General features: G+C 33.7%; 2 protein-coding genes across 3 annotated transcripts; both read left to right on the plus strand.

Moving 5' to 3' along the window:
* The first annotated feature begins 46,111 nt into the window (after window positions 1-46,111).
* Window positions 46,112-75,113, plus strand: LOC143251123 (uncharacterized). Of its 2 annotated transcripts, XM_076502494.1 has the most exons (6): window positions 46,112-46,508; window positions 48,051-48,170; window positions 51,023-51,125; window positions 58,815-58,980; window positions 67,616-67,691; window positions 72,700-75,113. In XM_076502494.1, the coding sequence occupies exons 1-5, from the start codon at window positions 46,112-46,114 to the stop codon at window positions 67,673-67,675; spliced, it is 846 nt and encodes a 281-aa protein (XP_076358609.1). In that variant the 3' UTR covers window positions 67,676-67,691; window positions 72,700-75,113. The 2 variants fall into 2 exon arrangements, with proteins under 2 accessions (XP_076358609.1, XP_076358610.1); XM_076502495.1 differs by lacking the exon at window positions 48,051-48,170 and having other exon boundaries at window positions 72,700-75,112.
* Window positions 75,114-77,429: 2,316 nt separating this feature from the next.
* LOC143251124 (uncharacterized) lies at window positions 77,430-120,983 on the plus strand. The gene is made up of 9 exons (XM_076502497.1): window positions 77,430-77,518; window positions 102,664-103,469; window positions 106,135-106,316; window positions 107,994-108,127; window positions 111,455-111,597; window positions 113,405-113,486; window positions 114,126-114,276; window positions 117,280-117,454; window positions 119,958-120,983. The coding sequence occupies exons 2-9, from the start codon at window positions 102,686-102,688 to the stop codon at window positions 120,197-120,199; spliced, it is 1,893 nt and encodes a 630-aa protein (XP_076358612.1). The 5' UTR covers window positions 77,430-77,518; window positions 102,664-102,685; the 3' UTR covers window positions 120,200-120,983.
* Window positions 120,984-121,896: the final 913 nt, after the last annotated feature.

Here is a 121,896-nt window from a genome sequence, read left to right on the forward strand (position 1 = left end):
AGTAAAAATAGTATTTATAGGGTTATATTTATAGGGTTTTAATACAGGCAAACTAATGTCAAGGTTCAGGGTACCAGTTTATTAGTAAAAAATTATATTTATAAAGTTTTAATAGAGGTAAACTAATGTCAAGGTTCAGGCACTAGTTTATTAGAGACATATACTGTGATATAAGTTAAGTGAACTGACAGATATGACTATTTTGATAAAATTAAAGTAACAAGTGATCAGATTTAATAAAAATAATATTTACATTGAATTTAATCCATTTTAGGGTTCATTTTATTCCCTTGAGAAAACAAAATATATTATGGATGTACTTCCAGACATATCCTTATATATATGAATACATTGACAGAGCCAAACTAAACCCTTATCAAAATTTTATCTACTCATTCCATTAAAAAAAATATGTAAGGTGTTAAAATCGACCTAAGTTCATGGCAAGACTAAGTTCAACCCTTGTTGTTAAGACTAAACTAAACATGTGTAGAAATTCAGGGGAAGTAAATATTTTGCTTAACATTTTGGTCTTCAGATATATCAGTTGATGTGTAGGGTTTTGGTCTTCAGATATAGTAGTTAATGTGTAGGGTTTTGGTCTTCAGATATATCAGTTAATGTCTAGGGTTTTGGTCTTCAGATATAGTAGTTAATGTCTAGGGTTTTGGTCTTCAGATATAGTAGTCAATGTCTAGGGTTTTGGTCTTCAGATATAGTAGTTAATGTCTAGGGTTTTGGTCTTCAGATATAGTAGTTAATGTCTAGGGTTTTAGTCTTCAGATATAGTAGTTAATTCTAGGGTTTTGGTCTTCAGATATATCAGTTAATGTCTAGGGTTTTGGTCTTCAGATATAGTAGTTAATGTCTAGGGTTTTGGTCTTCGGATATAGTAGTTAATGTCTAGGGTATTGGTCTTCAGATATAGTAGTTAATGTCTAGGGTTTTGGTCTTCAGATATAGTAGTTAATGTCTAGGGTTTTGGTCTTCAGATATAGTAGTTAATGTCTAGGGTTTTGGTCTTCAGATATAGTAGTTAATGTCTAGGGTTTTGGTCTTCAGATATAGTAGTTAATGTCTAGGGTTTTGGTCTTCAGATATAGTAGTTAATGTCTAGGGTTTTGGTCTTCGGATATAGTAGTTAATGTCTAGGGTATTGGTCTTCAGATATAGTAGTTAATGTCTAGGGTTTTGGTCTTCAGATATAGTAGTTAATGTCTAGGGTTTTGGTCTTCAGATATAGTAGTTAATGTCTAGGGTTTTGGTCTTCAGATATAGTAGTTAATGTCTAGGGTTTTGGTCTTCAGATATAGTAGTTAATGTCTAGGGTTTTGGTCTTCAGATATAGTAGTTAATGTCTAGGGTTTTGGTCTTCAGATATAGTAGTTAATGTCTAGGGTTTTGGTCTTCAGATATAGTAGTTAATGTCTAGGGTTTTGGTCTTCAGATATAGTAGTTAATGTCTAGGGTTTTGTCTTCAGATATAGTAGTTAATGTCTAGGGTTTTGGTCTTCAGATATAGTAGTTAATGTCTAGGGTTTTGGTCTTCAGATATAGTAGTTAATGTCTAGTGTTTTGGTCTTCAGATATAGTAGTTAATGTCTAGGGTTTTAGTCTTCAGATATAGTAGTTAATGTCTAGGGTTTTGGTCTTCGGATATAGTAGTTAATGTCTAGGGTATTGGTCTTCAGATATAGTAGGGTTAATGTGTAGGGTTTTGGTCTTCAGATATAGTAGTTAATGTCTAGGGTTTTGGTCTTCAGATATATCAGTTAATGTCTAGGGTTTTGGTCTTCAGATATAGTAGTTAATGTCTAGGGTTTTGGTCTTCAGATATAGTAGTTAATGTCTAGGGTTTTGGTCTTCAGATATAGTAGTTAATGTCTAGGGTTTTGGTCTTCAGATATAGTAGTTAATGTCTTGGGTTTTGGTCTTCAGATATAGTAGTTAATGTCTAGAGTTTTGGTCTTCAGATATAGTAGTTAATGTCTAGGGTTTTGGTCTTCAGATATAGTAGTTAATGTCTAGGGTTTTGGTCTTCAGATATAGTAGTTAATGTCTAGGGTTTTGGTCTTCAAATATAGTAGTTAATGTCTAGGGTTTTGGTCTTCAGATATAGTAGTTAATGTCTAGGGTTTTGGTCTTCAGATATAGTAGTTAATGTCTAGGGTTTTGGTCTTCAGATATAGTAGTTAATGTCTTGGGTTTTGGTCTTCAGATATAGTAGTTAATGTCTAGAGTTTTGGTCTTCAGATATAGTAGTTAATGTCTAGGGTTTTGGTTTTCAGATATAGTAGTTAATGTCTAGGGTTTTGGTCTTCAGATATATCAGTTAATGTCTAGGGTTTTGGTCTTCAAATATAGTAGTTAATGTCTAGGGTTTTGACCTCCAATTTCAGTAGTTAATGTCTAGGGTTTTGACCTCCAATTTCAGTAGTTAATGTCTAGGGTTTTGACCTCCAATTTCCGTAGTTAATGTCTACGGTTTTGACCTCCAATTTCAGTAGTTAATGTCTAGGGTTTGACCTCCATATGCAGTAGTTAATGTCTAGGGTTTGACCTCCAAATACAGTAGTTAATGTCTATGGTTTTGATCTTTAAATACAGTTGTTAATGTCTAGTGTCTTAACTTCCAAATATATCAGTTAATGTCTTGGGTTTTGACCTCCCAATACAGTAGTTAATGTTTAGGGTTTTTAGGGTCTTGACCTTTAAATACAGTAGTTAATCTGTTATTTGCCGTTTACCTAAGGCATATTTTTTTCACAGTTACAATGAAGTCTTAATTTGAATTATATTAAGGGAATATAAACTGACTTATACGAACTAGTGGAATTGATGAATCATATGGTGTCGCACACGTCTTTTATCTTTTTAATTTCGTGCAAAGGTACAGGGGCGCTATCTGTGCTACCCACCGCCAACTCTTGGACTACTATTTTACCAATAAATAGAGGGATTGACTGTCACATTATAACGCCCCCACGGCTGAAAGAAGTAGATTGTTTGGTGGGACGTGCATTTGAACCAGCAGCCCGCAGACTATGAGTCGAACGTCTCTGACCATTTAGCCTTGCCAGGCCTTTGTCTTTCAGACCGTAGAAAAATGTTGTAGTTCAGCAGTCTTATCTTATTGAGTAATATTTTCTTTTCCTATAATTGATGAGAAGGGGCTTAGGTAATGAACACTAATGTATCTTATTAATATTATTCTAAGTTAAGCGTTCTTATATTATCAGTATTGTATTGTTATGGCGTGAACACATCTTGTTGGGGAAACAAGCTCGTAATTAATTTAATTGTTGTTAGTTTTAGGACCTATTATAGTTTATTAATACATGTATTTGGCCTAACACTTATATTCAATGAGAAGTAAAGTGATTATGCTTGTCTGTAGAACACCAGTTACAGCATGAAAACATTTTTCAACATGACGAAGCAATATTACAGTTAATAATAGCTTTGTCTGAGGACAAGTAGATTAAATATAATACTGTTAACAAAAATGAAGGACAAGAATAAAAGATATTTCAATAAGTTTATTTATTTTTTATACGAGTGTGTCGGAAGTTTGAAGTTAATTTGACACTATAATGAATAAAGCAGTCCACTCCTCTCTGCAGCTTTCCATAATGCATCAAGTGTACGAGAATGATGTTTCACAGTGCCCGTTCCGACGGTTTGATGAAACAGAAATTTAAAAGAATTGCATCGTGCGACTTTACTGTATGTCTTCATATACAATAGCATGAATAGTCGTTTCATTCTCCAGCTGTGTAAGGTTTAAACAAATACGTCGTGGAAACAACTTCTGTTCACGTGACTCGTGTCTTTTTTTTTTTTTTCTAACGGGGATTTTGTTTTCGAACTTTAGCCTGGGGTATATGAAGGACTTTTGCCAATGTTTTTCATATTTCTTCTCAGTTTCTCACTTGTTACAAGACGATGGACTTTGTTTACCTCGGAAGAGAGGTGTGACTTGTTTCAGATGCAATGTTTGATTTTCCAGATGTATCAAGTTGACCAACATTCCTTTGTTTTCCAGATTGTTAAGTATAAGATCCCGATCCTGGAAATTCAAAATTTCCAATCTTCTTAGATCTTTATAATCTGATCAGTGTGTGTGTGTGTTTCCTTATAGCAAAGCCACATTGGTCTATCTGTTTCAGCCCACCGATCAGTGTGTGTGTATGTGTTTCTTTATAGCAAAGCCACATCGGGCTATCTGTTCAGCCCACCGATCAGTGTGTGTGTATGTGTTTCTTTATAGCAAAGCCACATCGGGCTATCTGTTCAGCCCACCGAGGGGAATCGAACTTAAATTTTAGCGTTGTAAATGAGTAGATGAAAATTTCGTTTGGAAAGAGCTGTTCCATACAATTAAAAGAATCGATCAGATTTCGCTGACCTGACATGACTCACGAAACATGAACCATGACCTGACATGACTCACGAAACATGAACCAATGTTAAAACGTAGTTACAATGTTCACCAATATACTCCTTTCTATTGTAGCCCCCCAGTGATTCAACAGTATGTCTGCGGACTTACAACGCTAAAACCGGGTTTCGATACCCGTGATTGGCAGAGCACAGATAGCCCCTTGTGTAGCTTTGTGCTTAATTCAAACCAACAACAACTTTCTATTGTAACTTTACATCAGTTGTGTTCGACACGTGCTTAGCTTATTTAATATTCAAAATCGTTTCAATATAAGGCACTCAGTCATTTGTAATTCACGACTAATCTTTCTAGTAATCAAATGTTTAGAATAATTCATTAATTCAGCATTTTAAAAATCACAGACCAATAATTAAAGACAAGCTAAAAAGAGACAGGCGAACCCATAGCACTCAGATCATACACATATTTGCGAAGGGATATCAATATATGTACACAATCAGATCAGCTGGGTAAGTATATGTTACAAAACTCTCAAATATTCTCACTGTGACGCTGAACAAATATTTTCTACTAGTAAATCTTTGTTTTTTGGCATTTGGTTTGTCATTATAATAAATATATCTTTGGTATGAAAATCTCGCACATGAAATCATCAAAGCCACAAACAAACATGAAGATTACACCATCAACATGTTACCATGTGTTATCAGAACCACCAACATGTTACCATGTGTTATCATAAACCATCAACATGTTACCATGTGTTATCAGAACCATCAACATGTTACCATGTGTTATCATAAACCATCAACATGTTACCATGTGTTATCAGAACCACCAACATATTACCATGTGTTATCATAAACCATCAACATGTTACCATGTGTTATCATAAGCCATTAACATGTTACCATGTGTTATCAGAACCATCAACATGTTACCATGTGTTATCATAAGCCATTAACATGATACCATGTGTTATCAGAACCATCAACATGTTACCATGTGTTATCAGAACCATCAACATGTTTCCTTGTGTTATCAGAACCATCAACATGTTACCATGTGTTATCATAAACCATCAACATGTTACCATGTGTTATCAGAACCACCAACATATTACCATGTGTTATCATAAACCATCAACATGTTACCATGTGTTATCATAAGCCATTAACATGTTACCATGTGTTATCAGAACCATCAACATGTTACCATGTGTTATCATAAGCCATTAACATGATACCATGTGTTATCAGAACCATCAACATGTTACCATGTGTTATCAGAACCATCAACATGTTTCCTTGTGTTATCAAACTCTAAGAAACTACAATATTTTAAAGTTAGTTTTAGGCCACTGCATCTTTTTTAATTTTAATTTTTAACTACGATTAGTATGTTAAACACTAGGTGTATCAACAAGGTTCTTTTCGTATATTTATTTTTGTAACGTTATTTACTGTGTTGAACAAAATTTTTACTCAGTTCGTGAAACCTTTGCAGTTGCAGAAATGTCATATAAACAATTATCTACAAGAATATATATGGAACACACATATACATACCATCATTCAGAATGGTATACATGTAACATATCTATATATATAATCATCCTGAATAATATCCGTGGAATATATATATATATAGAATAATCACCTACAATATCTATTGAACGTATATACATATAATCGTTCCCAACGATATTTATAGAATATATATATAGCATCATATATTGGAGACCAGTCATCTTCCCAAAACCGTGTGCTGACAGTGAAGGGTGATATAGATGTGGGACGTTGTGAGATTAAGCACCCACATCTCGCTCTCCTAACTTCTGTTTCTATATCTATTGCTACCTCTTTATTTTAATTCTTCACGTGAGACTGGCCAATGGAAGTTAAGACTAACAGATGGTGTATCCCCACCGCAGTGTGAGTTCTACTTTTCACTCACCTCCAAAACCTAGGGTATATTTTACATCTCACATTATAACTTGTACCCTGGAATCTTTTTAATTAGTACAGCAATTTTTAATTATTATTTTTTAATTTATTTTTGTTCCGGCTTGTTTTGAGGTTATAACAAATAATATAATTAGTCAGATGTTTTTATTTTCTGTTTTTAACGCAGTTCTTCCTTTTGATTGTGTTTACTTAAATTTATCAGTATTAATTTACTCTCAAATATATATACAGGGTGGCCCGTAACTACCTACCCATCTATATGTTATTATGTTATATTCAATTACGCATGTATTATAAAATTGTTTCTTTTTTACAGAGAAATATGGCTGATGTAAGCCCATTTACCCTTGAAGAGCGTATTGTGACAAGAACGTACTTGACAACATGTGATAACTCTCTTTGGGGATACATAAAGGACATTGTGTCTAAACAACGTTATAATACTAATGATGAGTTGAAGGCAGATGTTACTGCAGCATTTGGAACAATAACCCCTGCTATGTTGAGGAAAATGTCTCACAGAACATGGCGTCGCATAATATTATGCAGCGAGAATGAGGGACAGCACACAGATGCACTGGATACATAAGATATATGGATGGGTAGGGACTTACGGGCCACCCTGTACATGTAGAATCAGCCACAACAATGTGTATAATACAATTATCTCCAACAATATCTATTGAACATATATATGTATATACACAACTACTCACAACAATGTTTGCTGAAGAAACAATGGGCCATACGGTTTTATTTAAACTGCGAATGCTAATAATGACCATTTTTAAGGCTTAACACTTACTTACTGAGAATGATATTATTGTAGGCTTAATTTCATAACCGTTTATTGTATGAAACTGAGAATTTTCACTTTTAAGTGTATAGGAAAATGCACATTTTAGGAACAGGAAATCTATTTCATAAAATTAATTATCTATTCCGGAAAGTTGTAAGCACATGTACAATTCTAAATTATACACATAGGAATTCATAAAGAGAAGACTGCGAAAGGTAAACTGAAACTCAATTGAAATTATCATGATAAATTGTAGAAAGTTACGTTATTAGAAAAACGGCTTCCACAGGTTATATACTCATTTCACGTTGATAAATGGATTTCGTTATCACTAACTTCGAACACGTGTGCAAAATTTCTTAAAGCGAAAGCACCGCACCAGTGAGCCGTGAACTAAATATTGCTTATGTCTTGGTAGCCATATCTTAATGACCACGACTTTCTGACGCTATACTTAAATTTCCAGCAACATTATGGTAACCATTAAGTGCTCAGAGTTACGTTTAGTGGTAATTAAAGGATCTCATTTACATATTCGTGGTAAAAAATACCTTAGAGAAATATTCGTGAACAAATACTGTAGCCTACAGGTATATTGTACATATAAAAGAAACGTGATTTGTTGTTCGATAGCAATGTATTTACACTTACAGGAACCTTAGAGAGAAGTCGGTTTATTCTTTCTGCTCGACATAAAGGAATTATCTGAAAATTAGCTCACAAAAAATCTCATTAAATGAACAAAACAAATGCTGATCAATGCCTAACAGATAATAAAGTTTGGAACTTTATATTAAAAAGTGTTCACCTGGGAGCAGACAGCTAAGTTTGCTAACTTACTTCTATTACTCTCAAACGAAGGCTTGTTTTTCCATTAAAATTATTTAATAACATTTGTCTTTGACAGATTCCACACACTGTCTTCCTGACTGCAGAACTATCCGACACACTGTCTTCCTGACTGTAGAACTATTCGACACGTTGTCTTCCTGACAGTAAAACTCTGTATGTATTTGATATTACAACATATTGTTTTCAAGACAATTTAACTAGGTGTGTAGGGCCCGGCATGGTCACATAGTTAAGGCGTTCGACTCGTAATCCGAGGGTCGCGGGTTCGAATCCTGGTCGCACCAAACATGCTCGCCCTTTCAGCCGTGGGGGCGCTATATCTGACGATCAATCCCACTATTCGTTGGTAAAAGAGTAGCCCAAGCGGTGGTGGTGGTGGGTGGTGATGACTAACTGCCTTCCCTCTAGTCTTACACTGCTAAATTAGGGACGGCTAGTGTAGGTAGCCATCGTGTATCTTTGCGCAAAATTAAAAACAAATCACACCCTTGTAACAAAAATTTGTAATTAAGGTGACAACTGTGTAGGATATTTATCTTCCATTCATTGGTCAAAGGAAAGTTGTATTTTTTTTCGTCAAAAGTTTTTATTTTACACTGATTTGTTGACGAACTATTTTTATCATCAATAACGATTTGTAAAATTTATTTTTGTTTTGTTTTTGAATTCCGCGCAAAGCTACACGAGAGCTATCTGCGCTATCTCTCTAACTTAGCAATGTAAGACTAGAGGAAGGCAGTTAGTCATCATTACTCACCGTCAATTCTTGGGATACTCTTTTTACCAACGAATAGTGAGAATGACCGTCACATTATAACGCCCCCACGACTGAAAGGGCGAACATGTTTGATGCGACGGGGATTCTAACCCCCGACCCCCAGATTATGAGTCGAACATCTTAACCCAAAGAAACTATTTAGCCCTATGCAGTTTGATTTTGAACGGTCTAGTTCTAATACATAACATTAGGCATGAATAACCAAATTGTTCGTTCTTTTACATGTATGTAATAAACCATTCAAAACTAACGTTGATTGGAAAGTAATTATCACATTGAGGAAGAGTTACATACTTATTTTCAGAATAAAAAATATTTACATTGCGTTACATTTTTTTAACGTGGGGATTTAGTAACTGTAACCGAGGGTTACAATGTTACATACATTTAGTCCTGGTAACGTGAACACTGCCGAAACAAAGCAACAGTTGGAAATATCCTGAAATGTGGTGTTATAGACGGGAGATAAAGGTCGTCTACAAGGAAAACTAATAAAGACGTAATGGGACGCACACAGACAAAAAGTCAACTGTTGTACATGTGTAGGAAACGGAAGAAACGCTTCTTCAGACATAAAGTCAAATCTATGGACAGGATGACAGAGACTGTGAGGGGTAGAATCAAAGAAAGGGAAGTTAGAGGCAGGCAGCAACTAATTCGACTCGATAACACCAAAAAATGGACTGAAGAAAAGAAACTCGAATTAGGAAAGTAAATTAAAACAATTAAAAACCATAATCATCGACGTTGGGGAATACGAAGAACAACATGAAAGACAAATGGAGTTTTAAAAAAGATTACTAAATCTTTGTTAAAAGTTACTGAATTATTGTTAAAGATTACTGAACCGTTGTTAGAGATTATTGAATCTTTGTTAAATATTATGAATTCTTGTTAAAGATTAGTGGATACTTGTTCAAGGTTAACGAATCCTTTTTTTTTTTAAGTTACTGAGTGATTGAATCTTTGTTAACGATTGCTGAATCCTTCTTTATTTCAATTAACTTCATAAAAGTTAAAAGAATTAGTATGAAGTTGATCATCCTTGCTATTAACAATAAATTTGGCTTTTGACCTCAATAAAACCTCATAAAATCAAAACCGATCTGTGTCCGTTGTAAACCCGTATGCTAAACTTTTAAGTATAAAATAATCATCAGAAAAAAGATAAATACATACAAAAAATGTGATGTTTATATGTTTTTATTTCAAAAATTAAAAAGCAATTATTGATTTGTTTATCTTAGTCAGCTTTTACTTTAGTGGCTCCATCTGTACGTGAAGATCTCGCCTACTTTTAAAGAGTATTTAATAGCAGTATCGCCCTCTAGTAGTAACTTTATTCTAAAGTGAATAATTTTCTTCAAGACTACCAACACGCGCAGCTAGTGATAAAATTATAAAATCATGGTTGCTAAACAATAATTTTTTAGGTTAACATATAAAATTCTTTTGTAATTGCAATCATATATGAAATTCATTAATATTTAAATTAAGTTCATTTGTTTCCAAATAATCTCGCAAGGCAACTCATTGAATTCCTGTGCTAGTTGTTCCTAATTTTAATCTGATATACTAATATGAATATAGCAAGTCAACACTACCAAATCCCAAATCTTGAGATACTATTATTTAACCTGATAGTAAGATTGAATCATTAACTTTGTAATGCGCTCCCTGTTACCTTATTTAGATTTTTGTGCTAATATTAAATCCACACTACTTAACGCTTACCACTGGGTTTCCGGTCCTTAAAATTAGATACAAGATAATTTCTTATATACAGAATTACTTTCATATATGATTTTAAAATGCAATCCATTAGAGTTAACTTCGTGGTTATTACCTAGTTTATTAATTCGTCAGTTTTCTAGCCTGCTTATAATCTCTTCTTTTCTTTCCTTATCCAGTTGTTTCATTCAGTTGTCAACTTCTTTCTTTTCCCAGTAGGCTGTCAACTTATTTTTTAACTAATGTATGTATTCAACTCTTTTTATCAGTATGTAGTTAAGTGTTTCTCTAATTTATGAAAATTTAGTTGATTCTTAACTGTAATGTATATTCAGTTTTTGTTAGTATGTAGATTAGTTTCCAGAAGTTAGAGAAATATCTGTTTGTTATAGTACGAAGTGAGTTGTTCCTTTTGATAGAGTATAAGTTACTGATCAGTTATTTATTCAACTTAAGACTAGACAGTTTATTCTTTAACCAGTCAGTTGTTTATCTAACTTGTGAAAATCAGTTCATTGTTTAACATTTAAATAGTCAGTTGTTTCTTTAAGTTGTCAGTTTTCAATTACTTCTTTAATTTTAAAGTAATCTGTTAGTGTAACGTATCAGAAGTCAGTTGTTTATTTAACTTGTAAGTTTTCAGTTGTTTCTTTAATTTTTTGAGTAATTTGTTGTTTTAACGTACCATAAATCATTTGTTTTTCATGTGTAAACAATAAATTTCTTTTTTAACTTACAAGATATCGGTAATTTTGTTAAAGTACAAACAGTCAACTGCATCTCTAAGTTGCCGAATTTTATACCTTGTTAAGCCTACTGGAAGACATATTGCTTCCTTTGTTATTAAATACTCACATGCTTCGTTACTGTGTCAGCAGTAAAGTTTATGTATCTATTTTAGTATCTCCATAGTTACAAATTAACTTTTAAATTGATATGATAATTAGCTCTTTTAAACTTGTCAAAAATTGATTATATTGTTTATTTTTAATTAATTCAACTTATCAGTGGTTTATTGTGTTTCCAACTTGTTTATAACAAGTTGACTTGGTCTTACAAAGCTGCCCCCCTCCCAGTGACACAGCAATATGTCTGCTCAATTACAAACAAAGCTCACAACGTTTATACATTTTAACTATTGCTGACGCACAAAGCTATACGATCGGTTGTGTTTGTTGTAACTATCGTGGGTATTAAACCTCAAAAACAATTTCGTTATAGGCCTTCCTTTTTATAGATGAGCCATCAGGAGGCAGCTGTTTTATTAATCAACTTCCTCATCAGTCGTGATCTATATAACCTTACAATTAATTTGTTCGTGTTCCACAGGAATAACATAAGTGAATCAACAGTAAGTCTATAGAGTGAAAACTCCAAAATCGGAGTTTGCGTTTAAATACAACAGGTAGCCCACTAGGCCTTTTCTCCAAAATAAACAGCCTATTATTAGAATAATATCAAAGTTTGATTTCAAAATTATCATTATTGTTCGATTTCAATGAACAAGTTTTTGTTTGTTTTTTACACGTAAGCCATTATAATACACTTTATGTTATCGTTACACATTAATATTTACTCAATGTTACTGAAGTGACGTTGGAACTATTTTGCCAGGAGTAAGATTATCAGATAATCTGAAATTGTCAGATTTCACTTTCACATGAAGAATAACGTTAGTGAGTGACCAGTGAAAACTAGTAACACTATAACACATATAAGTGTATTTAAAATATACATATTTTAACGAATGTAAATGTAAAACCTTTCAATGGAAATTTCGTTGCCGTCTTGGTCACCTTAGTAATTTTTCGATTTGAAGGTAACCCCTATCGAACCAGCTTGCTATCTCAATACAGGTCTTAGATAATGATAACTCCTTCCTATATGGTTCCAGCACCAGTGTATTACTGTTATTTTATTTTTATATGATGTGTGTGTTATAAACATTAATAATACGGTTAGAAATATTAATGACTGTATGAATCTATTGATACAGAGGAAAATAGCACTGATGTTCCTATCTATTCTTGATGTAACAGTTGTTTTATCTTGTGCCAGCCCTGTCTCACCAAACATGTTCGCCCTTTCAGTCGTTATAATGTGACGGTCAATCCCACTATTGGTTGGTAAAAGAGTAGCCCAAGAGTTGGCCATGGGTGGTGATGACTAGCTGCCTTCCCTCTAGTCTTACACTGCTAAATTAGGGACGCCTAACGCAGATAGCCCTCGTGTAGCTTTGCGCGAAATTAAAAAAAAATCTCGTGTCCCAACGTCCATAACTCTAAACAATATTTCTGGCTAATGATCAGACATTCTGAACAACAAAGCATGAAATTATCCGAAAATAAAAATGCAGTTGTTTTAATATTATATATTTTGTGTCTTACAATTAATAACCCTCATACAGAGTTTATTAGTATAAAACGAATTCCAAAAAAACCTTTTCATGTTAAATACAATAAAGACGCTAGTGTAAAATAATTCAGTTCCCTAAGAACCTTCATAGGTTATCTTAGATGGTGCTGTCCGTTGTCAGTCGTCAGTAAAAATAAAATGAGTAACATCACTGATCTTCGACATGTTCACCAAATTATTGAAAAACAAAACAACTGACTTGTTGTCAAAACAACACAACTTTCAAATAAGAGACCAGTTGCTTCAACAATGTAACTGACAGATTTTGATAAAGTGTAAGTAGGTTGTGGTAACACAAAATGCTATCATGGTGTGGTGGGGTATAGTACCAAGATAATACTATCATGGTGTGTTGTGGTATAGTACCAAGATAATAGTATCATGGTGTGGTGTGGTATAGTACCTAGATAATACTATCATGGTGTGTTGTGGTATAGTACTTATCATGGTGTGGTGTGGTATAGTATCAAGATAATAGTATCATGGTGTGGTGTGGTATAGTACCTAGATAATACTATCATAGTGTGTTGTGGTATAGTACTTATCATGGTGTGGTGTGGTATAGTATCAAGATAATAGTATCATGGTGTGGTGTGGTATAGTACCTAGATAATACTATCATGGTGTGTTGTGGTATAGTACTTATCATGGTGTGGTGTGGTATAGTATCAAGATAATGGTATCATGGTGTGGTGGGGTATAGTACCAAGATAATAGTATCATGAGATGGTGTGGTATAGTATCAAGATAATACTATCACGGTGTGGTGTGGTATATTACTTATCATTGTGTGGTGTGGTATAGTACCAAGATAATAGTATCATGGTGTGGTGGGGTATAGTACCAAGATAATACTATCATGGTGTGGTGTGGTATGTTACTTATCATGGTGTGGTGTGGTATAGTACCAAGATAATAGTATCATGGTGTGGTGGGGTATAGTACCAAGATAATACCATCATGGTGTGGTGTGGTATATTACTGATCATGGTGTGTTGTGGTATAGTACTTATCATGGTGTGGTGTGGTATAGTATCAAGATAATGGTATCATGGTGTGGTGGGGTATAGTATCTAGATAATACTATCATGGTGTGTTGTGGTATAGTACTTATCATGGTGTGGTGTGGTATAGTATCAAGATAATGGTATCATGGTGTGGTGGGGTATAGTACCAAGATAATAGTATCATGAGATGGTGTGGTATAGTATCAAGATAATACTATCACGGTGTGGTGTGGTATATTACTTATCATTGTGTGGTGTGGTATAGTACCAAGATAATAGTATCATGGTGTGGTGGGGTATAGTACCAAGATAATACTATCACGGTGTGGTGTGGTATGTTACTTATCATGGTGTGGTGTGGTATAGTACCAAGATAATAGTATCATGGTGTGGTGGGGTATAGTACCAAGATAATACCATCATGGTGTGGTGTGGTATATTACTTATCATTGTGTGGTGTGGTATAGTACCAAGATAATAGTATCATGAGATGGTGTGGTATAGTATCAAGATAATACTATCACGGTGTGGTGTGGTATGTTACTTATCATGGTGTGGTGTGGTATAGTACCAAGATAATAGTATCATGGTGTGGTGGGGTATAGTACCAAGATAATACCATCATGGTGTGGTGTGGTATATTACTGATCATGGTGTGATGTGGTGTATTACTTATCATGGTGTGGTGTGGTATAGTACCAAGATAATAGTATCATGGTGTGGTGTGGTATAGTACCAAGATGAATCTTCAGTTTAATTGATGAAAGCACTAACTTTTATGGACCTACTGTCAAAGAGAGGAGCTCATGATGTAATGTCCAGTTTAGTACGGTCATCTTATCTTGTCTGAGAGGGATGTCTCACACAGGAACCCACAGTGTAATGTCCAGTTTAGTACGGTCATCTTTTCTTGTCTGAGAGAGATGTCTCACACAGGAACCCACAGTGTAGTGTCCAGTTTAGTACGACCATCTTATCTTGTCTGAGAGGGATGTCTCACACAGGAACCCACAGTGTAGTGTCCAGTTTAGTACGATCATCTTATCTTGTCTGAGAGGGATGTCTCACACAGGAACCCACAGTGTAGTGTCCAGTTTAGTACGATCATCTTATCTTGTCTGAGAGGGATGTCTCACACAGGAACCCACAGTGTAGTGTCCAGTTTAGTACTATCATCTTATCTTGTCTGAGAGGGACGTCTCACACAGGAACCCACAGTGTAGTGTCTAGTTTAGTACGATCATCTTATCTTGTCTGAGAGGGATGTCTCACACAGGAACCCACAGTGTAGTGTCCAGTTTAGTAGATCTATAGTATTATCTAGTAGAGGCGGACTGTCCAACAGAGGGACCTACGATATAATGCTTGGTTAAGTAGGCCCATCTTATCTTCTGTGGGTTGACTGTCCATCATATAGTATTTATAAACTAAAGGCATAAAATATCTTTTTTATTAATATTCTAAATTTAGATTAAAAAGCTGTTACTTAAAAATATTTAAAATAACTATTAAACATAAGCATAAATGTTACATTACTGAGAATATTAAACATAAATATCTGGAAAATATCACATTACTAAATTTACCGTGTAGGTGGAAATCAACCTATCTAATTTTAGTTGGAAATATGAGATTTGTGTTAAGTTTTATTTGTTTGTTTTAACTATGGAAAAAGAAACAAACAACAACGCTCGCGCCATAATTGTAAATCTAAGGTTTTGGTAACCATGGTAATAACACTGTGCACCTTATACTTAACGACAGATATATTTGATGATTGAAGTATTTCTATTTTAAATTTTGACTGGATAAACTTATTTACGTGATCACGAAATCTTAAGTCTTTATATTTTTGGTAAGCCCATCTTATATCAATTTTTTAAGACTGCAGCTACTTTAAACACGCGCAAAACTTTTTCCAGCTGTACACCTTATCCAGCAGACTCCCATTTAACTGTCGGGACCCGGCACGGCCTGGTGGTTAAGGTACTCGACTCCTTAATCTAAGGGTCGTGGGTTCGAATCCCCATCACACGAAACATGCTCGCCCTTTCAGCCGTGAGGGCGTTATAATGTGACGGTCAATTTAGTTATGTTTAGTAAGTTTGGTAGTGATCAACTACTGTATAGTTATATTTAGTAAGTTTGGTAGTGATGATGTACTGTGTATATATATAATTAATTTCTACTATCAAACCAACTGGATATATTAAACAATGATCATATAGAAAACTAAAATTGAACAAACCTAAATGAATATTTTTCTAAAGTAGGTATCTTTAATTGTGACAGTATGAATTATGCTTTATGTAATTTACATTATCTGAAAATTATCAAAACAAATATAAATAAATTTTGCTTTTCATTAATAACTCATTTATTGCAATTATAAAAACGTAATGTATATTTTAGAATGTGTAACTTTTGTTGGGTTTTATGTTGATAAAACTGATAAATGATTCCATGATTCATCACACATTACCCAGTTTGAACAATATGTCTTTGTATGGAATAACACCTGTTTCATTCTCCAACCACTTCAGATATGTGAAGGTTGAACGAATAAGTTATGGATTCATGTTTCATACACGTGACTTATCTCTTCCATATGGAGATGCGTACTGTTACCTTGGGCACGTGGAAAGGTTTTGTTACTTGCTTTTGAGCTAGTATAGTCTTATTTGTTGCACGACCCAACAATTTGCTTACCACGTTCAAAATACGCTCTGTGTGGTTCTCGTACCCCAAGCTAATCCATTTATCTTTGTTTTCCTATAGCATTATGTACAAAAGATGTAGTCATATTGGAAATTACAAATTCCCGATTTCAATACATCTGTATGTTGTGACTGTATCAATATTTTACAGAAAGGGTTGTTAACCAAAATTGGGTTAATACAAATTGTTAATTTTCTTTGTCACTCTTTACCCCCATGTGTGTGTGTGGGGGGGGGATTATAAATAAATATTTAAAGACTATATAATAAATTAAAATTTTCTATGTCACAAAAAAAAAATCGTTGTACAGCATTTTAATAAAAAAGGATGTCAAAGGTTTATCTAAGATTTACTGGAACTGTACGTTAAATGTATAATAGAAACGTAAAGCTATTTTTACTGGCGTCTGTTAAACAAGGTATTTATTTCTTAAAGTCATTAGTTCGGCATTTTTCTTAGATTGTTACAGTTCAGGTTTAAAAAACACATTCGTTCAGCTTTACTGTACATTAGATTATTACACGTTTCTTAATACTTCCGCCGATATTGGATCGTTTTAGATCTCCACGTGTGTATTCCTTCCACAAAACAAATAAATTTTCTTTTTGATGTCATGGTATTCATAAAATAGAACATTCTATACATTGTCTGCGTTTGTAATAATATTCATGTGTTCCATAGAAAACAACCCACTTTTACAATGAAGAACTAAAATCGTCTTAGAGGCGACATATTTAGGGTGTGGAGTTCTGGTTTAGATTCATTGATAAACTTTAACGAATTTCTGAATAAGTTTACTATTTCATAAATATTACTCTTAACATATTCATCACCTGATAAACCGTTGTAGGACAGTGATAAATCTTCGAATTTACATAAATTAGGGTTTCGATTCTTCTAATTGGACACAACAAATAGTCCCAGACAGACACACACATACACTACAACTAACACCTCACTCCAGAAGTAAAACGATGCATAATTTATGGCTTTCTACATTGTACAGAAAAATTATTTAGTAATAAAGATGGAATCACTAAGGAAGACGAAAAGTAAGTTAAAAATAACAAGAAAACGGATATTCAGGGAAATAGATGAGGATGGTTCGTTTTTAGAAACAGAAGGAAGAAACCATCACTTCTTCTGGTTTAACAATGATAATTGAACAATAATTTTCATATGTTATAGTAAACTAAGAGTGTTGCTGAAGACAAATGGAGATATCTCTATTATTAAAAAAGGGAAAATGTCAAAGATAGAACATTTGACTTTTGTTTCCTGTAACATAACAAAAGTTAAACTTTGAAATAAGGAGTTACATTTGAGAAATCTTAAAATAGACAAACCCAAAATTATCGAACGTATAAAATATGTTTAGAATATAAGTGAAGGAAATGTATCTTATGACTTTATGAAAAACGTGGTTTATCAAAGATGGAAAAACCTCTTTAACCAAGGTAAACAATTTTTACAACCGAACATAATTGCTTGGACTGGACAATCATAGAATCAAGTTGCAATTGGAATGCAAATCTCGAAGATTCATTGAAATAGAAGTTGTAATGTATGCTTTTAACTACGCATTCATGGATGATTGTATATATAATGTTTGTGTTTAATAATACTGTCTTCTAAACAATGTATTACGATAGAGTATTAATATTTGTAAGACTGTACGTTAATCAGATTTGTATTTTAAACACCACGTCTGAATGAAGCTAGTTATCTCGAACTACAATACAGCTAACTGTACACTTACTACACATAAAAATATCTAGGATTTTAAAGATAAAAGTGATACATCACTCGAAGAATCTAGAATACTACTGAACATGGTCAAAATATTTAACTGTGAGTAGCACTTTCTAAAGATGTTAGTCAATGCCACTTTACAGTTCAAAGTAATCATGTGCGCAGCGGGTGCTATACACTGCTCCTGATTGGTAGTTCTAAATGTGTTGCGTACAGTGTGGTTCAGTTCAGAAATTCTAAACAGCCGTTTAGTGAATCGTTATCGAAAGTTATATGGTTTTTGGTTTGATTTGAATTTCGCGCAAAGCTACACGAGGGCTATCTGCGCTAGCCGTCCCTAATTTAGCAGCGTAAGAAAAGAGGGAAGGCAGCTAGCCATCATCACTCACCGCTAACTCTCGGGCTACTTTTTTACCAACGAATAGTGGGATTGACCGTCACATTATAACGCCCACGCGGCTGAGTGTCTTAACCACCTGGCCATGCGGGGCCAGAAAGTTATATACGAAAATTATTTGGATATTTAAACTCGAAAAGTCCACAGAACTATAGGTAAGATGTATGCCATAGTGTTACATTAAAGTAAAGGATTGTTTAACCATAAGAAAATTGTGATTGGAAATTATGAAAACCTTACGATCAAAAAAAATAAATCTGGAGACTCACACCTTCAAAAGTAAGGCTGCTTTCAACAAAATAATTACAAACTCAAAGTTTGGTTTTCAAATTTTCCTCATATATATGACGTCATGACAGGAAAGAGATTTTTTTTATTGCTGCGAAGATTCGATATGTCAGTGTCTGTTCGTAAAGTAAATGTTTTCGAATGTTTGTATTATTAGCAGTAAGTGTAAAAATCTGTGAAAAATAAACATCTTTTCTTCATTAAGAACCAAGCTTAAAGATGGTAATAAAGAAATTCATAGTTGATTCAAAATATAAAATACAGACAACAAATATTATAAAGTGTAGAAGGATATGAATAATTTAGTCATAATAGTTTTATAGAAAAACTGTCTCCATTTATCAATAAATGTAATGTCCACAATATATCAGTAATGGTTTCACTATCAGTAAAAACGCATCTTTCCAATCAGTTAAGGTTGACTTCATTTAGTTTTACTTATGGTTTATTTTATACTTAAATGAATTACAAACATGTTAATGATAGTAAAGATAATGCTAATAAAGAGATGTAGAATCTACAATTAACTAAGAAAGATGTATTAATTTAGTAAATAGATGTTGTCCGACATTGTGCTTCTAATGTAGTGTTGTTAGTTTTCGGTTCGCATTTTAATGTTCTTTGTTTATTTCGACAAGCAGTTTTTTAATGTTGCTAATAAAAAGAGAGTAAATGTATGTGATAAATGTAATAGAATGGTAATATATAACTATGAATATTATATCTTTATAATTTAACAAAAGAGCCACAAAACACCCTGCCACACTTACCCCGAGATTATAACAAACCAAAACATTAGTCAGAAAACTGTCTGAGCAGGAAATACCATTAGGTCCCGTGCGATTCCGCCTTAAGCAGGTTTTACGGCATAGACAGTAAACATCCGTTTCCTTAATTATATATAATTTTTGAGCGGAACGTTATAGTTGCTTCACTCAAGGGAAGTAAGACGTTTGTGAATAAAGTTATTATACTGTTTATGTTATATTTATTAGAATAAGAACAAAAATAGACATTTAAAATATACATAAGTACATAAAATCTTAATCAAATCTATTTGAAGAAAGTGTCCAATTTCAACTGTTTCATGTTTTTTTAATGGGTTTTCTCATGCGCATCTGAGGGTCGCGGGTTCGCATCCCGGTCGCGCCAAACATGCTCGCCCTCCCAGCCGTGGGGGGCGTTAATGTGACGGTCAATCCCACTATTCGTTGGTAAAAGAGTAGTCCAAGAGTTGGCGGTGGGTGGTGATGACTAGCTGCCTTCCCTCTAGTCTTACACTGCTAAATTAGGGACGGCTAGCACAGATAGCCCTCGAGTAGCTTTGTGCGAAATTCCAAAACAAACAAACAATTCTCATGCGGTTAAAAGATAACGCCAATTCTATGACCTTTACATGAAGTTTATTTTCCCATTTTTGTATACAATTTTATAACGTTAATATAACTTAACACTGGTGATGAAGTATGAATTTCTCTTTCCTCACTATCTTTTCCATTTTGTTCATCTTCTGTATCTTTCACACTGTTACCATCTTGAGATTCTACTATAGATTTTAAATCAGTTACATCAGTTTCTGTTAAAACATTCTTGTCAACGTTCACAAATCTTTCCACGTTCACAGAATCATCTGCATCAATCTTTTCAATCAGAGTTTGGATTTCACCAGAATTATCATTACAAACAACTTCTTCACAATCTCAGCCATTATTAATAACAAATCCACAGTTTTAAAAGCACTTTATTATACATTCATCTTTTACACATTTGATTGAATGACTTAAAAATGCAATTGCATCTAACACGTCAATTTTCATGGCCATTTCAGATTCTCTCTTACAGTCGTCCATGATGTAATAATATGCTGAAGCGTCAATTTTCTGTATTTCAATTTTATACACTGTATAATTCCATTATCTAGTGGCTGTATAATATATGGAGGTAGAAAGACTAAACGAACATTTGAAAGTTAAATTTTTGGATGACAAGTTGCATTATCTAAAAAAAGTAGAATATTCCTATTTTCTTGTTCCATTCTTTTGTTTAATTTGTATAAAAAATTCCTCGAATATAGCACTCGTCATCCACGCTTTATTATTCGCTTTCCGTTCCACAGGAAATCGATTCTTCCTTAAATTTTGAAACAGCGAGGATTTTCACTTTTACCTATTACCCATGGTTTTCTCGTTTTCCGTCAGTAAATGTGACCAAAAGAACAGTCAATCGTTCTTTCGAATAGCGACCTCTGGAATAATGACGGCAGGATAAAGAACAGAATATATTTAACCAATACTTACTGTAACAAAATGTCCAAGAGTTTATTAATGTTTAAACAAATTATTAATTAAACAAGAACTTATTAATATTTAAATAAATTATTTATTAAATAAGAAATTAATATTTAATCATAAACATTTTTTCCGCCTTACTCAGGTTCTAATTCTACTTGTTGATAGATGATGTAGGTAAAAGATAGTTTTCCGTCTGAGTTACGCGGTTTCTGCCACGTAGAGGTGCTTTTATAAGAGAAATCTTAAGATAATGCTACAAAATTTTGATATTTCCGGCTTGTACAGGCTTCCGCCCCATGCAGTTTCCGGTTTAGACAAGTTTTACTGTATAATAGTTCATTTTCTTGGTTAGTTATGAATTTCTTTAATTTGATGTGTTTGTAGCCATTCATATCTAAATATACTTTGCATATTACATATTCTACGTTCAGATAACTGCCAAACATCAAAACTATCATCCAGAGAGCAACAACATATATTTTGTTTTTTAACAGCAAATAAATTCTACGTCCAATACAGCACCGGCACTTTATGAACTTTTTTCCTTCAGCTTTTGTTTTTTTGTAACTATAGCTTTTGAAATAAAATCTACTATGGTATTAAGCAATGACTCATCAGTAATTCTGACCACTTATTTACATTAGAAAAAAAACAACTGTCAATTACGATAGCGCCATCTAGGCTCACATTGGTATTTATTAGTACTGTCATTAACGAGCATTTTCTTACTCTGCAGTATAAATCGTGATATTTAAGAAATTATTTAAAAAAAAAGACTATTGTAATTGATCTTTCCTGTTTCTTTCAAAAGTATTTCTTAAGCCTTGTGCTCCCATCGTGAGACACAACTGTTTGTAAAACGAAACAGCGTGCTATCACTGGATAGTGTTTATTAAGGCCTAACTTTGGTTTAGATTGTATCTAAAATAACTCATACTAAATATGAAGTTTACGTTAACATGAATGTCCTTTATACTGATATTTTACTTTGAAATGGAAATGGATCCTTCTTAAAGGAATAATTTAATAAAAGTAAGTGGTTTCTTTTTCTTTCTTTGAAAAGAGAAATTTCACAGCATGGTTATTAATAATCGTATGAATCTATAATAACAGTGGAATTAAAGTTGGATGTTGTAATTACCTTCAACTACTCTCTGATAACTGCTTTACTATGTTATTAATTTCAGATTAGAGCAAGCTTTGTACTTAGTGTGAAACCAAAACCTTATATTGATAATAAACGTATTAAGTACCTTTGATTTAAGTTAAACAGTATACAACAGGTGTTTGATGTTGATACTACATTATCTTTAGTCTATCACATCGGTTATCAGGTACGTCTGCTAATCCTCGCTTTACGTGAAACTAGGATAAAATTATCTTGAATCTAGTTGACTACAAAGTAACATTCATAATGCAGCTGTTGAGAAGTCACTTTATGAAATATCATACTGATTAGGCATAGCTGTTTAAAACTTACTTCCTTTACGTTAAATTACAAGTTGTTAACGAAACTTTGATGAATCTCTAAGAAGTGGTTTGTGGGACAAGATCAAACTTCTGACATGTTCAAGTCTCTCTAAAATACTTCTGTTAGATTATATTAAGAAGTAAAAATGTGAAGGATTTTAATTATTCCAATTAATTTTTATATTACTTGGTACACTGATACCAAACAGCTCCTTGAGGCTGGAAAACATTCCTCTTATAAACGGATCTCTTGAAGTGAGCTTCGATTTCTTCCTGTAAGCAAAACAAACGGATTAGTTACAATTATAAAATTAGAAGACAAATTACATGAGGTTATTCAACCGAACGGAATTTTTTTAGCTTGTTACAAGTAGTAGAGAAAAGTAGTTTATAGATTGTTTTAAGTGACAAATTCAGTTCTTAATGTCTTTCGGTTTATAGAAACAAAAACCAGCATATAATTACAGGATATAATAAATATAAAAAGTTGAAGTAGGATGTGGATATGAAATACGATCACAAGTGTTCTATTCTAGTGTTAGTTTGTTAACACTTGAAAAAATACGATCACAAGTGTTCTATTCTAGTGTTAGTGTGTTAACACCTGAATACAATCACAAGTGTTCTATTCTAGTGTTAGTGTGTTATCACCTGAAAAAATACGATCACAAGAGTTCTATTCTTGTGTTAGTTTGTTAACACTTGAAAAAATACGATCACAAGTGTTCTATTCTAGTGTTAGTGTGTTAACACCTGAATACGATCAAAAGTGTTCTATTCTAGTGTTAGTGTGTTAACACCTGAATACAATCACAAGTGCTCTATTCTAGTGTTAGTGTGTTAACACCTGAAAAAATACGATCACAAGAGTTCTATTCTAGTGTTAGTTTGTTAACACCTGAATACGATCACAAATGTTCTATTCTAGTGTTAGTGTGTTAACACCTGAATACGATCACAAGTGTTCTATTCTAGTGTTAGTGTGTTAACACCTGAATACGATCACAAGTGTTCTATTCTAGTGTTAGTGTGTTAACACCTGAAAATTTTCATCTACTTCCAGTTTCAACTGTTTATACCAATTATTTATAATTACTATTGGAATTCTACCATGATTTTACCACTGATTCCACATTGTTTATAAATTTTCTTGATTTAAGTACAAAATAGTGTATCATTTCAGTTTTACACTAGTTACAGTTTTAATAGGCTTGAAAGAATCCAAGAATATTTGTGACCCGTTTATAATCTGTAATTGATCCAAGGTCACTTGACTGTTGGCGTTTCTAGAGCAACAATTCCTGGTGATGTGATAGTGAAAAGATTCACATTAGTAAAGTGTCCGTATATGATCGGAAGCACTGCACATTATACCACAATATGAAATGAACCAATGTAAGAAAAAAATGGTCCATGCTTCAATGATGCTCACCAACAATCATTGGTCAAGAAATAATCAGTTTAACAGGAGCTCAGAGATAAGATAGAAGAACGATTATACACGACACATCTGTGTCGCTAAGATATAGATATAGATATCTTATATTAGGAATAAAGTAGGGTTATATCATTGTTTTTAAAGTGCAACATGGATAAAGACGTTTCTTTATGTTACAAAGCGCCTATTTACGATACAAGCGTTTTGCATACTTCAGAAAAGCTACAATCATTTCTTCACCAACAGAAGATAATGGACATTGTTAACACCAGATTTCTCACTTCTGGACAAAAATTATATTTAACATTTTATCATGCCAACAGTGTATTTGAATATGATCTGTCTTATTAAACTCAAGGTTTTTAAAAAACAATATTACCGAAAATATTAAGTTTTGTATATGAAGTAAAACTATTGTTAAATACATTGTTAAAACACAGCACATAAACAAACTTAAAACATTTTACCTTCAAAACTGACATCATCATACTATAATGGAATTCTTCCTTATATGATACTAAAAAAAAATAATTGTTACGCGATGTGCAACCCCCAACTTTGCAAATTTTTTATCTTGTGTGCATATACATTTGCAATAGGGGTCACGATTTTTTCGTTTCCCGTCACGGAGAACTTTATTTCTCTCTGTTCACAGGGTGTAAATATGATGTCATAAATACGTCACTCGCGGATGTAACGAACTGGCGCCACAGGTAATCGGCTAGTAACCATGATTTACCTTGCACAAGAAAATAACAGGTGTATAATTGAAAGAGACTATACAACTGTGTTTTTCTTCTTTAAATTAATCAAATTTGTTGTTAAAGTGTCTCATTTTATTCTGAATAACAAGTTGTATGATTACATTGATGGTGTCGCTAGGGGTTTAGGATTAACTCTTTTTCTTGCCAACTAAATTTTTTGCTTCTATGAAACAATGGCTGAGCAACTAACCACAACAATTTAATCCTCTTTATTATCGCAGGTATATTGATGATACCTTTACTATTTCCTGCAATTCTGACCAAATCTCCCAACTTACTTGAACAATAGACACATTTTAGAAGGTTATATTTCAATTTTATAGGTTTCATTCCAACTATTTTTAATGAAAGTTTAGTTAAGAGATCATGAATGACAGAGACCAGTGATGAACAGTAAAGGACAGTTTCTTGATACTCAACTGATGACAGAAATCAACATTGTAAGTCATACTTGTATTTTGATATAAAGAATATAATAATGTACTGGTCATTCTTGATAACGAGAAACCTACTTGAAATAAAAGTGTATCTCAGAACGGCTGGTATGATTATTAACACTTTTATTGACAAAGAAAGAATGACGTTTCGACCTTCCTAGAGCATCTTCAGATTAACAAAGAGAGTTTGCAACTGACCGTTGCCGGACACATGTTTTAGGAACGAAAGTATAAACGGGCACGGGACTGTAGGGAGCGTTGCATGTGTCCGGCAACGGTCAGTTGTAAACTCTTTGTTAACCTGAAGATGACCTAGAAGGTCGAAACGTTGTTCTCTGCTTATCACTAAAAGTTTTAATACCCATACCAGCTGTTCTCAGATACAAAATACTGGTCATTTTAAACAACTATTTAGTAGGAAGGTTTTCCTTTGTCTGAAGATGGACTACGCTTCTCGTGACCTTTTAAATCTTTAATTAAATTATGGAGGTAAAAGGTCTTTAGTTTTGAGTATTAATTCCGTTTTCAAATATAATTGCTTTTTCAGATATATATTTCAGATGTGACATTTATAATTCAGTACTCATTATGGAACAGTGAAAGGATATTTTGACTGACAAGAACAAATACCTTCGAATGTACTAACAATATCGAAAACAGGTTTCAAAATGAACAAAGCAATCAACGAGAATCAAGGTTTTTTTTTTTTTTATCTAAAATTGTGTGGCTTTAAGGGAAACTTTAAGAAATGGCAAAATAAATAGAATCGTATTTTTTATATTGACAGGAGAAATACGACCAGCATATACTAAGTAAATTAAGCAGTAGTTCAGTTTCTAATGAGAAGCACTACTTAAGGTTTAGTTGTGTTTTATTTTTGTACTGTGACAAGAGGTTTATTGAAACATATCACAAATATTATGTATATATATATTATTATTCTATATTCTAGTGTTAAAACTGAGACACATTTTCTTTCTGTTTATAAACATACGAAAAAGCTCTTAAATTATATTTCTATGATTTTTACAGAGATTCTAGTCCAGAAGTCTCATGTCCAAAACGTTTGTTTGATTACAGTAATAAATATATTCTTATTGACACTATATTTAACTCAGAAAAGATATCTCTAAAAATAGATGGCAGCACGGAGACGGCAGTTTTATACAAATGATAATACAGGAACGCATCATTCTCTGAACATAAATAACAAGAGTATTTTAAAACAGAACGTCACAGTACTATACCGAGAACCTGACTCTAAGAGAAGAAAAATTCAGAGAAGCTTTATTAATATAAATCAAACAATCTCATTAACCCTAACACATCTCTATAAGTCTTTGATTGTTATTTCTCCAAATATTTATAATCTTACGAAAAAATTTCGCATAACTATTCCAACTTTTTATAATTATTCACTTTTTTCTGTTCGGACATAAATAAATAATCTGCCAGTTCACGCGGATTAATATGCCATGCATAACTAATATGACCAATTCTAGAACTTAAATACATTGTTAGATTGTTGAACGTTGATTTGGCCCCTCGCTATTACAGCGGTATGTCTCCGGATCTAAGGTCAGAGGTTCGATTCCCATCGCTGGGCTCAGCAGGTGGCCCGATGTGGCTTTGCTATAAGAAAACACACACAATGTTGATTTAAATATTAAATGTTTTTTACCGTTAAAACTCGTGTACTCGACAGTAATCACTGCAGTGATCCAAATGTCGTACCTGTTGCAAAAATAATCTTACTTGCTGTAAAAGTTGTAATTTGTAATAAAATAATATGTGAAATTTATTCTATCGAGATTTTAAAAAAGAGCAATATATGCGGTGGTCCTGCCAAATTTTGTGTAGGACTAAAGTAACAAGTTGTGGTCTAGACATTTAAACATCACGTCGATTCTTTAAAATAATAGTCTCAACAGAGACATAATGAGTAAAACAATAAACTGAATAGTTGGACCAAATTTGGGCTCCAAGTAAAAAATGGCCATTCTTCTCAACAGGCTAAAACAAACATCAGTACCTAAAGGAATGGTTAAAAAGGTAGAGGTCATTCTCCTCAACAGGCTAAAACAAACATCAGTACCTAAATGAATGGTTAAAAAGGTAGAGGTCATTCTCTTCAACAGGCTAAAACAAACATCGGTACGTAAAGGAATGGTTAAAAAGGTAGAGGCCATTCTCTTCGACAGGATAAAACAAACATCGGTACCTAGGGATGGTTAAAAAGGTAGAGGCCATTCTCCTCAACAGGCTAAAGCAAACATCGGTACGTAAAGGAATGGTTAAAAAGGTAGAGGTCATTCTCCTCAACAGGCTAAAACAAACATCAGTACCTAAATGAATGGTTAAAAAGGTAGAGGTCATTCTCTTCAACAGGCTAAAACAAACATCGGTACGTAAAGGAATGGTTAAAAAGGTAGAGGCCATTCTCTTCGACAGGATAAAACAAACATCGGTACCTGAAAGAATGATTACAAAGGTATAAACTATTCTCTTCAACAGGATAAAACAAATATCAGAATGTAAAGTAATGATTACAGCGCAATAATTGTTCCAGATCTTCCAAACGTTCAAGTCACGTAAGTAGCTATTAGGATGTTCTTGTTAGAAACTACAAAAATAACTCTGGCATCACCGGTTCAGAGTATTTAACATATTGAGATGTAATGTGTTAATGAAATATACGTCCCTTTCTGGACATGGACCGACGAATGTAAAATAATTCGATAGAACTACCATCATTTCCGCCTGTCTCTCGTATAGGAATTCTGTCTGAAAGTTTTCATAAAATAAGATGAGCAGAGGATGTAAGCTGTATTGTTCTATATATTATTCTCTGCCAGGTCAATCTGTATTGTTCTATATATTATTCTCTGCCAGATCAATCTGTATTGTTCTATATATTATTCTCTGCCAGGTCAATCTGTATTGTTTTATATATTATTCTCTGCCACGTCAATCTGTATTGTTCTTTATATTATTCTCTGCCAGGTCAATCTGTATTGTTCTATATATCATTCTCTGCCAGGTCAATCTGTACTGTTCTATATATTATTCTCTGCCACGTCAATCTGTATTGTTCTATATATTATTCTCTGCCACGTCAATCTGTATTGTTCTATATATTATTCTCTGCCACGTCAATCTGTATTGTTCTATATATTATTCTCTGCCACGTCAATCTGTATTCTATATATTATTCTCTGCCACGTCAATCTGTATTGTTCTATATATTATTCTCTGCCAGGTCAATCTGTACTGTTCTATATATTATTCTCTGCCACTTCAATCTGTATTGTTCTATATATTATTCTCTGCCACGTCAATCTGTATTGTTCTATATATTATTCTCTGCCAGGTCAATCTGTATTGTTCTATATATCATTCTCTGCCAGGTCAATCTGTATTGTTCTATGTATCATTCTCTGCCAGGTCAATCTGTATTGTTCTATATATTATTCTCTGCCAGGTCAATCTGTATTGTTCTATATATTATTCTCTGCCAGGTCAATCTGTATTGTTCTATATATCATTCTCTGCAAGGTCAATCTGTACTGTTCTATATATTATTCTCTGCAAGGTCAATCTGTATTGTTCTATATATTATTCTCTGCCAGGTCAATCTGTATTGTTCTATATATTATTCTCTGCCAGGTCAATCTGTATTGTTCTATATATTATTCTCTGCCAGATCAATCTGTGTTGTTCTATATATTATTCTCTGCAAGGTCAATCTGTATTGTTCTATATATTATTCTCTGCCAGGTCAATCTGTATTGTTCTATATATTATTCTCTGCCAGGTCAATCTGTATTGTTCTATATATTATTCTCTGCCAGGTCAATCTGTATTGTTCTATATATTATTCTCTGCCAGGTCAATCTGTACTGTTCTATATATTATTCTCTGCCAGATCAATCTGTATTGTTCTATATATCATTCTCTGCCAGGTCAATCTGTATTGTTCTATATATTATTCTCTGCCAGATCAATCTGTATTGTTCAATATATTATTCTCTGCCAGGTCAATCGGTATTGCTCTATATATTATTCTCTGCCAGGTGAATCTGTATTGTTCTATATATTATTCTCTGCTAGGTCAATCTGTATTGTTCTATATATTATACTCTGCCACGTCAATCTGTATTGTTCTATATATTATTCTCTGCCAGGTCAATCTGTACTGTTCTATATATTATTCTCTGCCACGTCAATCTGTATTGTTCTATATATTATTCTCTGCCACGTCAATCTGTATTGTTCTATATATTATTCTCTGCCAGGTCAATCTGTATTGTTCTATATATCATTCTCTGCCAGGTCAATCTGTATTGTTCTATGTATCATTCTCTGCCAGGTCAATCTGTATTGTTCTATATATTATTCTCTGCCAGGACAATCTGTATTGTTCTATATATCATTCTCTGCCAGGTCAATCTGTACTGTTCTATATATTATTCTCTGCCACGTCAATCTGTATTGTTCTATATATTATTCTCTGCCACGTCAATCTGTATTGTTCTATATATTATTCTCTGCCACGTCAATCTGTATTGTTCTATATATTATTCTCTGCCACGTCAATCTGTATTGTTCTATATATTATTCTCTGCCAGGTCAATCTGTATTGTTCTATATATTATTCTCTGCCAGGTCAATCTGTACTGTTCTATATATTATTCTCTGCCACGTCAATCTGTATTGTTCTATATATTATTCTCTGCCACGTCAATCTGTATTGTTCTATATATTATTCTCTGCCAGGTCAATCTGTATTGTTCTATATATTATTCTCTGCCAGGTCAATCTGTATTGTTCTATATATCATTCTCTGCCAGGTCAATCTGTATTGTTCTATATATTATTCTCTGCCAGGTCAATCTGTATTGTTCTATATATTATTCTCTGCCAGGTCAATCTGTATTGTTCTATATATCATTCTCTGCAAGGTCAATCTGTACTGTTCTATATATTATTCTCTGCAAGGTCAATCTGTATTGTTCTATATATTATTCTCTGCCAGGTCAATCTGTATTGTTCTATATATTATTCTCTGCCAGGTCAATCTGTATTGTTCTATATATTATTCTCTGCCAGATCAACTTGTGTTGTTCTATATATTATTCTCTGCCAGGTCAATCTGTATTGTTCTATATATTATTCTCTGCCAGGTCAATCTGTATTGTTCTATATATTATTCTCTGCCAGGTCAATCTGTATTGTTCTATATATTATTCTCTGCCAGGTCAATCTGTATTGTTCTATATATTATTCTCTGCCAGGTCAATCTGTATTGTTCTATATATTATTCTCTGCCAGGTCAATCTGTATTGTTCTATATATTATTCTCTGCCAGGTCAATCTGTACTGTTCTATATATTATTCTCTGCCAGATCAATCTGTATTGTTCTATATATCATTCTCTGCCAGGTCAATCTGTATTGTTCTATATATTATTCTCTGCCAGATCAATCTGTATTGTTCAATATATTATTCTCTGCCAGGTCAATCGGTATTGCTCTATATATTATTCTCTGCCAGGTGAATCTGTATTGTTCTATATATTATTCTCTGCTAGGTCAATCTGTATTGTTCTATATATTATACTCTGCCACGTCAATCTGTATTGTTCTATATATTATTCTCTGCCAGGTCAATCTGTACTGTTCTATATATTATTCTCTGCCACGTCAATCTGTATTGTTCTATATATTATTCTCTGCCACGTCAATCTGTATTGTTCTATATATTATTCTCTGCCAGGTCAATCTGTATTGTTCTATATATCATTCTCTGCCAGGTCAATCTGTATTGTTCTATGTATCATTCTCTGCCAGGTCAATCTGTATTGTTCTATATATTATTCTCTGCCAGGTCAATCTGTATTGTTCTATATATCATTCTCTGCAAGGTCAATCTGTACTGTTCTATATATTATTCTCTGCCAGGTCAATCTGTATTGTTCTATATATTATTCTCTGCCAGGTCAATCTGTATTGTTCTATATATTATTCTCTGCCAGGTCAATCTGTATTGTTCTATATATTATTCTCTGCCAGATCAACTTGTGTTGTTCTATATATTATTCTCTGCAAGGTCAATCTGTATTGTTCTATATATTATTCTCTGCCAGGTCAATCTGTATTGTTCTATATATTATTCTCTGCCAGGTCAATCTGTATTGTTCTATATATTATTCTCTGCCAGGTCAATCTGTATTGTTCTATATATTATTCTCTGCCAGGTCAATCTGTATTGTTCTATATATTATTCTCTGCCAGGTCAATCTGTACTGTTCTATATATTATTCTCTGCCAGATCAATCTGTATTGTTCTATATATCATTCTCTGCCAGGTCAATCTGTATTGTTCTATATATTATTCTCTGCCAGGTCAATCGGTATTGCTCTATATATTATTCTCTGCCAGGTGAATCTGTATTGTTCTATATATTATTCTCTGCTAGGTCAATCTGTATTGTTTTATATATTATACTCTGCCAGGTCAATCTGTATTGTTCTATATATTATTCTCTGCCAGGTCAATCTATATTGTTCTATATATCATTCTTTGCCAAGTCAATCTGTACTGTTCTATATATTATTCTCTGCAAGGTCAATCTGTATTGTTCTATATATTATTCTCTGCCAGGTCAATCTGCATTGTTCTATATATTATTCTCTGCCAGGTCAATCTGTATTGTTCTATATATTATTCTCTGCCAGATCAACTTGTATTGTTCTATATATTATTCTCTGCAAGGTCAAACTGTATTGTTCTATATATTATTCTCTGCCAGGTCAATCTGTATTGTTCTATATATTATTCTCTGCCAGGTCAATCTGTATTGTTCTATATATTATTCTCTGCCAGGTCAATCTGTATTGTTCTATATATCATTCTCTGCCAGGTCAATCTGTACTGTTCTATATATTATTCTCTGCCAGATCAATCTGTATTGTTCTATATATTATTCTCTGCCAGGTCAATCTGTATTGTTCTATATATCATTCTCTGCCAGGTCAATCTGTACTGTTCTATATATTATTCTCTGCCAGGTCAATCTGTATTGTTCTATATATTATTCTCTGCCAGGTCAATCTGTATTGTTCTATATATTATTCTCTGCCAGGTCAATCTGTATTGTTCTATATATTATTCTCTGCTAGGTCAATCTGTATTGTTCTATATATTATTATCTGCCAGATCAACTTGTATTGATTTATATATTATTCTCTGCAAGGTCAAACTGTATTGTTCTATATATTATTCTCTGCCAGGTCAATCTGTATTGTTCTATATATTATTCTCTGCCAGGTCAATCTGTATTGTTCTATATATCATTCTTTGCCAAGTCAATCTGTACTGTTCTATATATTATTCTCTGCAAGGTCAATCTGTATTGTTCTATATATTATTCTCTGCCAGGTCAATCTGTATTGTTCTATATATTATTCTCTGCCAGGTCAATCTGTATTGTTCTATATATTATTCTCTGCCAGATCAACTTGTATTGTTCTATATATTATTCTCTGCAAGGTCAAACTGTATTGTTCTATATATTATTCTCTGCCAGGTCAATCTGTATTGTTCTATATATTATTCTCTGCCAGGTCAATCTGTATTGTTCTATATATTATTCTCTGCCAGATCAATCTTGTATTGTTCTATATATTATTCTCTGCAAGGTCAATCTGTATTGTTCTATATATTATTCTCTGCCAGGTCAATCTGTATTGTTCTATATATTATTCTCTGCCAGGTCAATCTGTATTGTTCTATATATTATTCTCTGCCAGGTCAATCTGTATTGTTCTACATATTATTCTGTGCCAGGTCAATCTGTATTGTTCTATATATCATTCTCTGCCAGGTCAATCTGTGTTGTTCTATATATTCTTCTCTGCCAGATCAACTTGTATTGTTCTATATATTATTCTCTGCCAGGTCAATCTGTATTGTTCTATATATTATTCTCTGCCAGGTCAATCTGTATTGTTCTATATATTATTCTCTGCCAGGTCAATCTGTATTGTTCTATATCTTATTCTCTGCCAGGTCAATCTGTATTGTTCTATATATCATTCTCTGCCAGGTCAATCTGTATTGTTCTATATATTATTCTCTGCCAGGTCAATCTGTATTGTTCTATATATTATTCTTTGCCAGGTCAATCTGTATTGTTCTATATATTATTCTCTGCCAGGTCAATCTGTATTGTTCTATATATTATTCTCTGCCAGGTCAATCTGTATTGTTCTATATATTATTCTCTGCCAGATCAATCTGTATTGTTTTACATATTATTCTCTGCCAGATCAATCTGTATTGTTCTATATATCATTCTCTACCAGATCAATCTGTATTGTTCTGTACATTATTCTCTGCCAGGTCAATTTGTATTGTTCTATATATTATTCTCTGCCAGATCAATCTGTATTGTTCTATATATTATTCTCTGCTAGGTCAATCTGTATTGTTCTATATATTATTCTCTGCAAGGTCAATCTGTATTGTTCTATATATTATTCTCTGCAAGGTCAATCTGTATTGTTCTATATATAATTCTCTGCCAGGTCAATCTGTATTGTTCTATGTATTATTCTCTGCCAGGTCAATCTGTATTGTTCTACATATTATTCTCTGCCAGGTCAATCTGTATTGTTCTACATATTATTCTCTGCCAGATCAATCTGTATTGTTCTATATATTATTCTCTGCCAGGTCAATCTGTACTGTTCTATATATTATTCTCTGCCAGGTCAATCTGTATTGTTCTATATATTATTCTCTGCCAGGTCAATCTGTATTGTTCTATATATCATTCTCTGCCAGGTCAATCTGTACTGTTCTATATATTATTCTCTGCCAGGTCAATCTGTATTGTTCTATATATTATACTCTGCCAGATCAATCTGTATTGTTCTATATATTATTCTCTGCCAGGTCAATCTGTATTGTTCTATGTATTATTCTCTGCCAGGTCAATCTGTATTGTTTTATATATTATTATCTACCAGATCAATCTGTATTGTTCTATATATTATTCTCTGCCAGGTCAATCTGTATTGTTCTATATATTATTCTCTGCCAGGTCAATCTGTATTGTTCTATATATCATTCTCTGCCAGGTCAATCTGTACTGTTCTATATATTATTCTCTGCCAGGTCAATCTGTACTGTTCTATATATTATTCTCTGCCAGGTCAATCTGTATTGTTCTATATATTATTTTCTGCCAGGTCAATCTGTATTGTTCTATATATTATTCTCTGCCAGGTCAATCTGTATTGTTCTATATATTATTCTCTGCCAGGTCAATCTGTATTGTTCTATATATTATTCTCTGCCAGATCCATTTGTATTGTTCTATATATTATTCTCTGCCAGGTCAATCCGTACTGTTCTATATATTATTCTCTGACAGATCAATCTGTATTGTTCAATATATTATTCTCTGCCAGGTCAATCTGTATTGTTCTATATATTATTCTCTGCCAGGTCAATCTGTATTGTTCTATATATTATTCTCTACCAGATCAATCTGTATTGTTCTATATATTATTCTCTGACAGATCAATCTGTATTGTTCTATATATTATTCTCTGCCAGGTCAATCTGTATTGTTCTATATATTATTCTCTGCCAGGTCAATCTGTATTGTTTTATATATTATTCTCTACCAGATCAATCTGTATTGTTCTATATATTATTCTCTGCCAGGTCAATCTGTATTGTTCTATATATTATTCTCTGCCAGGTCAATCTGTATTGTTCTATATATGATTTTCTGCCAGATCAATCTGTATTGTTCTATATATTATTCTCTGCCAGATCCATTTGTATTGTTCTATATATTATTCTCTGCCAGGTCAATCCGTACTGTTCTATATATTATTCTCTGACAGATCAATCTGTATTGTTCAATATATTATTCTCTGCCAGGTCAATCTGTATTGTTCTATATATTATTCTCTGCCAGTTCAATTCCTTCTTGATTTTGATAGCTTAACAGATACTTCTGTGTGCACACTAAACTAGAAACAGTTTAGTCTTACTGAATTATCTGGAATATGAAAATTGTCAGTTTCATTATTCTGTGCCATACTTCTAGAGTTTCAAACAATTCTGGTCAAGGCCAGAATATATGTCACGATCACGCGCTTATTTTTTTCATAGAGAAAATGCATATATTTTGAGGTGAACAAATATGAATTTGAGAGTATCTAGATCCGACATGGCCAGTTGGTTAGGGCACTCGATTCTTAGTCTGCGGATCGTGGGATCGAATCTCCTTCACATGCTAGTCCTTTCAGCCGTGGGGCGTTATAAACAATAGTCAATCCCACTGTTTATTGGTAAAAGAGTAACCCAAGTGTTGGTGATGATCATTTGTCTTCACTAGTCTTACACTGCTAAATTATGGACGGCTCGTGCAGATGGCCCTCTTCTAGTTTTGGTCGAAATTCACAAAAACAAATAAATTAGAGTATGCAATTTTCTCTATAATCAAGATACATTTACGTTTCAGTGAGAAGTAAACATAAAACCAGTCGAATCTTCACTTGTCACTGCGACGTTAGGGGAATTCCTGTAAAAAGGCAACTTAACAACAAAACCACAGCTCTTATAGTAGTGGTCTATGAATCTCGTGCATTGCGTTTGAGCTCAATATTTTGTTCGTCTCTTGTAAATAGTTTTATAAATATGACTTCACTGTCGGGAGTGAGAGAAAGTGAAACAAATTAAGTGTGTACCTTAGAAAATGAACAACTGATTATGTTTCGAAAAACGAGTACTTTACAGTACGGTTCCCAACAGTGTTATAAGTATATTGATTAACAGTGACTATTCAGTACTAAAGATACACTGAGAGTACTAATGAATTTTGTAAGAAGACTTCAGGTTTTTGAGGACAATTTACGTGTTTAGATATTAGCTACAAAAATATATATTGAGGAAAAATGTTTCGTCATTCTGGTTCAAAACTGAAAGTTATTTATATAATATGAATTAATACCTGAGTTTGGTTTCTTTGTTTTGAATTTTCGTGCAAAGTTGAACCAGGACAGTCTGCGCTAGCCGTTCCTAATTTAGCAGAGTAAGTTTGTTTGTTTCTTTGTTTTGAATTTCGCACAAAGCTACACGTGGGCTATCTGCGCTAGCCGTCTCTAATGTAGCAGTGTAAGACTTGAGGGAAGGTAGCTAGTCATCACCACCCACCGCCAACTTTTGGGCTACTCTTTTACCAACGCATAGTAGGATTGACCGTCACATTATAACGTCCCCTACGGCTAAAAGAGTGAGCATGTTTGGCGCGACAGCGAAGCGAACCCGCGACCCTCGGATTACGAGTCGCACGCCTTAACCCACCTGGCCATGCCGGGCCTCAGCAGAGTAAGACCAGAGGGAAGGTAGCTAGTCATCACTATCTACTACCAACTCTTGGGCTACTCTTTTACCAGCGAATAATGGAATTAGCCTTCACTTTATAACGTCCCACGGCTATAAAGACCAGCATATTCGGTGTGACGAAGATTCAAACATAACACCAATATGTTTTGTCAGACTTTTTCTGAATGAATAACTTAGTGAACGAACAAATCCAGTCATGTGTGTAAACTTTTCAAAAATCTCAACTTGTGTTACATAAAACAAGCCGAATAATACTATAAATTTACGTTTTGTCCAAAAATATAGTATCACAACTTGTGTGATTTTCTGTAGAACATTCCTGATTCGCTTTGGAATATAAGTACAAAACACCAGACTTTTGCTCTGAGACATATAATCAGAATAACTTGTTCTTGTTTGGCATTGACCACAAAGCCACACAAAGGACTGTCTGTGATCTGCCCTCTAGGGGTACCGAAACCCGGTTTCTAATCGTTATATTTAAGATGGTGTTTTTAAAACATGGTTTTTACTAATATTTACCTGGATTCTATAGTTGATTTGTCGTTGTCTTGCTAGAAGGTCGAAACGTTGTTCGCTTCTCTACATAGAAAGGCCCGGCATGGCCAAGCGTGTTAAGGCGTTCGACTTGTAATCCGAGGAGCGCGGGTTCGAATCCTGCTCGCACCAAACATGCTCTCCCTTTCAGCCGTGTGGGCGTTATAACGTGACGGTCAATCCCACTATTCGTTGGTAAAAGAGTAGCCCAAGAGTTGGCGGTGGGTGGTGATGAGTAGCTGCCTTCCCTCTAGTCTTACACTGCTACATTAGGGACGGCTAGCGCAGATAGCCCACGTGTAGCTTTGTGCGAAGTTAAAAATCAAAAGAGAGTGTAAAACTCAGGTGATATTTATCACTAAGTCGAGGTATTATAGTGTATTTGTTTGTTTTTAGAAATTCGCGCAAAACTACACAAGCTAGCCGTTCCTCATTTACCTGAGTAGCTTTGCGCGAAATTCCAAACAAACAAACATTCTCTACATTGAGCTTTCTGTACCCATACCAGCCGTTTTTACATATATACGTTTTTCTACAAATGGGGTTTCTTGTCATTACGGATTATTCAAAGTTACACAACACCATCTTAAATATAAAGATTAAAATCCTTATATTTCAAAATACGTATTACATCTATAACATGACATATGTTGTACAAGTAAATGACAGTTATGTTTGTGTTTCAATTTCATCAAAAATACCATTTATGTGAGAGTTCATTATTATTATAAGGTTGACAGAAACGTGTGTACATATATGACTTGCTTAGAAAGGTTTTTATACTAAAGACTGTATTATTTTAGAATAAACACTGTGTCTGTTTTTATGTACTGTTATGCAAAAAAAAGTTATCTCTTGAGGTTATTATGAATAACTTATACAGTGTAAGGAACTCATGTGTGTTTATTTTTATGCAGTTATTTGCGATTAACATCAATTATTTTGGCAAGCATTTTCTGTATCACTGTTTTTGTATACAAGTGTCAGACACATATATTTGTAAAAACGGCTCGTTTGGATTGAGAAAATATTTTACGTAGAGGAGCGAACAAGGTTTCGACCTTCTTCGGTCATCGTCAGGTTCACAGAAGACAACAAGAAGTGAAATTATTTACATATTCAGTGCATAAAACTAATGCTTAAAGATCAGATAAATCTGGGTCAACGCTTTGTATATAAAGTACTAGCATTTCATCTATTAGTCAGTTATTTGTATATAAAGTGTTAGCATTTCATCTATTGGTCAGTTATTTGTATATAAAGTATTAGCATTTCATCTATTGGTCAGTTATGTAGAAAAATTGTGTACCCAATAATTTATGTTACCGTAATAAATTGTACAGCTGACTTTGACTTTTTAGTATATTTTCCCTTTAATATTATTTTTTTATTTTATATAATTTTTAATAAATAGATAAATATATATATATATTGTTATTTCTATATAGGAAGCCGAGCCATTATTCGTTAGTCCTAGTGAAGGGGACAAGACAGGCGTGTTTATAGACTTAAGTTTACCACATTCACCCATGGTTATTGTCATCTGAGACGAACAACAAACTGCTAGAAGAAACAAAAAATGACAACATGATCATATAACATGGAAGAGAGGTAAGATTTTCATATCATTATGAAAATAATTATAATCATCTATGGTTAAGATAACTTTCTCCTGATCATACCAAGATGTCAAGCATTCTTGTTTTTGATTATTATCATAATGACCTGGTCGTTCTTCTGTAAATCACTCTTTTCATGCAGTTACATGTAGGAAAGGTTTCCATGAAGTGCTTTCTCTGGTATCATAACAACTATTTTTATGCAGTTACAAGTGGGAAAGGTTTCCATGAAGTGCCTTCTCTGGTATCATAACAACTATTTTCATGCAGTTACAAGTAGGAAAGGTTTCCGTGAAGTGCTTTCTCTGGTATCATAACAACTATTTTGATGCAGTTACAAGTAGGAAAGGTTTCCGTGAAGTGCCTTCTCTGGTATCATAACAACTATTTTGATGCAGTTACAAGTAGGAAAAGTTTCCGTGAAGTGCTTTCTCTGGTAACATAACAACTATTTTGATGCAGTTACAATTAGGAAAGGTTTCCGTGAAGTGCCTTCTCTGGTATCATAACAACTATTTTCATGCAGTTACAAGTGGGAAAGGTTTCCATGAAGTGCCTTCTCTGGTATCATAACAACTATTTTCATGCAGTTACAAGTGGGAAAGGTTTCCATGAAGTGCCTTCTCTGGTATCATAACAACTATTTTCATGCAGTTACAAGTAGGAAAAGTTTCCGTGAAGTGCTTTCTCTGGTAACATAACAACTATTTTGATGCAGTTACAAGTAGGAAAGGTTTCCGTGAAGTGCCTTCTCTGGTATCATAACAACTATTTTCATGCAGTTACAAGTGGGAAAGGTTTCCATGAAGTGCCTTCTCTGGTATCATAACAACTATTTTCATGCAGTTACAAGTGGGAAAGGTTTCCATGAAGTGCCTTCTCTGGTATCATAACAACTATTTTCATGCAGTTACTAGTGGGAAAAGTTTCCGTGAAGTGCTTTCTCTGGTATCATAACAACTATTTTCATGCAGTTACAAGTGGGAAAGGTTTCCATGAAGTGCCTTCTCTGGTATCATAACAACTATTTTCATGCAGTTACAAGTGGGAAAGGTTTCCATGAAGTGCCTTCTCTGGTATCATAACAACTATTTTCATGCAGTTACAAGTGGGAAAGGTTTCAATGAAGTGCTTTTTCTGGTATCATAACAACTATTTTCATGCAGTTACAAGTAGGAAAGGTTTCCGTGAAGTGCTTTCTCTGGTATCATAACAACTATTTTCATGCAGTTACAAGTGGGAAAGGTTTCCATGAAGTGCCTTCTCTGGTATCATAACAACTATTTTCATGCAGTTACAAGTAGGAAAGGTTTCCGTGAAGTGCTTTCTCTGGTATCATAACAACTATTTTGATGCAGTTACAAGTAGGAAAGGTTTCCGTGAAGTGCCTTCTCTGGTATCATAACAACTATTTTGATGCAGTTACAAGTAGGAAAAGTTTCCGTGAAGTGCTTTCTCTGGTAACATAACAACTATTTTGATGCAGTTACAAGTAGGAAAGGTTTCCGTGAAGTGCCTTCTCTGGTATCATAACAACTATTTTCATGCAGTTACAAGTGGGAAAGGTTTCCATGAAGTGCCTTCTCTGGTATCATAACAACTATTTTCATGCAGTTACAAGTGGAAATGTTTCCATGAAGTGCCTTCTCTGGTATCATAACAACTATTTTCATGCAGTTACAAGTGGAAAGGTTTCCATGAAGTGCCTTCTCTGGTATCATAACAACTATTTTCATGCAGTTACAAGTGGGAAAGGTTCCATGAAGTGCCTTCTCTGGTATCATAACAACTATTTTCATGCAGTTACAAGTGGGAAAGGTTTCCATGAAGTGCCTTCTCTGGTATCATAACAACTATTTTCATGCAGTTACAAGTGGGAAAGGTTTCAATGAAGTGCTTTTTCTGGTATCATAACAACTATTTTCATGCAGTTACAAGTAGGAAAGGTTTCCGTGAAGTGCTTTCTCTGGTATCATAACAACTATTTTCATGCAGTTACAAGTGGGAAAGGTTTCCATGAAGTGCCTTCTCTGGTATCATAACAACTATTTTCATGCAGTTACAAGTGGGAAGGTTTCCATGAAGTGCCTTCTCTGGTATCATAACAACTATTTTCATGCAGTTACAAGTGGGAAAGGTTTCCATGAAGTGCCTTCTCTGGTATCATAACAACTATTTTCATGCAGTTACAAGTGGGAAAGGTTTCCATGAAGTGCCTTCTCTGGTATCATAACAACTATTTTCATGCAGTTACAAGTGGGAAAGGTTTCCATGAAGTGCCTTCTCTGGTATCATAACAACTATTTTCATGCAGTTACAAGTAGGAAAGGTTTCCGTGAAGTGCTTTCTCTGGTATCATAACAACTATTTTCATGCAGTTACAAGTGGGAAAGGTTTCTATGAAGTGCCTTCTCTGGTATCATAACAACTATTTTGATGCAGTTACAAGTGGGAAAGGTTTCCATGAAGTGCCTTCTCTGGTATCATAACAACTATTTTCATGCAGTTACAAGTGGGAAAGGTTTCCATGAAGTGCCTTCTCTGGTATCATAACAACTATTTTCATGCAGTTACAAGTGGGAAAGGTTTCCATGAAGTGCCTTCTCTGGTATCATAACAACTATTTTCATGCAGTTACAAGTGGGAAGGTTTCCATGAAGTGCCTTCTCTGGTATCATAACAACTATTTTCATGCAGTTACAAGTGGGAAAGGTTTCCATGAAGTGCCTTCTCTGGTATCATAACAACTATTTTCATGCAGTTACAAGTAGGAAAGGTTTCCGTGAAGTGCTTTCTCTGGTATCATAACTATTTTGATGCAGTTACAAGTAGGAAAGGTTTCCGTGAAGTGCTTTCTCTGGTATCATAACTATTTTGATGCAGTTACAAGTTAGTTCAAAGCTATACGAGGGCTATCTGCACTAACCGTGTCTAATTTTAAAGTAATAGACTGATATGGCAGAAAACCTGTCAACACAATCCACTGTCAATCCTTAAGCTACTGTTTACCAACGAATTATGAGATTAATCGATTTATTATAAAAACCCTCGCGAGTGAAGGAGCGAGTATGCAACTGCAATTGTTCAATTGTGACGTAGCATGTGGGAAAAACTTAAAATACGTAATCTGGAAATATGTCTTACTAAACAAAAAGTGTTGTTACGAGTATATATTATATATCAGTTTGTAGAGAACGAGAATTAATATTTATTAACAACTAATACTTTGCAACACGTTTCGATTCCTGCATGTTTCCACTAGAGAACCCTTTCCATCAAACCTTTATAGGACTTAATGTTAATTTATTGTAAAGTTTTACATAATTCAGTACGCATGTTATGATACGCCTTTGAAGTTCAAAAGTAATAAATTTAAATAACTAATGATTACCTTATTTTTACATGTAAAAAGTGACACACTCTTTTATCAGTTGCTGAGATTCCAGAAACAAAAAAAAAAGCACACTTCAACATTGGTGGCGCCACACAGTGGCAGTAGTTGTCGTGAGACAAAAATAATTTGAATTAATATAATATACTGTACTATAACTATCTGCACATTATGGATCAGTTGAATGCACCTTTCACGCTCTGCTATTCTAAATGGAATACCTTTCAAACATAAAACTAACTATATTCTTTCAATATGGCCTGAGGTAGATTTATATGCAACACAGCTCAGCTATCTCTTGGCCTAACGCCAAACATCTTTGTTGTTGCTTTTGTTGCATAAACAGTTTCACCTCGCTGATGAACGATTTTGATAGGAAAATAAGTCCTTCCTAAGCATTTTCAGAAATACCGTCATTAAAAAAAGGAATGATCCAAGTTGCTCCACTGAGTTCGGAGGTGGAAACACAATAAAATCAGGTTGATACTGATTATTCTTAAATGGACTTTAGTTCAGCTTCAGGTCTGTAGGTGTTACATATTTGGTGATATTATCATGTTTAATACTGTTAAAGCTGATGATACAACGAAATGCTGGATACGCAAATACCATTTCAGCGATATTTTCTTCTTATTAGGTTTAACATCGTAACGCAGAAGACTTAAATTTCATAACGATTTTTGGACACTTATATATTGGTAACAATTAGCTCGGTAATTAATAAGAAAATTTCTATTTTCCATTGTGAAGCATTACGTCATAATTTATAATGTGAGGTGTAACGATACTAATTATGTTTGTTTTGAATTTCGCGCAAAGCTACACGAGGACTTTCTGCGCTAATCGTCCCTAATTTAGCAGTGTAAGACTGGAGGGAAGGAAGCTAGTCATCACCACCCACCGCCAACTCTTAGGCTACTCTTTTACCAACGAATAGTGGGATTGACCGTCACATTATAACGCTCCCATAGCTGAAAGGGCAAACGTATCTGGTGTGACGCGGATTCGAACTTGCGACCCTCGGATAAGGAGTCCAGTGCTTCAATCACCTGGCCATGCCGGGCCCCGTGAAATTCTTAATATTTAAGTTGTGTTTTGGTGTCATGTTTGTAAAGGTTTAAATAACTGATAAATAACATGTCAAAATATATTTGAGTGAATGCAACTGGTTCTAGTCTTATCAGGTTTGTTTTTTTAATCTTCTCCAGTAAGTTATTTAATATATTAATACATTTCTGAGACTTTTATTCAAAACTGAATTTCAAATTTAGAACATTTACACAAGAGTAAACAAAGTTTAACTGTACACATCATTCAAAACTAAAGTAAATTCCACACCCTTTTTATTTGTTTTTGTCAGAATTCCAAAACGTATTTTTGTATTTTAACTTTAATTAGTAAGCTAATCAACAAATTAGAAATTATGTAGAGGTCTTTCTTGTTTTCTGTTTACAGTTTCCAAGTTCAAACTACAAAGATAAACAAAACTGAACGGGGACTACTGTTATTAGATTAGCTTTAAAACGATTAATATTACAGCTTTGATTGAAACAGATTCATCTCGTATTGGGAGAAGAAAACGTGTTGAACATTGTTCTTCATACCGATGTAAAGGCTTGCTTGTTCAGGGTTATCTGAACGAATAAAGAATCTCTGTATGTTAGATATAAAACTATGGCCTCACTGTGTGTTTACATAATGACTTTATCGTCATGTATTCATTGTTTACATATTACAAGATGTTGATAAAACTAACAGTATATTGTTTAACAATAACACACATATATGTATGCTTTATGACCATCAGCGCAAGGCCGTTTCTTATTAGAAAATGCGTTTTATCATTTGAATGTTGTCGTAAGACTATACGCGAAAACTGTTTTCTGACAAATCTGATAATGACTTAAGTGTGTGTGTTTGTTCACATATGTGTGTATATACATGTATTTATTTAATAACACTGCACAACAAAGTTTTTGCTTCTTGAACACTGTTGGGTGTTCCTTATAGATTTTTGGCTGCTGATCACGAAAATCACATCCAAATTTGCCCATCACGTACCGTTTCATCGAAATCTTCAGTTTTCACCTGGACGTTGAGACAATGGAAAAACGATATCAGGGCAACTGGAATCGGTCAGTGCTTGCTGACTACTGTTGGACAATGTAACGTGATGCACCGGACATTGAATACAAACGAAAATCAGGAGCAAAACACTTTTAATTATGTTGAACTTAATGGCGTATTAAAAACATAAACGCAATTACGTACGTTATTGCCAGTAAACAGTTAACTGTCTATTTCTCAGAGTTCATACGTGATGAAGCAAAACCGAAACTATATTTGTGCATACCCACCAGGTACCTGTCACAATCAGCAGAAACTTTTCAGGAAGCAAAACTTTTCAAAAAAAATTGTTGTGCAGTGATATTTATGTATTTATTGTGTGTGTACATATATATATGTACTCACGTATATATCTGTAAGAATGTTTTAATTTATATATGTGCCGAAGAAGTTTATTTCAAATTAGAAACTTTACACAATACATTTTTTTTTACAAAAAGTAACATAGAATCACGAACAAATTAGTCAGTTACTGTAATACGAGCACTTCATTCATTCGAGATTTACAAGCAAAAGTATTACCATGGTAAATTTTAGTTATATTGTATAACTTTATATCACTTAAGAGTTTAAGAATATTGCTTCATGGGAAATAACGGTCCTAAAAATCTATTATTTTTTACAGCAAAGCCACATCGGGATATCCACCGACGTGGATCGAACCCCTAATTTTTAACGTTATAAATATATAGTACCAGTAGAAGAATAAAAATAATGGAAAAATTATATAAAATTACGTCAACAAAAATGTTTCGAAAGGTAAACTTTAATGGCATCTCTTCAGTTATTATGTGGCCTAGTGGTTAAGGCACTCAACTCGTAATCCGAGGGTCGCGGGTTCGCGCCCGCGTCGCGCAGAACATGCTCACCCTCCCAGCCGTGGGGGTGTATAATGTGACGGTCAATCCCACTATTCGTTGGTAAAGAGTAGCCCAAGAGTTGGCGGTGGGTGGTGATGACTAGCTGCCTTCCCTCTAGTCTTACACTGCTAAATTAGGGACGGCTAGCACAGATAGCCCTCGAGTAGCTTTGTGCGAAATTTCCAAACAAACAAACGGTAAATACAAACAGTATCTTTTGCAACTCAATAAGAATTAATATGCAAAAGTAATCAAAGTTACAAATTGAAATCCGGTGGTTGTAAACTGATGAAATGTCTGAATAAGATAGAGCGACAGTATGCGCTAGTTTTAGTTAAATCACCAGCAATGTTGTAAAAGTTTAGATGTGGAACTAATGTGAACTATGTTCAAATGTATAGATAATTTAGCACGCCATCTAACGAACACTTGAGGATGTTATATCATGGCCTTGTGTCTGCAAGTCAGATTTATTACCTTCGTCGCATTACAGATAAAGGCAGTTGACGTAATCACTATATTACCTTGGAATTTGACAACAGAGAGGTTTTACTTGTAACAAATCAGCGTTTATCAAGTAACTTTTTTCATTTGAAACCCGGTGAAGTGAAGTGGTCAGGCAGTTGTTGAAAGTTACTCCAATGAAGTTTCATTGTTTATTTCTTTACCACAAAATATCTATAATCATACTTAGCACCATATTTTTCGTATCTAGTGCACTGTTACAGAACGCGTCTCCCGGTTACTCAACGTCAAAATATAGTGTTATGAATCGTCACTCGGTTTGGCCCACGTGGAAAAAAACACGAGATGGAGACTTTCCAACTAAAGACATTTTAATGATCGGTCACAATGAGATTAAATCAATGTTTGGACGTAAACCTGAAAACGAAAGAACAAAAGACGTTAGTTCTTACATGATATGGACCACAGAAGCTGAGATTCAAAAGGTATCTGCGAAAAGGCTTAACTATGTGACAAGAGGAAGTCATGCTGCGACCACTGCCCGAAATAAGATGAAATTCATCTCGTTGTCAGGTAGTTTTATTACATTTTATTCTCTCTATGAATAGCAAGTATTACAGTACTAATTAAACGGCCCAGCGTGGCCAGGTCGTTAAGGCACTCGACTCGTAATCCGGGGGTCGCGGGTTCGACTCCCCGTCACACCAAACATGCTCGCCCTTTCAGCCGTTGGGGCGTTAGAATGTTACGGTCAATCCCACTATTCGTTGATAAAAGAGTAACCCAAGAGTTGGCGGTGAGTGGGGGTGACTAGCTGTCTGCCCTTTAGTCTACAAAATTAGAGACGGCTGGCGCAGATAGCCCTCGTGTAGCTTTGCGCGAAATTCAAACAAAAACTAATTAAATATTGTTTCTCTTAAATATTTTCGTATTTCAACAAATGATGAAATAAGCTTTTTAATCTAAAAATGTCCTTACAAAATCTTTTTATTTTAATTAATTTAGGACCATAGTTGGGTTTAACCAGCTGGTTAAGGATTGAAAGTTATTAATTCGTAGCTGCGAGAAGCTGATGTATACTTTAGGCTTTATGGCCATTAAAACTGTTTCAGCCAATCTCGTCATTAGATGGAGTAGCTGAAGAGGCGGCTGATACTGCTCATGGTTAGATCTCCCTCTAGACAACCGTTATAAGTTAGAGGTGGGTTTATTTGAACCTTATGGTTATTTGGTGTGATAATTTAATCAAAGTACCATAAATTTGTGTTTCTGACTAAAATTATTATATATTTTGGGTTCAAACGTTACACATTCTATTCACATAGCAAGCCGAGAATTTAGAGCATGGCAGTCGGAGCAGACTATGAAATCTGAACACATACGCCGGTTTGCAAACCACACTCCAAAATCTTTGTGTTAGTAATAACAGTACTATGACGGTGGTACTTTCTTAAAACAAAATAACACGTACAGGACTCGTATACAATTTTTAGTATATTTATAGCTTTATGACGAAGCGTAAGCTATCCGTATTAAGCAAACTTTATGATATGTTACGCATACAAAGCAGCCTCCCAAATAATGTTCACGCAGACAGCAGACATTCTGATAAGTTTACGTACGAAAAAGATTTCACGATTACTTACACGTATGAAACACACTTGATGATAAATTACACAAACCAAGCAGACTTCCTGATAAGTTAAAGATACGAAATAGACTCTGATAAGTTACACGTATTTAGCAGGATTCCTGGTAAGTTACTTCCATGAAACATACTTTCTGCTAAGTGTACATGTTAAGCAAACTTTCTGATAGCGTACTGGTATATATTTTTACATCTAAGTTGTTACAGGTGTTTAGGTTTGTGATAATTAACAAAGTTAAGACTCAACATTAACTGTACTATTTCACTATAAACACGATGCATGAAACTAATGAAAGTTCTGTTTTCAATCCTACTCTGTTGATTTTAACATGTTAATACAAAACTGTACGTAGTAAATACAGTTATAAAAGGTTACATCTTCACCTCAGTCACGTGTCTTTTTGTTTACAAATACATTGTTTATTACTTCCCCATTTCCTTATTGTCTCTTGGATTTTTATTAACAGGTGAACTTAACGAGACCTGTGGCCCTAACAAACGTTGTTCTGTTAATTATACCTACTGCTTAGAAGGAAGATGCCGGTGTCTCAGTGGCTTCACGCAAAACAAACAACAATGTGTAAAGGGTAATATTTTCTGTTGTTGAAAGTCACAGTGGCCGTATCTAAACAAACCAATAACGTATAAAGGATAATATTTTATATTGTTGAAAGTCACAGTGGCTATATCTAAACAAACCAATAACGTATAAAGGATAATATTTTATATTGTTGAAAGTCACAGTGGCTATATCTAAACAAACCAATAACCTATAAAGGATAATATTTTATATTGTTGAAAGTCACAGTGGCTATATCTAAACAAACCAATAACGTATAAAGGATAATATTTTCTGTTGTTAAAAGTCACAGTGGCTATATCTAAACAAACCAATAACCTATAAAGGATAATATTTTATATTGTTGAAAGTCACAGTGGCTATATCTAAACAAACCAATAACCTATAAAGGATAATATTTTATATTGTTGAAAGTCACAGTGGCTATATCTAAACAAACCAATAACGTATAAAGGATAATATTTTATATTGTTGAAAGTCACAGTGGCTCTATCTAAACAAACCAATAACCTATAAAGGATAATATTTTATATTGTTGAAAGTCACAGTGGCTATATCTAAACAAACCAATAACCTATAAAGGATAATATTTTATATTGTTGAAAGTCACAGTGGCTATATCTAAACAAACCAATAACGTATAAAGGATAATATTTTCTGTTGTTAAAAGTCACAGTGGCTATATCTAAACAAACCAATAACGTATAAAGGATAATATTTTATATTGTTAAAAGTCACAGTGGCTATATCTAAACAAACCAATAACGTATAAAGGATAATATTTTCTGTTGTTGAAAGTCACAGTGGCTATATCTAAACAAACCAATAACGTATAAAGTATAACATTTTCTATTGTTGAAAGTCACAGTTGTTATATCTAAACAAACCAATAACGTATAAAGGATAATATATTCTGCTGTTGAAAGTCACAGTGGCCGTATCTAAACAAACCAATAACGTATAAACGATAATATTTTCTGTTGTTGAAAGTCACAGTGGCTATATCTAAACAAACCAATAACGTATAAAGTATAACATTTTCTATTGTTGAAAGTCACAGTTGTTATATCTAAACAAACCAATAACGTATAAAGGATAATATATTCTGCTGTTGAAAGTCACAGTGGCCGTATCTAAACAAACCAATAACGTATAAACGATAATATTTTCTGTTGTTGAAAGTCACAGTGGCTATATCTAAACAAACCAATAACCTATAAAGGATAATATATTCTGATGTTGAAATTCACAGTGGCTATATCTAAACGAACCAATAACGTATAAAGGATAATATTTTCTGTTGTTAAAAGTCACAGTGACTATATCTAAACAAACCAATAACGTATAAAGGATAATATTTTCTGTTGTTGAAAGTCACAGTGGCTATATCTAAACAAACCAATAACGTATAAAGGATAATATTTTCTGTTGTTGAAAGTCACAGTGGCTATATCAAAACAAACCAATAACGTATAAAGGATAATATATTCTGCTGTTGAAAGTCACAGTGGCCGTATCTAAACAAACCAATAACGTATAAAGGATAATATTTTCTGTTGTTGAAAGTCACAGTGGCTATATCTAAACAAACCAATAACGTATAAAGGATAATATTTTCTGTTGTTGAAAGTCACAGTGGCTATATCTGAACAAACCAACAATGTATAAAAATGATATTTTATCTTTTGAAATCACAATAGTTAAACCTTAAAATCCATTTATATATGAATGGTGATTTTGTATTGTTGAAAGTCACAGAGATTTTACCCTAAAACCAATTTTATATAAATTATAGATTTTTATATTGTTGAAAATGAAAAGTAGCTATACTTAAGGGAACTAGCAAAAAAAAACAAAGATTGTATACAAAGTAAAACTTTATGTTATTCGGCACTTCAGTGGTTGTACACAAAGAAACAGAATGTTTAAAATTTATAAGTATATATTATTCAAGGTCGCAGTATCGTTACACAAAGAAAGGAAAATATTTGAAAGACAGCTTTTTCTATTGTTCAGAACCGTAGTGGCTATTCCTAAAGAAACAATATTGTTTAAAGAAAGAACGAACAGGATGAGCAGGGGTTATAATTGTTCTGTATCGCATTTCTGAAAATTTTAATTTTCACCTAAGCTACTTTTATTTCAAAATTATTTTTCTCACTGTTATTAATCTCTATAAGAATTGCTTTGTTTGTATATCAACATAGAATTAACCCCTTCTCTAAGCCTAAGTATCTAATAAATTCAAAGGAACTTTTTGTTTGTATTAGACCACTGTTTATTTCATTATTATTTTCATTTTCACCATAAATGGAGTTTAGGTTGTAGAAAAATATTCGAGAATAGAATATGGAGACTCATCCGAACTTGAGTGTTCTGGAATATTTTATTTGTTCACCTGAGCCTGAGCAACTCATAAGTTGAAAGTTATATTTGTAACTATGACCAGGTGAATCTAATATGAACTCAATGAACTGATTAGAGAGAAGACAGATAAAGATTAACAAATAAAGTGAAAAATACAAGGAGGAAGTAAAGGAAAAATGTAAACAGAAATAACGAATAAATGAAACGAGAAAGTTTTATTTTGGGTTATAGACAAAATGAAGGATCGAAGTATGGACAGAGGAAATTTCACACAAAAGTAAATAATTGGGACAGTCAGAAATTACGAAACAGGGGTGGAAGATAATAAATGTATGTGGGGAAGAGAAATAATTAAAGAAAATGAGGAAAATGAATTAGGTGAGAAAATTAACAGAAACAATTGTGAAAACAATAAAGAAAGCTAAATTACGAATTATGTATGATAGAATTTTTACAGTCAGTGTTCTTATTATGTTAGTATATACTTTCCAGAATATACAGAAGAAGAGAACAAAAGGATTAAAACCGTAATGATTGGTGTGGTTATTCTACTCTGTTCTTTGCTGGTCTGTCTGTTTGCTTACTTATGTAAAACGTAAGTACTTAATTTGCACTTAATACTTATAATATTAAAAGTAATTTATTAGAGAATATAACATTGTTAATAGCTGCAAGAAACATGATATTTTTTAATTTTAAAAATAAATTAAATTTTAAAAGTTAACTCCAATAATCTTGTGAATCGTTTAATATTTTCCAAGTCAAAACTAATAATCCCAGTAGTTTATAATTCACCATTGAACATTGCTTTAATATTAACTGATGTAATTCATCTGATTGAGATAAAAAATGCAATTGCTATAGTTCTTTAACGAGAATGTTTTTTTTTTCTTAATTATCCCCTATGTTCTATTAACTGTGAATTTAAACAATGAGTTGATTTGAATACCAGTTAATCTGCGTTTATCATTTTATAACAATGCAAGTTTACGAACGCTCTGAAGATAAATAAGCAGCAATGCGTTATAATTTATCTTCAGTGCGTCAATATTGTTGAATAAAATATTATGAAACAATAAAAGTAGACAAATTGTACAACATTAATTCAATTCTTAATCTGGAAATTAAAAAAAATAAACTGTTAAGATATCGATTACGTAGACTAAACACGTCTTCATAGGAACTTACATAATAATTAATATTAGCTTGCGATAAGAGAAAGCTATGTACTCAGAGTGAAGATGATAATCACCAAGTAATAAGTCTAGCCAATAAGATATTCCTTTCTTTCCACTTAAAGAAATTAGAAAGCTTTGTTTCATCAGTTCGCTATTCTCGCTGTTAACGATTTTTTATAACCTGGTTTGCCATTGTTTAGAATTAATTGTTTGTTTGTTTTTTGAATTTCGCGAAAGCTACTCGAGGGCTATCTGTGCTAGCCGTCCCTAATTTAGCAGTGTAAGGCTAGAGGGAAGGCAGCTAGTCATCACCACCCACCGCCAACTCTTGGGCTACTCTTTTATCAACGAATAGTGGGATTGACAGTCACATTATAACGCCCCCACGGCTGAAAGGGCGAGCATGTTTGGCGCGACGGGGATGCGAACCCGCGACCCTAAGATTACGAGTCGCACGCCTTAACACGCTTGGCCATGCCGGGCCCGCTTAGAATTAATATCGTATGACACTAGTAAGGCTAAATTAACTTGATGAAAGAAAAATTATTAACAAAGCTTCCACGAGCCAGGATTTTGCAAAACCTAATTATTCGAGTCATTCCGGATCGATTTTGTATTGTCTAACAGTTTTACCAAAACCAGATTAGACAACAAAACAGGCGATTTCCGTACCCTTTGTGAAAACCGGATCCAAAACTGGCCATAAAATAGATATCTAAATATTGTCAACATTCAGTGAGTGAGTGTACTGATCTTGTATTGCTAAAGTAACGTTGATACAGTAAAACAAGACAACTGATTGTAAGTGTGAAGTATGCGTGGTACTTGTGTGAAAATACTTTCGATGTCAGTGTAGATGCAACGGTCTAAACCCAGTGGTCAAAATGGCACGAAATGCAGTTGTGAAACAGCCACAAAACAAATTAAAGACACGAAGAAATAAAAAGTAAGGATTGATTACACTACTCCATTGAAGAGTGATAAAGATGGCGATACTTCTGAGGATCTTTGGACTTCGTGACACAAAGGAAACGACGCAGATCATCCAAGACCTTAAGTGTGAAAGTAAGGTGTTGTTGTAGTACTCCAACAGGGGGGAAAGATGTCTATTCAATCCAATAGTTCATTGGCATCGAATCCACAGCAACGTCAAACTTTCTAAACGAAGGAGCTAGACAGGAGGCATCAAGATTAAGTGTTCCTAACAAGAACAATCGATCACTTGTGTTCTGCAAGACTTTATTAATGATTCTATACCCCATGTTACTCCCAGGAGATCCAGATGGTCTTACGAACGTAATTGAAAACATTTCTAAGCAATCTGATAATACAAAACTATTCTCATCTGCCAGTGATGTGCAACATGTTCTGCCAGAGAAATATATTCAGAGAAAAGTTATACTTGTGGAGTTGTGTTGTTTGATGACATTCAGAGAGGCGAAAGAGAGATTGAAGATTAGAGTACAATTTTTTGAAACAGCTAGATGGCACTTTCGTCAATTGAAGTTTGGGTTTCGGCTAGAACCTACAGTACAATCTGTCCACCATTACTGTAAGTGAGCTGCACTGAAAGCTGTAGAGTGCCATTGGTCAAGGTGATAATAATTATTCCACTGATGTCAAGGTCAAGACGTTTGTCTTCAGAGTAGATGCAAAAAGCAAGAATCCAACAAACTATACTTGATCTTAGTCAAGAATCCAACAAACTGTACTTGATCTTAGTCAAGAATCCAACAAACTGTACTTGATCTTAGTCAAGAAACCAACAAACTGTACTTGATCTTAGTCAAGAATCCAACAAACTGTACTTGATCTTAGTCAAGAATCCAACAAACTGTACTTGATCTTAGTCAAGAATCCAACAAACTATACTTGATCTTAGTCAAGAATCCAACAAACTGTACTTGATCTTAGTCAAGAATCCAACAAACTGTACTTGATCTTAGTCAAGAATCCAACAAACTATACTTGATCTTAGTCAAGAAACCAACAAACTATACTTGATCTTAGTCAAGAAACCAACAAACTGTACTTGATCTTAGTCAAGAAACCAACAAACTATACTTGATCTTAGTCAAGAAGCCAACAAACTATACTTGATCTTAGTCAAGAAACCAACAAACTATACTTGATCTTAGTCAAGAATCCAACAAACTATACTTGATCTTAGTCAAGAATCCAACAAACTGTACTTGATCTTAGTCAAGAAACCAACAAACTGTACTTGATCTTAGTCAAGAATCCAACAAACTGTACTTGATCTTAGTCAAGAAACCAACAAACTGTACTTGATCTTAGTCAAGAATCCAACAAACTGTACTTGATCTTAGTCAAGAATCCAACAAACTGTACTTGATCTTAGTCAAGAAACCAACAAACTGTACTTGATCTTAGTCAAGAATCCAACAAACTGTACTTGATCTTAGTCAAGAAACTAACAAACTGTACTTGATCTTAGTCAAGAAACCAACAAACTGTACTTGATCTTAGTCAAGAATCCAACAAACTGTACTTGATCTTAGTCAAGAAACCAACAAACTGTGCTTGATCTTAGTCAAGAATCCAACAAACTATACTTGATCTTAGTCAAGAAACCAACAAACTATACTTGATCTCAGTCAAGAAACCCACAAACTATACTTGATCTTAGTCAAGAATCCAAAAAACTGTACTTGATCTTAGTCAAGAAACCAACAAACTGTACTTGATCTTAGTCAAGAAACCAACAAACTGTACTTGATCTTAGTCAAGAAACCAACAAACTATACTTGATCTTAGTCAAGAAACCAACAAACTATACTTGATCTTAGTCAAGAAACCAACAAACTATACTTGATCTTAGTCAAGAAACCAACAAACTATACTTGATCTTAGTCAAGAAACCAACAAACTATACTTGATCTTAGTCAAGAATCCAACAAACTATACTTGATCTTAGTCAAGAATCCAACAAACTGTACTTGATCTTAGTCAAGAAACCAACAAACTATACTTGATCTTAGTCAAGAAACCAACAAACTATACTTGATCTTAGTCAAGAATCCAACAAACTATACTTGATCTTAGTCAAGAATCCAACAAACTGTACTTGATCTTAGTCAAGAAACCAACAAACTGTACTTGATCTTAGTCAAGAATCCAACAAACTGTACTTGATCTTAGTCAAGAAACCAACAAACTGTACTTGATCTTAGTCAAGAATCCAACAAACTGTACTTGATCTTAGTCAAGAAACTAACAAACTGTACTTGATCTTAGTCAAGAAACCAACAAACTGTACTTGATCTTAGTCAAGAATCCAACAAACTATACTTGATCTTAGTCAAGAAACCAACAAACTATACTTGATCTCAGTCAAGAAACCAACAAACTATACTTGATCTTAGTCAAGAATCCAAAAAACTGTACTTGATCTTAGTCAAGAAACCAACAAACTGTACTTGATCTTAGTCAAGAAACCAACAAACTGTACTTGATCTTAGTCAAGAAAGCAACAAACTGTACTTGATCTTAGTCAAGAATCCAACAAACTGTACTTGATCTTAGTCAAGAAACCAACAAACTATACTTGATCTTAGTCAAGAATCCAACAAACTGTACTTGATCTTAGTCAAGAAACCAACAAACTGTACTTGATCTTAGTCAAGAAACCAAGTGTGTAAGTCAACAACTTAACACTACATGCACTTCTAACTTTACTACTGTATACTAGGGAAAACAAAAACTTACGACAGTGTCATTAAATCTGCGAAATTTGTCGTAAAACTGTGTGTGGAATTTAAGATCAACCTGAAAATGCTAAAAATATGATTGCAGCTCATTTCATATTAACGTCTGCCATAAAGATCAAATCCTGTTAAAAATGATTGAATTACGGAGAGTTTATCTTAGTTTATTCGAACAAATTGCGTATTCTAACGCAGTGTAATGTCGCCCGAAATGCTAGAGGTGGTGCTATGAACGACATGTTTAACACCTTGATGTGTGCTTCACAGCGAATTCTTACCATTAGGCAGTACAATTCCGTTACGATTATAATTATGATTGAGTAAATACAAGAAAAGCCTTTCCAAAGAAAAAAATTCATTCATCGAGAGCACTTAGATCAGCGACGACTTCTTTCGTGAACCAATCAATACGAAAGAAATCTTTCCGACTTAAAAAATAAACATTTAATTAATTCTGGATATTGTTCCAGCCACAAGATAATAAATAAGGATATCAAAGTTATGATAAAGTTTATTTATAAACGAACGTTCACGAGCTTCCAGTCACATGTTAAATCTAACTGTAATTCTCAGTAGAAGGATGGATGAAGAGACTAGAATCACAGATCCCCGACCACACATACATACCACGTTCTTCAACACAGATCCATGGTGGTTTAGCTTTAATCTGTTTAGCTGTAGTCTTTAAAGCCGAAGTACACGAACAGAAGTTTGTTTCTTATAAAAGGCTAAAACGGAATATATAACACTATAGTTTGGTGTTATAAAATATATACACATACTATACAAACCGTAAAGAGCTAACACTATAGTTTGGTGTTATAAAATATATACACATACTATACAAACCGTAAAGAGCTAACACTATAGTTTGGTGTTATAAAATATATACACATACTATACAAACCGTAAAGAGCTAACACTATAGTTTGGTGTTATAAAATATATACACATACTATACAAACCGTAAAGAGCTAACACTATAGTTTGGTGTTATAAAATATATACACATACTATACAAACCGTAAGACTAACACTATAGTTTGGTGTTATAAAATATATACACATACTATACAAACCGTAAAGAGCTAACACTATAGTTTGGTGTTATAAAATATACACACATACCATACAAACCGTAAAGAGCTAACACTATAGTTTGGTGTTATAAAATATATACACATACTATACAAACCGTAAAGAGCTAACACTATAGTGTGGTGTTATAAAATATGTACACATACTATACAAACCGTAAAGAGCTAACACTATAGTTTGGTGTTATAAAATATATACACATACTATACAAACCGTAAAAAGCTAACACTATAGTTTGGTGTTATAAAATATATACACATACTATACAAACCGTAAAGAGCTAACACTATAGTTTGGTGTTATAAAATATATACACATACTATACAAACCGTAAAGAGCTAACACTATAGTTTGGTGTTATAAAATATGTACACATACTATACAAACCGTAAAGAGCTAACACTATAGTTTGGTGTTATAAAATATATACACATACTATACAAACCGTAAAGAGCTAACACTATAGTTTGGTGTTATAAAATATGTACACATACTATACAAACCGTAAAGAGCTAACACTATAGTTTGGTGTTATAAAATATATACACATACTATACAAACCGTAAAGAGCTAACACTATAGTTTGGTGTTATAAAATATGTACACATACTATACAAACCGTAAAGAGCTAACACTATAGTTTGGTGTTATAAAATATATACACATACTATACAAACCGTAAAGAGCTAACACTATAGTTTGGTGTTATAAAATATATACACATACTATACAAACCGTAAAGAGCTAACACTATAGTTTGGTGTTATAAAATATATACAGATACTATACAAACCGTAAAGAGCTAACACTATAGTTTGGTGTTATAAAATCTCAAGCGCTCTATTGAGTTAGCAGGAAGGGGCACGAATATTCTAGATCCTGTGCAGAGTTTGTCCAATGTGTGGCCTAAGGCTAACTTCATTTCCCTTTGCAGAAAGCCAGCTAAATAGGGGGATAGGTGTACAGATCATGTCTCCGAACATGTGGATGGTGTTGACTGAGTTCCCTTCATCTGTTTTACTACTTCAGCATTAGTTGTGGCTCGAGTAGTTTTATATAAATTAAATAAATTTTCGTTTTCAGAAGGTTTTGAAGGCCCGGCATGGCCAAGTGGATAAGGTACTCGACTCGTAATCTGAGTGTGGTGGGTTCGAATCCCCGTCACACCAAACATGCTCGCCCTTTCAGCCGTGGGGGCGTTATAATGTTACGGTCAATCCCACTATTCGTTTGTAAAGAGTAGCCCAAAAGTTGGCGGTAGGTGGTGATGACTATCTGCCTTCCCTCTAGCCTTACACAGCTAAATTAGAGACGGCTAGCGCATACAGCCCTTGTGTAGCTTTTCGGGAAATTCACAAACCGAAAGTTTTGGTTGTGAATAGTGTTATTTTCAGACAATACTCATCGGTGAGTGGTACAACAGGTTTGCTTTGAATTTTGCACAAAGCTACACGAGGGCTATTTGCGCTATCGTCCCTAATTTACCAACGAAAGGCAACAGGGAAGGTCACTATTCATTTCCACCTACCGGCAACTCTTGAGTACTATTTTACCAACGAATAATAGAATTTACCGTCACATTATAACGTCCCATGTATTCTGGGGTCTTATGAGTAGCGCTGAATGATGGCAATGTTTGTTTTGTTATTTTAGTGCAAAACTACACTGTGGAATAGGTGCACTCTATCCAAAACGGAAGCAAGTTCGTAAACTTATTGCTGACCTACCTTGTGATAGAGACTGCACTGAAGCTGGAACATATAAAATATGATTAGACTTTTGTATAAATATACACTACACATAATACGGTTAAACTTCTGTATAAATACACAATATACATAATACGATTCAAAGTTATTATTTAGTGCTATCGTATCACCTTTTAAATGCTACAAAATCTCTAACACCCACTTGTTACAAACAAGTTGTCAATAAATAATTATACGGCGCTCTGTAGTGGTTTTGTGAAAATGCGCAACAAAATGTTTAATACTCATTATGATACAACCAAAATAACGCTAATATCATAAGCGTAAATCTGTTTAGCAACTGTTAGATTTGAATTCCATGATGTCATTTTGACTCAAGTAATATACACTAATTGTTTTGAAAGTTGAATTGAATGTTCTTTCAAGTTTATTTTTGGAATTTCTTACAATATTCTATAAATTTTAAATAGTATAAATTAATATAATATGGTATTAAGTAGCCTTACGATATGCTGTAACACATTATGAAATATTTAACCTTTAGCGTGATGTGTTACATATTTTTCAACAGACCCTTGCGAAAATGCATGCTTCCGGAGACACAAGAAGTATCAGAACACATTCCAGAATCAATACCACATACAGATAATCACTTAATGCATTGCGCCATCTGGTGTCAAACCAAGCCCCCTACGTATGATGAAGCTGTGACAAATAACCAGTTTCCCTTGCGAAAGGTAATGTAATAGTATAATTTTATGTTTGTACTTTTTGTGTGTGTCGTCATGAAAATCCTGAAAATTTTATTGTTTGTGCACACAGTCTTACAGATAAGTACCAGTTTAAGCTTTAGGCTTAAGGCTTGTTTGTTTTTCAACTACGATACCCAAAAATTTAAGAAGTACGAGAGCAGATCGGGACATTAACATTTACATTCAACAATTCAGTTACGGACTCGCCTTACCCTTAATTACTGAAAGTGAAAAACGTTTATTTTCCGTTTTATCGTATTACAAATCATCTCCAATATAACAAAAAACTTTAATCACTGCTATTCATATTTAACAATTAAGAACTGTAATAAGAGTTTTTGCCAACTTCTAAAAATGGCATTTTGATAATTATCTAGCTAAACACAACAAATGCTGTTCAGTTATTTCCTTACTGGGGTAGCTACATTTTAACAAGAACGTTAGATATATCTTGGGTATGTGTGTGTGTATGATGTGTGTATGTTATTCCAACTTTTCTCAAACTTATCGTGAAACTAAATTTATTTCATATTCTTTAAGTTGTGTTACCACGTCCATCAGGATACAAGGGTTATTTTTACACTATAAGTTGCATATTAAAAGTAAATTCAGTCTGGAAACTCCCTAAAAGGATTGTTTTTGTGTGTATACTTTAGAGACAAATTTTATTTTGTTAATTGATACGTTTTTAAGTGAAATACAGCATCCTTAAGTCTCCATACTAGCTAGTACTAACGTCTACCTGCTGGAATATATCAGTAAAGCCACAATCTCACCATTATTTAGTAAGCAGTTGCCAACCTTTTCTGGCTCTGTTCTTACCTTTCTGTGTTTAGCTTGAGATACGAACGATTTTGCCTGCGATTCGGTAAGGAAGGTCGAAGCATCACGATAGTCAGCAGTAAGATGAGCAGACAGAAACATTTTGAAAGCAGCTACTGACGTAATATTGAATTGGGCTTGATACACAACATCTGTTTAGATGTTTCTAAACGTTCCCTGAATATCTCTTGTGTGTCATTTGGAGACTTCCAGGCTTCTTGTGATTGGCCCTGAAGCTCGTGATGTGCTGACGTATTTCAGTCACATTCCACTTCAAACCACTTTTCGTAGCCCCAGTGCTAAAAGTGTGTGGGGAATGCCATCTTATTGGTCAATTTTTTTTGTGAAAAAATTGCAGTTCAAACTGAGAACAAGCGGATTGGATAATTTCTTTCAACAAAAATGTCCCCCACTAACTCGAGAAGGGACTTCTAACAAGGAAATGTTCGTTTTGCTCAGCAAAATTATGAATATTTTAGAGAACATTATCAAAAATGAAAGCCAGTCATACAAATTTACTTCACCCACAACTAATGTGTAAGAGGTTCATGCAAAATATTTTATATGTGATATTTTTTCTATACTACTGGAAATTAAAAAAAAATAAATTAAAAGATTTAAATTTCAAAAGGTCTAAAATTTGTATGATATAAAATCTTACAATTCAAGCAAGCAAAAATTGTCCGTCTTACCATCTCGAATTTTTTGTTGTTTTTGTTTGTTTTTTTGCAGTGCTCGCTGGTAAAGTGAGGTTCCCAGGGTTTGTCTTGATCCCTAATATACCTTGTGGGTTTCACACATTTTAGCAGATGCTGTCACACAGTACTTATTCGCTCTTGTCTTGATAAATTGGCCACATACTTAGCAGAATGCGTCTGGAGAATGCTTACGGCTTCCTCATGCCATCTCTGATAAAATCAGATAGGTCTTTGTGTTCACTTAGGCAGCTAGAACTAAATAAAAGTGGTGAGTGGTGAGCCCCTGTATATATATTATTATGGAACTTCCTAGAAAATTCTAAAACGTTCTTGAAAATTCTCGTAAGCTCTACAACATTCTAGAAAGTCCTTGAAACTTTTTGTAAGTTCGAGAAAATTCTCTGTCAGATACTAAGCACTAAATATACCTGGAATGTTCTAGAAAACGGGTAAATTTGAAAATTTCATTACTGAGGTCACAAAAGCAAAGGTTAAAGAGATAAATAGGTCTTTTCCATTTACTTTAGGCATAAGCAATTGGGAAATAACACTTTCTGCCCAGGAACAAGAAAAAGTAAAAAATTTGTTACATAGTGTAATTTGTAAAAATAATACTTAAGATGCAGTTTCTAAGAGGGCTGAGAAATTGATAATTTGTATAAAGAATTCTTAATACCTAGTTTCTAAGAGGGCTGATAAACTGATAATTTGTATAAAGAATTCTTAATACCTAGTTTCTAAGAGGGCTTATAAACTGTAATTGGTAAAAAGAATTCTTAATACCTAGTTTCTAAGAGGGCTGAGAAACTGATAATTTGTATAAAGAATTCGTAATACCTAATTTATAAAAGGGCTGAGAAATTGATAATTTGCAAAAAGAATTCTTAATACCTAGTTTCTAAGAGGGCTGAGAAATTGATAATTTGGAAAAGGAATTCTTAATACCTAGTTTCCAAGAAGGCTGATAAACTGATAATTTGCAAAAAGAATTCTTAATACCTAGTTTCTAAGAGGGCTGAGAAATTGATAATTTGGAAAAGGAATTCTTAATACCTAGTTTCCAAGAAGGCTGATAAACTGATAATTTGCAAAAGGAATTCTTAATATTCAGTTTCTAAGAGGGCTAAGAAATTGATAATTTGTAAAAAGAATTATTAAGATCCATTGACTAAGGGGGCTGGGAAACTAATAATTTGTAAAAAAGAATTCTTGCACTAGAATTTCGGTCTGTGTTTTAAGTTCCAACATTTTATCCTTTGCTCTAGGAATTCTTCTGTTGTGTTTTTTTGGAGGGGGGGGAGGTTCATGAACTCCCGAATTATACGTTGTTCTTATAATGCTTCAAACTGCTTAACTTGTGCATAAAATCCTTGTTTATTTGCACAACCACATATGAATATATACATATGTATCTTAGATCATATAATTTAGCATTTTCATAGCTGTATTGAAGATGAAGTGTTTTCATACTCAGATTCAATGAAGTTATCCCTTTTTACCTTATTAAATAATGTGTAAATAAATGCATGAAAATAGGATACAAATGAATACGTTAAAAGGATAAAATGTACCTTAACAATAGAAGAATCTGCAAATATAATATCCGATCCATATTTCTATAGGGATCACTCAGTGTTGTTACCATGTTTAATCCATTCTATAGGGATCACTTAGTTTTATTCTTAGGTTTAATCCGTGTTTCTGTAGGGATCACTTAGTTTTATTATCAGGTTTAATCCGTGTTTCTGTAGGGATCACTTAGTTTTATTCTTAGGCTTAATCCGTGTTTCTGTAGGGATCACTTAGTTTCATTACCAGGTTTAATCCGTGTTTCTGTAGGGATCATTCGGTTTTATTACCAGGTTTAATCCGTGTTTCTGTAGGGATCACTTAGTTTCATTACCAGGTTTAATTACCAGGTTTAATCCGTGTTTCTGTAAGGATCACTCAAGTTTTATTGCCAGGTTTAATCCGTGTTTCTGTAGGGATCACTTCGTTTTATTGCCAGGTTTAATCCATGTTTCTGTAAGAATCACTCAGTGTTATTGCCAGGTTTAATCCGTGTTTCTGTAAGAATCACTCAGTTTTATTGCCAGGTTTAATCCGTGTTTCTGTAAGAATCACTCAGTTTTATTATCAGGTTTATTCCGTGTTTCTGTAAGAATCACTCAGTGTTATTATCAGGTTTAATCCGTGTTTCTGTAAGAATCACTCAGTGTTATTGTCAGGTTTATTCCGTGTTTCTGTAAGAATCACTCAGTGTTATTATCAGGTTTAATCCGTGTTTCTATAAGAATCACTCAGTTTTATTACCAGGTTTAATCCGTGTTTCTGTAAGAATCACTCAGTTTTATTATCAGGTTTAATCCGTGTTTCTGTAAGAATCACTCAGTGTTATTGCCAGGTTTAATCCGTGTTTCTGTAAGAATCACTCAGTTTTATTGCCAGGTTTAATCCGTGTTTCTGTAAGAATCACTCAGTTTTATTATCAGGTTTATTCCGTGTTTCTGTAAGAATCACTCAGTGTTATTATCAGGTTTAATCCGTGTTTCTCTAAGAATCACTCAGTTTTATTATCAGGTTTATTCCGTGTTTCTGTAAGGATCACTCAGTGTTATTGTCAGGTTTAATCCGTGTTTCTGTAAGAATCACTCAGTGTTATTGTCAGGTTTATTCCGTGTTTCTGTAAGAATCACCCAGTGTTATTGTCAGGTTTAATCCGTGTTTCTATAAGAATCACTCAGTGTTATTGCCAGGTTTAATCCGTGTTTCTGTAAAAATCACTCAGTGTTATTGCCAGGTTTAATCCGTGTTTCTGTAAGAATCACTCAGTGTTATTGTCAGGTTTAATCCGTGTTTCTGTAAGAATCACTCAGTGTTATTGTCAGGTTTAATCCGTGTTTCTGTAAGAATCACTCAGTGTTATTGTCAGGTTTAATCCGTGTTTCTGTAAGAATCACTCAGTGTTATTGTCAGGTTTAATCCGTGTTTCTGTAAGAATCACTCAGTGTTATTGTCAGGTTTAATCCGTGTTTCTGTAAGAATCACTCAGTGTTATTGTCAGGTTTAATCCGTGTTTCTGTAAGAATCACTCAGTTTTATTGCCAGGTTTAATCCGTGTTTCTGTAAGAATCACTCAGTGTTATTGTCAGGTTTTGCTTCATATAAGAAATAAAAAGCGTAATTAATTAAGTCTAAAGAGCAGATTTGAATATAAATATTATTTTGTTGTAGTTATAGACTTAAACATTTTAAATATCTTTTTCATGTTCGTACAGATGTCACTGTTATCCAATGAGGTGGTTAGGGCGCTGGACACGCACTCTGAGGGTAGGGGGTTCGAATGGTCGTCCCACCAATCAATGCATTCGCACCTCAAGTCGTCGGGTGGTTATAATGTTTTTTTGTTTGTAAAAGAGTAGCCCAAGAGTAGGCGATGAATAGTGATGACTAGCTGTCTTACCTTTTGTCTTACACTGCGAGATTAGGGACGGCTAGCGCAGATAACCCTCTTGTTGCTTTGCACGAAATTAAAAACAAACAACATATTCCCTTCACTCTGATTATAGTAAAGTGATAGTTCACGATTGTATTTAATTATGGACTAGAACTCTCATACTTGTTTCTTATTAATTTATCAATGACTTTACTTCACGTGTGAGAAATATAAACAAGGTATGTGTAGAATCATTAATTACAGCGAGATCGTGTGTAGATCACTGTAACTCAGTGACAAGTGGTAAATTGACTAACAGATGAAACATGATAGCTAGTCTTATCATTTTAAATAGCGTGTCTGCTGAATCATTCAGAAAAATAACGTAGTAGCGTCAGTGTTAGTTATTTGTCAAATTATATACGAGTATAGGTTCACTAGCGTGAGTATAATATTACTAAGAACCCCATAGAGACAATATATATAGATTAGAAGCTGACGCCTGAACCAATAAACAGTCTTTATATGTGTATGAACAAAATCGTGAAGGAAAACATAATGATTAACACGTGTTTCTTCCTCAAGTGGACACTTTCACAGCTTTAGAGTTCTACGATAGTTCTAAATCCATATATCATCTTAATTATGTATTATAATCATGAATAACGTATAACACTTAATAACAAATGTCGTATAATTTCCTATTTTTCAGATAGTGGCTTTAAGATCCGGGGTTCCATTCTCTGTGGTTAATACAGCGGATAACTCAATGTGGTTTTGCTCTTAAACAATCAAACAAAATAGATACATAGCTTCCTGTGTTTACATACTAACCTTTCCACATTCAGTGGGTTGTATCCTGTGTGTGTTATATTTTTCGTGCAACACCTTTATGGCCTTATTACGTGTATTTTATTAAGCTAATACAAGTTAATGGCATACTTTCATATTACACTTTTTTCTCCAGATTGTAAAATAAATACAATTGTTCTGTAAATTTTATCATTTTCATTTAAAGTAAGAAATAATTTGCAGCTCCTGTTTGCTTTCAAAGATAAATTTAATTGCAATCTTTCGTTCACTGATTCTATGAGATAAAGTAGCAAGATTTGAATGACGGCCTTTTACAAAGCACACAATCTACAATACAACTTCAACTTGTATTTTGTCTCATAGATGTGTACTAAAACCTACAACTTCAAGTTTCATTTGTCTTCAAGGATGTACACTATAAAATACAACTTCAACTTGTATTTTGTCTCATAGATGTGTACTAAAACCTACAACTTCAAGTTTCATTTGTCTTCAAGGATGTACACTATAAAATACAACTTCAACTTGTATTTTGTCTCATGGCTGCACACTGTAAAATACAACTTCAACTTGTATTTGTTCTCATGGCTGCACACTATATAATAGAACTTCAACTTTTATTTGTTCTTATAGCTTACACACTATACAATACAGCTTGAATTTGTATTTGTCCTCATGGATGTACACAATAAAATACACCTTGAAGTTGTATTTGCCCTAATGGTTGTATAGTCGTTGTATTTTTCCTCTTGGCTGTACACCATACAATACAACTTCAAATGGTATTTGTAATTATGGCTGTAATTTTATGAATAACAGTTATGTTATGATCCTAACTAGAACTCATTTGTGGCAAGATATTCGCATCAAATGTCTTTCTTTCTGCTGGAACTCAAGTGACGAGAAAGTTACATATGCAATGAATGACATCTCTTGCCAATTATATCTGTCGCTTCCTTGTGGCACAGCGGTTAGTCTGCGGGTTTAAATGCACGTGGTAGGCACAACAAGTAAAGCCCATCGTGTAGCTTTCTGCTTAACTGCAAACAAATTGATCATAGCCATAAAATTACTGTGAGTTGTCGAACAGGTGGAAGCTAGAGAACATAACCAAGTATAAAAGTGCATCGCAATTGACCTCTTAAACATTTATTCATTTCTGTAATACTGAATATGTCCTTTGACAAATGTCCCAGGAAACCTAAAGGAAACTATTCTGTAACGTGAGAGTTTCGATAACCAGAAGTTTATCTTGAGAGTCTAAAAACCAGCACTGGTTCTCGCATCAGATCTGATACTGATAAAATATTTAGATGTGTAACAAGATACATGGACGTCGTTCTTTAGCAGGAATATTAATTACAAGTAATGATATCACGTTTATCCAGCATGTAACAAGCACTTTTTGTGCGAAACCTCCTGAAAAAGTGAATCAAAAATATTAGCAAAGAATTGTAAAAAAAAATTGTCCTTTATTTTCTTTGTTTGATATATTTGGTGCAAAAACTGGATTAAAATAGACGTTTGTTGTGTATTTAATGGATTCCTCCAACTCTTGTAGACTAGGCTTGTGTTTACCTCATTCAGGGGTTACGCATTTATCAGTTTGTGTTTTCTCTACCCGATGCATATTGTTATCATGTTTAACACATTCTTGGGTTTACATCCGTTACGTATCTACCAGTTTGTGTTTTCTCCAACTACTTTCTACTGTTTTAACCAGCTTGTAATAAAAATCTTGTATCGTTTCCTTATTTTCAACGTTTATAACCAAACAACTAACTAGCGTGATGTATAGTTATTTTTTATTGGGCCTCTTATTATCAAATAATCGTTATATTTGTTTGTTATTTTATTGGGCCTCTTATTATCAAATAATCGTTATATTTGTTTGTTATTTTATTGGGCCTCTTATTATCAAATAATCCTTATATTTGTTTGTTATTTTATTGGGCCTCTTATTATCAAATAATTCTTATATTTGTTTGTTATTTTATTGGGCCTCTTATTATCAAATAATCCTTATATTTGTTTGTTATTTTATTGGGCCTCTTATTATCAAATAATCCTTATATTTGTTTGTTATTTTATTGGGCCTCTTATTATCAAATAATCCTTATATTTGTTTGTTATTTTATTGGGCCTCTTATTATCAAATAATCCTTATATTTGTTTGTTATTTTATTGGGCCTCTTATTATCAAATAATCCTTATATTTGTTTGTTATTTTATTGGGCCTCTTATTATCAAATAATCCTTATATTTGTTTGTTATTTTATTGGGCCTCTTATTATCAAATAATCCTTATATTTGTTTGTTATTTTATTGGGCCTCTTATTATCAAATAATTCTTATATTTGTTTGTTATTTTATTGGGCCTCTTATTATCAAATAATCCTTATATTTGTTTGTTATTTTATTGGGCCTCTTATTATCAAATAATCCTTATATTTGTTTGTTATTTTATTGGGCCTCTTATTATCAAATAATCCTTATATTTGTTTGTTATTTTATTGGGCCTCTTATTATCAAATAATCCTTATATTTGTTTGTTATTTTATTGGGCCTCTTATTATCAAATAATCCTTATATTTGTTTGTTATTTTATTTGGCCTCTTATTATCAAATAATCCTTATATTTGTTTGTTATTTTATTGGGCCTCTTATTATCAAATAATCCTTATATTTGTTTGTTATTTTATTGGGCCTCTTATTATCAAATAATCCTTATATTTGTTTGTTATTTTATTGGGCCTCTTATTATCAAATAATCCTTATATTTGTTTGTTATTTTATTTGGCCTATTATTATCAAATAATCCTTACTTTTATCATTTAACTCTTTCGTTCAGGTACTTACCTCAGATGTTCCTCCACCATACGAGTACTGTACAGCTGTGACTCCTTATTAGGAAAAAAAATTGTGTTGTAAGTTTCTCAAAATCGTTTGAACACTTGATTAAAATTGAAGATAATAGTAATACGTGAGAAACCGAAACAAGTTATAAAGGGTTTGTTTTCTCATCTGTCAGAACAATAAGTTAAAGTTAAGGGCAATAGAAGTACGTGAGAAACCGAAACAAGCTATAAAAGGTTTGTTTTCTCATGTGTTTGAACAATAAGTTAAAATTAAGGATAATAGTAGTACGTGAGAAACCGAAACAAGTTATAAAAGGTTTGTTTTCTCATCTGCTAGAACAATAAATTAAAGTTAAGGACAATAGAAGTACGTGAGAAACCGAAACAAGCTATAAAAGGTTTGTTTTCTCATGTGTCAGAACAATAAGTTAAAATTAAGGATAATAGTAGTACGTGAGAAATCGAAACAAGTTATAAAAGGTTTGTTTTCTCATCTGCTAGAACAATAAATTAAAGTTAAGGACAATAGAAGTACGTGAGAAACCGAAACAAGTTATAAAAGGTTTGTTTTCTCATCTGCTAGAACAATAAATTAAAGTTAAGGACAACAGAAGTACGTGAGAAACCGAAACAAGCTATAAAAGGTTTGTTTTCTCATGTGTTTGAACAATAAGTTAAAATTAAGGATAATAGTAGTACGTGAGAAACCGAAACAAGCTATAAAAGGTTTGTTTTCTCATGTGTTTGAACAATAAGTTAAAATTAAGGATAATAGTAGTACGTGAGAAACCGAAACAAGTTATAAAAGGTTTGTTTTCTCATCTGCTAGAACAATAAATTAAAGTTAAAAACAATAGAAGTACGTGAGAAACCGAAACAAGCTATTAAAGGTTTGTTTTCCCATGTGTCACAACAATAAGTTAAAATTAAGGATAATAGTAGTACGTGAGAAATCGAAACAAGTTATAAAGGGTTTGTTTTCTCATCTGTCAGAACAATAAATTAAAGTTAAGGACAATAGAAGTACGTGAGAAACCGAAACAAGTTATAAAAGGTTTGTTTTCTCATCTGCTAGAACAATAAATTAAGGTTAAGAACAATAGAAGTACGTGAGAAACCGAAACAAGCTATAAAAGGTTTGTTTACCATGTGTCACAACAATAAGTTAAAAATAAAGGATAATAGTAGTACGTGAGAAACCGAAACAAGTTATAAAGGGTTTGTTTTCTCATCTGTCAGAACAATAAATTAAAGTTAAGGACAATAGAAGTACGTGAGAAACCGAAACAAGTTATAAAAGGTTTGTTTTCTCATCTGCTAGAACAATAAATTAAAGTTAAGGACAACAGAAGTACGTGAGAAACCGAAACAAGCTATAAAAGGTTTGTTTTCCCATGTGTCACAACAATAAGTTAAAATTAAGGATGATAGTAGTACGTGAGAAACCGAAACAAGTTATAAAAGGTTTGTTTTCTCATCTGTCAGAACAATAAATTAAAGTTAAGGACAATAGAAGTACGTGAGAAACCGAAACAAGTTATAAAAGGTTTGTTTTCTCATCTGTCAGAACAATAAATTAAAGTTAAGGAAAATAGAAGTACGTGAGAAACCGAAACAAGTTATAAAGGGTTTGTTTTCTCATCTGTCAGAACAATAAATTAAAGTTAAGGACAACAGAAGTACGTGAGAAACCGAAACAAGCTATAAAAGGTTTGTTTTCCCATGTGTCACAACAATAAGTTAAAATTAAGGATAATAGTAGTACGTGAGAAACCGAAACAAGTTATAAAAGGTTTGTTTTCTCATCTGTCAGAACAATAAATTAAAGTTAAGGACAATAGAAGTACGTGAGAAACCGAAACAAGTTATAAAAGGTTTGTTTTCTCATCTGTCAGAACAATAAATTAAAGTTAAGAAAAATAGAAGTACGTGAGAAACCGAAACAAGTTATAAAGGGTTTGTTTTCTCATCTGTCAGAACAATAAGTTAAAGTTAAGGACAATAGAAGTACGTGAGAAATCGAAACAAGTTATAAAAGGTTTGTTTTCTCATCTGTCAGAACAATAAGTTAAAATTAAGAACAATAGAAGTACGTGAGAAACCGAAACAAGTTATAAAGGGTTTGTTTTCTCATCTGTCAGAACAATAAGTTAAAGTTATGGGCAATAGAAGTACGTGAGAAACCGAAACAAGCTATAAAAGGTTTGTTTTCTCATGTGTTTGAACAACAAGTTAAAATTAAGGATAATAGTAGTACGTGAGAAACCGAAACAAGTTATAAAAGGTTTGTTTTCTCATGTGTCAGAACAATAAGTTAAAATTAAGGATAATAGTAGTACGTGAGAAACCGAAACAAGTTATAAAAGGTTTGTTTTCTCATCTGTCAGAACAATAAATTAAAGTTAAGGACAATAGAAGTATGTGAGAAACTGAAACAAGTTATAAATGGTTTGTTTTCTCATCTGTCAAAACAATAAGTTAAAATTAAGGATAATAGAAGTACGTGAGAAACCGAAACAAGTTATAAAGGGTTTGTTTTCTCATCTGTCAGAACAATAAGTTAAAATTAAGGACAATTTCAGTCCCACTATAAGATTTACTTTAACACTTTTTGCCATTCTTTTTCCTGATCATGAATATGTACTTAGACCGATCCCCTTCACATTTATAGGCTTACAACTCTAAACAGATAGCCTATTGTTTAGCTTTGTAAATAAAAATAGAACCAAAAATACAGTTAGGACAAATGTGAAGAGTAAACTGAAAAAAAAGATCTAGATGGCGTTGTGCAGTCAAGTTTGTTTATGAACAGATGGCGTTGTGCGGTCAAGTTTGTTTATGAACATACTATGTCTTTGTTGCTCGACAAAGGTGGGTGACGGCTGTACTTGATTATGAGATTTGACCATACAGCTAGACCAAACTGATCCTGGATGATGTCTCTAAACAGTGGGCCACACTGGGTGGTATTCTGTTTTAACATAAAAAGTAATCTGGGAGAGGAACTGACGTGAAGCTTAAATATCTTCCAGATGAGTTTGAAAGATTAGTTTTGTATTTGAGGCGTGTGTGAACTATGTTGGATAATTAATAACAGCACACCTTAAACTGGAAGAATCTATCTGTACAAAAATTATGGTTAATCGGTGTGTAGTTATCATGAGAGAATAATTATGATATTACCAGTTCAGAAAGAACGTGTTACAAGTATACACTGCTGGCCTAACACTAGTATTAGTAATACACTGCTGGCCAAAATCTTAAGGCCAATCAACATAAAGAAAAAAATATGCATTTTGCGTTGTTAAATTCAACCACTTATTTGAGTAGAGCTTCGAAAGATGAAAATACGAAAAGGGAAAATATAAAAAAAAAAAATTTAGCATTTAATAGGGAAAACGTGAGCACTATGAAATTTGCCTAAATACTAGCTGGTCAAAAGTTTAAGACCATACCAAAAAAAAGTCCTAAACAAGGTAGGAAATGCCCAATAAGAGGTCTCAGTAGTGAGTTTCACGGCCGTCATTCCAAATAACTGCAAACATTCGCTTTGGCATGGTCAATATAAGCGTTTGCAGAAGGCTGGCTGGAATGTTATTCCAAGTGATGAAGATGGCTTCACGAAGATCATGCACTGTTTGGAATTGACGTCAATTTCTATAGACTTCCCTTGCCGTCCACCCCCTAAACATTTTCAATGAGGTTCAGTTCAGGCGAACACGCTGGATGGTCCAAAAGAATCACGTTATTCGCCATGAAAAAAGTCCTTTTTCCTGCATGCAGTGTGGATTGCAGCGTTTTCCTACTGAAAGATCCAGTCATTTCCACACAAGCGAGGATCTTCAGTCAATAAGGATGCTCTCTCCAACATGCCAATGTAGCTAGCTGCTGTTTGACGCCCCTGTATAACCTGAAGCTCCATTGTTCGATGGAAGGAGAAAGCACCCCAGATCATAATGGAACCTCCTCCACTGTGTCGTGTAAAAAACGTCTCCGGTGGGATATCCTTATAGTGCCAGTAACGTTGGAAGCCATCTGAAACATCCAGGTTAATTTTTTTCTCATCAGAGAATAAAAACCTTCGTCCACTTTTCTAAGCCCCATGTTTGGTGATTCTCAGTAAAATTTAACCGAGCTATTTCGTCATGTGGAAGGAGGCGTGGCCTTTGAAGACGTTTACGGTTTTTAAAGCCTTTCTCTCGTAGATGCTGTCTTATTGTTCTTGAGCTGTAATCTGCGTCCGTAAGGGGCTTAATCTGGTTCGACGATTGGCTGATGTCTTGCCAGACAACACGTCGAATCCTCCTGCTCATCGCCAGCGAAAATTTCTTGGGCCGACCACTTGAAATTTTCGTTCCGTATCCCTCAGGGTCTTTTAAGACATTTGCAACAGCAGTTTTACTACGTCCAATCTCACCATCGATGGCACGTTGAGAGGGACCTTTCTTTTGCAGCTCGACAATTCTGCCACGTTCAAACTCTATCAACTTTTTAGCCTTTGTCATGTTTTTACCCAACGTAACACAGGAGATGTCAGTGGGAGATGTTGACAACGCTAATGCTTGAACACAAATGACTAAATTTGGTTATGTGTTTACTGATTAACGCTTCGTTTTTGTATGGTCTTTTGACCAGCTATTATTTAGATTAATTTCATAGTGTTCACATTTTTCCTATTAAATGCTAAAAAGTTTTTTATTTTTATTTTCCCTTTTCTTATTTTCATCTTTCGAAGCTCTACTCAAATAAGTGGTTGAGTCTAACAACGCAAAATGCATATTTTTTCTTTGTGTTCATTGGCCTTAAGATTTTGGCCAGCAGTGTATTGAAACTCACTTCTACGCTGTCAGGTTAGTGTATTGCATTTGTAACAAACTCAAGAACGTAGAATTGGTTTGGTAGTATCTTTAGAATGAAAGCAATGCTTTACCAGTAGTTAAGAATGAACAATTGGTGCTTATTAAGAGAAAAGAATATAAGATGATATATTTATTATTAATTATCACAAATCTGATTTTTTGTAGAAAGTGTAAATCGCAAATAGTATTTATGGAGATGTAACTTCTTTTATCAATAGGAAGCCATGTGGTCATGTTCTTACTTTGTCATCAGAAGTAGCGGTCGATAAGATCATCAGAAAGCCTTACTCTCATATTCTTAATACGCTATCAGGACAAACAACAGACGAGACTATCAGGATTCTTACTGTCACATTCTTAATATGTTATCAGGACTAACAACGGACGAGATTATCAGGATTCTTACTGTCACATTCTTAATATGTTATCAGGACTAACAACGGACGAGATTATCAGGATTCTTACTGTCACATTCTTAATATGTTATCAGGACTAACAACAGACGAGACTATCAGGATTCTTACTGTCACATTCTTAATATGTTATCAGGACTAACAACAGACGAGACTATCATGATTCGTACTGTCAAATTCTTAATATGTTATCAGGACTAACAACGGACGAGATTATCAGGATTCTTACTGTCACATTCTTAATATGTTATCAGGACTAACAACAGACGAGACTATCAGGATTCTTACTGTCACATTCTTAATATGTTATCAGGACTAACAACAGACGAGACTATCAGGATTCTTACTGTCACATTCTTAATATGTTATCAGGACTAACAACAGACGAGACTATCAGGATTCTTACTGTCACATTCTTAATATGTTATCAGGACTAACAACAGAAGAGACTATCAGGATTCTTACTGTCACATTCTTAATATGTTATCAGGACTAACAACAGACGAGACTATCAGGATTCTTACTGTCACATTCTTAATATGTTATCAGGACTAACAACGGACGAGATTATCAGGATTCTTACTGTCACATTCTTAATATGTTATCAGGACTAACAACAGACGAGACTATCAGGATTCTTACTGTCACATTCTTAATATGTTATCAGGACTAACAACAGACGAGACTATCAGGATTCTTACTGTCACATTCTTAATATGTTATCAGGACTAACAACAGACGAGACTATCAGGATTCTTACTGTCACATTCTTAATATGTTATCAGGACTAACAACGGACGAGATTATCAGGATTCTTACTGTCACATTCTTAATATGTTATCAGGACTAACAACAGACGAGACTATCAGGATTCTTACTGTCACATTCTTAATATGTTATCAGGACTAACAACAGACGAGACTATCAGGATTCTTACTGTCACATTCTTAATATGTTATCAGGACTAACAACGGACGAGATTATCAGGATTCTTACTGTCACATTCTTAATATGTTATCAGGACTAACAACAGACGAGACTATCAGGATTCTTACTGTCACATTCTTAATATGTTATCAGGACTAACAACAGACGAGACTATCAGGATTCTTACTGTCACATTCTTAATATGTTATCAGGACTAACAACAGACGAGATTATCAGGAAGCCTTACTGTCAAATCCTTAATATGCTGTCAGGAACAAAAGTAAACAAAATTATGAGAAAGTCTTCGTGTCATATAATGAGTTTGTTGTCAGCAGTAACAATTAAGATTATCGGGAAGCCTCACTGTCAAATCATTAGTTTCTTGTCAATAGTAACAATGGACAAGATTGTTGGGAAGATTTACTGTAAAATCATTAGTCTGTTGTCAGTAGTAACAATGGACAAGATTGTTGGGAAGACTTACTGTGAAATCGTTAGTTTGTTGCCAGTAGTAACAATGGGCAAGATTGTTGGGAAGATTTACTGTAAAATCATTAGTTTGTTGTCAGTAATAACAATGGACAAGATTGTTGGGAAGACTTACTGTGAAATCGTTAGTTTGTTGTCAATAATAATAATGGACAAGATTGTTGTAAAGCCTTACTCTGAAATCATTAGTCTGTTATCAATAGTAACAATAGACAAGATTGTTGTGAAGCCTTACTGTGAAATCATTAGTTTGTTGTCAATAGTAACAATGGACAAGATATTGGGAAGCTATATCAAATCAAGAATAATAATGGACGAAAGAGAAGTAAAATATGGCAGATTTTCACCACTTCTCTCACTAAAATCACAAAGAAAATGTTACAGATTTCTGCTACTAATAATAATCCATTATTTAATAATAAATATATATATTGTACCATTACAGAGAAAGGATTAGTTATTCTAAGTCCTAGCTTTATTTCTGTACAACCCAAACTGAGACATTTTTATAAATACATGTTTCATAATGCACATAAAACGTCCAATTTGTCTCCATAAGTAGAACTTTGTCTATATAAAAATTATTTATCAAAATAATTGTAAAGTGATAACAGGAAGAACCTCTTCTATCAATTTGAAAATGTAAATAACTGATCTGATTGCTTACTAATAAATTTTTTTGTTACTGAAACAAGATGTTTCGTGTTTTCTTGCTTACCTTACTAATAAAGTTTTTGTTACTGAAACAAGATGTTTCGTGTTTTCTTGCTAACCTTACTAATAAAGTTTTTGTTACTGAAACAAGATGTTTCGTGTTTTCTTGCTAACCTTACTAATAAATTTTTTTGTTACTGAAACAAGATGTTTCGTGTTTTCTTGCTTACCTTACTAATAAATTTTTTGTTACTGAAACAAGATGTTTCGTGTTTTCTTGCTTACCTTACTAATAAAGTTTTTGTTACTGAAACAAGATGTTTCGTGTTTTCTTGCTAACCTTACTAATAAATTTTTTTGTTACTGAAACAAGATGTTTCGTGTTTTCTTGCTTACCTTACTAATAAAGTTTTTTGTTACTGAAACAAGATGTTTCGTGTTTTCTTGCTAACCTTACTAATAAATTTTTTTGTTACTGAAACAATATGTTTCGTGTTTTCTTGCTTACCTTACTAATAAAGTTTTTGTTACTGAAACAAGATGTTTCGTGTTTTCTTGCTTACCTTACTAATAATTTTTTTGTTACTGAAACAAGATGTTTCGTGTTTTCTTGCTTACCTTACTAATAAAGTTTTTGTTACTGAAACAAGATGTTTCGTGTTTTCTTGCTTACCTTACTAATAAATTTTTTTGTTACTGAAACAAGATGTTTCGTGTTTTCTTGCTTACCTTACTAATAAATTTTTTTGTTACTGAAACAAGATGTTTCGTGTTTTCTTGCTTACCTTACTAATAAAGTTTTGTTACTGAAACAAGATGTTTCGTGTTTTCTTGCTTACCTTACTAATAAATTTTTTTGTTACTGAAACAAGATGTTTCGTGTTTTCTTGCTTACCTTACTAATAAAATTTTTGTTACTGAAACAAGATGTTTCGTGTTTTCTTGCTAACCTTACTAATAAAGTTTTTGTTACTGAAACAAGATGTTTCGTGTTTTCTTGCTTACCTTACTAATAAATTTTTTTGTTACTGAAACAAGATGTTTCGCGTTTTCTTGCTAACCTTACTAATAAAATTTTTGTTACTGAAACAAGATGTTTCGTGTTTTCTTGCTTACCTTACTAATAAAATTTTTGTTACTGAAACAAGATGTTTCGTGTTTTCTTGCTAACCTTACTAATAAATTTTTTGTTACTGAAACAAGATGTTTCGTGTTTTCTTGCTTACCTTACTAATAAAATTTTTGTTACTGAAACACGATGTTTCGTGTTTTCTTGCTTACCTTACTAATAAAATTTTTGTTACTGAAACAAGATGTTTCGTGTTTTCTTGCTAACCTTACTAACAAAGTTTTTTGTTACTGAAACAAGATGTTTCGTGTTTTCTTGCTAACCTTACTAACAAAGTTTTTTGTTACTGAAACAAGATGTTTCGTGTTTTCTTGCTAACCTTACTAATAAAGTTTTTTGTTACTGAAACCGGTTGTTTTGTGTTTTGTTAACATCAACAATACAATTTTTGTTACTGAAACAAGATGTTTCGTGTTTTCTTGCTAACCTTACCAATAAAGTATTTTTTTACTGAAACCGGTTGTTTCGTGTTTTTTTGCTAACCTTACCAATAAAGTTTTTTTTACTCAAACGGGTTGTTTCGTGTTTTCTTGCTAACCTCTAAACATTTTCATCGTTTCACGTCATATTGAAAGTTAGTAAATTCTAAATTGAACTCACAAAATAAAAAGTTTTACGATTAAGATAACTTTTAAAAATTTATTTATTTTTATTTCTAATAATTTCACCTTCAAATGTGAGTCTCTGGACTCACAATGCTGAAACCCACAGTCCCGTTTATGCGGAGGGTTGATCGCCAATGGCCCATTGTGTAGCTTTATTATTTTTACATACAATAAAGTAATACAACAAATTTTATTATTATTCACTTAAGAATATATATTGTAAGTTTAAAAGTTTGGGCGTTACTTCAGAATTTTGAGAAACTTCTAGTAATATTTTTAGGCTACTGTCCATATCGATTAAACCTAAAACAAGCTGAAATACCTAAATCCCAGAGCCACATCCAACATCGTATTATCCTATTGTGTGTTGTATTAATATGTGAGATTTTGGAATATATTGTATTAAGTGTTGTTTGTTTATGTTATTTTTGTGTTGTATACTTTCTTATACTCTGTGCATGTATTCATTTTATTATATCGAGAAGATTTACCACTTTCTACTGGTTCCTAGTGCCTCTTTTCTCTCCAACTTTTGTTTTTTAAAATCAAGTAAGACGGGAAAAAGGAATGTAATGTTAACATTAAAAGGAAACAGGACATCTAACACGAGCTGGTTTAACAAGCACGAGAAGATGGCTCAGTTGATGTCACCGTTTAAGGTCATCCGCCCACCTGGAAGTCACAGGTGATCAACTACTACGTAATTAAGCACAGGTTTGACCCACATTGAAAGTCTAAACATTGGACTGCCGCAGACCAGTGGTTCAGTATCGGAGCTGAAGTCAATAGAGAAGAGGAAGGAACTGAGATCAAACATCAGGTGGGTGTAATACAACAGGTCTAATTGGTTTTAGTATACTTAACTGTCAGAATTTAATTTCAAAATTAAGTACAATGAGAAAGCTAACATAACATACGGAACTTAAAATATGTGTAAATATATGTATATATCATAACTTACACGATCGTAATAATAAAACAAAAACTGTTGTGTCCCAAAATGGAATTTGGAAGATACGACAGGTTGAAAACTCACAGTAATTCATGTATTGTTCCCACGATATCTCATTGTCCTTACAAGATGATTCAGATGGATGAGCGTGTGTGTGTGTGTGTACGTATGGGACATTGAATTGTCTAGCCATAGACACTTCTATGTTGATGTATTACAGAATCAAATCGTCATAATCATTGCTAAACTAATCAGGAAAGTTTGTAACCATTATCCACTGCTAAGTAAAACCTACATAATCATTACTGAACAAATCATGAAAGGTTGTAACCATTACCGACTGCTAAATAAAATCGACATAATCATTGCTGAACTAATCAGGAAAGTTTGTAACCATTATCCACTACTACGTAAAATCGACATAATCATTACTTAAAAAACCAGGAAACGTTGTAACCATTACCTACTGCTAAGTCAAGTCGACATAATCATTACTGAACCAATCACCAAAGGTTGTAACCATTACCCACTACTAAGTAAAATCGACATAATAATTACTGAACTAATTCACAATTAGTATCTAACTGATACTTAGCAATGATTCCTGATGCTAAGTAAAATACAGAAAATCTTTAATGAACTAATCAGAAAAGGTTGTAACCATTATCCACTACTAAGTAAAACCGACATAATCGTTACTGAACTAATCATGAAAGGTTATAACGATTAACTACTGCTAAGGAAATTGACATTATCATTACTGAACTAATTAGGAAAGGTTGTGACCATTATCCACTGCAAAGTGAAATTGAAATAATCGTTGCTAAACTAATCAGGAAAGGTTGTAACCATTATCCACTGCTAAGTGAAATTGACATAGTCATTACTGAACTAATCAGTAAAGGTTGTAACCATTACCTACTGCTAAGTAAAATTGAAATAATTGTTGCTCAACTAATCAGGAAAGATTGCACCTTTAATTACTTACTGCTAAGTAAAATAAAATTCGGCAATGTATCGATTTCCAATAATAATTGATTCTCTACAGACACTGTCCACTATAAGCGAATGTCCAGTGTTTCTTCTTTATTTTAAAATTTGTTCAATTTCTGCCGGATCTGAAATCCTGAACCCAATTTTTATATTTTTGAGCCTAAAAGTGGGAATCATTCAATTTACTTTTAAAACTCTTTCAATTGTATTGTGAACTGATACAAACAGCTACATTACTCTGATTGTATTGTGAACTGATACAAACAGCTACATTACTCTGATTCTATTGTGAACTGATACAAACAGCTACATTACTCTGATTGTTTTGTGAACTGATACAAACAGGTACATTACTCTGATTGTATTGTGAACTGATACAAACAGCTACATTACTCTGATTGTATTGTGAACTGATACAAACAGCTACATTACTCTGATTCTATTGTGAACTGATACAAACAGCTACATTACTCTGATTCTATTGTGAACTGATACAAACAGCAACATTACTCTGATTCTATTGTGAACTGATACAAACAGCTACATTACTCTGATTCTATTGTGAACTGATACAAACAGCAACATTACTCTGATTCTATTGTGAACTGATACAAACAGCTACATTACTCTGATTGTATTGTGAACTGATACAAACAGCAACATTACTCTGATTCTATTGTGAACTGATACAAACAGCTACATTACTCTAATTGTATTGTGAACTGATACAAACAGCTACATTACTCTGATTCTATTGTGAACTGATACAAACAGCTACATTACTCTGATTCTATTGTGAACTGATACAAACTGCTACATTACTCTGATTCTATTTGAACTGATACAAACAGCTACATTACTCTGATTCTGTTGTGAACTGATACAAACTGCTACATTACTCTGATTCTATTGTGAACTGATACAAACAGCTACATTACTCTGATTCTGTTGTGAACTGATACAAACAGCAACATTACTCTGATTCTATTGTGAACTGATCCAAACAGCTACATTGCACTGATTCTATTGTGAACTGATACAAACAGGTACATTACACTGATTCTATTGTGAACTGATACAAACAGCTACATTACTCTGATTCTATTGTGAACTGATACAAACAGCTACATTACTCTGATTCTGTTGTGAACTGATACAAACAGCTACATTACTCTGATTGTATTGTGAACTGATGCAAACAGCTACATTACTCTGATTGTATTGTGAACTGATACAAACAGCTACATTACTCTGATTGTATTGTGAACTGATACAAACAGCAACATTACTCTGATTCTATTGTGAACTGATACAAACAGCTACATTACTCTGATTGTTTTGTGAACTGATACAAACAGGTACATTACTCTGATTGTATTGTGAACTGATACAAACAGCTACATTACTCTGATTGTATTGTGAACTGATACAAACAGCTACATTACTCTGATTCTATTGTGAACTGATACAAACAGCTACATTACTCTGATTCTATTGTGAACTGATACAAACAGCTACATTACTCTGATTCTGTTGTGAACTGATACAAACAGCTACATTACTCTGATTCTATTGTGAACTGATACAAACAGCTACATTACTCTGATTCTATTGTGAACTGATACAAACAGCTACATTACTCTGATTCTATTGTGAACTGATACAAACAGCTACATTACTCTGATTCTATTGTGAACTGATACAAACAGCTACATTACTCTGATTCTATTGTGAACTAATACAAACAGCTACATTACTCTGATTCTATTGTGAACTGATACAAACAGCTACACTACTCTGATTGTATTGCGAACTGATACAAACAGCTACATTACTCTGATTGTATTGTGAACTGATACAAACAGCTACACTACTCTGATTGTATTGCGAACTGATACAAACAGCTACATTACACTGATTCTATTGTGAACTGATACAAACAGCTACATTACTCTGATTCTATTGTGAACTGATACAAACAGCTACATTACTCTGATTGTATTGTGAACTGATGCAAACAGCTACATTACTCTGATTGTATTGTGAACTGATACAAACAGCTACATTACTCTGATTGTATTGTGAACTGATACAAACAGCAACATTACTCTGATTCTATTGTGAACTGATACAAACAGCTACATTACTCTGATTGTATTGTGAACTGATACAAACAGCTACATTACTCTGATTCTATTGTGAACTGATACAAACAGCTACACTACTCTGATTCTGTTGTGAACTGATACAAACAGCTACATTACTCTGATTGTATAGTGAACTGATACAAACAGCTACATTACACTAATTCTATTGTGAACTGATACAAACAGCTACATTACTCTGATTCTATTGTGAACTGATACAAACAGCTACATTACTCTGATTCTGTTGTGAACTGATACAAACAGCTACATTACTCTGATTCTATTGTGAACTGATACAAACAGCTACACTACTCTGATTCTGTTGTGAACTGATACAAACAGCTACATTACTCTGATTGTATAGTGAACTGATACAAACAGCTACATTACACTAATTCTATTGTGAACTCATACAAACAGCTACATTACTCTGATTGTATTGTGAACTGATACAAACAGCTACATTACTCTGATTCTATTGTCAACTCATACAAACAGCTACATTACTCTGATTGTATTGTGAACTGATACAAACAGCTACATTACTCTGATTCTATTGTGAACTGATACAAACAGCTACATTACTCTGATTCTATTGTCAACTGATACAAACAGCTACATTACACTGATTGTATTGTGAACTGATACAAAGAGCTACATTACTCTGATTCTATTGTGAACTGATACAAACAGCTACATTACTCTGATTCTATTGTGAACTGATACAAACAGCTACATTACTCTGATTCTTTTGTGAACTGATACAAACAGCTACATTACTCTGATTCTATTGTGAACTAATACAAACAGCTACATTACTCTGATTCTATTGTCAACTGATACAAACAGCTACATTACTCTGATTCTATTGTGAACTGATACAAACAGCTACATTACTCTGATTCTATTGTCAACTGATACAAACAGCTACATTACACTGATTCTATTGTGAACTGATACAAACAGCTACATTACTTTGATTCTATTGTCAACTGATACAAACAGCTACATTATTCTGATTGTTTTGTGAACTGATACAAACAGCCACATTACTTTGATTGTATTGTGAACTGATACAAACAGCAACATTATTCTGATTCTATTGTGAACTGATACAAACAGCTACATTATTCTGATTCTATTGTGAACTGATACAAACATCTACATTACTCTGATTCTATTGTGAACTGATACAAACAGCTACATTACTCTGATTCTATTGTGAACTGATACAAACAGCTACATTACTCTGATTCTTTTGTGAACTGATACAAACAGCTACATTACTCTGATTCTATTGTGAACTGATACAAACAGCTACATTACTCTGATTCTATTGTGAACTGATACAAACAGCTACACTACTCTGATTCTGTTGTGAACTGATACAAACAGCTACATTACTCTGATTGTATAGTGAACTGATACAAACAGCTACATTACACTGATTCTATTGTGAACTGATACAAACAGCTACATTACTCTGATTCTATTGTCAACTGATACAAACAGCTACATTATTCTGATTGTTTTGTGAACTGATACAAACAGCCACATTACTTTGATTGTATTGTGAACTGATACAAACAGCAACATTACTCTGATTCTATTGTGAACTGATACAAACAGCTACATTATTCTGATTCTATTGTGAACTGATACAAACAGCTACATTACTCTGATTCTATTGTGAACTGATACAAACAGCTACATTACTCTGATTCTATTGTGAACTGATACAAACAGCTACATTACTCTGATTCTATTGTGAACTGATACAAACAGCTACACTACTCTGATTCTATTGTGAACTGATACAAACAGGTACATTACTTTGATTGTATTGTGAACTGATACAATGAGCAACATTACTCTGATTCTGTTGTGAACTGATACAAACAGCTACATTATTCTGATTCTATTGTGAACTGATACAAACAGCTACATTACTCTGATTCTATTGTGAACTGATACAAACAGCTACATTACTCTGATTCTATTATGAACTGATACAAACAGCTACACTACTCTGATTCTGTTGTGAACTGATACAAACAGCTACATTACTCTGATTGTATAGTGAACTGATACAAACAGCTACATTACACTGATTCTATTGTGAACTGATACAAACAGCTACATTACTCTGATTCTATTGTGAACTGATACAAACAGCTACATTACTCTGATTCTATTGTGAACTGACACAAACAGCTACATTACTCTGATTCTTTTGTGAACTGATACAAACAGCTACATTACTCTGATTCTATTGTGAACTGATACAAACAGCTACATTACTCTGATTCTGTTGTGAACTGATACAAACAGCTACATTACTCTGATTGTATAGTGAACTGATACAAACAGCTACATTACACTGATTCTATTGTGAACTGATACAAACAGCTACATTACTCTGATTCTATTCTGAACTGATACAAACAGCTACATTACTCTGATTCTATTGTGAACTGGTACAAACAGCTACATTACTCTGATTCTTTTGTAAACTGATACAAACAGCTACATTACTCTGATTCTATTGTGAACTGATACAAACAGCTACATTACTCTGATTCTATTGTCAACTGATACAAACAGCTACATTACTCTGATTCTATTGTGAACTGATACAAACAGCTACATTACTCTGATTCTATTGTCAACTGATACAAACAGCTACATTACACTGATTGTATTGTGAACAGATACAAACAGCTACATTACTCTGATTCTATTGTCAACTGATACAAACAGCTACATTACTCTGATTCTATTGTGAACTGATACAAACAGCTACATTACTCTGATTGTATTGTGAACTGATACAAACAGCAACATTACTCTGATTCTATTGTGAACTGATACAAACAGCTACATTACTCTAATTGTATTGTGAACTGATACAAACAGCTACATTACTCTGATTCTATTGTGAACTGATACAAACAGCTACATTACTCTGATTCTATTGTGAACTGATACAAACAGCTACATTACTTTGATTCTATTGTGAACTGATACAAACTGCTACATTACTCTGATTCTATTTGAACTGATACAAACAGCTACATTACTCTGATTCTATTGTGAACTGATACAAACAGCTACATTACTCTGATTCTATTGTGAACTGATACAAACAGCTACACTACTCTGATTCTGTTGTGAACTGATACAAACAGCTACATTACTCTGATTGTATAGTGAACTGATACAAACAGCTACATTACACTGATTCTATTGTGAACTGATACAAACAGCTACATTACTCTGATTGTATTGTGAACTGATACAAACAGCTACATTACTCTGATTCTATTGTGAACTGATACAAACAGCTACATTACTCTGATTCTATTGTGAACTGATACAAACAGCTACATTACTCTGATTCTTTTGTGAACTGATACAAACAGCTACATTACTCTGATTCTATTGTGAACTGATACAAACAGCTACATTACTCTGATTCTATTGTCAACTGATACAAACAGCTACATTACTCTGATTCTATTGTGAACTGATACAAACAGCTACATTACTCTGATTCTATTGTCAACTGATACAAACAGCTACATTACACTGATTCTATTGTCAAATGATACAAACAGCTACATTACTCTGATTCTATTGTCAACTGATACAAACAGCTACATTATTCTGATTGTTTTGTGAACTGATACAAACAGCTACATTATTCTGATTCTATTGTGAACTGATACAAACAGCTACATTACTCTGATTCTATTGTGAACTGATACAAACAGCTACATTACTCTGATTCTATTGTGAACTGATACAAACAGCTACATTACTCTGATTCTATTGTGAACTGATACAAACAGCTACACTACTCTGATTCTGTTGTGAACTGATACAAACAGCTACATTACTCTGATTCTATTGTGAACTGATACAAACAGGTACATTACTTTGATTGTATTGTGAACTGATACAAACAGCAACATTACTCTGATTCTATTGTGAACTGATACAAACAGCTACCTTATTCTGATTCTATTGTGAACTGATACAAACAGCTACATTACTCTGATTCTATTGTGAACTGATACAAACAGCTACACTACTCTGATTCTGTTGTGAGCTGATACAAACAGCTACATTACTCTGATTCTATTGTGAACTGATACAAACAGCTACATTACTCTGATTCTATTGTGAACTGATACAAACAGCTACATTACTCTGATTCTATTGTGAACTGATACAAACAGCTACACTACTCTGATTCTGTTGTGAACTGATACAAATAGCTACATTACTCTGATTGTATAGTGAACTGATACAAACAGCTACATTACACTGATTCTATTGTGAACTGATACAAACAGCTACATTACTCTGATTGTATTGTGAACTGATACAAACAGCTACATTACTCTGATTCTATTGTGAACTGATACAAACAGCTACATTACTCTGATTCTATTGTGAACTGATACAAACAGCTACATTACTCTGATTCTTTTGTGAACTGATACAAACAGCTACATTACTCTGATTCTATTGTGAACTGATACAAACAGCTACATTACTGTGATTCTATTGTCAACTGATACAAACAGCTACATTACTCTGATTCTATTGTCAACTGATACAAACAGCTACATTATTCTGATTGTTTTGTGAACTGATACAAACAGCCACATTACTTTGATTGTATTGTGAACTGATACAAACAGCAACATTATTCTGATTCTATTGTGAACTGATACAAACACCTACATTATTCTGATTCTATTGTGAACTGATACAAACATCTACATTACTCTGATTCTATTGTGAACTGATACAAACAGCTACATTACTCTGATTCTATTGTGAACTGATACAAACAGCTACATTACTCTGATTCTATTGTGAACTGATACAAACAGCTACATTACTCTGATTCTTTTGTGAACTGATACAAACAGCTACATTACTCTGATTCTATTGTGAACTGATACAAACAGCTACATTACTCTGATTCTATTGTGAACTGATACAAACAGCTACACTACTCTGATTCTGTTGTGAACTGATACAAACAGCTACATTACTCTGATTGTATAGTGAACTGATACAAACAGCTACATTACACTGATTCTATTGTGAACTGATACAAACAGCTACATTACTCTGATTCTATTGTCAACTGATACAAACAGCTACATTACACTGATTGTATTGTCAACTGATACAAACAGCTACATTACTCTGATTGTATTGTGAACTGATACAAACAGCTACATTACTCTGATTCTATTGTGAACTGATACAAACAGCTACATTACACTGATTCTATTGTGAACTGATACAAACAGCTACATTACTCTGATTCTATTGTGAACTGATACAAACAGCTACATTACTCTGATTCTATTGTGAACTGATACAAACAGCTACATTACTCTGATTCTATTGTGAACTGATACAAACAGCTACACTACTCTGATTCTGTTGTGAACTGATACAAACAGCTACATTACTCTGATTCTATTGTGAACTGATACAAACAGGTACATTACTTTGATTGTATTGTGAACTGATACAAACAGCAACATTACTCTGATTCTATTGTGAACTGATACAAACAGGTACATTACTTTGATTGTATTGTGAACTGATACAAACAGCAACATTACTCTGATTCTATTGTGAACTGATACAAACAGGTACATTACTTTGATTGTATTGTGAACTGATACAAACAGCAACATTACTCTGATTCTATTGTGAACTGATACAAACAGCTACCTTATTCTGATTCTATTGTGAACTGATACAAACAGCTACATTACTCTGATTCTATTGTGAACTGATACAAACAGCTACACTACTCTGATTCTGTTGTGAGCTGATACAAACAGCTACATTACTCTGATTCTATTGTGAACTGATACAAACAGGTACATTACTTTGATTGTATTGTGAACTGATACAAACAGCAACATTACTCTGATTCTATTGTGAACTGATACAAACAGCTACATTATTCTGATTCTATTGTGAACTGATACAAACAGCTACATTACTCTGATTCTATTGTGAACTGATACAAACAGCTACATTACTCTGATTCTATTATGAACTGATACAAACAGCTACACTACTCTGATTCTGTTGTGAACTGATACAAACAGCTACACTACTCTGATTGTATAGTGAACTGATACAAACAGCTACATTACACTGATTCTATTGTGAACTGATACAAACAGCTACATTACTCTGATTGTATTGTGAACTGATACAAACAGCAACATTACTCTGATTCTATTGTGAACTGATACAAACAGCTACATTACTCTGATTGTATTGTGAACTGATACAAACAGCTACATTACTCTGATTCTATTGTGAACTGATACAAACAGCTACACTACTCTGATTCTGTTGTGAACTGATACAAACAGCTACATTACTCTGATTGTATAGTGAACTGATACAAACAGCTACATTACACTAATTCTATTGTGAACTGATACAAACAGCTACATTACTCTGATTCTATTGTGAACTGATACAAACAGCTACATTACTCTGATTCTGTTGTGAACTGATACAAACAGCTACATTACTCTGATTCTATTGTGAACTGATACAAACAGCTACACTACTCTGATTCTGTTGTGAACTGATACAAACAGCTACATTACTCTGATTGTATAGTGAACTGATACAAACAGCTACATTACACTAATTCTATTGTGAACTCATACAAACAGCTACATTACTCTGATTGTATTGTGAACTGATACAAACAGCTACATTACTCTGATTCTATTGTGAAGTGATACAAACAGCTACATTACTCTGATTCTATTGTGAACTGATACAAACAGCTACATTACTCTGATTCTTTTGTGAACTGATACAAACAGCTACATTACTCTGATTCTATTGTGAACTAATACAAACAGCTACATTACTCTGATTCTATTGTCAACTGATACAAACAGCTACATTACTCTGATTCTATTGTGAACTGATACAAACAGCTACATTACTCTGATTCTATTGTCAACTGATACAAACAGCTACATTACACTGATTCTATTGTGAACTGATACAAACAGCTACATTACTCTGATTCTATTGTCAACTGATACAAACAGCTACATTATTCTGATTGTTTTGTGAACTGATACAAACAGCCACATTACTTTGATTGTATTGTGAACTGATACAAACAGCAACATTATTCTGATTCTATTGTGAACTGATACAAACAGCTACATTATTCTGATTCTATTGTGAACTGATACAAACATCTACATTACTCTGATTCTATTGTGAACTGATACAAACAGCTACATTACTCTGATTCTATTGTGAACTGATACAAACAGCTACATTACTCTGATTCTATTGTGAACTGATACAAACAGCTACACTACTCTGATTCTGTTGTGAACTGATACAAACAGCTACATTATTCTGATTGTTTTGTGAACTGATACAAACAGCCACATTACTTTGATTGTATTGTGAACTGATACAAACAGCAACATTACTCTGATTCTATTGTGAACTGATACAAACAGCTACATTATTCTGATTCTATTGTGAACTGATACAAACAGCTACATTACTCTGATTCTATTGTGAACTGATACAAACAGCTACATTACTCTGATTCTATTGTGAACTGATACAAACAGCTACATTACTCTGATTCTATTGTGAACTGATACAAACAGCTACACTACTCTGATTCTATTGTGAACTGATACAAACAGGTACATTACTTTGATTGTATTGTGAACTGATACAATGAGCAACATTACTCTGATTCTGTTGTGAACTGATACAAACAGCTACATTATTCTGATTCTATTGTGAACTGATACAAACAGCTACATTACTCTGATTCTATTGTGAACTGATACAAACAGCTACATTACTCTGATTCTATTATGAACTGATACAAACAGCTACACTACTCTGATTCTGTTGTGAACTGATACAAACAGCTACATTACTCTGATTGTATAGTGAACTGATACAAACAGCTACATTACACTGATTCTATTGTGAACTGATACAAACAGCTACATTACTCTGATTCTATTGTGAACTGATACAAACAGCTACATTACTCTGATTCTATTGTGAACTGATACAAACAGCTACATTACTCTGATTCTTTTGTGAACTGATACAAACAGCTACATTACTCTGATTCTATTGTGAACTGATACAAACAGCTACATTACTCTGATTCTGTTGTGAACTGATACAAACAGCTACATTACTCTGATTGTATAGTGAACTGATACAAACAGCTACATTACACTGATTCTATTGTGAACTGATACAAACAGCTACATTACTCTGATTCTATTCTGAACTGATACAAACAGCTACATTACTCTGATTCTATTGTGAACTGGTACAAACAGCTACATTACTCTGATTCTTTTGTGAACTGATACAAACAGCTACATTACTCTGATTCTATTGTGAACTGATACAAACAGCTACATTACTCTGATTCTATTGTCAACTGATACAAACAGCTACATTACTCTGATTCTATTGTGAACTGATACAAACAGCTACATTACTCTGATTCTATTGTCAACTGATACAAACAGCTACATTACACTGATTGTATTGTGAACAGATACAAACAGCTACATTACTCTGATTCTATTGTCAACTGATACAAACAGCTACATTACTCTGATTCTATTGTGAACTGATACAAACAGCTACATTACTCTGATTGTATTGTGAACTGATACAAACAGCAACATTACTCTGATTCTATTGTGAACTGATACAAACAGCTACATTACTCTAATTGTATTGTGAACTGATACAAACAGCTACATTACTCTGATTCTATTGTGAACTGATACAAACAGCTACATTACTCTGATTCTATTGTGAACTGATACAAACAGCTACATTACTTTGATTCTATTGTGAACTGATACAAACAGCTACATTACTCTGATTCTGTTGTGAACTGATACAAACAGCTACATTACTCTGATTGTATTGTGAACTGATACAAACAGCTACATTACACTGATTCTATTGTGAACTGATACAAACAGCTACATTACTCTGATTGTATTGTGAACTGATACAAACAGCTACATTACTCTGATTCTATTGTGAACTGATACAAACAGCTACATTACTCTGATTCTATTGTGAACTGATACAAACAGCTACATTACTCTGATTCTATTGTGATTCTTTTGTGAACTGATACAAACAGCTACATTACTCTGATTCTATTGTGAACTGATACAAACAGCTACATTACTCTGATTCTATTGTCAACTGATACAAACAGCTACATTACTCTGATTCTATTGTGAACTGATACAAACAGCTACATTACTCTGATTCTATTGTCAACTGATACAAACAGCTACATTACACTGATTCTATTGTCAACTGATACAAACAGCTACATTACTCTGATTCTATTGTCAACTGATACAAACAGCTACATTATTCTGATTGTTTTGTGAACTGATACAAACAGCTACATTATTCTGATTCTATTGTGAACTGATACAAACAGCTACATTACTCTGATTCTATTGTGAACTGATACAAACAGCTACATTACTCTGATTCTATTGTGAACTGATACAAACAGCTACATTACTCTGATTCTATTGTGAACTGATACAAACAGCTACACTACTCTGATTCTGTTGTGAACTGATACAAACAGCTACATTACTCTGATTCTATTGTGAACTGATACAAACAGGTACATTACTTTGATTGTATTGTGAACTGATACAAACAGCAACATTACTCTGATTCTATTGTGAACTGATACAAACAGCTACCTTATTCTGATTCTATTGTGAACTGATACAAACAGCTACATTACTCTGATTCTATTGTGAACTGATACAAACAGCTACACTACTCTGATTCTGTTGTGAGCTGATACAAACAGCTACATTACTCTGATTCTATTGTGAACTGATACAAACAGCTACATTACTCTGATTCTATTGTGAACTGATACAAACAGCTACATTACTCTGATTCTATTGTGAACTGATACAAACAGCTACACTACTCTGATTCTGTTGTGAACTGATACAAATAGCTACATTACTCTGATTGTATAGTGAACTGATACAAACAGCTACATTACACTGATTCTATTGTGAACTGATACAAAGAGCTACATTACTCTGATTGTATTGTGAACTGATACAAACAGCTACATTACTCTGATTCTATTGTGAACTGATACAAACAGCTACATTACTCTGATTCTATTGTGAACTGATACAAACAGCTACATTACTCTGATTCTTTTGTGAACTGATACAAACAGCTACATTACTCTGATTCTATTGTGAACTGATACAAACAGCTACATTACTGTGATTCTATTGTCAACTGATACAAACAGCTACATTACTCTGATTCTATTGTGAACTGATACAAACAGCTACATTACTCTGATTCTATTGTCAACTGATACAAACAGCTACATTACACTGATTCTATTGTCAACTGATACAAACAGCTACATTACTCTGATTCTATTGTCAACTGATACAAACAGCTACATTATTCTGATTGTTTTGTGAACTGATACAAACAGCCACATTACTTTGATTGTATTGTGAACTGATACAAACAGCAACATTATTCTGATTCTATTGTGAACTGATACAAACAGCTACATTATTCTGATTCTATTGTGAACTGATACAAACATCTACATTACTCTGATTCTATTGTGAACTGATACAAACAGCTACATTACTCTGATTCTATTGTGAACTGATACAAACAGCTACATTACTCTGATTCTATTGTGAACTGATACAAACAGCTACATTACTCTGATTCTTTTGTGAACTGATACAAACAGCTACATTACTCTGATTCTATTGTGAACTGATACAAACAGCTACATTACTCTGATTCTATTGTGAACTGATACAAACAGCTACACTACTCTGATTCTGTTGTGAACTGATACAAACAGCTACATTACTCTGATTGTATAGTGAACTGATACAAACAGCTACATTACACTGATTCTATTGTGAACTGATACAAACAGCTACATTACTCTGATTCTATTGTCAACTGATACAAACAGCTACATTACACTGATTGTATTGTGAACTGATACAAACAGCTACATTACTCTGATTGTATTGTGAACTGATACAAACAGCTACATTACTCTGAATCTATTGTGAACTGATACAAACAGCTACATTACACTGATTCTATTGTGAACTGATACAAACAGCTACATTACTCTGATTCTATTGTGAACTGATACAAACAGCTACATTACTCTGATTCTATTGTGAACTGATACAAACAGCTACATTACTCTGATTCTATTGTGAACTGATACAAACAGCTACACTACTCTGATTCTGTTGTGAACTGATACAAACAGCTACATTACTCTGATTCTATTGTGAACTGATACAAACAGGTACATTACTTTGATTGTATTGTGAACTGATACAAACAGCAACATTACTCTGATTCTATTGTGAACTGATACAAACAGGTACATTACTTTGATTGTATTGTGAACTGATACAAACAGCAACATTACTCTGATTCTATTGTGAACTGATACAAACAGGTACATTACTTTGATTGTATTGTGAACTGATACAAACAGCAACATTACTCTGATTCTATTGTGAACTGATACAAACAGCTACCTTATTCTGATTCTATTGTGAACTGATACAAACAGCTACATTACTCTGATTCTATTGTGAACTGATACAAACAGCTACACTACTCTGATTCTGTTGTGAGCTGATACAAACAGCTACATTACTCTGATTCTATTGTGAACTGATACAAACAGGTACATTACTTTGATTGTATTGTGAACTGATACAAACAGCAACATTACTCTGATTCTATTGTGAACTGATACAAACAGCTACATTATTCTGATTCTATTGTGAACTGATACAAACAGCTACATTACTCTGATTCTATTGTGAACTGATACAAACAGCTACATTACTCTGATTCTATTATGAACTGATACAAACAGCTACACTACTCTGATTCTGTTGTGAACTGATACAAACAGCTACACTACTCTGATTGTATAGTGAACTGATACAAACAGCTACATTACACTGATTCTATTGTGAACTGATACAAACAGCTACATTACTCTGATTCCATTGTGAACTGATACAAACAGCTACATTACTCTGATTCTATTGTGAACTGATACAAACAGCTACATTACTCTGATTCTTTTGTGAACTGATACAAATAGCTACATTACTCTGATTCTATTGTGAACTGATACAAACAGCTACATTACTCTGATTCTATTCTGAACTGATACAAACAGCTACATTACTCTGATTCTATTGTGAACTGATACAAACAGCTACATTGCACTGATTGTATTGTGAACTGATACAAACAGCTACATTACTCTGATTGTATTTGAACTGATACAAACAGCTACATTACTCTGATTCTATTGTGAACTGATACAAACAGCTACATTACACTGATTCTATTGTGAACTGATACAAACAGCTACATTACTCTGATTCTATTGTGAACTGATACAAACAGCTACATTACTCTGATTCTATTGTGAACTGATACAAACAGCTACATTACTCTGATTCTATTGTGAACTGATACAAACAGCTACACTACTCTGATTCTGTTGTGAACTGATACAAACAGCTACATTACTCTGATTCTATTGTGAACTGATACAAACAGGTACATTACTTTGATTGTATTGTGAACTGATACAAACAGCTACATTACACTGATTCTATTGTGAACTGATACAAACAGCTACATTACACTGATTCTATTGTGAACTGATACAAACAGCTACATTACTCTGATTCTATTGTGAACTGATACAAACAGCTACATTACTCTGATTCTATTGTGAACTGATACAAACAGCTACATTACTCTGATTCTATTGTGAACTGATACAAACAGCTACACTACTCTGATTCTGTTGTGAACTGATACAAACAGCTACATTACTCTGATTCTATTGTGAACTGATACAAACAGGTACATTACTTTGATTGTATTGTGAACTGATACAAACAGCAACATTACTCTGATTCTATTGTGAACTGATACAAACAGGTACATTACTTTGATTGTATTGTGAACTGATACAAACAGCAACATTACTCTGATTCTATTGTGAACTGATACAAACAGGTACATTACTTTGATTGTATTGTGAACTGATACAAACAGCAACATTACTCTGATTCTATTGTGAACTGATACAAACAGCTACCTTATTCTGATTCTATTGTGAACTGATACAAACAGCTACATTACTCTGATTCTATTGTGAACTGATACAAACAGCTACACTACTCTGATTCTGTTGTGAGCTGATACAAACAGCTACATTACTCTGATTCTATTGTGAACTGATACAAACAGGTACATTACTTTGATTGTATTGTGAACTGATACAAACAGCAACATTACTCTGATTCTATTGTGAACTGATACAAACAGCTACATTATTCTGATTCTATTGTGAACTGATACAAACAGCTACATTACTCTGATTCTATTGTGAACTGATACAAACAGCTACATTACTCTGATTCTATTATGAACTGATACAAACAGCTACACTACTCTGATTCTGTTGTGAACTGATACAAACAGCTACACTACTCTGATTGTATAGTGAACTGATACAAACAGCTACATTACACTGATTCTATTGTGAACTGATACAAACAGCTACATTACTCTGATTCCATTGTGAACTGATACAAACAGCTACATTACTCTGATTCTATTGTGAACTGATACAAACAGCTACATTACTCTGATTCTTTTGTGAACTGATACAAATAGCTACATTACTCTGATTCTATTGTGAACTGATACAAACAGCTACATTACTCTGATTCTGTTGTGAACTGATACAAACAGCTACATTACTCTGATTGTATAGTGAACTGATACAAACAGCTACATTACACTGATTCTATTGTGAACTGATACAAACAGCTACATTACTCTGATTCTATTCTGAACTGATACAAACAGCTACATTACTCTGATTCTATTGTGAACTGATACAAACAGCTACATTACTCTGATTCTTTTGTGAACTGATACAAACAGCTACATTACTCTGATTCTATTGTGAACTGATACAAACAGCTACATTACTCTGATTCTATTGTCAACTGATACAAACAGCTACATTACTCTGATTCTGTTGTGAACTGATACAAACAGCTACATTACTCTGATTCTATTGTCAACTGATACAAACAGCTACATTACACTGATTGTATTGTGAACTGATACAAACAGCTACATTACTCTGATTCTATTGTCAACTGATACAAACAGCTACATTACACTGATTGTATTGTGAACTGATACAAACAGCTACATTACTCTGATTGTATTGTGAACTGATACAAACAGCTACATTACTCTGATTCTATTGTGAACTGATACAAACAGCTACATTACTCTGATTCTATTGTGAACTGATACAAACAGCTACATTACACTGATTCTATTGTGAACTGATACAAACAGCTACATTACTCTGATTGTATTGTGAACTGATACAAACAGCTACATTACTCTGATTCTATTGTCAACTGATACAAACAGCTACATTACACTGATTGTATTGTGAACTGATACAAACAGCTACATTACTCTGATTGTATTGTGAACTGATACAAACAGCTACATTACTCTGATTCTATTGTGAACTGATACAAACAGCTACATTACACTGATTCTATTGTGAACTGATACAAACAGCTACATTACTCTGATTGTATTGTGAACTGATACAAACAGCTACATTACTCTGATTGTATTGTGAACTGATACAAACAGCTACATTACTCTGATTGTATTATGAACTGATACAAACAGCCACATTACTTTGATTGTATTGTAAACTGGTTCTGACAGCTATATTACTCTTGTCTAGTTTAAAGAGGTTTTAAGCTGCTAACTTCTAAAGCTTATAATCCCTTACATCGGCCAAATGAGATCCAGTACTTTTTTATTCTAAAATTTATTCACTACTTAAACTTAATGTTTTTTTACAAATGATGATGGCCCGACATGGCCAGATGGTTGAGGCACTCAACTCGTAATCCCAGGGTCGCGGGTTCGAACTCCCGTCACACCAAACATGCTCGCCCTTTCAGCCGTGGGAGTGTTATTATGTCACGATCAATCCCACTATTCGTTGGTAAAAGAGTATCCCAAGAGTTGGCCGTGGATGGTGATGACTAGTTGCCTTCTCTCTAGTCTTAAACTGCTAAATCAGGAACGGCTAGCGCAGATAGGCCTTGTGTAGTTTTGCTCGAAATTTAAAACAAACCAAACAAATGATGACTATTTTCATTCTTTCGAAACACATGTTAAGTGAAATAGAATTATGTAAAAATCGAGTCTTTAAAACCAAACATCGCGAAATAAAGGTGAAAATGCTGGAGTTGAGATACCAGGAACAATCTATTCGTAATGATTATATATATATATATGTTAAAGGTCTTTGTGCCAGTAACCCATTAGCACGAACACTTGCGCGTGCCACTCGCACGGGACAGGTTTCTAATCACCCGAAGGACATCAACATCGCATACAGGAAACAAGACTTGAAGTAAAAGATAAAAGTGAATTTTCAACAGGTTTAAACTATACTTCAACGACCCCTATGTGAAGGCCATTTGTAAGCAAAATAAAGGAGTCAACTATGAAAGAGCGTTCATTTTGTGTCTTAAATACTATTTGTATACAAACTTATGATCTGGCATTACCTTCTCTCATCTTAATTGTTTGTTTGTTTTGGAATTTCGCACAAAGCTACACGAGGGCTATCTGCGCTAGCGGTCCCTAATTTAGCAGTGTAAGACTAGAGGGAAGGCAGTTAGTCATCACCACCCACCGCCAACTCTTGGGCTACTCTTTTACCAACGAATAATGGGATTGACCGTCACATTATACACCCCCACGGCTGGGAGGGCGAGCATGTTTAACTCGACGCGGGCACGAACCCGCGACCCTCCTCTCATCTTAATTAGACTGAACAGAATTAAAGACATGCTCAACGTTAGAGTAACCTATATGACTTTATAATATATTATGACTGTGAAAATTTTTGCATTTTAATCGCGTTCGTACCTTTCTGGTCTTAACTTGCCAAGGAAATATTTCTGAAAATAAAATTTGAGGTGATACATTGTTTTTCAAACATAATACGTGTTATTTCTGTTAAGATCACTGGATCTTAGTTTAATCCAGAACAGCAATGATGCATTTCAAACATCATATATGCAGTACTTTATGGTTTAACAAATATACTTTTCGTTTTGAAAGCAAATACGAATCACAACTGAGCATGTCTTCAAAACGAGGCTACTGTCTAAAACTGATGGTAACCACGATACCATGACCTCTTACCGTCAGTAATTACTACAAGGAAACTTTCTTCGCCAGTAACAATAACTTTCTCTTCTTATTCACCATTTTACCTTGTTTTAAACTGGAAAGTTTTAAACTACAGTTCTATTTACAAAGGTAGAATATTCTAAAACAAAACTATCGGAGATGCTGATTTGTCAAGCATTCTCTAAACAAGTTCTGGTTATGATTTTCTCACGTAAACCACAACAGTGTATGAATGTTTGATAACCTTCCTCCCAAAATTAAAACCAATGCCATTACACCCAGTTATGTATATTTTAACTCTTTAAACTATAACTTTGATTAATACTTAAACTGTATTTAATCACCTTATGTTTCCAACATAATGTTCCAAATTAAAAAAGGAAGACTTATACAACACTTACACAGCTTAAATAGTAACTTCATTATGTCCAGCTTTGATGTCGTAAACATATTCCTTGGGACCTCTTGTTAGGAAGTAACACAACTTCTTGCAGAGTACCTAAAAAAGAGAATAAACAAAAGAACTGAAACACGTAACTGAACTGTTACAACTAGCCACATTTATTTCCTTTCAATAGAGAGATTCAGTTACACGGACTTGATATTCAATAGAGAGATTCAGTTACACGGACTTGTTATTCTATACAGAGATTCAGTTACACGGACTTGTTATTCAATAGAGAGATTCAGTTACACGGACTTGTTATTCAATAGAGAGATTCAGTTACACGGACTTGTTATTCAACACAGAGATTCAGTTACACGGACTTGTTATTCGATACAGAGTTTCAGTTACACGGACTTGTTATTCAATACATAGATTCAGTTACACGGACTTGTTATTCGATACAGAGTTTCAGTTACACGGACTTGTTATTCAACACAGAGATTCAGTTACACGGACTTGTTATTCAATACATAGATTCACTTACACGGACTTGTTATTCGATACAGAGATTCAGTTACACGGACTTGTTATTCAATACATAGATTCACTTACACGGACTTGTTATTCGATACAGAGATTCAGTTACACGGACTTGTTATTCGATACAGAGATTTGGTTACACGGACTTGTTATTCGATACAGAGATTCAGTTACACGGACTTGTTATTTGATACAGAGATTCAGTTTCCTACTAAAGTAGTTCCAAAAACTATTAATAAATTAAAATGTATATATATATAAAGGCGTTTAACAAACAAATTCAAACACTCCACAAAACAAAGGAAGCTTGAACAGTTGCGCTATTCATATACAAAAAATATTAGCATAACTCTTTCAGAAATTTCGACAAGTTTGTTTGTACATTTTGAATTTTGCGCAAAGCTACGTGAGGAATGTCTGCGCTACTTACCTCTAGCTTAGCAGCTAGAAATCACCAAACAACGTTTGGGCTTGTTTTTTACCAACAAAATGTAGGATTGATCATTTTCAACCCTGTAATAAAAATTAGAAACATATTAAGAAAACTATACGACAAATCCATCTCACCAGTAAACATTTACAAATCAAAGCTTAACAACTGCCCAGCTTATTACATGGGTGAAACAGGACGTAAGTTTAAAAAACAGTAAAAAAAATCCCTTTCCAATATCATAAACACATGAACATTCACAGTTTTTACGAACAGAACGTCACAGTACAAAGATATAAACCTAACACTAACAGAAAAAACGTGCCTTACAAATGAAATTAAGCAATCCCATAATTAACAAATAGCCAGGCACATCTGTATATCTCTCTTATCGTTGTTAACAAATAACCAGGCACATCTGTATATCTCTCCTATCGTTATTAACAAATAGCCAGGCACATCTGTATATCTCTCTTATCGTTATTAACAAATAGCCAGGCACATCTGTATATCTCTCCTATCGTTATTAACAAATAACCAGGAACATCTGTATATCTCTCTTATCGTTATTAACAAATAGCCAGGCACATCTGTATATCTCTCTTATCGTTGTTAACAAATAGCCAAGTACATCTGTATATCTCTCTTATCGTTATTAACAAATAGCCAGGCACATCTGTATATCTCTCCTATCGTTATTAACAAATAGCCAGGCACATCTGTATATCTCTCCTATCGTTATTAACAAATAACCAGGCACATCTGTATATCTCTCTTATCGTTATTAACAAATAGCCAAGCACATCTGTATATCTCTCCTATCGTTATTAACAAATAACCAGGCACATCTGTATATCTCTCCTATCGTTATTAACAAATAACCAGGCACATCTGTATATCTCTCCTATCGTTATTAACAAATAACCAGGCACATCTGTATATCTCTCTTATCGTTACTAACAAATAGCTAGGCACATCTGTATATCTCTCTTATCGTTATTAACAAATAACCAGGCACATCTGTATATCTCTCTTATCGTTATTAACAAATAGCCAGGCACATCTGTATATCTCTCCTATCGTTATTAACAAATAACCAGGCACATCTGTATATCTCTCCTATCGTTATTAACAAATAACCAGGCACATCTGTATATCTCTCTTATCGTTATTAACAAATAGCCAAGCACATCTGTATATCTCTCCTATCGTTATTAACAAATAACCAGGCACATCTGTATATCTCTCCTATCGTTATTAACAAATAACCAGGCACATCTGTATATCTCTCTTATCGTTATTAACAAATAGCCAGGCACATCTGTATGTCTCTCTTATCGTTATTAACAAATAACCAGGCACATCTGTATATCTCTCTTATCGTTATTAACAAATAACCAGGCACATCTGTATATCTCTCCTATCGTTATTAACAAATAACCAGGCACATCTGTATATCTCTCCTATCGTTATTAACAAATAACCAGGCACATCTGTATATCTCTCTTATCGTTACTAACAAATAGCTAGGCACATCTGTATATCTCTCTTATCGTTATTAACAAATAACCAGGCACATCTGTATATCTCTCCTATCGTTATTAACAAATAACCAGGCACATCTGTATATCTCTCCTATCGTTATTAACAAATAGCCAGGCACATCTGTATATCTCTCTTATCGTTATTAACAAATAGCCAGGCACATCTGTATATCTCTCCTATCGTTATTAACAAATAACCAGGAACATCTGTATATCTCTCTTATCGTTATTAACAAATAGCCAGGCACATCTGTATATCTCTCTTATCGTTGTTAACAAATAGCCAAGTACATCTGTATATCTCTCTTATCGTTATTAACAAATAGCCAGGCACATCTGTATATCTCTCTTATCGTTATTAACAAATAGCCAGGCACATCTGTATATCTCTCCTATCGTTATTAACAAATAGCCAGGCACATCTGTATATCTCTCCTATCGTTATTAACAAATAACCAGGCACATCTGTATATCTCTCTTATCGTTATTAACAAATAGCCAAGCACATCTGTATATCTCTCCTATCGTTATTAACAAATAACCAGGCACATCTGTATATCTCTCCTATCGTTATTAACAAATAACCAGGCACATCTGTATATCTCTCCTATCGTTATTAACAAATAACCAGGCACATCTGTATATCTCTCTTATCGTTACTAACAAATAGCTAGGCACATCTGTATATCTCTCTTATCGTTATTAACAAATAACCAGGCACATCTGTATATCTCTCTTATCGTTATTAACAAATAACCAGGCACATCTGTATATCTCTCCTATCGTTATTAACAAATAACCAGGCACATCTGTATATCTCTCCTATCGTTATTAACAAATAGCCAGGCACATCTGTATATCTCTCTTATCGTTATTAACAAATAGCCAGGCACATCTGTATATCTCTCCTATCGTTATTAACAAATAACCAGGAACATCTGTATATCTCTCTTATCGTTATTAACAAATAGCCAGACACATCTGTATATCTCTCTTATCGTTGTTAACAAATAGCCAAGTACATCTGTATATCTCTCTTATCGTTATTAACAAATAGCCAGGCACATCTGTATATCTCTCCTATCGTTATTAACAAATAGCCAGGCACATCTGTATATCTCTCCTATCGTTATTAACAAATAACCAGGCACATCTGTATATCTCTCTTATCGTTATTAACAAATAGCCAAGCACATCTGTATATCTCTCCTATCGTTATTAACAAATAACCAGGCACATCTGTATATCTCTCCTATCGTTATTAACAAATAACCAGGCACATCTGTATATCTCTCTTATCGTTATTAACAAATAGCCAGGCACATCTGTATGTCTCTCTTATCGTTATTAACAAATAACCAGGCACATCTGTATATCTCTCTTATCGTTATTAACAAATAACCAGGCACATCTGTATATCTCTCCTATCGTTATTAACAAATAACCAGGCACATCTGTATATCTCTCCTATCGTTATTAACAAATAACCAGGCACATCTGTATATCTCTCTTATCGTTACTAACAAATAGCTAGGCACATCTGTATATCTCTCTTATCGTTATTAACAAATAACCAGGCACATCTGTATATCTCTCCTATCGTTATTAACAAATAACCAGGCACATCTGTATATCTCTCCTATCGTTATTAACAAATAGCCAGGCACATCTGTATATCTCTCCTATCGTTATTAACAAATAACCAGGCACATCTGTATATCTCTCCTATCGTTATTAACAAATAGCCAGGCACATCTGTATATCTCTCCTATCGTTATTAACAAATAACCAGGCACATCTGTATATCTCTCTTATCGTTACTAACAAATAGCTAGGCATATCTGTATATCTCTCTTATCGTTATTAACAAATAACCAGGCACATCTGTATATCTCTCTTATCGTTACTAACAAATAGCTAGGCACATCTGTATATCTCTCTTATCGTTATTAAAAAATAACCAGGCACATCTGTATATCTCTCTTATCGTTATTAACAAATAACCAGGCACAACTGTATATCTCTCTTATCGTTATTAACAAATAGCCAAGCACATCTGTATATCTCTCCTATCGTTAGTAACAAATAGCTAGGCACATCTGTATATCTCTCCTATCGTTATTAACAAGTAGCCAGGCACATCTGTATATCTCTCCTATCGTTATTAACAAATAGCCAGGCACATCTGTATATCTCTCTTATCGTTATTAACAAATAGGAAAGACAGCTAGTCATCACCACCCACCGCCAATTCTTGGGCTGCTCTTTTACAAACGAATAGTGGGATTCACCATCACATAATAACGCCTCCACGGCTGAAAGGGCGAGCATGTTTGGTGTGACGGGGATTCAAACCCGCGACCCTCATATTACGAAACGAGCGCCCTAACTACCTGGCCATATTAGCTAAGAAGCCGAATCCTGTTAAAAACAAACATAAACACATTCTAGTTTATCAATGTTTTCTTGACTTATACTAAACCTTTCGTCTTTCTACACTTCATCAGAGTTTGCTGGCTTTCGAAGAAGATGAAGACAGCATTGTTATTATTGTTACCTCTTCTTCTTCTTCTTCCTCAACTGTCTCTTGCTGATCATCCAAACGAGGGAGGCAAAGACATTTCTCAAGCTGACAGTAAACCGAGCAGACGACGTCGAGTTCGTGTGAAACAACGTCCTATCTCTGACCATCTCCCTGAGTATAACATTCGAGAAGAAGATATTGCTCGTCTGTTGCAGGCTGCAAGTAGTGAGGCAGGTGTTACAAGAAACCTAAAATTTTCGGCACAAGCTCCAACCGAAAAAGGAGGAGAAACAGCTGGCGTTCATAGGGGGCGCCAGAAACAACATCCTCCGCTCCAAGATGCCCCTGAAGAAGTTGTTCCCCTGGAATATCCGAGACCTGAGAGACTGGGTATAAGAGTCAACCCACAATCAATCTCTGGGAACAGCCAAGGTCGACAAAATCTGGCGACCAGTGGAAACAATCAAGTAAGACAAAATCTGGCGACCAATGGGAATCGTCAAGCAAGACAAAACAGAAACAGATCACCTCAACCAGCAAGAGAAGGTCAGCAAATACAAAATTCAGGTTTAATAAATTTGACTAATCACAGATCCCTGTCTGTTATAAACTCACCACCAATCGGTTTTAATCGCAACCCATCCCAAAAGATAGATGTTACCCCCCGGGGAAATCACAGACAAATTGATGGAAATGAAAGTAGGTCTTCGTGGCAACAGAATGAAAACACCAGAGGGCGCAAACTTCAACACTTGGAATCTGAGGGATATGATGGCAAATATTTTTACAGTAAGTTTTTTCTATACAAAATTGTTATTACTATATATATATATAAAACCTAATAACAATATGAATTTCAATTGATATAGGCATTAAGAATCTAAAAAATTAAACTTTTATAAAGTAATACTTCAACGAAACACTTAAACACTGTGTAAGCACGGCATCAACAAATAATCCATTGAATAGTTTTGCACTCAGCAAAATAACTTTTTAGAAAGCGATAACGTAAAGCAGACGTAATTATATTACAGACTTGACTGTACATTTATAACATGCGTGCCCAAATAACTAAATTTAACCCCATATTTTATTTAGTACTTCTTGTTCAGGTGAAATTGTTGAGCAATATTTTAAAGCAGTGTATTCTAAACTAAGGGGCGCGGCCTTTCGCCAGAAGAACCTAAAAATAACAATGAAAAAATAACTTTTTATCATTTTAAATTTTCGTGCTACTTCTTGATCAAAAAGTGATTAAAGAAAGGTAAAGAAACTACTGTATTTGCTGTAATTATCACTTGTTAAAACTACTGTATTTGCTGTAATTATCACTTGTTAAAACTACTGTATTTGCTGTAATTATTACTGGTTAAAACTACTGTATTTGCTGTAATTATCACTTATTAAAACTACTGTATTTGCTGTAATTATTACTGGTTAAAACTACTGTATTTGCTGTAATTATCACTTGTTAAAACTACTGTATTTGCTGTAATTATAACTTGTTAAAACTACTGTATTTGCTGTAATTATAACTTGTTAAAACTACTGTGTTTGCTGTAATTATCACTTGTTAAAACTACTGTATTTGCTGTAATTATCACTTGTTAAAACTACTGTATTTGCTGTAATTATCACTTGTTAAAACTACTGTATTTGCTGTAATTATTACTTGTTAAAACTACTGTATTTGCTGTAATTATCACTTGTTAAAACTATTCTGTATGAAGAGGGAGTCCTCGAGAAAAATAATGCTCAGTTGGGGGCACCAGTAAACTGACTTGTTATTACCCTGTTAGGATGCCAATTTTAATTCAGTAAGTTCAGTTGTTACTTGTTAATACCATCTTAGAATGCTAATTTTATTTCAGTAAGTTTAGTTGCTACTTGTTAATACCCTCTTAGGATGCTAATTTTAATTCAGTAAGTTTAGTTGTTGCTTGTTAATTCCCTTGTAGGATACTAATTTTAATTCAGTAAGTTTAGTTGTTGCTTGTTAATTCCCTTGTAGGATACTAATTTTAATTCAATAAGCTTAGTTGTTGCTTGCTAATATCCTCTTAGGATGCTAATTTTAATTCAGTAAGTGTAATTATTACAGATAATTTTTTTCCACTCTAAATTTTACGATGTTCCCAATCAATTGTTTTAATACATTTTTATCAAACTATTTATCAACCAAAGCACTTGTTGGTCCATGACATATTCAGTTGCACAAAAACATTTCAACAAAATTACCAGAAATGTTATAATTAATTCATTGACCTCATAATCATTCCTTTGGTCATCCATGAATTTTTACGTAAAAACGGTTGGCTTCTCCTATCAGTTCATTGTACTGACTCTAATAACAGAAGAAAACAAAGCATTTCTTAATGTAAACTAAAATTTAGACCCATGAATGGGATCTAGAAAAGTATGTATTTTATGAGCCAACCGTTTCAGAATTTCATTATTTTAAATGCTTATATTAAGACAGTTTCTCTCATGCTCTGAGTAGAGTCTTAGTACGATAGGTGTGACCATATTGTTTTTCATTGGACGAAAGGGTTTAATGTTTATTTCAGCTTTAGCCTAACTTTGCTGTTTTCATTCTTTCACATACATGCGCTTGAATCACCGTGTGATGATGGCATCCCTTGTAAAACATTATCGGTTGAAAATAGGCTGTAGATATAGAAATAATTAGTCAATTTCTTCATTCATGTGATGAGCCATTTTCGACAGCAATACCTATTTTGAAGTCACGGTAGTAGAAACTCTACAATGAAGACCACTAGAGGGCGCTACAAAATTGTCTTTAAAAACAGCAAAATACATATTAAGAAGTATACGTAATTTGATGTTAAAACACCAGTAATACTTAGTTCACACGATCAGTAGTTTCTAAAAGAGAAATCCGTTACAAGAAAGGAAGTAACATCTTTAACAGATGTATTGTGAGGATGATCTTTTCTAATGCCTATTATTATTGATATAATTAACACACTTGTTGATTTAAGTGTTAACGTAATGACAAATAAGTATATCTTTATTGAATAGACAGAGCATTCATTTATTGTCTACATACTTTTTCCAAAGGGATCCACTGGGATTTTGACAATGTAACAGAGATTGAAATATCTAATAAATATATATTTTACTTTATTATCGTGTTGCTGATTAAACGGTTAAAATTTAGGTTTTACGAAAACAAACTAATCTCTAGCAAAGATATTGTTGGTGTGAACGTGCTTCATAACCACTATGAGGAAAACCTACACACCGGATATGTGAAGTGACTAAAAAAGTGTGTCATTGACCATTATTCAGTTCTTCACATTATGTAGCGCCACAGTAGTAGTTTTATTTTAATCTAGCGGTTAATGGGAACTACAGTGTCATTTTAAATGAATTATCCAGCTTTCAAACCACAAATAGACTCCTGTACATTATTTGTAACATCCTCAACTAGTTTCTTTGGACTGTGGAGCAACCGCAATGACCATCAAAGCACGTGGTCCAGATCCTTTTCGAGGAAGAATTTTCATCAAGGACCGAGGTCAGCAACCTGGCTGTCAGATGACAGGGGGAGGCGAGTTTGCTGGCTCTTTAACAATACCATACAATAACCCTAACTGTGGTGTAGTGGACTTGGTGAGTGAATATTACTGCTGATTTATTATTGTTGTCAATCCTGATTTCTGTTCTTATTGCTGTCACCACAGGTTTGTTATTGCTGTCAGAATTAGACATAGTCTTTTACTTACCGCTAATAACCTAAAATAGTTTAAGTGTTTGGATAACATGTAACATGGCGTCACAGTTAATATTCATTAGTAGTCAAGTGACTGGCAGGTTATCTGTTTATTCATTAACTTCTTTTCTTCAACAAAACGCGAATTTCAATCAAGAAAAGATGATATAAAGAACTACATGCGTAAACTAAACATGCTGTTTACATTTCACCACTATATGAGGCCTACTTTATATATTTGCTTCGCTCTAACAAAGAGCGCTGACGAGCCATGAATCCGGCGAAACTTGTCTGTTACAGAGGAAAAATGGACACAAAGAATACTTTAGGACTCTAAATTATGTTATCTTTAATAAATACTTTTTGTTGTTGCTTTTACTGATCGTGTCATAATACTGGTATTCGATTAACAATAGAGTAAGCCTACTGAGGGTCAGATTCCATTTTGTGGACAGATTCTTATTATTTCGTGATTGAGAATAATTTTTCTGGTGTATGTTTGTAGTTTTAATTGCTGTTACCTTCTTAAAACACAAAAGACGTTTCATTCAAAAACTTAAAAAACAATCACATAGCATCAGGAGGTTTCGTCACACATTTTTGTTTCTGCCGCTCTTTAAGAAATAAAAGGAAATCTTCAATAGACGCGGCTTTGTTTGTTTGTTTGTTTTGGAATTTCGCACAAAGCTACTCGAGGGCTATCTGTGCTAGCCATCCCTAATTTAGCAGTGTAAGACTAGAGGGAAGGCAGCTAGTCATCACCACCCACCGCCAACTCTTGGGCTACTCTTTTACCAACGAATAGTGGGATTGACCGTCACATTATAACGCGGCAATTGAATTTATTCCAGGCAGAATGAGAGTAACTGTATTTATAAGATTTTTTGACACATTTTTTTAACAATATTTTTGTGTGCCAACAATACCAAGCTTGGGGCACGTTTATATCCAATTCGATTTCATTACGCATAAGGATCACTACGAATCTACCTTCAAATTAAATTTTTTTTCAAGCAGGATTAGAGTAGATTGATCTTGGACGTAGTAAAATACATCAATCAAAACGGTTTGACCTCCTGAATCCAAAACTGTAATTATAGCTCATATTCATCTAGGGATAACAGAGCTAAATAAAACAACTTATGTTAGTATATTGTACGGAATTTCATCTTTTTTATCTGTTTGCTCTTAAGCACAAAAACCACACAATAAGCTGTCTGTGCTATGTCCGTAGCGGGTGTCGAGCCTGAATAGAACTTTAAGACTTATCGTTTGGCCACCATAGTAGACATTGAATTTCAATCTTAATATTTCATGTTACTTATTACAAACTACTGTAAAAAACAAAATTAATGGGAAATTTTGATTTATCTGAAATGAATGTAAAAAGCTGTACTTTTTAAAAAGTATTTTCTTGGCTACCCCCATCCCCACGAAAACACACAAATACTCAGAAGAAAAGACATTCAAGTTGCAAAACAATATGTGAAATATAAATACATCAATTGGAAAACTTTGTTGTTGTTGTTGTTTCCGATTAGAAATACAGATGATTCACAACATACCTTTGTTTTTAGGGTAATGGAACTTTGATGACAAAGGTGGTTATCCAACGCCACCCACAGATTATGATGAAGGACGACGTGTCTTATAAACTTCTCTGTTCGTTTGACACCAAGGATACCGTCATTACCAACAGTATAGCAATAGAGTAAGTATATATGTTTTAATGTATTAGCTAAGCTTATAGCTAACACTACTTAGGGCAGGAGTTGACCCTGTGGTAGATGCGAATTTTAAAGTTGATAAGTCGTGTTCAAATAAATGTGATACCACAAATTATTACCCACACTTTAAAAAGTGGGTGAGTTATGAGAAAGACAGTCAGTTCCTCAGCGTGGATGCCGAGTGGTACGTTGTTGCTAGTCGACTGCCTTCCTTCAGGTAGGTAGTTTACAATACAAATAAATATAGGAATTATTGTACTGTGATATTTAAGTAAGCCGATTAGTTTTTCGCTTTCTCTGACTTTCTTTCTCCGCTTGTTTATAGTTGTGTAGGAACTTAGGAAGCTTTCAGTATGCGAGTGTGTATGTGTAACGTTAAAGTGGACATGAGACACGTAACCTTGCGTCAGATTAGAGAAACTACACAACAGTTTTTCTACGTCTTTCCTCACTTGCTGTGCTCTACAGTTTTGTGGTAAACATTCTACCTTGAATTATAGTTGAAAAGAGGATACTGCGGCATGTCTATTGCTAAGAGCAGGAGTTCGTTTCATACAGTAACTTTATGAAGAAACGTTAGCTCACTGTCCACGTGTTTTAACTGTAGAACTTCAATAGAAGTAATCTGTTTCATACAGTAACTTTATGAAGAAACGTTAGCTCACTGTCCACGTGTTTTAACTGAACAGCTTCAATAGAAGTAATCTGTTTCATACAGTAACTTTATGAAGAAACGTTAGCTCACTGTCCACGTGTTTTAACTGAACAGCTTCAATAGAAGTAATCTGTTTCATACAGTAACTTTATGAAGAAACGTTAGCTCACTGTCCACGTGTTTTAACTGTAGAACTTCAATAGAAGTAATCTGTTTCATACAGTAACTTTATGAAGAAACGTTAGCTCACTGTCCACGTGTTTTAACTGAACAGCTTCAATAGAAGTAATCTGTTTCATACAGTAACTTTATGAAGAAACGTTAGCTCACTGTCCACGTGTTTTAACTGAACAGCTTCAATAGAAGTAATCTGTTTCATACAGTAACTTTATGAAGAAACGTTAGCTCACTGTCCACGTGTTTTAACTGTAGAACTTCAATAAAAATAACATGTTTCAAACAGCTACTTTAAGAAGAAACGTTAGCTCACTGTCCACGTGTTGATTTAATAAAAACTAGCTAAAATCATCAGACTTTTGAAGTTTTCTATTAGCTGTTTTTATACAATAAGAAACTCAAGTTTTTGTAACAATTGGAATATGTTTGTTGTGTGTTATTTAAAGAACTTCGATGCCTCCTAATTAGAATTCCCATGGACATTAACTACTGTTAAAAGATACTTGGCGACTTTCAGTTAGTGAATAGCGGAGAATAAAGGCTCTCGATTACTTTTTGTTCTAATTTAACAGTTTATATCATTAAGTGAGAAACTTGCTAAGCGCATTTGGTGTTATTTGATGGTTCTTAGTGAAAATAGTTTTGCCTAAAGATAGTGAGTTAACTCAAAAGCCTTTGTTTATATGTCTGAACTTCTGATACCTGATCCGTCCAGTACCCTAGAACTCAGGACTACTCTTTTGTCTTACCAGGACCTCTGACCCACTAACCTACAATTTTTCTGTCCGTAATGAGGCAGAGAATGTCATATGAACAGGAACAATAGCGCCCTCTAACAGAAGTCGACTGGAAGTCAGAGGAAAACAAATATCTTCAAATCTTCACACTTAACCTCTTAAGAAAAAGCGATTGTGTCGTCATAAACAATGCAACGTATTTAAGTTAACCACATTTTTTTCGTTCTTTGTTGTATTAGAATTTAATGTGTAGGTTATAATGAACATTAAAGAGAAAGAAATTATAATAACTGCTTTTGCCTGTTATTGACTCGGTTTTGACGAACGTAGCGTCAAACCAACGTCTAACGCTGTACTTTACCTACAATTCCATGAACTTTGTAATCTGATTTATTGTCGCTTTTGGGTTAATAGACGTCGCAGGGAGAGAGAGAAACTTTTATATTGACGTTCTCTTAATTCAGTTGTTTAAATAAATAATTATTATTGATATGTTTACTGGTAGCCTAAAAACAGCATAAATTTATACAAATGTTTAATGTACGAGGGCTGTTCAAAAAATACGCGGACTGACGTCATAAAACAAAATGTACTTTATTTAGAAGTTACAGGTCTGGGACCCCTTCAAAGTACTCTCCTCCCCAACGCACACACTTATCCCAACGGTGTTTCCACTTGTTGAAACAGTCCTGATACGCTTCTTTTGTAATGTCCTCCAGCTCCTTCGTCGCATTTGCCTTAATCTCGGGAATCGTCTCAAATCTTCTTCCTTTCAAGGGTCTTTTGAGTTTGGGGAACAAGAAAAAATCGCAAGGAGCAAGGTCAGGTGAGTAGGGGGGTGGGGAAGAACAGTGATCGAGTATTTGGCCAAAAACTCACGAGTTCTGAGGCAAAAATTTCGAAGCAACGCGGTGTATCTTCAATTTTTCGGTCAAAATCCCGTAACAAGATCCATCTGATATCCCACACTCTTCAGCAAGCTCCCTGACAGTCAGACGTCGATTTGCCCGCACCAGGGTGTTGATTTTGTCGACGTGTGGGTTGTCAGTTGACGTGGAAGAACGTCCAGGACGCTCATCATCTTCAATGGACTGTCGACCATCCTTAAAACGTTCATGCCACTTGAAACATGCCGTACGCTTCATAGCAACATCACCGTAAGCCGTGTTAAGCATAGCAAAAGTTTCAGTCGCAGATTGTCCAAGTTTAACACAAAATTACACAGCAAGTCGTTGCTCCTTCAGGTCATTCATTCTGAAATCCGCCAAACGAAAAAATCGCACTTCGCTTAAAACCGCGTAGCTAATACACAAATGAAGATATCTGCAATCGGGAAATGGCGTCGTAATCAGCTGATCTGTGCACCTAGCGACACCAATTGGATTCCCCTGGAACCAACTGGAGCCGTGCAATTCAAACCATCCGCGTATTTTTTGAACAGACCTCGTATACTGTTGCTATCTACTTATTATAAGTTTCGTTCGGTAGCGCTTTTTAGCTTCTGTAAGAATTCGATTCAAGTAGTCGAATTTCATTAATAAATATTAAGTTATTAACTTTGGTTAACACTGGAAAACGTTAGAAAACGTTAATACGTTATAAGCTTTTCTGATAGTTTACAGGGAAATTTAATCAACACTACTGAAGTTTGACATATATACATTTCAAGTTTGTATTTTACCTTCATTTATGGACAAAACAATCAATCTAGGTATTAAAGTGTGAATCTTTATATCCAACAGAGGAGAAATTTATACATCTTGGATAGCGGACACTGCTCCGACTCCAGAAGTCCGTCTACGAATTATAGACATCAAGGGTAATGACGTAACGTCAGCAAAAATTGGAGACGAACTCTTTCTATTGATACAGCTTTTGGATCAAAGTGGGTGGATTTTTTTAAAAATAAATAATTGAATGTATTAGGTTGAGGAATAATTCGTGAGCGTTTTTAAATAATTTCATTCAAGCATTACATGCAAGACTATACAATACTTCAATGCATGAACACATTACACCCAAAACATTTATTATGATACTTTATTTCATGTAATACCTAGGTATATAGTATGCATTGTTTTAAACGAAATTGCAAGAAATTAAATGCGAAAAGCAGATGGTGTCGAAAATGCTCGATTTTGTCCACTTGACATTCCATTTAATGACTGAAAATGAAAGCAAAAATTAAAGACACATGAAAATCAAACACACCATCTATTAGAGCAAAAAATTATCTACCAAATGACATGAAATATTTTGCGAAAGCGTTTCATTTATGAATTTTTTTTTAACTTGAAAAAACGCTCACGAATTATTCCTCAACCCAATACATCGCTCAAAACGTGTCTTAGGATTTCCCATAATCTAAGTTTACTTAATTAGTTTCTTCAGTAAAACAACCACATTGATACCATATCATACCATCTCAAATCTTATAATGCTGTGATAAGTTAATTTCCATTTTACGTTTAGTTTTGGGCCCGGCATGGCCAGGCGGGTTAAGGACGTTCGACTCGTAATCTGAGGGTCGTGGGTTCGAATCCCCGTGATGACTAGCTACCTTCCCCTCTAGTCTTACACTGCTAAATTAGAGACGGCTAGCGCAGATAACCCTCGTGTAGCCTTGCGCGATATTCAAAAACAAACAAAAATACTTTAGTTTTATATTCGTGGGATTCAATAACACGACGACACGTTTAAGCCTATAATGCTAAAAACCAGGATTAAGTACTCGTGATGCGTACTACACGATAGCCCATTGTGCAACTTTGTGGTCAACTGTTAACTGCAAACAAAACAAGCGATCCTATGACGGTGGCACCATCTATTGTTCAACTTGTCATATTACAAGATACAGAATTTATATAAAACCTTTTTTCCCTGATGGGACTGCTGTAAGTTTTCGATCTTACATTGCTACAGTCTGGAGTTAGATTTCCCACAGTGTTACTAGTAGATAACCCAGGGTAGTTTTATTCTATTACAAACACTAACAATATATAATACTAGTATAAAAGACCGTAAAAAATATAGGAAACCAAAGTCTACAAATCTCAATCCTCAAATATGCATTTTCAACTTTGCCGCTCGTAAACAGAAAAGGAAAATAAAGAACCTTCTAGCTATGGGAAACCAAAGCCTATAGTAAACATCTACTTTACCTTGTCGTAGCATTCATAGATCAGTTATTTTCTAGTCATGTAAACTGTATTATCACAATAGTTCTCTTAAAACCACTTTTCTCGTAAATACACGATCATCGTTCAAAGACTTCTCTTCATAACAAACAGAAAATTAATTTCACTCGGTAATAAATAAACGCTTAGTACAAAAATTCCCTCCTTGGCAGCTTTGATATAATACAAAAAGTGCCAAAATGTAAGAGCTATTTACGTCTATCTTAGTTATTGAATGGGATTAGAATGAAAACGAGAAATGAAAAAAGTACAAAAGGTGGAATTGGACTCGCGTAACTTACGAAATTCGTAGAAATCGAAAGAGACCGACTGACTATCTAACCGACATTTGGATTATAATATTAACCCTAATTTTCAAATTCGAACCTTGCAATAAGTTATTATAAGAAAATCGCCTGTTATTCTTCTTAAATTATAACATATTTCATAACTTTTCGATAAAATAAATGAAAATATTACACGTTGCAAGAAAATTAAAATATTTAATTATTCTAGAGCTCTTCGGCATTTTCGTGACTGACCTAGTGGCCACAAGTGGAACTAATTCCAATTCTATCACATTACTGGACGACAACGGGTAAATATTTTCGAATTGAAGCTAGAAGATAATTAGTAGAACTACAATTTCGAAAATAAACTCAAATTAAATAAAAACTACTTAAGTTATATAACTTAAATTTATAATTAATTGTCATTATAAATTTTCAAAAACACCAGCGTTTTGTCCTAAAATCAATTACCTTAACGTTACCTCTTGTGAGCTAACCCTACTATACTGTATCGTTCATATATTTAAAAAAAAAAAACAGGTTCGCTATAATTTAAAACGAAATTCATGCAATTACTTTTCGAATTTTCCAAATATTATTTTAAAGAATCATTTTACTATTAAGCATTTAAATAGTTTAGTTAAAAAGTTAATCGTTACTTCAAATATTAAATATGTTTATATTCACTCAAAATTAATTCATACGCTTTACTTATGTTTAGTAAATAATTATTTAGTTTAATTTTTAATTAGCCTGAGATCATTGTTTTTTCAACTTTACCTTTCATCTTAAAATTTTGAAAAGTTAAATTATTTTGCAGAGATCGGTAGTTCGTTCTACCAGCTAATAGAATTTGGTATAAAATTTCATTCTGTATTTACGATGTAAAATTATTACTTAGAGGAATCATTTGTACTGATATGAGTTTTTCATGTACTTCTTTGCAGCTGTGCTACAGAGCCATCTGTATTCCCTCTAATCACTCGTGCTCCAAATTCTAAAGATTTAAAGGGCAAGTTCGCTGCCTTTAGGTTTTCTGATGACTCCATTGTGAAGTTCAAGGTGACAGTCAAATTCTGCCTCGCAGAATGTAAACCTGTAAGTTTGAATCTTGGAAATAATGACTCACCATGTTTTTTTTACGACGTCATCATAAATTTAATGACGACTCAGATGTTGATTGTTGAAGTGACTGAAGTTTAATTATCGCAGATTCATGCATTTGGTGACAAACTTTTTTGTCGATGAATTCATCGTTAATTAATATATCTATTGAATCACTATTAATTACAAAACTTCCTACGACACCACAGTTTGGAGACTAAAGGGTTTGGTAGTAACTTCGATGTTAATTTTCAAATAGATGAGTGAATAAGTTTTGAGTAGTTTCATAGGGCGTCACAATTTAGACATTGTTGCGATGCGTGATGACAAGATGTATCACTGAGTTCACAACCAACTGAAAAATATGTCAGTTATACTTGTGAAATTTTCCACGAGATGACGTGATAAAATAAAAACAGATTTTGGTTTTTTTATACAATATGTGCATTGCAGCTCTAGTAAAAAGCCCTTTCGTTAGAATATCAGTTTTGATTACAATACATTAGAGCAGTTCAGTTTTAGACTGCTTTCAAAGACAATACTTAGGTTGTAAAACTATCATACACTCCTTCATTATGTACGATTATTTTTACAAAATTATTATTCTGAAGAATCAGATGTTCAATTAGTATAAATGAGGTGTGAATAAAATAACTTACAACACATTTCTTACAGAGCAACTTTGTACCAGGAGATATTATTGACCCTACTCTTTACGAGAACTTTGTACCAAGAGGTTCCTCTTAGCTTTACCTTAATCTTTACGAGAACTTTGTACCAGGAGATTCCTCTTAGCCTTATCCTACCGTATACAGAACCATTACAATAAAAAATTTAGCTTTAACTCAGTCGAAAAGTTTCGTTGTTTATGAGATAGAGTGATATTGGTGAATCCAAATTGCCATTACGTAATGAACGTCCCAAGTCACTCAAGTTCTTACCAATAGAGGTCAAAATCTAACTTTAAACAACATTAGCAAATAATACTGAATCACATAATGTAAAAAACTAACATCTTTTCTACGTTACATACACACACGCGTATATACCACATGTTCTTCTGCAGGGTCTCCAAAACTTCTCTGTTTCAAGAGTAAATAAAACCACAATTAAGAGTAAAAAATATTTTAATTTATTGCTTTTGATGTTCGAGGGTCATGCTGTGTTGCAGACTGCATGGTGCATATTTTTCTCGTGATTCATAACATGCGCACATTTTACTGACGTTACGATAGTACGAATTGCAAAGTTAAGTTTCTCTTATGTGGTTTTACTTTAGTGTCTACTGACTGATTGACAAACAACACACTACAGGCGGTTTTCAGTCAATCTTAGAAGAAATAATTTTTTCCGTACTTACAACCCAAAGTATTGATAAAGTCCAATTATGAATTTATCTCAAACAATTATCACTTAGACAATTACCAGTATTTGTTGTATAAAGCTAGGTGGTCAAGCGTTTGTTGTAACGAATAGAATCAGTTATTACACTGTGTAACACAAATTATGTACCTGGATAGTATTTGTTATTTCTTAATTACTTATATTGTAAAAGTACAGAAAATGACTATTATTCCCTTCAAACTTTGCTTTTGTTATTATTTGCTTTTGTTCATAATAAAATTGTTATTATGAAGAATATATTTATTTCATCCACAACTAATGTATAAGAGGTTCATGCAAAATATTTTATATGTGATATTTTTTCTATACTACTGGAAATTAAAATAAAATAAATTAAAAGATATTTAAATTTTAATAGGTCTAAAATTTGTATGATATAAAATCTTACTATTCAAGCAAGCAAAATTGTCCGTCTTACCATCTCGAATTTTTTGTTGTTTTTGTTTGTTTTTTTGCAGTGCTCGCTGGTAAAGTGAGGTTCCCAGGGTTTGTCTTGATCCCTAATATACCTTGTGGGTTTCACACATTTTAGCAGATGCTGTCACACAGTACTTATTCGCTCTTGTCTTGATAAATTGGCCACATACTTAGCAGAATGCGTCTGGAGAATGCTTACGGCTTCCTGATACCATCTCTGATAAAATCAGATAGGTCTTTGTGTTCACTTAGGCAGCTAGAACTAAATAAAAGTGGTGAGTGGTGAGCCCCTGTATATATATTATTATGGAACTTTCTAGAAAATTCTAAAACGTTCTTGAAAATTCTCGTAAGTTCTACAACATTCTAGAAAGTCCTTGAAACTTTTTGCAAGTTCGAGAAAATTCTCTATCAAATACTCAGCACTGAATCTATCTGGTACGTTCTAGAAAATTGGTAAATTTGAAAATTTCATTACTGAGGTTTCAAGAGAAAAATAGGTCTTTTCCTTTTACTTTAGGCATAAGCAATTGGGAAATAATACTTTCTGCTCAGGAACAAGAAAAAATATTGTTATATAGCGTTTTTATTATTACATGGCTTGTTTTTCAGACAGATACTCTGGATTACTCTCGTGCTCAGTGCATGGCGTCTACACTTAAAATATAATTGATCTACCATCATCTGGCTTAGTTCATTTCAATTGGTTCGGTGGTTAGGGCGCTCGACTCGCAATCTGAGGGTCGCGGATTCGAATCCCCTTCACCAAACAAGCTCGCCCTTTCAGCCGTAAGATGTAATGTATAATGTAATGATGTGTTCCACTATTCATTGATAAAAGATTTGGCGGTGGATAATGATGACTATCTGCCTCCCCTCTAGTATTTCATTGATAAATTATGGAACGCTAGCGCAGATAGTCCTCATGTAGTTTTACTGCGAAATTCTAAGACAGACAATCAGTTGATTATTTTTAGCTGAGCTTCAGATAACAACTGTGACACAGAACAACTTAGATGATAAATAAATGGATAATGTTTTGTTACTGTTATTAGATTTTATCCAGTTGGAAAGTTGGATATAACACTGAAGTATGTTAGAAGGACCACCCAGTTTACCGTGATCAACACACTATTTTTTATTATAAATTTCTAATAATCTGTTTATTCACTTCAGGTCAAGTGTGTCGGTAGCGGGAAGCTAGGATATGGACGTAAAAAACGGGAAGTGAGTGACGTCACGACAACTGATGATCAATTACCTGAAGAGATTCCTCTACAACTGGCTATCGTTATAGACAATCATGAAGCCCGCTTTACAGAAGAAAACCCTGGTGATGTAGATGTAAACGGTAAGTGACGATAATACCTTGAGGACCAAAACCCTGGTGGAACAGATGTAAACGGTAAGTGACGATAATACCTTGAGGACCAAAACCATGATGGAACAGATGTAAACGGTAAGTGACGATAATACCTTGAGGACCAAAACCCTGGTGATGTAGATGTAAACGGTAAGTGACGATAATACCTTGAGGACCAAAACCCTGGTGATGTAGATGTAAACGGTAAGTGACGATAATACCTTGAGGACCAAAACCCTGGTGGAACAGATGAAAACAGTAAGTGACGATAATACCTTGAGGACCAAAACCCTGGTGGAACAGATGAAAACGGTAAGTGACGATAATACCTTGAGGACCAAAACCATGATGGAACAGATGTAAACGGTAAGTGATGATAATACCTTGAGGACCAAAACCCTGGTGATGTAGATGTAAACGGTAAGTGACGATAATACCTTGAGGACCAAAACCCTGGTGATGTAGATGTAAACGGTAAGTGACGATAATACCTTGAGGACCAAAACCCTGGTGGAACAGATGTAAACGGTAAGTGACGATAATACCTTGAGGACCAAAACCCTGGTGGAACAGATGTAAACGGTAAGTGACGATAATACCTTGAGGACCAAAACCCTGGTGGAACAGATGAAAACAGTAAGTGACGATAATACCTTGAGGACCAAAACCCTGGTGGAACAGATGTAAACGGTAAGTGACGATAATACCTTGAGGACCAAAACCCTGGTGGAACAGATGTAAACGGTAAGTGACGATAATACCTTGAGGACCAAAACCCTGGTGGAACAGATGAAAACAGTAAGTGACGATAATACCTTGAGGACCAAAACCATGATGGAACAGATGTAAACGGTAAGTGACGATAATACCTTGAGGACCAAAACCCTGGTGGAACAGATGTAAACGGTAAGTGACGATAATACCTTGAGGACCAAAACCCTGGTGGAACAGATGAAAACGGTAAGTGACGATAATACCTTGAGGACCAAAACCCTGGTGGAACAGATGTAAACGGTAAGTGACGATAATACCTTGAGGACCAAAACCCTGGTGGAACAGATGTAAACGGTAAGTGACGATGATATCTTGAGGACCAAAATCCTGGTGGAACAGATGGAAATGATAAGTAACAATGTTATCTTAAAGACGAACACATCGATTACAGGTAACAATATCAACTTGAAGATGAAAACCCTGATGATATAAATGTAAACTGTGAATGACAAAGTCGTCTTGAAGATGAAACCTTCGGTGTTGTAAGTGCAAACAGTTAGTTCCAATACTTCTTTCAAAATACCAAACTTGAATTAAAACTCGAATTTTATATTGTTTAGTCTATGCAGGCTCCAACTAATACAGAATTTGGTACGTCATATTAAAACGATTGTCGAACGACATAGTGTTTTTTTACAGTTCGTGACACCACGTCTAGTCGCACAAGCCCCCCCTTCCAATGGCGCAGCGATATGTTTGCTGACTCACACCACTAAAAACTGGTTTTCGATACCCGTGGTGGGCAGAGTACAGATAATCCATTGTATACCTTTATGCTTGATTACAAACAAACAAACAAGTCACACTATATCTGATGACCACACATCTTTACAGTAGCTCCGTAGCGGAGTTTCCAGTACAAATACCTCTGTTGTAAGGCTATCATATCCAAAGCATACTTCTATTCCCTGATTATTTCCATAATCTATCTATCTTTGTATGGAATAATATGAATACTCGATTCATTCTCCAGCTTCATGAATTACGCGATGGTTGAACTGACATTTCGTGAAAGCATCTTGTGTGCATGTGAGCTGAGCTCTTTTTCAGACAGATTTTTCTTCATTTTGTTGCATACTGTTGCCTGGGGCACGTGGTCAGTGTTTAACATTCTCCTTCATATTCGCGGATTCTCATATGTCACAAGACACGTCAAATTAATTGCCACATTTGGGTTGCGACTCGTTACAGGCCCCCTTCCAGATGGTCCTAGCACCCCAAGTTCATCCATGCTTCTTTTGTCTTTCAGTGCTATTAAATACAAAGGTTACCCTCAATATTCTAAGTCTCCGAGTTGAAAACATCTTGATGATGTGAGTGTATGGATATTCTACGATGGAAAGGACTACTTTATATCCTTCCCAAAAGTGACCACTTTTTGGTGGCGTCACATTACCTATGACGACATGCAAACAATATCAAAATATGTGCATTTTCATTGTGTCTTTATATTAGATGCGGTTGTCACGTAACTTGCTGCTTTGCGTGTTCGAAATTGTTTTGATGTAACGTACGCATCCCTCTGTGCTATCTTATACTGAAAATGATTGAGTAAAATGAATCAAAATATTTCAAACCATTTAACCTTTGGTTTGCTAGGTGCTCGACAAATCATTCTTCTCTTCTTTCGATATTGCACCTTTTAAATGAAAAAAAACAAAACCTCTTGGTTGTATATTTTAACTAAGAGGAATATATAATCTATATTTTTACACAGGTCACCCACGTAACGAAGACGTCTGTTTCACACGAGTCCACGTCATTTTATGCGCTATCATAACAGTAATACTGCAGTTCTTCACAATCATTATTTGTCTAGTTTACGTCAGATACTTAAGAAAACGTCACCTAATGAGTTGCAAAGCATCATCCGACTACGTGTCGTCCTACATATCTTCCTTAAACAATGGGACACTAACTCAAAGTCTTCCTTGGAACAGAAAATCTATTATAAGTTAGATCGTAAACAACGACTGACGTTACGAGCTCAGAGGAAGGCCTTTTATATCTGGATAAAATTTGTGGGTTGTCGCCATCTTTTAGCAAAACTTTTAAACAACTGAATGTTTGTACCAGTATAAAAATATTTAAATCAATATATCTGTCTACAATTAACAAATAATATAAACAATACAGTTTTTTGTTCTTGTTTATTGTAATTAAACCTCAAAAAGTGATGCTAAACATAAGAATTTCAGCTTTGAACTTTCTGAATAAATCAGCAAATTGTATTAAGTATAATAAATTCAAGTATTGAGGTTTTTTTAACATGTATTATATAACTTAAAGTTATATATATATATATATCCTTCTGATTATGTAATCGTCAACTTCATAGCTTGTTATTTCGCTTCACGTACCCGTAATGCACATAATTAAAATAGCAATTTCAAAGACAAAACTATTAAATGCAATATGCGATAATAAAATGTGCTTAGCTTTTGTGTAAATAAACAAAACTAAAATCATTGTTCTAACTTTAAAACTTCACTGATTTTATATTTTATTATTGTTTGGTTCAAGGTAAATCTACTTAAATTTGAAAAAAGAAATATATATTCACTTTACTTCCTCCATCTATCGTAACTAGGGCTTTTATAGCTATGAAAATCATTGTATTTCTCTGTATTTATACATAAAAAGTAAATCTAAATATCTGGAGATTGTATTGTTCGCATTTCAATTCTAACAAATATTCGCTTCGAATGCCTTTATTTGATTAAACAAATGCCTTATTCTCAAATTTTGCATTCGTTTTTATTGTTTTAAATTTATTTTAAAATAATTTAATAGAAAAGTGTCTAAATACCGTTTAATATTTATAAGAACTTCATAGTTTATTTTTAGAAATATTTCTAAAATTCCTGACATTTTTATCTATTCATAAAATACCAGTTGGTTTACGGGCACAAAGAAAGGTCTCGTGACAGATGTATCATTTTATTTATTGTTACAAGATTCATTTTTTCAGTTTAGTGCATAAAAATACAACTCACGAAATCGATGGCACATAAAAACTAAGCATAAATGCCAAATACCATTAAAAGATATTTTGGCGTCATATAAGGTCAATCACACAGATTAATGACGTTATTAAATGGTCAGTCACATAGATTAATGACGTTATTAAATGGTCAGTCACATAGATTAATGACGCTATTAAATAGTCAGTCTCATATATTAATGACGTTATTAAATGGTCAGTCACATAGATTAATGACGTTATTAAATGGTCAGTCACATAGATTAATGACGCTATTAAATGGTCAGTCACATACATTAATGACGTTATTAAATGGTCAATCACATAGATTAATGACGTTATTAAATGGTCAGTCTCATATATTAATGACGTTATTAAATGGTCAGTCACATAGATTAATGACGTTATTAAATTATTTTGGCACAATCACATAGATTAATGACGTTATTAAATGGTCAGTCACATAGATTAATGACGTTATTAAATTATTTTGGCACAATCACATAGATTAATGACGTTATTAAATGGTCAGTCACATAGATTAATGACGTTATTAAATGGTCAGTCACATATATTAATGACGATATTTAATGGTCAATCACATAGATTAATGACGTTATTAAATGGTCAGACACATAGATTAATGACGCTATTAAATGGTCAGTCACATAGA

Source organism: Tachypleus tridentatus, chromosome 5 (genome assembly GCF_004210375.1).
Source record: "Tachypleus tridentatus isolate NWPU-2018 chromosome 5, ASM421037v1, whole genome shotgun sequence".
In the NCBI taxonomy this organism is placed as follows: domain Eukaryota; kingdom Metazoa; phylum Arthropoda; class Merostomata; order Xiphosura; family Limulidae; genus Tachypleus; species Tachypleus tridentatus.

What these genes read in the sequence shown, in the direction of transcription:
- LOC143251124 (XM_076502497.1), top strand. Translation starts at nt 102,686, where the DNA reads ATGAAGACAGCATTGTTATTATTGTTACCTCTTCTTCTTCTTCTTCCT. An exon ending in ACTGTGGTGTAGTGGACTTG is followed by an intron (nt 106,317 to 107,993) that starts GTGAGTGAATAT and finishes CTTTGTTTTTAG; the next exon opens with GGTAATGGAACTTTGATGAC. An exon ending in ACCAACAGTATAGCAATAGA is followed by an intron (nt 108,128 to 111,454) that starts GTAAGTATATAT and finishes TATATCCAACAG; the next exon opens with AGGAGAAATTTATACATCTT.
- LOC143251123 (XM_076502494.1), top strand. Translation starts at nt 46,112, where the DNA reads ATGAAGTTTCATTGTTTATTTCTTTACCACAAAATATCTATAATCATA. An exon ending in CAAACAACAATGTGTAAAGG is followed by an intron (nt 48,171 to 51,022) that starts GTAATATTTTCT and finishes TATACTTTCCAG; the next exon opens with AATATACAGAAGAAGAGAAC. An exon ending in TTTGCTTACTTATGTAAAAC is followed by an intron (nt 51,126 to 58,814) that starts GTAAGTACTTAA and finishes ATTTTTCAACAG; the next exon opens with ACCCTTGCGAAAATGCATGC.